General features: G+C 39.6%; 9 protein-coding genes and 7 non-coding genes across 20 annotated transcripts in view; 10 read left to right on the top strand and 6 right to left on the bottom strand.

Moving 5' to 3' along the window:
* mrpl41 (mitochondrial ribosomal protein L41) overlaps positions 1-446 on the bottom strand; it is a 1,432-nt gene extending 986 nt beyond the window's left edge. The window contains exon 1 of the mRNA XM_035166080.2: positions 323-446. The gene's annotated coding sequence lies outside the window, so the exon portion shown is untranslated. The remainder of the gene's footprint in view (positions 1-322) is intronic.
* A 1,932-nt stretch (positions 447-2,378) lies between these two features.
* Positions 2,379-37,423, top strand: pnpla7b (patatin-like phospholipase domain containing 7b). Of its 2 annotated transcripts, none has more exons than XM_035165219.1 (35): positions 2,379-2,500; positions 3,713-3,756; positions 5,028-5,102; positions 5,380-5,467; positions 5,914-5,993; positions 6,204-6,298; positions 6,454-6,594; positions 8,525-8,684; positions 8,856-8,936; positions 9,246-9,374; positions 9,555-9,635; positions 10,736-10,856; positions 10,969-11,046; positions 11,610-11,692; positions 12,027-12,176; positions 12,283-12,360; positions 14,699-14,904; positions 15,000-15,131; positions 15,307-15,430; positions 15,642-15,831; positions 16,094-16,243; positions 17,023-17,086; positions 17,332-17,500; positions 18,240-18,422; positions 18,518-18,636; positions 20,355-20,481; positions 20,778-20,894; positions 21,687-21,756; positions 22,069-22,185; positions 32,755-32,903; positions 34,649-34,801; positions 34,892-35,008; positions 35,822-35,906; positions 36,295-36,425; positions 36,572-37,423. In XM_035165219.1, exons 1-35 carry the CDS (start codon positions 2,410-2,412, stop codon positions 36,596-36,598), a joined length of 4,005 nt encoding a protein of 1,334 aa, XP_035021110.1. In that variant the 5' UTR covers positions 2,379-2,409; the 3' UTR covers positions 36,599-37,423. The 2 variants fall into 2 exon arrangements, with proteins under 2 accessions (XP_035021110.1, XP_035021109.1); XM_035165218.1 differs by having other exon boundaries at positions 20,355-20,511.
* Positions 24,121-24,195, top strand: trnak-uuu. The gene has a single exon. It is a non-coding gene; the product is annotated as a tRNA-Glu (tRNA).
* On the top strand, positions 28,583-28,655 carry trnak-uuu. The gene has a single exon. It is a non-coding gene; the product is annotated as a tRNA-Lys (tRNA).
* trnak-uuu lies at positions 29,091-29,163 on the top strand. The gene has a single exon. It is a non-coding gene; the product is annotated as a tRNA-Lys (tRNA).
* trnak-uuu lies at positions 29,598-29,670 on the top strand. The gene has a single exon. It is a non-coding gene; the product is annotated as a tRNA-Lys (tRNA).
* Positions 30,102-30,174, top strand: trnak-uuu. Its single transcript has one exon. It is a non-coding gene; the product is annotated as a tRNA-Lys (tRNA).
* Positions 30,612-30,684, top strand: trnak-uuu. The gene has a single exon. It is a non-coding gene; the product is annotated as a tRNA-Lys (tRNA).
* On the top strand, positions 31,119-31,191 carry trnak-uuu. The gene has a single exon. It is a non-coding gene; the product is annotated as a tRNA-Lys (tRNA).
* Positions 37,424-38,915: 1,492 nt separating the features above from the next.
* On the bottom strand, positions 38,916-46,059 carry LOC118114477 (phosphatidylinositol 4-phosphate 5-kinase-like protein 1). 2 transcript variants are annotated; one of them, XM_035164909.2, is made up of 10 exons: positions 45,954-46,059; positions 45,281-45,474; positions 45,149-45,199; positions 44,859-45,013; positions 43,956-44,080; positions 43,681-43,715; positions 43,538-43,593; positions 43,347-43,459; positions 43,088-43,250; positions 38,916-39,816 (listed from the first exon to the last, which is right to left on the bottom strand). In XM_035164909.2, the coding sequence occupies exons 2-10, from the start codon at positions 45,467-45,469 to the stop codon at positions 39,372-39,374; spliced, it is 1,332 nt and encodes a 443-aa protein (XP_035020800.1). In that variant the 5' UTR covers positions 45,470-45,474; positions 45,954-46,059; the 3' UTR covers positions 38,916-39,371. The 2 variants fall into 2 exon arrangements, with proteins under 2 accessions (XP_035020800.1, XP_035020798.1); XM_035164907.2 differs by having other exon boundaries at positions 45,281-45,469; positions 45,954-46,046.
* Positions 46,060-50,265: 4,206 nt separating this feature from the next.
* Positions 50,266-58,344, top strand: fam151b (family with sequence similarity 151 member B). 2 transcript variants are annotated; one of them, XM_035166138.1, is made up of 6 exons: positions 50,266-50,333; positions 50,594-50,719; positions 53,743-53,902; positions 53,982-54,199; positions 55,919-56,054; positions 56,607-58,344. In XM_035166138.1, exons 2-6 carry the CDS (start codon positions 50,599-50,601, stop codon positions 56,764-56,766), a joined length of 795 nt encoding a protein of 264 aa, XP_035022029.1. In that variant the 5' UTR covers positions 50,266-50,333; positions 50,594-50,598; the 3' UTR covers positions 56,767-58,344. The 2 variants fall into 2 exon arrangements, with proteins under 2 accessions (XP_035022029.1, XP_035022030.1); XM_035166139.1 differs by lacking the exon at positions 50,266-50,333 and having other exon boundaries at positions 50,340-50,719.
* Positions 58,345-60,603: 2,259 nt separating this feature from the next.
* ankrd34bb (ankyrin repeat domain 34Bb) lies at positions 60,604-62,505 on the bottom strand. The gene is made up of 2 exons (XM_035166143.2): positions 62,178-62,505; positions 60,604-62,083 (listed from the first exon to the last, which is right to left on the bottom strand). Exons 1-2 carry the CDS (start codon positions 62,378-62,380, stop codon positions 60,604-60,606), a joined length of 1,683 nt encoding a protein of 560 aa, XP_035022034.1. The 5' UTR covers positions 62,381-62,505.
* Positions 62,506-66,513: 4,008 nt separating this feature from the next.
* dhfr (dihydrofolate reductase) lies at positions 66,514-70,884 on the bottom strand. Its single transcript, XM_035166142.2, has 6 exons — positions 70,712-70,884; positions 70,515-70,564; positions 69,159-69,264; positions 68,016-68,139; positions 67,528-67,643; positions 66,514-66,746 (listed from the first exon to the last, which is right to left on the bottom strand). Exons 1-6 carry the CDS (start codon positions 70,801-70,803, stop codon positions 66,665-66,667), a joined length of 570 nt encoding a protein of 189 aa, XP_035022033.2. The 5' UTR covers positions 70,804-70,884; the 3' UTR covers positions 66,514-66,664.
* A 1,058-nt stretch (positions 70,885-71,942) lies between these two features.
* gtf2h2 (general transcription factor IIH, polypeptide 2) lies at positions 71,943-78,786 on the bottom strand. 2 transcript variants are annotated; one of them, XM_035166827.1, is made up of 15 exons: positions 78,649-78,786; positions 78,148-78,248; positions 77,352-77,429; positions 77,031-77,067; positions 76,712-76,798; positions 76,566-76,616; positions 75,877-75,931; positions 75,473-75,578; positions 75,300-75,390; positions 74,953-75,148; positions 74,004-74,067; positions 73,789-73,892; positions 73,544-73,646; positions 72,945-72,984; positions 71,943-72,451 (listed from the first exon to the last, which is right to left on the bottom strand). In XM_035166827.1, exons 2-15 carry the CDS (start codon positions 78,201-78,203, stop codon positions 72,335-72,337), a joined length of 1,185 nt encoding a protein of 394 aa, XP_035022718.1. In that variant the 5' UTR covers positions 78,204-78,248; positions 78,649-78,786; the 3' UTR covers positions 71,943-72,334. The 2 variants fall into 2 exon arrangements, with proteins under 2 accessions (XP_035022718.1, XP_035022719.1); XM_035166828.1 differs by having other exon boundaries at positions 78,579-78,662.
* Positions 78,787-80,980: 2,194 nt separating this feature from the next.
* LOC118115591 lies at positions 80,981-104,511 on the bottom strand. Its single transcript, XM_035166852.2, has 17 exons — positions 104,380-104,511; positions 101,029-102,280; positions 99,738-99,773; positions 99,463-99,641; positions 98,060-98,231; positions 97,916-97,966; positions 94,339-94,452; positions 94,061-94,182; positions 91,358-91,473; positions 89,596-89,671; positions 86,692-87,403; positions 85,608-85,772; positions 83,816-83,928; positions 83,190-83,294; positions 82,850-83,021; positions 81,842-81,883; positions 80,981-81,744 (listed from the first exon to the last, which is right to left on the bottom strand). The coding sequence occupies exons 2-17, from the start codon at positions 102,256-102,258 to the stop codon at positions 81,646-81,648; spliced, it is 3,504 nt and encodes a 1,167-aa protein (XP_035022743.2). The 5' UTR covers positions 102,259-102,280; positions 104,380-104,511; the 3' UTR covers positions 80,981-81,645.
* A 4,178-nt stretch (positions 104,512-108,689) lies between these two features.
* On the top strand, positions 108,690-113,589 carry sdf2l1 (stromal cell-derived factor 2-like 1). The gene is made up of 3 exons (XM_035166455.2): positions 108,690-108,969; positions 111,439-111,635; positions 111,808-113,589. Exons 1-3 carry the CDS (start codon positions 108,792-108,794, stop codon positions 112,084-112,086), a joined length of 654 nt encoding a protein of 217 aa, XP_035022346.1. The 5' UTR covers positions 108,690-108,791; the 3' UTR covers positions 112,087-113,589.
* The last annotated feature ends 29,286 nt before the right edge of the window (positions 113,590-142,875 follow it).

Below are 142,875 nucleotides of genomic sequence, written 5' to 3'. Positions count from 1 at the left end.
GTTGTATACAAGCTGCAGTTTCCCCAGTTGAGTTTATAAACAGAATTTGTTCAATTAAATTCATTGAGTTTTTACCACACTGTTCGATGTGGAGTAGAAATCAGATGAGGAAAACATGATAAACCTGCTGTGTTGCCCGCAGTAAACTGATATCTCGTTCACTCGCTAGCTAACTTACAAGCTATTGGATGCTACGTCGTCTGCTAAAACGCTAGCTGTGGATTAAGATGAAATATTAGATACAGTTTAAATTATTATAATTGTACACCGCTCACACATTTATACATATAGTTGAAATAATGCAACATTTATCTCCTCTCACCTTGAGCACACAGTCACTCCTGTGTCAGTATCGTGTGTGACAGTGTAAAGAAATGTGCAGTGATTGGCTGAGGAGCGCCGCCATCCGCCAATCAAATTCCGGGATACTACGTTTCATCTGTCAGGGACTGCGTGCGTGAAGCTACAGAGACAGGAAGAGAATCACCCTTCAAAATAAGATGTAGAAAAAACAGAATCTGTCGCTGTGCTTTGGATCATGTCTACGATACTTTTATACTTTAGTTTTAAGATGTACTGTTGGTTTAAAGTAGAGAATTTGGAAAATGGTAACCTCTGACTGACATTGTTCCACATACATAAATGTAAAGTGGTAAAAACGTCTTCTTGTGTTTTTGAATGAAGCCGTTTTTTAATAGTTCATTGTCTACCTCCTAAAATATAAAGCTGATACATTCAATTTTTGCACCAAATTTGATACACTGATACAATTTCAATATATATGTTTATTAGCTTTGTTATATATTATCTGTTTATATTATCAATATTATATATTATCTGTTATATCATCTATGTTATATATCATCTGTTTATATCATATGACATTGGTTTATCTTACCTATATCATATATTATATGTTTATATTATCTATATCACATTCTGTTTATATTTCCCATATTACATACTATCTGTTATTATTAGGGCTGTCCAACATTACAATTTTTAACGATTCACGATTAATCCCCATTTCTACATGCCTGAAAAATCCCCATTTTCTATGTATATTGTTGTGGGAACTGAAAGATAAATGACAGAAGGCGGATATATACATTTAACATGTTTTTTATTGATGACAAGTCCAAATGATAGTTATAAAGATTGAAAAATTTAATTAAATAAAAACATACCACACCATAATTAAATGTGGCTGTCTCTTTGCTTCCCTCTGAGCAAACATAGGATGATGTTAGTTAGAACATTTTTTTTTAACAAACTCAAAGAACCTTTATCCTAAGCAGTTGGGGCATCTTAGCCTTTGCTCTTTTTTAAAAAGATTTTTTGCAAATATAGGATGGATGAATACATTTTTTTTCTTTTCTTTTTTAAATCAATCAAACAACCAAACCTTTACACAATTAAACGTGAATGTGAAATCTGAATCTGAGCTCATCTATAGAAGCAGTTTTGAGCCAGTTCACACTTAAAAAGAACGAGTTCCAAGTTCAGTTCATGCAGATGAAAATGAACTAGTTCACGTTCATAGTTATTCGGAATTTCCGAGATAATTATCTCAGAAAAACAGAACTTTTTTTTTTTTTTTTAATGAAAACTTATCTCGGAATTTCCGAGATAATTATCTCAGAAAAACAGAACTTTTTTTTTTTCCAAGTGAATGCAATACGCTTCCGTAGAGGAGGACACAGAAACTCCAGCTCGGTACCAACCAGCTGCAGCTTCTGCTCTGATCATGAAGCAGCTGATCACTGAGCAGCTGAGACCAGAGAAACTCTGTGTTTCACTGTTCTTCTACAAAGTCACTGACCGGCTGCTTCACTTGAACGAGCTCTGATCTCACTGCGTGTGTCGCTCTGAGCGAGTGAGCGGGGGCGGGTATGGGTACATGGAGCGGCTCATTCTGCGCATGCGTTAATGCGTTAAAAAAATTAACGCGTTAATTCCACAAATGAATCATCCCGCGTTAACGCGTTACTTTTGACAGCCCTAGTTATTATACATTATATATTATCTGTTTATATTATCCACATTATAAGTTCTCTGTTTTTGTTAACCTACATTATATATGACCTGTGTATATTATCTATATCATGTTATTTGTCTATATTACCAATATTATGTTTTCTCTGTTTATTTTACCAGTATCATTTTGTATTTGTTTATGTACAACTTTGTTTATAACCCCTGTTGTTGTACAACTGTTTGTTTTAGTTTTCTTTTTTAGAGTATTTGTAGTTTAAGTTTATTTGAATAATAAGATGTGAACAAATTACGCACAAAACAATTGCTCTTTTTAAATATTTATATAATTTGTGTCACTGAAAATCAACTTAAAATACAGCCTGTTGCGTCAAATCGGCGTCTCCGCACATTTCTGTGGTTTTAGTTTGAAGTATGACCGGAAATACAGTTTGTGTTTCAGCCTGCTCTCTTTACACTGTTGTTGAGGCATGTATGCTCAAAAACTTTGACAGAAAAAAGAAAGGTAAGTGTGAAAAACTGTTTGGTCAGTGTAGTTGGCAGATGTTCGCTGAAGCTAAGTGTGTTAACTCGTGTTTGTTGTGTTGTCTGTCAGTGCGCATTTGCTGCGTGTGTGTTTCACATGTGTCTCGTCCTTGTGTAGTGTAGCGGGTTGTAACCTCAGGAGGAGGATGAGCCCGCGGGCACAGGCTGTCAGAGAAGAATGGGAAAGTTAATGTCTGCTGGTTTTAACGTGAACTTTCACCTCTCTTCTTTCTCCATAAGTATCAGCTACAGGTTAATATCACACCATTAAAAGTGTGACTTCATCTGCTTCACCTGCACACTGCATGTTGTCATGTCAGCGGGGACCTGTCCCACTGTTGTGGTCAAAGTCTTCTGACTCGCTGTTAAAATGACTGATATTATTGATACTGATACTCTGGACCGTTTTCCAGAGTTGTGTGTTTGTGGCCATGTTGGACTGAAGCAGTGTTAAAGTGCAGGGGAGGAGGAGGAGGAGGAGGACTGGGGTGTCTCGTTACAAACACCTCTTTTGCTTCAGTCGGGTGGGGAGGTGGTCTTTCACCCACAGACCTTTGCCTCTGTGACCTGAGAGTCAGCTGACTGCACGTCCCCCTACTCAGTGTGGCTTGAGTAAAGTCCATGTGTGTGTTGTTTTAGTGTAGGAACCCTGGGAGTAGAACACGACATCAATGTTCAAGGCTTCTAGTCATAAGCTATTATTAATATATAATGGCAGCAGCTTTTCACCTGTGGTCTTCTTAATTATTGCAAAAACTAAATCTCAAATGAAATGTTACAGTTCTTAGTTTAAAATATGAAAGGTTCAGTGTGTAGAGTTTATTGACATCTAGCGGTGATGTTCCAGCTGAATACCGCTCACCTCACCCTCCCCTTCCAAACATTAAAGAGAACCTGTGGTAGCCTTCAGTTGTCAAAATATAGTTTGTCCAGTTTGGACGACTGTAAAAAACATGGCAGCCTCCATAGAGAGGACCCTCTCCCAATATAAATATAAAGTATTTAAATATAAAGGGCCCAACAAAGAAAACAACAATTTCTACAATTTAGATGAAACACACTTATATTAAGTTTCTGCCTATAGATCCCTTTCCCCTAACACTTACACACTGGACCTTTAAAGTGTTGATCACATTTTAATTTCACTCTTAGAGACTGCCTTTTAAAATGTTGTATTATTGTCTTTAAACAGGGATGGAGGACGACAATGAAGAGGAGAGCTGCATCATATACCCAGTATGTCCTCAACACCTTCATTACCCTTCATCTACCTACTAATTCCTCAAACGTCTGTCTGTCTGTATGTGGAAGCACTCATCTTATCGGCTTCACTCTTGGCATGTGTATTTTTACTGACCCAAGGAAGTGCAGTGTCAAATTTTGTGTGTTTTGGACATATAAAACGCTCAATATTAATAAACTGAATAAAAAGGTGACCATTACTCTGTAGCAGTCAATGGGGGCGGGGCAGCACGCCCTCAGTCTGGGAACCGAGTGGAACATGCTTTCTTCTACAGCAGTTCTCGGCAACAGGATCAAACTGTGTGTAATAATCACTCCCAGATTATAGAAACAATTTGTTTCTTTTTTTATTGCACCATATTGGACCGACACAAACATTCACGTGTGTCTCAGGTGCTGGCTGATCTCTGTCATATCAGCAACATTCATAGAATCATTTCCTCTTTGGCAATTTGAAAAAGCACAACCTACCTTTTGTTGCTATCATACTTAATATCGAGCAGAATTACAGGGGGTTCATTTTGAAAAGTTGTGAACTTGGGTCTGAAGATTGGGTCGGTTACTTAACGGACATCTGAAATTGCCAACATGCAATATATGAAAAACAACAGCAGTTCAGTAAATCATTCAAAATCATATGCCACACATGAGAACAATAATAAATAATAAAGCAAATTCAGTTTTATTTTATTAAAAACATTGACTATAAAATCATCATTGCAGATAAACCAGGTAAGATAAACTCAAAGTTTTTTTAACTTCACTCTGCACCATGGACTGTATATAAAAAGCTCTGCACACAAGCAATAAAAAGTGACAGTTTATTGTAGAACTGTTTGAGGAGGACTCACTAATGACAAAGAATAATTCTAAAGTAGCTCCTGAACATTAACACAGGACAAGAGAACAGCCCATAACAAACAGACAGGTTTAGAACGGGCACTGCATTAGTTGTTTAAAAGTTAAGCTCCACGTCCTTGGCAAATCACTTACACACAAGGTTATGACAACACTTGAGTTTTAATAGCTCTGTGGATAACAAGACAAATGCTTTACAAATACTCTACAATGTGTTATGATATTCAGCTGATTATTGTGCCTTTATTTGGAGACATTTTAAAGAAAATGTATGGATTAAATTTTGTTGTCAAATTTTCAACTGAACATAATCCTTGTTCTGCTCTGTTTGCCTACACACTTTGATCACAGCCGACCCCCGAGTCCAGTTGATGTCATTCCCCCTTTGTTGTTTCTTATTGTTTCAGAGCCTTGTTCCTCTCGGCAGTGAGCTCAAGGCCAGGATGCAGCAGCTTGTGGAAGAAAGGATGGAAATCAATATGGTGACAGTCAATTTCTGACTCCAGTCATTTGACTGAGGCATATAAATGGCAGTTTTTTTGTTTTAAGGAATGCAACGAACATATTATTATCAGTCTTCATTTTCTTGTCTTTTAGCACAAATATCTATATATCTATTTTTTTGGGTTAAGCATTAAAGTCACGGCAGTTATTGCAGACAAAGCATGAACAGGCAGGGGCTTTTTCAATGACCTGTTGAACTGTTCAATGAACTGTTGTGTATAAATGTTTTGATATTTTTGCCTGTTTTTCTTCCAGTGGACGGCAGTGCTGATTGGATCTGTGACAGTCATATCAGTCGTTGGAGTGGTTGTGTTCCTTCTTTACAGAAGATACAAACAATCAAGTCAGTGCCCAGCATGCAGTACACCCTGTTCTATTCTAGAGCACATTTATGTCTAATTTATATCTAAACATTTTCAGTGTATAAATAAATACTGGTTATACCTGTACATTAACTAGCTGTTGACTCATATTAGATGATTTTACAATTTGTTAGTGTTTCAGAGAAAACATTCACTTTTCATATGAGCATGCAGTTTATGAGTTAGGTCTAAACAGTTATAAGTCAGGTAGTTGATAATATTTAAAAAAGTTATGTACATGCAAATGTAAAAGTAATCATGTAGTTTATTCATTCTTTAAAGGGAAAGTGTACAGCTCAAACATTGTTCACTTGGTTGTGAGTGCATGGATTTTCTTATTCTCAGGTGTGAGCATGAGAGGCATCGACTGGTTGATAGATTACTTAGATTGCAGATGGTCTTACAGAGGCTGTGTGGTGTGTTTCAGAGGTGGAGGCTGGTGTTCCTCATTATCGCTTTAGGAAGAGAGACAAGGTGATGTTCTATGGCAGAAAGATCATGAGAAAGGTCAGTTTCTTCTTAAACATCAAACTCAGTGTTGCTTGTGATTATAGACATAACATGTATTACACATTTAGCAAAAGGTCCTTTCTATCTCAAGGGTCCCCTGCTGCTGCAACATGGATTTTTTTTCTCCCAAAATGAGGATATTAACTATCACTAATGCTGCCATAGTTTGTTTCAATGATCCAAATGATTTATCTTGTGCTGTTGCAGGTTCAGACGTTGTCGTCTCCCCCTGCCTCTAACTCAAACTCAGCCTCTCGACAGAGAGTTAGGAAGAGGACCAAAGTTCTGTCTATAGCTCGCAAGTGAGTCTAAACAAACTATTTAAAGATAACTACTAAAGGCTTTATAAAATAATTGTTAAGAGTTTTTAATTTTGAAGTCGCAGCTCTTGTATCAAACATGGCTTGTAGACAAAATATATGACAAATGTGTTTTTTATATGTGCATGTCGTGATAGGATCTTGCGTATCCGGAGGGAGCCCCCCACCCTTCAGCCCAAGGAGCCCCCTCCCTGTCTGCTGGAGGCTGACCTGACTGAGTTTGATGTGCAGAACTCCCATCTCCCCTCTGAGGTGCTGTACATGTTGAAAAATGTCAGGTATGTAAAATCGAGCTGCTCCTCATGAGAAGGAATTAAGTCTTTATGTGGTCCCACAGTGATATAGAACTAATCAATGGTCATTGTATTAGAATGTGAACAATACAACTGCGATGATCAACCAATCAAAGAAAAGTTTTAGTAAAGTTTTAAGCAAATCTTCTCCTGTTGCAGTTGGAAGATAAAGATCTTGAGCTTCATAAAATTGTGATGGATATTTTCCCTTTTTATCTTAAATATAAAATATATTTTTTAGACCAGAGGTTTGAATCTATATGTTGCAAGCTATTATGATTTTCAACATCAAACAAGTATGACTGTGGATGGACAGTTACTATCAAGAGGATGGCAGTTCCTATAGCAACCATCTGTTAAAGAAGCGAGGCACGTTAATCCTTAAGGTTTTTATCACTATATAACATGTATTTAGTTCCATGCATGATTGCAACAGTCATTCAATGTAATGTATTTGCATTCTGTTATTGTATCTCTATTACTTTTTTGAGTAATTCTTATTACTTTTTCAATGTTGCACAAAGTCCAGCAATAACCATTAATTTCCATTAAACACGTAAATAAAGAAAAAAAACATAAATTCATCCACTAAAATTATAATTTCTAATGGAAATGCCAAAGAAAGAGACGACATGTCTCACTATTAGTAGTTTTTATTGTTAACGGTGGAGCCTAAGTTTCCACTTGTGTACCCATGGTGGATCGAATCACAGGACATGACAGTATCACTGCACAGTCCAGGAAAACAACCGCCAATCCACACCTTTATCTACACACATCACATAATGTGGAAACCCTAACACTGTTAGTTTAAATCTGTAGACTTCTGTATTAAAACTACACGATACATTCAAACCTTAGATAAAACAAAGATAAGTTGTGGCTGAGGGGTAGAGCGTTTGTCCTCCAACCAAAAGGTCAGTAGTTCAATCCCCAGTCTTCCCCATCTGCATGCCGAAATGTCCTTGGGCAAGATGCTGAACCCCGAATTTCCCCTCATAGAACAAAGAAGTATGTATGAATGTGTGTGTGAATGGCAAATTGTAATATAAAGTGCCTTCAGTGGTCATCAAGACCTGGAAAAACACTATATAAATACAAACCATTTACTCATGGTGTGTTTGCTGTGGTTAATACATATGTGCTTTTGAAAAGAACTCAAGAGACGTATATTTTTAAAATCAAATTGAGCATATCGTCACTTCAGGCAAGTCACAAAGTCAAGCTCAGCCACAATCCAGTATGTCAGCTGACAGCATATCTCTATGCCAGCCCGATTGGCTGATGGCTCAGCTGATCCCCTTCCATTAATTCAATTGGCAAAGCTCAAATTGTGCGTTGTATTTTAGCTGCCTACTCTTCCTGCTTCCACAGCAAGCCTCTTCACATCCCACCTCGACCCCAGCACCTCCTTTTCCTACTGAATCTGGCCTAATCAGTGTCATGCGTTGATGTCTGCTCTGTTCTGTGCTGGGGTCTTTTAGCTGTTACCCTCCCTGCCTTACTTTCCATTAAGGCTCATGGAAGGGTAGGGGGGTGTTCTCTCCCTACCTTATGCATATGCATGAGGGCAGGGAGGTCTCAGAACAGAGCTATTTCACCAAATATAACTTATTGCAATTATTGAAATCAAATAAATCTTGATGAAAGTGGTTCTGACTGAACTTGCCTTTACCCCCAGTAACTACAGGTGTTGTCAAACTAAGGTTAAGGAGAGCAACAGATCAGAACATAAGGACAGATCACTGTCATGATTCAGGTGTACAGAATCAGAACTGGACTTACTCTACCTCAGACTGAACAGACCTTAATTTCTTTTTTTACCGTGGGAATTCCCTAACTTGCATTGTTATGTAGTGTGAAATTTTGGTAATTGTCATAAGTAGTTATATAATATCATATGTGTTGTCACCAGGGTGCTGGGCCACTTTGAGAAGCCTCTCTTTCTGGAGCTGTGTCGTCACATGGTGCTGATTCAGCTGCACCAGGGAGAGGGACTCTTCCGACCAGGTGACACGGATGACAGTATTTACGTGGTTCAAGATGGCCGCCTGGAGCTGTGCATCCGCGAGATTGTAAGAGCACAACGCTGAAACACCTACAGCATCACAAAGTCACTAAGACATTTGTCACCCATTTGCTCTCTGCTTTGTGTATATTGATGATCAGTGTGTGTGGGAAATCTAACCTGTGTTCTGGAAGTTCTTTTGCTGTCATATTAAAATGTGATTGTTTTCTCACTGCAGGACGGTACAGATGCTGTGGTGAAGGAAGTTTTACCAGGAGACAGTGTTCACAGTTTGCTCAGTATCCTAGACATTATCACTGTACGTTTGATGTTACTCATCACCCTTTGTCTCCTTTTGGTCTTTATCTGTGTGCAGGCCTGTTTAAATGTACACAGTATGGGGGGGAAGTGGTCCAGTTACACACAACATATAGTTACACCACCAGGCTTGCTTTAACCAGAACAGTGACTTACATTCTGTAAAATGTCTATATTTTATCTTCATCTTCTGTGCTGTTTGCTTTATTCTCATTACAACATTCTGTAGAATGACTTAATTTACTTTCTGTGAGTTTTTTGCTGTAATAGCGTCCGGTTTTCTCCACAAAGTTTTCTTTTTCTATTTCAGGGCTACCCAGCACCTTACAAGACAGTGTCAGCACGAGCTGCAGTTTCCTCCACTGTCCTGCGTCTTCCAGCTGCAGCCTTCCAGTCAGTCTTTGACAAATATCCCGAAACTCTTGTTCGAGTCATTCAGGTAAATTGTGCACTGACAGATATAGACATTGCAAGTACCTTCTCAGTCAGCGTTAAACATTCAACAGCATCATTTTCAGTGTCCATTTACTCATGTGTTTTGTCTTCCTTTCTATCAATCTTTCTATTCTATTATTTGTATGAACAGTACACTCCGTCTTATCCTGTTTCCCTCTCATAGATAATCATGGTGCGTCTTCAGAGAGTGACTTTCCTTGCCTTACACAACTACCTTGGCCTGACCACTGAACTTTTCAATACGGTAGTGTTTCTCTTTTTTAACTCATCTTTACTTTGTGTGGTCTGACATCAAAATATTTGACATCAGATCACCTCACTTTTATCTTGTGTGTTACTATCATTGTCAACCCCACACACATCTACTTCATTCTCTACTCTGGTATGCAACAATGTCTCGAAAGTAAAAGAAATAGTAGTAACTCAGCAGTGGGGAAACTTGTTCCCTCAAGGGCCATTTTTAAAACATCCTATGGATCATGAAGTAGATAGGGTTGTCTGCTAACAAGAAGGTCGGTAGTTCGATCCCTGGCACGGAGGGAGAGAAAGCGCTGTGTATCAAAGCACTGGATGAATTTGTTGTTATAATATAATTATATAGTTGTTGTTATAATATTGTTATATATATTATATACTATAATGTAAACTATAACTATAATACTATACTATATATAATATATAATAATGATGTAGACTTGTGATTCTCAACCTTGGGGCCTGACCCCAAAATGAGTCACAAGATAATTTCTGGGGGGTCACTAGATGTTTGTATAGAATAGAATAATGTACTGTATTCAAAATAAAATTACATATTTTAGACAAGGAATCTTTGACCCTAACCCAAAATTAGGAGGTCCAGAGTCAAGTCTGAGAAAACAGTCAAAGTTGAGCACAATTTAATCATGAGGTTCAGAATTATGGCGTGGAAGATTATGATACAGAGAAACACATTTAAGCTTCCTCATCTGATCAGTCAGGACTGGTGTGGTACCACCAGCGACCCAACCCGTCCACCAAACCAACAACAGTAAGTGACGGGGCAAAAAAACCTGTCATCATAAACAAAGCATTATTTCTAAATTTAACTAAAAATATAAGGAAATTTGTGTAGGAACATCTGTTGATGATTGCAGTTCTAAAATGGTAAGTTGTGACTCGAATAGGTTCAAAATCACTGATGCAGACTATTATTAAATCTAATAAACCCATCAGTTCACAGGTGGAGCACATTTTGGCTGACCTCCTCCCACCATGTCCCTTTAACCATATTCTACCACTCAGTAAGAGAAGCTTTACAATTGAATAGAATTTTTCATTTACTAATGCTAATTGCCTGTGTTACAGGAGAGTCAAGCCATCTCCCTTGTGTCAGTGGCGCATGTTCTGGGTGAGACTCATTCACACAAAGGCCTTCGCAGGCAGCCTTCGCACTCTGATAATCTGGGCACCGAAAAAACTGATTCAGGTTGGAAACAGCAGCATTCTTTCAACATTATCCCTGTCAGGTCACAGTAATTTGTGTGTGTATAAAGATTGTCTAAAGTTCTGTTCTACTTTCTTGATACACATTACAACAGAAACGACCAACTTCTCGGACATCTCCTCATCAAAATACAAGAAATCTCGTTCTCTTTCTACCCCAGTGGCTGTTACAGGTACTGTATACACACAAAGTACCATTTCTTATAAAAAAGATACACACATAGAGTATATCATTTTATGTGTCTTTCTTGTCTTGATAGGTCATATATAATCTCTGTAAACTCTATAAACAATCTACAGTGGAATCCCCAAATTAGTGGCCGTTGCTCCCAGAGTCAAATTTGTTGTCAGACAATAGCCTGACAGAATAGAATGGGGGTAGAGATTGTGTAATATATGATGTCATTGAATTATGTCAACTCTGCATACACTTGTAAGTCGATTCAAACTGTATAAAATGTTTAAAATAGAAATATTACACATGTGAAAAGTAAATAAACATTGAAAATAAAGACACTTTCAAAACCTTGCATTCCTCCCAAAGAGCTGAGGTTAATGTCACTGCTGCTGCAGTGAAAACTAGCACCAAGAGAAGTATCAGCAGTTCATTCAACAGTAACAGATGCTGCATCCTCTAAGACACATCAGCATAGTGACATGCTTGCCCATCTCGCCATTTTAACTGGTGTAGTGTCAATGAGTATTGTTGCTGATACTAAACCTTTTTTTCCTGCAGGTGAAATGTCATTCGCCCTCAACAGAGTTTATGAGCGGGACAGAGCTGCCAAAGAGGAGACAGTACCTCACAGTCCTGTGAAGGTCTCTGGATAAGAATTGTCTTTCTTCTTCTGACAGGTTGCATGGCAGGGATTTAAGGTCAGGTTTACTGAATATGTGAATTCAGACAACCACTGTTTTTTCCCCTTATGGAATTAGAAGCCACACTGCCCAGTAATTGGGATGCACAGTAATTCTTTTCACAAAGGAAATGAAGCTCAATCTAAGATTAGAGGATAGTGTGTGTCACTCTCTTTCTAATGCATTTTTAAATTAACATGGTACACGGTAGGGTCCCTTATAATGAGTGCCCAGTTGTTGTTTAATGTCCATTATATTGACCATTATATTTGTCTGTGTCTGTCTGTCTGCTCAGTCTATTCTGAAGAAGAGTGTCACAATGCAGCACACTCCGTCAGCTGTTTACCAATATAGTGATGCTGGAACAGGAAACGTCCACCAGAATAAAGTCAATGCCATTTTCCAAGCTGCCAAAAAGGACCTGCTGCAGGTCATCCAAATACAGGTAGCTTACAATACCAAGCACATGTAATGTGTCAAATGTAAACTGAAACCAGTAATTGGTAATAATGAGTCCTTTTTGTCTTTAACCTGTCATTTGATGTCATCAGGACCACAATCTACTGGAGGGGAGGGTGAATCTTCGCCAGGTTAAAGCTGGCACTGTTGTGGCCCGTCAGGGAGACCAGGTCAGTCTGTTGGACCAACACTCACAGAAACTTAATGTGTTGCTCTTTGAGGAGGCAACAGGTTATTAAAGCACCAAACAAGGGCTACGTTTTCCTCTCACTATATATGACATCACAATCCCAAAATGTCTTAAAACACATGATCCAATTGCAACTGTTAAAGATTTCCTTGCTAAATCATATTTTGTTCTTATAGAGTCATAAAAGGTTTTTTCTTCAGTAGAGAAAAAGAGGATAAAGTAAAAAAGTAAAAAAGTGCTGTGAAAGTCAAGAATCATAATAATGTGAAATGTTGCTGAGCCTCTGAAACCTTTGAGAATCACCATCTTTAGGGTGTTTGTGTGCCCCAATGATCTTTGGAGCTATGTTGTCAGGTCAGGTGAGGTTTGTGTGAGATGTGAGCCCTTGTGCGTCCTCGCAAACAAACAAACAAACAAAAACATGTAAGAACATTGCTCCATAGGGTCACTAATGATCAGAAACACCATAAGGTATCTTTTATTTACTCAAAGGTCTCACCTCACTCTGCTCTTCCAAGTATGCAGCAGAACCTACAGCTCCTCAGGTAACGCACAGACGTGAGGGGTCCTCTCTAGAGCCTGTGTTTGGTTTGGTCGGAGCAACTCCTGAAACACGGATTTCAACAGTTTAAAATGGGGGATTCTATAGAACAGTCATTCCCAAAGTGTGGCCCGCGGCCCCCTGGTGGGCGGTGAAGCCACTGCAGGTGGGCCGTGAGAGGTCATCAGAAAATAAACAGATAAAAAAGTTTCAGATTTGTAAGTAAGCAATAAATTACCACAAAACATTTATGATTGGTTTTTTCCACGTTGTTCTTATTTTATCTGACCTATATAGCAGGTGTCATTGTTTTTGCTGACCGTCACATTAACACTTGAACGCATCATTCGCGGGGGAATCATAGGTGAGGGAGAACTTTGTTATCTGCTGGGTCGAGCAAGATGGAGCAGAGGAAAGCTGCTGATGACGAAGGGGAATCAGAAAGTCCAACTGACTCATTCAAAACTAAAAAGAGGACTCGCAGAAAGGACTCAAGTGAGGACCTGTCGCTGGCCCAGAGGACTGTGTGTGTGTGCGCTGAGATGCGAGCTAACGAGACCCTGGGACCATGTAAAGTACGCCGCCGCCGTTTAGAAACTAAACGGACAATATTTATCCAAGCCTCGAGCATCTTTTAAAAACACGCTGAGAGAGCATCGGAGCCAGCTACGCGGCAACATCACCCCTCTCATTGGTTGGGTGAGTTACAGGTGACACGATGTCACTTTACACGATATGTCAATATCAAGTATATCGAGATAAACTGCTTGAAGTGTCAGACTAGAGGAATTCCAGTGTTAATGTCAGTTTATGGACGTTTTTTTTTGGGGGGGGGGGCCTTAAACGCCTTAAGTATATTTGGTTACGCCTCAAATGTGTTTTTCTTCTCCCTGATATTCTTGTTGTGCTCTGTTATACAAAAAGGCAAGAATATATTTTTAACAATACCCTATTTGCACTTCATGTTGTTTTACATTGGTTGCTTTGCAAATTGTTACGCTTAAATGTGGATGTTATTGGATTTGCACTGCATATGCCTACGTTCATATACAATTATTTTAGCTATAAAATGAATAATGTGTTTGGTAATAGATGATTATAGTCCTGTGTGTGGATCTTATAGTTGTGATTAAAGGTGTGGGTGGGCCGCACAATTTTTTCAGTTTTCAAATTGGGCCGCGACATTCTTAAGTTTGGGAACGGCTGCTATAGAAGAAGACCTGCTCATGATGTAGATATGAAGGGCTCATTCTAAGATAATGAAAACATGGTCATTCTTAACTTCAGGTAACTTTAAATTACAGTAATCGCAAAGACGCAAAAACAATATAGAGCTGAGGGTGACTGAAGAGTTGGTGATAATTCACAGTTTTTTTCACTACAACAGAGCACCTACATTACACATAGTCATTTTGTATATTATTAACGTACAAATATTGATCAGTGTAGCTTTAATGTTTATCAAAGATAAGATAAACCAAGTGGTGTGTGGTAATTCTGCCCCTATAGAGTTTGTTGGCTGAGAAAGAGGGAGGCACTGAGGGGGAACTGATGAACAGGAGCAGTTGAAATATTTTTATTTAGTTTATCAAATTAATTTCTGTGGACTCTCCTGAAAACACCATGTTTCTTTTTCACATAATGCATTTTCAATGTTTGTTAAGGAGAAACCCTCGTTGATAATAGCCTATAGTCCCACATAATATATTGAATTGAAAGTAACAGTTCAACAGTTTTGCAGATTAACTAAAGTGTGAATATTTGTATCTATCTACAGGATGTGAGCGTGGCGTTTGTCATCTCAGGTATGCTCCATGTTTACCAGCGTATGATTGACCGCGAGGAGGACACCCTGTTGTTTATCACCCGACCGGGTGAGATGGTGGGTCACCTGGCTGTTCTGACAGGCGAGCCGCTCATCTTCACTGTCCGAGCTCACAGAGACTGCACCTTCCTCTCCATATCCAAGGCTCATTTCTACGAGTAGGATCAGGCTCAGGCACAAAACATTCAGTTATTTATTTTTAGGTTCAGACACATGTAAACTACAGACATGTGTGTTTTTCTTGTGCTTGCAGGATGATGCGCGAGGAGCCCAGGGTGGTGTTGAATGTAGCTCACACTGTGGTGAAGAGGGTGTCCCCATTTGTCAGACAGATCGACTTCGCCCTGGACTGGATGGCTTTGGAGGCCGGCCGTGCTGTCTACAGGTATCTTCTCTATGGAGCTAAAGATGAAAACATAACGTCCTTGGTGAAGGTGTTTAATGTCCACTGTTTTGTTGTGTTTTGGTGACACAAGAACATAAAAGAAACACTGGTTGTGACAGCAGAAGGCATAGTAGGGTTGGAAGTTGCCATTTCCTGATTGCCTTATTGTTTTTAGACAAGGAGACAAATCAGACAGCACCTTCATCGTCCTCAGTGGCCGACTTCGCTCTGTCATTGCAAAGGATGATGGAAAGAAGGAGCTGGCTGGAGAGTATGGTCGCGGTGACTTAATAGGCGTGGTGAGTCATCGTAAACTGACATGCGTGTAGCATTGTGTGCTGGGTTTGAATTGTGATTCTTTTTAAAAATTATTATTAACTGCAAAAACCATAAGGTCAGTGTGAAGAGAACATCTCTTAAATTTAAATAAATAAAGACACTTCTAGGAGAAACACTACAATACACTACACTACAAATTGCAGTACAACTCTTGTTGTGTGGATTGATCAGGTTGAGGCCCTGACACACATGAACCGAGCCACCACAGTCCACGCTGTCAGAGACTCTGAGCTGGCCAAACTTCCTGAAGGAGCTCTGAACTCAATCAAGAGAAGGTATCCTCAAGTTGTCACCAGGCTGATTCACCTGCTGGGACAGAAGATCCTGGGCAACATGCAGCAGATCAATGGACCCCTGGCTGGTACATATGTTCTCTTTTTGTTAGTGTATGTCAGCATGGGACTGAATTCATCTGCTTTATGAACAATAGGTACATAACTTTTTATCATGTGAAGACTTTAAAATTAACTGCCTGCTGACTTACAAAATCTATCACTCAGTGTGGCTAGAAAGCAACAAAAAGTAGTTAAATGTATGGAATTCCTGTTAGTATATTATATTGTATATGTGTTTTAGTATCTATAATACAGTATCTAGTAAGAGAAACATCCTTCATCCTGCAGCTCGTAGTCTGGCTCTCAACACCCCGACCAGTAAGTGGGATGCAGGGAATCCAGCTTCCAACCTGTCCACTGTTGCCATCCTGCCTGTGTCTGAGGAGGTTCCTCTCACCTCCTTCACTCTGGAGCTGCAGCATGCGCTCAGTGGCATCGGTACACACACACTCATTCATTCACACACATTAAAAATTGCAAAACACAAATTATACTAATTCAAATACAAATGTGGCCTCTCTATTCCATATACAATACAAATATTTTATTATGATTTATTATTGACCCTCATACAAACTCTCTTAAACATCCACACACGTACCATGAGCCTGAGCAGATTTCTATTTCAAACACCATTTTGGTGTTACATAACAAATTGATAGACAATTGATTCTCTATTCTTGAACTTACCTCTTGTCTTAGTATAAACAGTGGATTGTAGAAGTGCACCCTCTAATGGTTTTGCTCTTATTTTGGTTCATCCTCTGCTGCACATTGTCAGTCATTGATATTCCATGTTCCTTGCATCAATAATTTTTCTTGTTACACCATTACTGAATGAGGCTTAACATGTAACAAACACTTAAATATTTTTGATTGCTGATTTTGGACCAAAAGAGCCTCCATTAAAAAGTAAAATAGAAAGTCTCAATCATGTTCAATCATGAAATCTAAAGTTTTAGGTGTGTGACAATGAAATGGTTGCTACAGACAGAGATAAAAAATCACACAGATAAAGGTAATGTACAGCAGTGAAGACCTGCAGTACTTACAGATGATTAAACCTACTTTATATAAAATACGTGTCCACTTGTTTGAGGTTAGGAGAACCAGACATTGAATCTGCTCTGTGATGCATTCTACTTCACTTTCATTCACAGCAGTTTCATAGGTCTTGTTAGAAAAAACCTTGCTTGACATGTTTCTGATTTCTGAAGGTCCCACTCAACTCCTGACCAGTGACATTATCAAACAGCGACTTGGCGCTGCTGCTCTGGACAGGTAAACATTTGATTAAGTCATTTTTCTGTAAATAGTAAAGTAATGCCAGATGAGACTGAGTTCAGATTTTTTAAAGTCTGATGAGATATGACTGGTTATGTTGTCTGGTTCTTTCTTTCTGACACAGGCGGTGTTGCTGAATTGTTATACTTAAATTTCTTAAAGACAAAAAGACATAAGATTCAGGGATGTCATTTAGTTTTAACAGTTGACATGGTGCTGATGTTTGTACGTCTCCTCTTTAGTGTCCACGAGTACCGTCTGTCCAGTTGGCTTGGGCAGCAGGAAGACATCCATCGTATAGTCCTCTACCAGTCTGACTCTGGCCTCACGCCTTGGACCCAGCGCTGCATTCGCCAGGCTGACTGCATCATCATTGTGGGACTGGGTGAAAAGGAGCCCACTGTAGGCGAGGTCAGTGAAAACCTGAGCAGCTGCTCAGGTTTGCCTTCTTGACACAAGACACAAAAAAAAAATTCTTGGTTTTTATTTGTTTTTAGTTAAAATGAAAAGCATCAGAGGGGTGATGCACAGCCTAAGCATGTGTTGTATATACCTCAATCAGGCAATGTTAACTTTTTATATTGTGATAAGAATGACAGAATGGTTTCTTCCCCCTGCTAAGGATCCGCAACAAAATTGAATGGGTGTCTCTTGTCTCTACATTAACTTATTCATGATGTCACACAATTTCCCCCTGGGATCAGTAAAGTATTTCTTATTTCTGATTCTGATGTCACTTATATGACATCATATGATGGGGAATCATTAGGCATGCAGGGTAAATATTTTGGTTTAGTTTCTCTAGCTCTGGTATTGATTTGGAATGTGAAAATGCTGTAATACTTAAAAGTTCAATTAAATTAGTTGAATTAGGATCAATTCTTACTTTTGTGACATGAGTCTCACTCTTAACTACCGTTTGAAGCACCATGGAGAAAGGCTTCAATCAGCTGTTGGTAGTATCACCGTCAGATAGGCCAACTTAGCTACCGTGTTTGATGTTTAAACTAAGCTGATTCCTGAAGTTACTACTTCCCTGTGACTTGTAATGCTATTATGTATAGCTACATCCATAAAATCACAGTATTATATTTATATATTTAGTGTTATATTCTCTTTCTTTTACTTGCTACATTTTTTCCACCTGTAGTTGGAGCGAATGTTGGAGGGCAGTGCAGTTCGGGCCCAGAAGCAGCTGGTGTTGCTGCACAGGGAGGACGGCCCGCAGCCCAAAGGGACGGCAGAGTGGCTCAACATGCGGAGCTGGATCTCCAGACACCATCACCTGTCCTGCCCCCGCAGAGTCTTCTCCAGGCGCAGTTTACCTCAGCTGGTATTAAACCCTGACTTACTCAAGTCTGTTATTGGGATGTCTAGCCAGTTTGCAAATGCTTAACACCTGCTTTTGTTTGTGTGTGTGATCTCCAGAGAGAGTTGTACCAGCGTGTTTTTGAAAAATGTCCAGATCGTCATTCTGACTTCTCCCGTTTGGCCAGGATCCTGACAGGAAACAGCATCGCCCTTGTATTTGGTGGAGGAGGTGCCAGGTACTGAAGTTTTGAACACATACACATTTAACACACTAACATGGTGAGATTGAGTCTCAGGAATCAAACACATACCCTGCAATCTCAAGCTGAATCAAGTTCACTATTTTGGGAATTAGGTACTTTCACATATTACTTATGTTTTGATCCAGTTGATGAGTAAACTTTAAGTAAAATTTAGGAATTGTATCTAAAAAAGTTGTGAAATTTATTTTACTTTCAACTCCACTTCATTTTTGCAATGCATTGTGTTAAGTGTTCACTTTGTTTTTTATATTTTTGTGGCAGTTGACCATGCCACGAGGCTCTCACCACAGCAGCCAGAGACGAACCATTTGGATTTGAGCATTTTTATTAAGTTCAGACACACACTTGAACGAACATAAATTAACTTCAACTAAAGGCAACTAGCTTTACAGCTCCGTTGGTCTCTTCAAGAGTCTCCCAGTGTCTTGTGTGCCTGAGTCTTCCCAAGTGTTCTCCCAGTTCCCTTAACGCAGCTCAGATGCTGCCTCTTAAGCATGAGGACCAATCAGCTAACAGCTCTCACCTGTGCTGATTGATCCTCTGTGATGGAGGTGAGGGGGCTGGGACAATTTTATAAGCGATCAATAACAAGAAATAATAGTAGACACTGCCTCCTTCAATGAGAGCAGTGTGCCCGCAGCAGCACTATCACTGGTGAAAAACAAGAAAAAACTAAAATGGATACAGAAGAGGCCACCACCGAGAATCAGCCATAATGATGTAGTAGACATTGGGGAATAGGCTACACTCTGCAAGTACTTTGATTTTTAATACTTAAAGCATATTTAAAAGCAAGTACTTACTTTTACTTAAGTATAATGGTTAATGTGGTACTTTTACCATAGTCAATTTATTTGGACTTTTTAAAAATGTTTCAGTACTTTCTACACCACTGGCTGTTACCACATTTGGTTTTGCTTACAGATGAACGTAGCTGCATCATACATTTTTTACTGTTGATTTTGTGATTTATTTATTTAAAAAAAATAGTATTTCTTATGGTGTTATTCAATCTTGGATAAATTAAACCTATGTCAGAATCAGTCCAGTAGAGGACAGCACTGGAGGACATGTCATTACGTGTAAAGCAGATAATTATCTGCTTTTCTGACTTCATTTATTTCAGTATTAAAATGAAACATTAGAAGAGGATAAATGGAACCTTCATGCATAACTATCAATACAGACAGTAACCAACTGATAATCAGTTTACATTAGTATATGATGTGTATAATATGGACATTCTGATTATTTATGTTTCCTTTTCTCTCTGCTGCTGTTTGTCCTGGAGCTCTGATGAGGTAGGGACTGTGTTCCCCTCATTTGTGACCGGAGACACCTGGTAGTAATATGACCACATCAGATAGATGATGCTCTCCTTGCCTCCGTTGTTTGAGTGGGTTTGTGTGCTGAGTGCCACACAAGTATCTGTGCTTTGTAATTTGAACAAGTCATGTGACATGTGTGAATCGTCTTTAAATAACATTCTCTTATCTATTTATTGGGATTTGAAACATTATTTTTTAACAAAGTCATAGAAATATATCAAACCTCACTCCACTGGGGTTTTTATATAATGAAGAAAGACTGTGAATATGAGACAAACATTTAAAATAAAATTTTTAACAGTACTTGGAAAAAGTGATATAAGATATACCTGTAATATTTATTTTGATGGATTTTTTTTTTAGGGGCTGCTCTCAGGTTGGAATCCTACGGGCATTGAAAGAGGCAGGGATCCCCATCGACTTGGTGGGCGGCACCTCCATCGGCTCCTTCATGGGGGCGCTGTATGCTGAGGAGAAGAGCTACAGTCGCGTGAGGGTCCGGGCTCGAGAATGGGCTATGGTGTGATCACAATGAAGATACACACTTATGTTCAAAAACGTTTCTCATCCTGGTTGAAAACAATGAATTTCTCTTGCTAAATCTTTGTCAGTAATAGAAAATTGTTGTAAATCAAGTTATTTTTGTTATTATGACAATACTCTGTTATGATTCTGTTTTCAAATTGGACCCTTGTTTGCCTGCAACATGTTTTAGCAGGTATGATGTTTACCGATCAGTACATAACTTTCTTTTAACTTACTTTTGTAACTTCCCTCCTTCCCCAGGACATGACCTCATACTTTAAGAAGATATTGGATCTTACCTACCCAATTACTTCCATGTTTTCTGGAGCGTCTTTTAACTCCAGCATTAGCTCTGTCTTCAAGGACAAACAGATCGAGGTAAGATGAGGGCTTTATTTAAAATATTTTGTTTTAACCTCTCAGCTGCCAGTAATATTAAGCCACATATTTATGTATCTAAAAGTTTCACATTAGTTACAAAGAGCTAGAGCTCAGCAGTTAGGCAGAGCAGATTTTTACAGGAGATTGAAATTGTTCCAAACCACTTCAGTAACCCTAACCCCAATTTTTTCTGTGAAAGAGACAGTTCTCTCGGTGGGGGGGTGGTTTGTTTTAGGGTTAGGGTTATAAGGGACGGCCTTTCTGAATGTTTATATCAAGAGAAAGCCCAACAAACAGACAAAAACATGAAAAAGAGCACCATTGAACAAACTACAAGAACAAAATGTTCAAGAAATAAATATTATAAAAAATAAGTGCAGTACGGGCATGCATAAAACATTTGTGTAATATTAATTATCAAAATTGTCTATAAAAACGTTTTTGTTAGTGAAACACAGCACAGGTCTTACAATTGCACCTGTATTAAAAAAGGTGTGTTCAAAATGGGCCAAAGACCTGTGCAGCCAATGAGAATTATGGTGGGGGGGCAGGGGGACCCCAGGCGGCAGTGGTAGTCTGGGAGGGGAAGAAATGGGAATATTATTGGGGGTTGCTGTGGAGAAAATGAGGCTACTTGTCGTTGAGACCTTTTGGTATAGTGGTGTCTAATCTGAAAATCCATATCTTTTCTGTCCTCTGTCCAGTGGTTCTATGATTATTGTCTTATTATAATATGCATAAGTGTTTACAGTCATGCTCACAAATGTTGCTTTTTCTTTCTTCTCCTAGGACCTGTGGCTACCTTATTTCAACATCACAACAGATATCACAGCTTCCTCCATGAGAGTACACACTGACGGTCTGTCACACTTTTATTTCTACTTTAAAAAATGACATCAACATTTGATATATTTCTGTCATCCCTAATGAATCCCTGGAGACTTACTAGCAGCAGCAGAGTGATTTATTGATCAGAACGACTGTCCCAAAATGGAAATGGTCTGTTCAATTCAATACAGATTAGACAAAATGACAAAATCCTGCATGTAGGCAGTGAAATCTGCTAAATCTTTGAAACAAATCTGCGCATAGAGCTGAAGATTTGAAGATTTTTTCCATTTTCAGATATCTCTCAACCAGTCAATTATACCACTACCTCTCTCCTGCTCAGGCTCGTTGTGGAGGTATGTCAGGGCCAGTATGTCATTGTCTGGTTACCTGCCCCCTCTGTGTGATCCTAAAGATGGACATTTACTCATGGACGGAGGCTACATCAACAACCTGCCTGGTGAGGAGCTCTGTTCCTGTTTCATATGAGGGATAATGATGTAAAAATCTAAATCAAATTTTCTGTGTGAGACCATTATTTTTTGTTTATTAGCATGTTGATAGGGCACAACTGACAAGGATGAGGAAACATTTTCTGTTATGGATACAGCTGCTGCCTATTAGAATATTCTAATGAACTCATTCAAGCTTCTTAAACAGGCCTTACGTTCTTGTAAAAAATATTTAAACCCTTCAAACTATTTAGTTTCTTTATGCAATGGCTAAGCATTTACAATGTTTAATTTTGGGATGTTGTTATAGCTAATTGGAATGTGTACCTGATGTCGACATGGATCTGTATCTTTTGAAGTGTGAATGCCATCACAGGTATCCTTGAATCAAGTAAATAAGTATAGAGTTTTCCTGACATTTGGACTCAACTTGTCCTGTTCCACCACAATTTTTCCCTGCCGTAGATGACTTTTAATCTGAGGGTCCAGGGTTCAAATCCCTGTTCAGGCGATGTTCTCCTCTAAAAGGAGTTACTTTGAAGTTAGTTAGGTAGGGTAATAACAAAACAAGGCTGTTTTCACTAGCATGTCTTTGTATGCTTATATAACCTCTCAGTTATCCAAGTTGGAAGTTAATAAGTGAGTTATGGCATTTTTCATGCTGGATCTGTGTTCTAAAGTGTGTATGCCATAACAGCTTTCCTGAATCAAGTCAAGTATCTGCAAGTACAGAGTTTTCCCTGAGATTTGGGGCTCAACCTGGGCTATGGTCCTGTTCGACCCACAAGTACCCAGAAGTATTCGCTTTTCCTTGCCGAGATGCCCTGCTGACTGCCCAACTGTATGAAGTGGTGGTGTCGTTGTTGGAAGTAGTGTATGTGTATGTAAAGGGATTTGGATTTGTTGCCAATTTTTCGTCCAAAAGATAAGTCTCGAAGCCTGGATAGCTCAGACTTGTAGAGCATCAGACTTTAATCTGAGGGTCCAGGGTTCAAGTCCCTGTTCAGGCGATGTCTTCCTTTTATGGGAGTTTCATTCAAATTACGATTAGGTATGGTAAAAATGAAAACAAGGCCGGGCTTCACGCATCATGTTTTGGACGATATATACCCTCACAGTTATCGGTAAGATGGAAGAAAATATGTGTGTTATGGCTGCTTCATGCTGGATCTGTGTCTTCTGAAGTGTGTATGCCATAACAGGTATCCTTGAACCAAGTCAGTCAGTCTGCAAGTTAGAGTTTTCCTGAGATTTGGGCTCAACTTGTGCTATGGTCCTGTTCCGCCATTGTCTCAGTTATTACATTTTTCCTTGCCGTAATGCCCTTCAACTGCCCAACTGTATGAAGTGGTAGGTTGCCGTTGTTGGTAGCAGTGTATGTGTATGTAAAGGGAATCTGACTTTCAAAGCACTTTTCTATCCAAAAGAAATTGCTCTGAAGCCCTGGTATCTCTTAGACGGTATAGCATCAGACTTTAATCTGGAGGGTCCAGGGTTCAAGTCCCTGTTCAGGCGATATATATTCCTCTATAGGACTTACATGGAAAATACTATTAGGTAGGGTAATAACAAAAACAAGTCCTCTCTCACTATCATGTCTTTGGATGCTTATATACCCTCAGAGTTATCCAAGCTGGAAGTTACTGTTAGTTGGCATTTTTCATGCTGGATCTGTGTCTTCTAGAAGTGTAAGTGCTATAACAGTTTCCTGAAATCAAGTCAATAAGTCTGCAAGTATAGAGTTTTCCTGAGATTTGGGCTCAACTTGGGCTATGGTCCTGTTCGACCACAAGTACCAGAAGTATTCGTTTTTTCTGCTTCGGGTAGAGTGCCTTTCGACTGCCCAACTGTATGAAGTGGAAGGCTTGTTGGCAGCAGTGTATGTTTATGTAAAGCGGAATTTAATTTCGTGGCTCATTTTTTCATCGAAAAGAAATTGCTCAGCCTGGGATAGCTCTAGACGGTAGAGCATCAGACTTTCAATCTGAGGGCCCAGGGTTCAAGTCCCTGTTCAGGCGATATATTCCTCTTATAGACTTACATGAAAATACTATTAGGTAGGTAATAACAAAACAAGTCCTCTCTCCACTATCATGTCTTTGATGCTTATATACCTCAGAGTTATCCAAGTTGAAGTTAATATGAGTTATGGCATTTTTTCATGCTGGATCTGTGGCCTTCTGAAGTGTGTATGCCATAACAGCTTTCCCAACCAAGTCAATAAGTCTGCAAGTATAGAGTTTTCCTGAGATTTGGCTCAACTTGGGCTATGGTCCTGTTCGACCACAAGTACCCAGAAGTATTCGCTTTTCCTTGCCAGAATGCCCTTCAACTGCCCAACTGTATGAAGTGGTAGGCTGCCATTGTTGCAGCAGTGTATGTGTATGTAAAGGGGAATTGACTTCTGCCAATTTTCATCCAAAAGAAATTGCTCAAGCCTGGGTAGCTCAGACGGTAGAGCATCAGACTTTTTAATCTGAGGGGTCCAGGGTTCAAGTCCTGTTCAGGCGTATATATTCCTCCTTATAGGACTTGGCATGGAAAATACTATTAGGTAGGGTAATAACAAAACAAGTCCCTTCCACTATCATGTCTTGGATGTTTATATACCTCAGAGTTATCCAAGTTGGAAGTTAATATGCTATGGCATTTTTCATGCTGGTAATCTGTGTCTTCTTGAATTGTGTATGCCATACCAGCTTCCTGAATCAAGTCAATAAGCCTGCAAGTATAGAGTTTCTTCTGAGATTTGGGCTCAACTTGTGCTATGGTCCTGTTCCCACACAAGGTCTCAGAAGCATACATTTTCCTGCTGCAATGCCCTTCAACCGCCCAACTGTATGAAGTGGTAGGTTGCCGTTGTTGGTAGCAGGGAGTGTGGCGTATGTAAAGGGGAATTGACTCGTGCGAATTTTTCATCCAAAAGTACTGCTCTCAAGCCTGGGTGGCTCAGACGGCAGAGCATCAGACTTTAATCTGAGGGTCCAGGGTTCAAGTCCCTGTCTTGAGCGATGTACTCCTTTTTAAGGGAGTTTCATTCAAATTACCATTAGGTACGGTAAAACAAACAAGGCCAATTTCACAATCATTTCCTTTGGACGTATATATACCCTCAGCATCGAAAAGATGGAACATAATATGTGTGTTATGGCTGCTTTCATGCTGGATCTGTGTCTTCTGAAGTGTGTATGCCATAACAGCTTTCCCTGAATCAAGTCAATAAGTCTGCAAGTATAGAGTTTTCCTGGAGATTTGGGCTCAACTTGGCTATGGTCCTGTTCGACCGTTCACAAGTACCCAGAAGTAGCCTGCTTCCTTAAGCCGTAGATGCCTCATCAGCTCAATCACATGAAGTGTAGGTTGCTGTTGTTGGTAGCAGTGTATGTTTATGTAAAGCGGAATTCGACTTCTGTCATTTTTCATCGAAAGAAATTGCTCGGGAAGCCCGAAGCAGTTTCAGACGGCAGAGCATCAGATCTTTTTAATCTGAGGGTCCAGGTTCAAGTCCCTGTTCAGGGCGATATATTCTTATAGGACTTACATGGAAATAATGGCTAGGTAGGGTAATAACAAAACAAGTCCTTTCCACTATCATGTCTTTGGATGCTTATATACCCTCAGAGTTATCCAAGTTGGAAGTTAATAGTGAGTTATGGTATTTTTCATGCTGGATCTGTGTCTTCTGAAGTGTGACAAGTAAAATAGGTATCCCTGAATCTAGTCAATGGGGCATAGAGTATTCTGAGATTTGGGCTCAACTTGGGCTATGGTCCCACCTGACCACAAGTACCTAGAAGTATCTTGCTTTTCCTGTCAGATGCCGCTCGACTGCCCAACTGTAAGGAAGTGGTAGCTTGTCGTTGTTTGAAGTCGTGTATGTGTGTGTAAGAGGATTTGGACTGTTGGCACTGTCCAAAGATAGCTCAAGCCTGGATAGTCTAGGACGGTAGAGCATCAGACTTTAATCTGAGGGTCCAGGGTTCAAGTCCGTTCAGGCGATGTACTTTAAGGGAGTTTTATTCAAATTACTATTAGGTACTTCTAAAATAAACAAAATCAAGGCCAATTTCTACAACCATTTCTTTGGACGTATATATACCCTCTACAGTTATCGAAAAGATGGAACATAATATGTGTGTTATGGCTGCTTTCATGCTGGATCTGTGCTCCTGAAGTGTGGGAGGCTATAACAGGTATCCTTGAATCAAGCTGCAAGCTCCGGTAAGACAGAGTTTTCCTGAGATTTGGGCTCACCAATATGGTCCCACCACCACAAGTACCCAGAAGTATCTGCTTCCTGCCGTAATGCCCTTCAACTGCCTCAACTGTATGAAGTGGTAGGTTGCCATTGTTGGTAGCAGTGTATGTGTATGAAGGGGAATTGACTTTTCGTGCGAATTTTTCATCCAAAAGAAATTGCTCTCTAAGCCCGGGTAGCTCAGACGGTAGAGCATCAGACTTTAATCTGAGGGTCCAGGGTTCAAGTCCCCAATTCAGGCGTATATATTCCTCTTATAGGGACTTACATGGAAAATACCATTAGGTAGGGTAACAACAAACAAGTCCTCTTCCACTATCATGTCTTTGATGCTTATATACCCTCAGAGTTATCCAAGTTGAAGTTAATAAGTGCGTATGGTATTTTTCATGCTGGATCTGTGTCTTCTGAATTGTGTATGCCATAACAGCTTCCCTGAATCAAGTCAATAAGTCTGCAAGTATAGAGTTTTCCTGAGATTTGGGCTCAACTTGTGCTATGCATCCTGTTCCCACAAGGTTCTGTGAAGTATACATTTTCCTTGCTGTGAATGCCCTCAACTGCCCAACTGTATGAAGTAGTAGGTTGACGTTGTTGGTAGCAGTATGTATGTAGGTGGAATTGACTGCACAATTTTCATCCAAAAGAAATTGCTCAAGCCCGGGGTAGCTCAGACGGTAGAGCATCAGACTTTTAGACCTGAGGGGTCCAGGGTTCAAGTCCCTGTTCAGGCGATATTCCTCTTATAGGACTTACATGGAAATACTATTAGGTAGGGGGTAATAACAAAACAAGTCCTCTTCCAGTACTGGTCTTCGGATGCTTATACCCTCAGAGTTATCCGTTGGAAGTTAATAAGTGAGTTATGGCATTTTTCATGCTGGGATCTGTGGCTCTCTGAAGTGTGTATGCTATAACAGGTATCCTTGAACCAAGTCGTAAGTCTATAAGATAGAGTTTTCCTGAGATTTGGGCTCAACTTAGCAGGGTCCTGTTCCACACAAGGTCTCAGAAGTATACATTTTCCTTGCCGGGAATGCCCTTCAACTGCCCAACTGTATGAAGTAGGTTGCTGTTGTTGGTAGCAGTGTATGCATGCATGTAATTCACTCGTGCGAATTTTCATCCAAAGAAATTGCTCGAAGCCTGGGTATCTCAGACGGTATAGCATCAGACTTTAATCTGGAGGGTCCAGGGTTCAAGTCCCTGTTCAGGCTTATATTCCTTATAGGACTTACATGGAAAATACTATTAGGTAGGGTAATAACAAAATGTCCTCTTCCACTATCATGTCTTTGGATGCTTATATACCTCAGAGTTATCCAAGCTGGGTTAATAAGTTGAGTTATGGCATTTTTCATGCTGGATCTGTGTCTTCTGGAAGTGTGTATGCCACAACAGCTTTCTGAATCAAGTCAATAAGTCTGCAAGTATAGAGTTTTCCTGAGATTTGGGCTCAACTTGGGCTATGGTCCTGTTCGACCACAAGTACCCAGAAGTATTCTGTTTTTCCTTGCCTAGATGCCCTTCGACTGCCCAACTGTATGAAGTGGTAGGTTGCCATTGTTTGAAGTAGTGTATGTGTATGTAAAGGGATTTGGACTTGTTGCGAATTTTTCATCCAAAGATATTGCTCTCGAAGCCTGGATAGCTCAGACGGTAGAGCATCAGACTTTAATCTGAGGGTCCAGGGTTCAAGTCCCTGTTCAGGCGATATATTCCTCTTATAGGACTTACATGGAAAATACTATTAGGTAGGGTAATAACAAAACAAGTCCTCTTCCACTATCATGTCTTTGGATGCTTATATACCCTCAGAGTTATCCAAGTTGGAAGTTAATAAGTGAGTTATGGCATTTTTCATGCTGGATCTGTGTCTTCTGAAGTGTGTATGCCATAACAGGTATCCCTGAATCTAGTCAATAAGTCTGCAAGTATAGAGTATTCCTGAGATTTGGGCTCAACTTGGGCTATGGTCCTGTTCGACCACAAGTACCCAGAAGTATTCGTTTTTCCTTGCCGTAGATGCCCTTCGACTGCCCAACTGTATGAAGTGGTAGGTTGTCGTTGTTTGAAGTAGTGTATGTGTGTGTAAAGGGGATTTGGACTTGTTGCGAATTTTTCGTCCAAAAGATACAGCTCTCGAAGCCTGGATAGCTCAGACGGTAGAGCATCAGACTTTTAATCTGAGGGTCCAGGGTTCAAGTCCCTGTTCAGGCGATATATTCCTTTTATAGGACTTACATGGAAAATACTATTAGGTAGGGTAATAACAAAACAAGTCCTCTTCCACTATCATGTCTTTGGATGCTTATATACCCTCAGAGTTATCCAAGTTGGAAGTTAATAAGTGAGTTATGGCATTTTTCATGCTGGATCTGTGTCTTCTGAAGTGTGTATGCCATAACAGCTTTCCCTGAATCAAGTCAATAAGTCTGCAAGTATAGAGTTTTCCTGAGATTTGGGCTCAACTTGGGCTATGGTCCTGTTCGACCACAAGTACCCAGAAGTATTCGTTTTTCCTTGCCGTAGATGCCCTTCGACTGCCCAACTGTATGAAGTGGTAGGTTGCCGTTGTTGGTAGCAGTGTATGTGTATGTAAAGCGGAATTTGGACTTCGTGCTCATTTTTCATCGAAAAGAAATTGCTCTCGAAGCCTGGATAGCTCAGACGGTAGAGCATCAGACTTTTAATCTGAGGGTCCAGGGTTCAAGTCCCTGTTCAGGCGATATATTCCTCTTATAGGACTTACATGGAAAATACTATTAGGTAGGGTAATAACAAAACAAGTCCTCTTCCACTATCATGTCTTTGGATGCTTATATACCCTCAGAGTTATCCAAGTTGGAAGTTAATAAGTGAGTTATGGCTGCTTTCATGCTGGATCTGTGTCTTCTGAAGTGTGTATGCCATAACAGGTATCCCTGAATCAAGTCAATAAGTCTGCAAGTATAGAGTATTCCTGAGATTTGGGCTCAACTTGGGCTATGGTCCTGTTCGACCACAAGTACCCAGAAGTATTCGTTTTTCCTTGCCGTATATGCCCTTCGACTGCCCAACTGTATGAAGTGGTAGGTTGTCGTTGTTTGAAGTAGTGTATGTGTGTGTAAAGGGGATTTGGACTTGTTGCGAATTTTTCGTCCAAAAGATACAGCTCTCGAAGCCTGGATAGCTCAGACGGTAGAGCATCAGACTTTTAATCTGAGGGTCCAGGGTTCAAGTCCCTGTTCAGGCGATATATTCCTCTTATAGGACTTACATGGAAAATACTATTAGGTAGGGTAATAACAAAACAAGTCCTCTTCCACTATCATGTCTTTGGATGCTTATATACCCTCAGAGTTATCCAAGTTGGAAGTTAATAAGTGAGTTATGGCATTTTTCATGCTGGATCTGTGTCTTCTGAAGTGTGTATGCCATAACAGGTATCCCTGAATCTAGTCAATAAGTCTGCAAGTATAGAGTATTCCTGAGATTTGGGCTCAACTTGGGCTATGGTCCTGTTCGACCACAAGTACCCAGAAGTATTCGTTTTTCCTTGCCGTAGATGCCCTTCGACTGCCCAACTGTATGAAGTGGTAGGTTGTCGTTGTTGGTAGTGTATGTGTGTGTAAAGGGGATTTGGACTTGTTCTGAATTTTTCATCCAAAAGATAAAGCTCTCGAAGCCTGCATAGCTCAGACGGTAGAGCATCAGACTTTTAATCTGAGGGTCCAGGGCTCAAGTCCCTGTTCAGGCGATGTACTCCTCTTAAGGGAGTTTCATTCAAATTACTATTAGGTACGGTAAAAACAAAACAAGGCCGATTTCACTATCATGTCTTTGGACGTATATATATCCTCACAGTTATCGAAAAGATTCAACATAATATGTGTGTTATGGCTGCTTTCATGCTGGATCTGTGTCTTCTGAAGTGTGTATGCCATAACAGGTATCCTTGAATCAAGTCAGTAAGTCTGCAAGCATAGAGTTTTCCTGAGATTTGGGCTCAACTTGTGCTATGGTCCTGTTCCGCCACAAGGTCTCAGAAGTATACATTTTTCCTTGCCGTAAATGCCCTTCAACTGCCCAACTGTATGAAGTGGTAGGTTGCCGTTGTTGGTAGCAGTGTATGTGTATGTAAAGGGGAATTCGGACTTCGTGCGAATTTTTCATCCAAAAGAAATTGCTCTCGAAGCCTGGGTAGCTCAGACGGTAGAGCATCAGACTTTTAATCTGAGGGTCCAGGGTTCAAGTCCCTGTTCAGGCGATATATTCCTCTTATAGGACTTACATGGAAAATACTATTAGGTAGGGTAATAACAAAACAAGTCCTCTTCCACTATCATGTCTTTGGATGCTTATATACCCTCAGAGTTATCCAAGTTGGAAGTTAATAAGTGAGTTATGGCATTTTTCATGCTGGATCTGTGTCTTCTGAAGTGTGTATGCCATAACAGGTATCCCTGAATCTAGTCAATAAGTCTGCAAGTATAGAGTATTCCTGAGATTTGGGCTCAACTTGGGCTATGGTCCTGTTCGACCACAAGTACCCAGAAGTATTCGTTTTTCCTTGCCGTATATGCCCTTCGACTGCCCAACTGTATGAAGTGGTAGGTTGTCGTTGTTTGAAGTAGTGTATGTGTGTGTAAAGGGGATTTGGACTTGTTGCGAATTTTTCGTCCAAAAGATACAGCTCTCGAAGCCTGGATAGCTCAGACGGTAGAGCATCAGACTTTTAATCTGAGGGTCCAGGGTTCAAGTCCCTGTTCAGGCGATGTACTCCTCTTAAGGGAGTTTCATTCAAATTACTATTAGGTACGGTAAAAACAAAACAAGGCCGATTTCACTATCATGTCTTTGGACGTATATATATCCTCACAGTTATCGAAAAGATTCAACATAATATGTGTGTTATGGCTGCTTTCATGCTGGATCTGTGTCTTCTGAAGTGTGTATGCCATAACAGGTATCCTTGAATCAAGTCAGTAAGTCTGCAAGCATAGAGTTTTCCTGAGATTTGGGCTCAACTTGTGCTATGGTCCTGTTCCGCCACAAGGTCTCAGAAGTATACATTTTTCCTTGCCGTAAATGCCCTTCAACTGCCCAACTGTATGAAGTGGTAGGTTGCCGTTGTTGGTAGCAGTGTATGTGTATGTAAAGGGGAATTCGGACTTCGTGCGAATTTTCATCCAAAAGAAATTGCTCTCGAAGCCTGGGTAGCTCAGACGGTAGAGCATCAGACTTTAATCTGAGGGTCCAGGGTTCAAGTCCCTGTTCAGGCGATATAGTCTTATAGGACTTACATGGAAAATACTATTAGGTAGGGTAATAACAAAACAAGTCCTCTTCCACTATCATGTCTTTGGATGCTTATATACCCTCAGAGTTATCCAAGTTGGAAGTTAATAAGTGAGTTATGGCTGCTTTCATGCTGGATCTGTGTCTTCTGAAGTGTGTATGCCATCACAGGTATCCTTGAATCAAGTCAATCAGTTTTGAGTTTTACTGACATTTGGGCTCAACTTGTGCTATGGTCCTGTTTCACCACAAGTACCCAGAAGTATTAATATATCCTTGCCGTGGATGCCCTTCGACTGCCCAACTGTATGAAGTAAGCTAAGTTTAACTTTTAAGCCCAGTTGTGTTACCAGTCCATGAAAAGGGGGAAAATGTCCTTTTTGATGTGCTGTTTGAAGTCCAGTGAAGTGGTCTTGCTGGTTTGTGACTCCTGTTGTTGTTGTTGTTCTGCCTGCAAGACTCTGTGTTGGGTTGAAGCCCTTAAGCAGGCTCTCAGGGTTGCTGCCTTTTTGGAAGGCTTGTGGCAGGCCTGCATGGAGGTTGGAAGAGCTTGGGTTGGGAGAATGTCTCCCTCGCTGGGTGAGCAGGAGAGGTACACCTCTCCTCCAGGAGAAGTTATAAGGAAGAGAGAGATATTAAGATTTACAAATTAAAGTTAAAACTTTGTTAAAAACCTCACTCATTTAGGATCAGTCCTCTGTATGTTGAAGAGAAGAATGCCATGAAGAGATGACCTGTTGCATTTAAGTTATCAGAATCTACCATGTACAAGGTTTTTTCTGTTGAAGTAAAAAGGGCTCTGGTGGATTTTCTTACTGTGGCAGTGCAGTGCTGATGGTCTGTTAGCTCACATAACCTAAGATTATGAGAATAATTTAAGCATCACAGTAGATTCAAGAAAACCTGGTTGTTAGCAGGAAAATATTTAAAGAAGTGCAGACCTAAAAGATAAAAGTCAAACCTTTTCATGGTCAGTTTATGAAATACACTCAAGACCTAGAATGCTGTTTAAGTGCATTTGTCCTATTTTTGTATCTAGCTGATGTGGCACACTCAATGGGGGCCAAGGTTGTGATTGCAATTGATGTTGGAAGCCAGGATGAAACCAACTTGACCAACTACGGTGACTCTCTGAACGGCTGGTGGCTGCTGTGGAAACGGTTCAACCCACTGGCTGAGAAGGTCAAGGTACACTGTCGTCTGTAAATTATTATTACAATTATCTCCAAGTCATATCCAGACCCTCCTGGATGTGTTAACATATGTCACCCGTGAATTAATACACGTTACATAGATAGTCATTCAGAGATAGATAGTCATTCATTTTGGTGGTTGAGTTGTGTTCTTGCAAAAGTATCTCACTGATTCTTGAAAAGTGGGACAAAACTGGATCCAATGTTAAATAAAACATTTAAATAAAACCTTAAGCTCAGACAAATTAAACTACATGTATGTATAGTATTTACCATGTACTAAGCTACTGAGCTATGCTTTGATACAACCTCCCAAATTTTCTCTTTTTTAACAAAATTTGCTGTTTGCCTTGCCATCTTGTGTCAACACCATCAGACACCAAAAACACAAATTAATTTAAACTTACATTAAGCTTGACCTATAAAAACTATATCAAAAACAAAATAGCACCAAGGCTGACAGAGCCCTCAAGAAAATTGTATAATAGAACTTAACTTTACCTTAAACACCTATCAAAACGTTTTTAAGAAAAAAAACATTGTCATGTTAGGAGACGGACTACATTGTCACATATGACCAACAATTCCTCAAAAAATATGAAATATCATACTGAAATATTCTCAAAATATTCATCGGACAGAGGCTACATAGACCTGACAGGGTTGACCCATATCTGACGGAGGAGACAAAAACACAAAAAGAACACTCAATATTATTAACCATATTTTCCTGTACTAGAGAGGGAGTGTGTCTATGTATCTTCACCATTATGTGTGTGTAAGCCCTATGTTCCCTCAACTAAACCCTGATAGAGTTTAATTCACAAAAGCAATAAAAAATGCTAATGCCACATTTTTAGTATTTATATATTATTAGACAAACTAATAATCCATATTTGACTCAAATTACAATAAACACAAATGATTCCTTCCCTTTGAATGTCAACTCTGTCAGACAGAAGATCTGACGGAGTTGACTTCTGTCGGTGTTGACAGAATAGGCGTTTTATTCACAAAACAAATGGAGTTCATGTAGCAGCCATTTTCTTTTCAGCTTGATACTAGATGGTAACATAACCTATTTCAGAAGAATAAAATGATCTAAACATTCCAAACAATTTCCTCAGAGAAAACAAAAGAGTTCATAATATAACCAAAACAACAAAAACTTAAAATACTCTTATTTAAGAGTCAAAGTCCAGAATCATGACACACCAGAGCTCCTGCAGCTGTCAGTGTGTTTCCTCCAAAACAATGTGCTGGGCCAGCTATTGGCCCTTTTTACAAGCAGCCAAGCCCCTGAGAACTTATTCACCACTGGCTGTTTTTGTCTTTATATGATCCATTTCGATGTACTAGCTAGTAGTGGTGACATCGTAGTGACGGTTATTTGAGTGAAAGGGAAGTAGTTCAAAGTTATGTTACAGGATTTCACAATGAAATAAATCCTTGTGCAGACTAGGCTTCATATAAGCGGATTTAGATGGTAAAAATAATGCACAATCGTTTTAATTTCTCATTTCTCCAGAAAAAAAACATACAAACCTTTAGTTGCCGGCCCGCGTACCCGCAGGTACCAGACCCACTGCATGGTTCTACTCTGCATGACCATATTTCACAAACACTAGGCTCCATTATAGTCAACAACAACTACAGGTAACAGACCCTGCTCTTAAGTGATGAGGTTTACAGAGATGCACAGGTTCTGTTTCCGATCAGTGGTTGAATTTCCACTTGCAGGTCCTGAACATGGCAGAGATCCAAACCCGGCTCGCTTATGTTTGCTGCGTGCGGCAGCTGGAACTGGTCAAAGACAGTGAGTATTGCGAGTACATTCGACCGCCCATCAACCACTACGGCACCCTAGAGTTTGGCAAGTTCGACGAGATTGCTGTGAGTTTCCCCTCTGTTTTTCTCAATGCCATTCTCCATGTCTCCTCCACCCGTAAATCTCACCCTAACCCCCTGTCACTTTGAACGCAGGAGGTTGGATACCAGCATGGGAAGACACTGTTCGATGTGTGGCAGCGCAGCGGGGTGGTGGACAGTATGCTGAAGGACAGACATCTGGAAGACTTCCACAAGACCAAACCTGGCGATGTGAGTAAAATCTAGATTTTAAAACTGTTATCAAGTTGTTTTATTTGATTCTACTTGCAGTAAGCTGTGTCATTATTGTTGATGATGAGGCCCACCACTGCTGTGTTATCAGCAAGCCCCACTGGTAAAAAAAAAACAATAACACCCACTAACATCTAGGTTTTGTCTGAAATGAGAATGGATACAGTCAATATACACTCCCGGATCAAATGACTCGATTCCCTGCACAATCTGTCAAATTGTGCTTAAAAGTTGTTCAGCACATCCGATAGGGAAGCATGACTGTCACAAGTCTGTGAGGGGGTTATATAATCTGTGAAGGCCAAGTGCTGTGTTTACATGTGCACAATCTCCTCCTCTTTTATTGGTACACTGCTGCCTTGTACTGCAATGTACCAATTTACTGCCCCCAACTACTGTATCTTGAATCGTCCTCTGCAACTGGGAGAAATACATATCACATCGCTTGGGCTATGCAACATATAGACAATACCAGGATTTAAATGTGCACAAAGTTACACAAAATGCCAGTGCATGCAATCAAGTTTGCATAGATTAAAATATGTAAACAAGTTTTATATCAAAATTGGAAAGCTACGGCTATATCAAATAGGTGAAGATTTTGTCATCACAAGGTCTCTGTTGATCTCATAGGCTGTAGGTTGATCTACACAGACATGAAAATAAATCTTTTGTTATTTAAACTTTTAGTAGGTGTTTTTTTGATGACAGTTGATGTTTTAAATGTATTATCTAAATGTGATGTACTGAAGCTGATACATACTCATTGGAATGATGCAATGTGTCTTTCAGGTGGTCACGTGCCCGAACGCCTCTTTCACAGACCTGGCGGAGATTGTGTCAAGAATAGAACCTGTGAAGAATGCCCTAATCAATGGTTAGTTATCAATAACATATTGAACTATCAACTGAAAATGTCATATACATATACATGGAGAAAATTCCCCAAAATATAAATGGCTGCATTTGATTCATGGTATTTAGGCAATAGCTTTGAATGCTATTTATTTTACAAAATCTCTAATACAATTGAAGGAATTACAAAGACATGATCTGCAGTGTCAGATACATGTCTGATATAATATCCACATACATTTTTTTACCTTTTGTTCATATCAGAAGTTTGTGGATAAGATCTGACAAGGGTTTTTTAAGTCCAAATGATCTAACATCTTTGTGAAAAGCTATATAATTAATACAGAAAAATGATTCATCTAAAATGACAAAAATGGGTGGACATGTTGTCTTGTCCTGTCTGCCTTCAGAGGAAATGTCTGATGAATACCAGACAGACTATGATGAGGAGGCTGTGGAAAGCGCTCTGTCTGACTTTGAGGCGTTCACCGCCGGCAGCGAGCAAACAGAAGGAGAGGAGACAGCGGACACGGCTGAAACAGTATGTATAAAAAAAGTGTAAAAATAAAACTTCCCAATCACTTGTTTTATTTTGATTAATACAGACACACAACACAAATAACTAATAATAAAGGAATATAAGTATATATAAGTAATGTAACTTTTGATTTTCCATCTTTTTCACAGGATGAAGAAATTCATATCCGAGGTTGACCCCGAACGAAGAATGCTCCACATAATCTTAGGACGTAGCATCCATCAAGGCTGCGACTACCTGCCAGCTACTGGTCCACAACACACATGTGTGAATGAAGTAGGGTACAGACATGTTGCTGATACCCGTGTCCAGTGACTTGCTCAAGGAGACTTCAGCAGAACACAGAACTGTAAATGAATGCAGTAAATTTAATCAAGTATCAAAACCTGCTAGTAAAAGAAGATAGTTTTAATTGTGTCAAGATCCCCAGTGTGTCTCTTAGAAAGTGATTTTAACTGTTCAGTGACAACAACCCAGGTTTGTGCTTGTCATGGAGTTCGTGAGACACTGTGCATCTGTGAGAAGAGTGAAAATGGGAAAATACAAAGAACTCCATCAGATCTCTGGAGGAAGTACAGCAGGACATTTTTTTAATGATCTAATTTAACAACAGGGTGTAATATTTGTTTAGCTTTTCTCAAACATAAATTAGAGTGTAGTGTCAGGAATTATGAAATTGTATGTTAATGCACTACAGCCTTTCAACATACATTTCATCATAAGCAGTCAATTTTTGTGACAGTTTTATGTATAGCTGGTTCATACTATAATAACCTCAGAGTCCTGAAGCAGTATAATGCAACTCATCATGTTTACTTAGAAGTTCAAACATTAAACATATGTTCTCCGTGTGGCTGCAGTAAACTTCAAGTAGTGTTAACCTCATTTCTGTATGAAAATGAGAGGATTTGTCCTTTTTCAGAGCAGAGCCATGTGCACACTATAGGTGTGACAAAATAATGTGAACTGTGACTAATAAACTTTAAATAATGTACTTCTTACACATGTCTGGTCTTTTTGGGTTTATCACACACTTCATACAGAACTACCAAGTTTTGAAACTGTATATCCAGTGCTACCCCCTCAATTTTTCAATTTAAACCAGATTAAAAAAATGTCAAATTGATTTTGTCAAAAGCAATTTGTCATAAAAACAATTAGCCTGCTTGCTTAAGGTTTGACTGTGGTCATGGTTCATGAGAAATCAACACAAACATCAACAACCTCTTGCCTTTCTGGACTTTGTTACTTCACTACTTCTTCCAGCTCATGTCAGCCAGCAGTCATAATTACTTCAGCCGTCAGAAACCATTAATATATTCTATTGTAGTTTCTAGCCATTTTCTGACTCATCAAATGAAATCATGCAAGCTGACTCAAACACCAAACTTAAACATGGCCTAAGTTATGAGAAAAGGAATGATCCTGTAATTCTCTATGTTTTTACTGAAGTGTATTCAGTTAAAAACAATAACACATATACAATACATTTTGCAAATGATGGGAGAAGTTTAATGCCTTAAAAGTTCATATCATTGTCTCTGTTCTTTGCTTTGTTCATCATGGACTCTCAGCCCTCTGCGTCTTGCAGTTGGAGGCAGCTTGGGGTCTTTGTCCTTCTTGAGTACACTTGTGCAGATTCTCTTAATTTGGCCTGGAGTACTTAACTGGAGCGTTCTTGATCTTCAGGCAGTTTGAAGAAGCTGTTTAACTCTGTGGTGAGAGAGGATGACCATTTCAGGTTGGTGTCCTGATGACCAGCCACTGATGAAGGAACTGGGTAATATTTTTAATTAAGACCAAGTAAAACAGACATCAGTGTGTGCCGTTTCAGCCAATTGCCCTCCTTGTTTCTATAGTCATGTTTAAGAACTGAATTAGAGAAAAATGAGTAAGTAAAACGTTTAAATTTTAGAGACGTCTTGCACTTAACAGAGAGATCAAACTATGTAGGCTACTCTGAACAACAAAAACACAACCACAAACTCAGCTCTATGTTCAACCAGTATAACAAAGTACAAACTATTAAATGTATCTACGGTATTTTTTATGTTGGATCACAACACCTTCAGTACCTTCACTACATTGCCCAGTCGATGCCACCAATCGATAGTACAATTTACAGTGGCTTTCTCTCTCTCTCTCTCTCTCTCTCTCTCTCTCTCTCTCTCTCTCTCTCTCTCTCTGTCCCTCTCCCGGCCCCCCCCCCCTCCTCCCCTCTTTCTCTACCATTTTTCTCTGCTCAACCCAAATGGTCAAGACAGATACACAGTGAGTCTGGTTCTGTTGGAGGTTTTTTTCAGTTAAAAGTAGTTTTTAGTTTTTCTCGCTCCACAGTCACAAAGTGCTGCTCATTGTGGGAACTGTTGGTTTCTCTATAGTATTGTAAGGTCTCGATCTTACTATGTGAAGTTCCTTTAGAGTTGCTGTGATTTGAATTAAATTCTTCAACTCCAGAAGTTAATAAAGAAAGACTCAGAAGCACACCAAACATGACGGATGTCTCATACGCTATTTATTCAACATTCAGACAGATTCATCTGTGTGGTCTGTAGTCGTGTCTCACTTTCTTTGAACAGTCTCTTTGATTGCGTTGTTCATTTACAATAACGTAGCATAATTCAAGCAGGAAGACTGTACCGGTGTTACTGCGATAAACACATACAACACAACTACTGGTGTTTCAAAAGCATCTTACAGCCATCTGCAAGTATAACAACTCAAAGTTACACTCACACATGTACAGAGTCACTTTGAATTGTTTTACTTAATCTTGTGGTTTTATCTTTGAAAATAAGAAATAAAAATAAGAAAACCACTTGGCTTTTGGACTCCACAGTATAGTGAATTACAAACTTCAGAGTCAGTGTGAGTCACAGACCCATCCAGTGGACTTTTGGGATTATATAGCAGGTTGTGTTTTTGTCAGTGATGAATGTTTTTTCTTTGTCATTGAGTGTGTTCCTGCATCCACTGACAGAATCTGCGTGAGTACTTTGTTGGTCTCATCGTGGAAAAGGCTCTGCCTGGGTAACGGAGGCTTTTCCACAGGTTCTCCAGTTTTTTCTTCCAGTTGTAGACAGTAAAAATGTCAATGATGCCCACAAAGTAGCGTCGGTCTGGCCCATCAATCACATGAATGGCATTTTTGCAATTGGGCAGAAGCCTGTGATGATGCTCGTGAAAATCCTGGAGCACTGAGTCGGTCCTGGTTTCTTTAGCGGCCCAGTTTATCTCCTGGAGGGGGATCCCCTCACTAGCACTCTCAGCTGCTGCCTGTGGCTGGCCTGACCCACAGTCTGTGGTATCAGGTACCCTCTCACCCCGGGTCTCTGATAGTAGTGGGTTTGTGGGGGGGTCTTCCTCTGTGGGACTAACATCTAAGTCCACAGACCTATAAAAGAGAGAAAAATTTGCAGAACACGAGCAGAGCTTACTATGAAACACCAACAAAGTCAGTCTAACAAACTGGATTCATGTTTTTCATTCATTCATGACATCAAATTACATAAATACACAAGACTGAAGAATATTGCTTAAAGGGATAGTCATCATCTACTCACCACGCCGATGGAGGGGTGGGTGAAGCATTTTGATGTCATTTCAAGTCGAATTTGAATGTCGGGGCTTACAGACACTTGAATGACATCACTGAAGCAGTATGGAAGTATTTTCTGTTTTTTTTCCTCCTTTTTTTTCTGTTTTTAAGAATCGGTCACCATTTACTTCAACTGTATTGGCTGCAACACTGTTTACCCCTGAAACTAAAAAAGTGTTTTGTGGACTCAAACACTTCACCCACCCCTCCATCAGCATAGTGGTGAGTAGATAATGTAGATCATTTTTCGGTGAACTATCCCTTTAAGGTTTCTGATTAGGTTTGTTTGTGGCTTTTGAAGTGTTTGACCATTTAAAAGTAGCAGTGCTTCTCACACCTAAAGGAGCAGGATGCCCAATTCAAGAGTGCTATGATGGGCAGTGTAGATCAATGAATGGCAATGGGATGTCAGGACTAAACCATATTGTGGTCATATTTTCATCATTTTTTACACAACTACAGTATTGTTGACACTTTTCATGTGCACAACAGAGTGCAGTGCTACTGTATGATCCTTCATCCTCTCTATCACAGCTAGCTTTTCACTTAGCCTTGTACTGTGGCCATTTAGTTTCATTTCATCAGTGTAAGATTTGAATTATCATAGATGTCCTTAACTTTCTCTACTGAAGGAGAATTCCATTAAATATTCAAGTGCCCTAAAAGTTTGACTTAAGGCCCGATTATCATCTTTAATGTTTTACAGTTTGGAAGATAATAATCAGGCCTGTCTTACAAGGCAAATCTTTAGTCATAACCCATTTCTACATCTATGGCAAGTAATTCCAATTGTTTAGAGAGAAACTGAGATTTTATCTTCTGAGTCAAGTCAAAGTCAAAGTGACTTTTTATACAAATTTTTACACCTTCTCCCTTTGCCATTGTAGCCGTGGGGTCTCCAACATAGCTACTCATGACATGAGTAGAGCATGGCGTTGCCAGAGAAATGCTGAAGTTCATCTCTGATGGCGACCAACTCTAATGGGTCCACTTGTTGTTAAATTACAGACTAGAATGACACGCAGTAGCGCGCAAATCTCCACCAAGGCCCAAAAATCCCCTTAAATTCAATCAATCTGCAAATTTCACACACTGATTTTTTCATTAAAGGGGACATAGCATGCAAATTCCACTTTGTTAGTGCTTCTACAGGTTAATGTGGGTATCTGGCATGTCTACCAACCCAAAAACTCTGGGGAAAAAACACTCGCGCGTTTTGTTATAGTTCCTCTAAGTCAGAAACGTCATGCTTGAGCGACTCGATTGCGCTTCCTGGGTATTGTGTCGTAACAATACACTGGAAGTCTCCCTACATGGTCTTGGCCCACCCCCCCCCGTCCCGTCCCGTCCCCCCACACTCGTTACTTCCGGGTTTACACCGGAGGCTGCGAGGCAGCGCAGCGCCGTTCCCAAGCACGCAGCCGGGCTGTTCACACGGGACGAGCATTTCTCCGCTGGTCAGCCCGCGATTCACTCACATGTGGCATTTGTCTGGATCGTTGGGACTGGGAGGCTGCAGCAGCTGCTCGGGAGCGACCGCTCGCTCTCCCGTGCGTGAGCTGGAATTTGTGTCAGCGCCACACAGCGCACAGCAGTGTGGAGGACTTCCGCAGTGTTCAGCGCTACTGTAACCCCCGAACCCCGACATTCAACGGGTACAACAACAAGCGGAGAAAGCAGAATCGCGGGCTGACCTTATATGTACAGTCTATGGGGCTGACCAGCGGAGAAATGCTCGTCCCGTGTGAACAGCCAGGCGGCTGCGCGCTTGAGAACGGCGCTGCGCTGCCTCGCAGCGGTCTTCCACACTGCCAGCTGTGTGGAAGACTTCCGCAGTGTTCAGCTCTACTGTATGCCGGGTTACAGTAGTTCCGCCGGGTTACAGTAGTTCCGCCGGGTTACAGTAGTTCCGCCGGGGTACACCGGACGCGGAAGTGCCGCTGCGAGGCAGCGCAGCGCCGTTCTCCAGCACGCAGCCGCCTGGCTGTTCACACGGGACGAGCATTTCTCCGCTGGTCAGCCCCATAGACTGTATATATAAGGTCAGCCCGCGATTCTGCTTTCTCCGCTTGTTGTTGTACCCGTTGAATGTCGGGGTTCGGGGGTAAATGATGGTCTTCATAGCCCCCCACCTCTCTTTCTCTCTCTGTCTGTCTGCTTGTGTGCTTGTAGTGGATGGGCAGAGGGGGACATTTAATTATGTGATTGGGAAAATTAAAACTCCAGGACAACAAGGGGAATACAAAGTATGGGATGCATATTTGATAATTTATATCATATAAAATATGTAATTTATATCGTTTAAAATCATGGGGGGGGGGGAGCTGGCTCATTAGCATTTAAAGGAACAGGCACTCAAAACAGGTCACTCTGTGGAGGGCTGTTTTATACAGGGTAAAAAGGGTGCTGTTTTATATGATCCTTGTGGTATTTTGACCAAAGTATGTTACAGACATTTCATTAAGACCCCAAGGAACCATATCAACTTGTGGTAAAATGGGCATGCTATGTCCCCTTTAAGTTCCATAAATCATTTCCATAGAAATTATTGAGATGGTCAAAAAAAAAGAATGTTTAAAAAAATCTAAAATCTGTTCATTTGTCCTGATCCAAGGTAAAATGTTTAGTGTGGTTAAATTACTAATTAAGCACACTGTTCATCTGCTGCATGTCCTGGGGAGAAGACAGTGATATTCATATTCCTCAGAACAAGTGTTTGACTTCATTAAGTCTCATGTGCTTCGGGAGTCGCTGACGAAACTTGTGAATATTCAGCCATAACTTGCAACTTAGTTTCATCCACAGAGGAGGCAGGAGCAACATGGAGGAAAGCAGAGAGCAGGCAGCATGTGTGTACCTTTCAGGCTCTTTAAATAAAATTAAATAATTGACCCTAATGGCCATGCATTCCCAATCATCATTAAGTAATATTTGGCCAAGTGGAAGTGTATAGTGAAAAAAGTAGAATGGAACCTAGAACAGAGCTTTAAAGCACTCTGTGCACAGAGGAGCCACCACTGTCTCCCTTTGACACACAACAATCAGTACCTGCTCATTTGAAACCTACTTTGTGGCACGAACAACCAGATTTGCCAAAGAGTGTTTTCCTTCGCGCTCGTCTCGGTGCAGAGGTTGATGGGCCAGCAGGAGACTGTAGTCCAGCACATTGAGCCCCTGAAGAAAGGCAGCGTCCACTTTCACTTGATCAGCAAACCAGGGTTTGTCTTGACCTGCAGCAACCACACAAACATTTCCATTCGGTGTGCCCTTACAATTTATATGACTATGGAAACAAGTAGAGTAAGTGCAGGGGTGAGGACACTCACCTAATGCAATGTACTGCCCTTCAAAGTTATTGTCCTTCAGCACTTTTATCATTTGTTTTCCCCCGGTGTCAGGGTTAGTCCATCTACCCACTTCACAGCCTTTAATGTCGTATCTGTGCAACAGAAATATCACTTTATATACCGGGCAGAGATCCACACAGCAGAACTCAGGGTGAACATAGATGCTCTACCTGATATTGATCCTCTCATCAGGGTAAAACACACTCTGCATCAGGATGAAGTACTTCTGGAGAGCGGACAGACATCACTGCATTGTAGTACTGTTACTGTTAGGATATATTGGATATAATGACTTGTTATCTGGAGGAAATACCTTTATTTGATTTGGAATAACAATCTTGTAGACACCTGGAAAGAGAAAAGAAGGAAGCACATTATTAAATCCTGATTTTCCTATATGATTTAAAAAGTGAAACTGTCAATATAAAAAATTGGGAAGCAGTGAATTCAGGTATAATAAGCAACACTTCTTTTGATTGGAAAAGTACAGGTTAGTGGTCTTGTCCTCAACAGAATGTGTCATGATGGAACAGGACACATCTGTGTCAGCAGTGGAGGTGACTCACCCTGTTAACCCAGACCTCTTACCTAGAAATCTCACCATCAGTGAGTGAGGGTATTTCTCCAGGTGGTCCATGTATGCCTGCAGATTGGACAGGAGAAACCTGACCTCCCTTCTGCTCTGGGTCTTTAGGAAGAACCACTTGTCATTTCTGAAACCAAGCACAGCCACGTCAATCTCATTACCAGAAAAACCCTGAATATGATAAATGACAGTGTTTTTTTCATATCTAGAGTCAACAATTTTAAAATTCTCCCTCTCTACACTTGCGTGGAACTGTATAGTTAAGGTTAGAGAAAGCTCATGGTTTAAGGTTAATTATTTGACTGTATTGGCAGAGTTAGATGTGCTGCTTTTTGTGCCACAGCTGCTGACATGAACTATGGCAACAGAGGCACCAGTTCTGCAAACCTAACAGTAAAAATGCTGATAGCATATTTTAAATCCTTACTTTACCATTCTGAAGCAGATCTTAAATCTTAGAACAAAATAATAACTACCAAAATGGTAGATCCCATACCCCTGCTGGGAACCCAACAAATTATACAAAAAAAAATGTTGAAATAGAAAATGATAAAAATCTTTCTTAAAAACACACAAACCAATGTGGATCTTCTCTGTGTGGGGGTACAACACACAGCATATGACCCAATCACTTATTGTCATTATTGTCATACGTTTCACTCAACCTCCAAACCCCTAACACCTTTATAAGAGCCACACTACTTCCTCCACTGGCCCTGCAGGTTTGAGGTGCAGAATCCTTAAAAGTGGACATAGTTCCTGGGCTGAAGCATGTACATGTGAATATGTATGTGTGTTTTTGTGCTTGAAAATGAGCACTTTGGTGTCAGATTAGTTTGAAATCAGAGTCATCATGAAATTAGGTAAAGGGTTAGTCAATGTGTGTTTCAGATGATCATGCTCACGTGACAAAGAAATCTGCCTTGCTTTTAGAGTTGCTGACAAACTGGAGGTAGTAGCCACCCAAGCAGAGGGAGTTCAGGTATTCCTCCTCTGTGATGTCCAGTGAACGCCTCAGTTTAGCAAATACTGGTGCTGCAAACGTCTGTATCTCAAAGCCCTGGAAGTTAAGGATTAAAAAACATTTTAGAGGAACTCATAGAACAACAAAATTAAATTATGAATGGCCAAGGGCATTCAAATATTCAAAGCATTCAAAGTTGCTGTTAGAATAACAAGTGATATGATCACTTGCCTCGTGGGTTTGAGTTTCCTCTGCCTTGAAATGCTCCTCTGTGAGTGTATCCTGTGTAAAAAGGCCAAGAGTTCCTCAGATCATGATCATGTTTACATCCAACCAGTGGCCTTAAATGAGATGAGCGTTCACCTCAGGTGGTGTGTCCATAGAGGCCTGGATTACAGCCTGCATGCCTTCTTTAATTACGCATGTCAGATGATAGAATTCGTGCTCTGGGTTGATCTCAAACACCCCCAACATCCTCCACTGCTGTCTCAAACGCCACCAGACCCTTCGCCTGGTGGCGCCGGATGTGCCGACAGCTTTTTTCCGTGGCATCTGTGCTGCCAGACAGACATCAGTTCAACAAAAAGGCATTAACTCAGTTAAACATGAAATAGTAGTAGTAGTAGTAGTATTAATAATCTATTCATCAGGCTTTATGGACATTAACATTTCATAAATTCAGTATATGGATAAAAAGAGACAACTATAATTTAAAAACGAACTATGCATACACAAATGTAGCCATAAATTTGAATCATTACACAGAATTTTATGTTTGTGTTACATAAAAAACAATAAGCATAAACCAAAGAGCATAATAAAGGTTTAAGAATAAACCTTAAGTTGTTAAATGTAGATACACACATACTCAGGGCAGTTTAAACAGCCATACTACAGGCAGGGCTGAGTACACTGTTCTATCAAAGAGAGAAGCCTCATTAGGTAAAAACATATGATTTGTCCTGAAAAGCTAAACACACAAGTACTGTATATATATATATATATATAGTACTGTATATATTCAGGGAGCTCTTACCTGGACCGTCTTGCTGGGACTATAAAACACAGCAAATGGTTCACACAATTTGTCTGCCCACACAGTCTGTCTTGCCTTTGTGGATATACTGCGCCCTCCTACTAGCTCCGCATTCCTGGCAGGTTAGACAAGCTCTGCAGGGTGTGCCACGTGCACAAGCAAAGGTGTGTGGCGTGTTATTTTTCTTTCCTGTTCTACAAGGAGGTAATCCTGAAGAGAGCAGTCACCCTATACCAGTGATGAGATTTTAAAGTTTGTCCTTTCACAGGATCAGGAGAGATGGTGTAACTTTAATTCAATTTCAATTTTATTTGTACAGCGCCAAATCGTGATATTCATTATCTCAAGGCACTTTACATCGAAGGTTAAGACCTTAAGAATTTTACAGAAACCCAACAGTTCCCACAATGAGCAGCACTTTGATAACGGACCTGGCCTCAAACATCATAACAGTGTGTTAAAATACATGATTATAGTTACAATGACACAAGTATACCCTTAGCCAACATTGATTTGCCTCTCTAGCATCTCTCAGGGCATGAGATAAAATCCTGTCCTGTCACCTCCTTATGATGTGACCTTGGCATGATCAAATCCTCAAACCATTGTTTGGTCATGTGAATTTCCACAAAGTCCTGCATTGCCTCGACACTGAGAGTAGATCTTACAGTAAACTTTACATAGGATCAATCTCACATATGATAATCTCTATATGTCTCACATATAAAGGATTAGCATCATCTCTAACCTCCCAGTTCACCAACTGAATGCAGAGGACCAGCCGACTTGGTGATGGCTAGGCCATAAATTCAAGCTAAGTTAAAGTTTCTGAGGGGGCTAACCTGTAAAAAGTCTAATGGCCCCCCTCCCTCCCACAGGCCCCTTAGAGTATTTTTCCACTCACCTAGATTGTGTGTATCGGTACCAAGATTTGCTACCATTCAGCCAAAAGAGTCTCAGTAAAATCCTTGCATTTAGTAAAGATACCTTTTGTCAGTCCTCATGTTTGTTGTCTCATTTCCTGTTTTATTTAGAAACTTACATCTGGTTTCGTTTCAGGTCATTCAATTCTGATTCTCCTGTTTTCCCTGCGCCCAGATATCCTATCATGTCCAAATGTGTCATACCTCTCTTTAGTATTTAGTATCTGTGTTTCCCTCCTGTTTTTGTCAGTTTGTCTTGTTACCTTGAGCATAGCATTCCAGCATTTAGTCAGTCCAGTTCCTATGTGTATGACCTTTATCACCTTTCGAGTTTTGCCTTTAAGCCTGTGGATTTCTGGTACTTTAGCTTTCATCGGATTGATTCCTGTGTACTGAAATCTGCATTAAAAAGCTGTTTTCTTTTAGCTGGAACCTGCTTCCGTGTCTGCTCTTAGGTCCTGTATGACCACTGTGATACCACCTGTGTTGGCTGGTTGAGCTTGTGTTCTAGTTCATCCCAAAGGTGCAGGCTGGGATCTAAATCAGGCCTCTATAAAGGCAGAACAATTTCTTCAACACCCAAAGAGGAACAAGCATTTCTTCATGGACCTGGCTTTAATTGTGCAGGGTGCTGCACTTTCATGTTGGAGCAGGGAAGTCTCTTCACCAAGCTGCATGGTGTGTAAATGAATTGTGATTTCTCTCCATTATAATTAATGTACGGAGCCCATGAAAAGCTGGGACACATCAAGTACAACTAAATATCTTAAATACTTTTTCTTTCTTTAACATACAGTTGAGCAATTTTTCTTTATTTTGATGAACCAGATTCACAGTCTACAGATACTGAAACAATTTACTACAGAGAAGTACATTTTCTTCATGATGAAACTCACATGTTCAGCATGTTCATGTTTAGTCCTGCACCATCATGTCAGGAGTGTGGGTCCCATCCAGCTCCACAATCACTGCGGCCTGGTGAAGACGTTCTGTCTGATAGTGAAACATCTGTTCTCACTGGCTCTTCTGCTGGTTTTAATAAGAGCACGTAATGACATTTATTTCATATCCAGAGGGTTGTTTTTAAAATTCTGTTCAGTATATGGACATTAATGCTTAGGAAACTGAAATAACTCATACACATACACTGAAACCCTGTAATAAGTGCTTGAATAAAGGGGTTTCTTGTTATTTAAATGCATATTAAACATGTCTTAAATAATAAAAGCACATAATATATTGTATGCACAGGAGGCACTCTGTAAAATATTGAATAAATGCTAAAATTGGTTAAAATGCTCATGATAAAAATGACAGGTAGAAGAGGACAGGGGAGCGAAAGATGGAGGGTTAAAGGTTTTAATTACAACTAGGGCTACGTTGTAGCACTAACGGCCCGAGCACAGGCATTTTGAAGCCTGTTGCGGTTAGTGGAGAGATCGATCAATGTCCAAGCGCACATCTCCGCGTTGCATGCGTTTTGCGCACTGCGGCAAGGACAAACGCTTCACTTCCTGCGTCCGTCACGCGATGACTATCCTTGCCTGCTAATTGCTCATTACGGTCCACGCTATCATTTGCACATCACACTGAAAATGTTATGTAAATCGAATGATAGTTGTAAAACAAAGCTTACTTCCTGTTGCCAGTAGGTGGCGCCATCACTATTATTACGTACAGACTAATAGATCTGTTCAAGTAGGGGCTCTGAGGTAGCGTGAGCAATATTGTGTCAATTGGACAATGTTACCACAACTTCATTTTCACACTGATCAGTAGGTGGCGCTATGACCCTGCACTAATATTAATATATGGAGCTGTTCAGGTCAGGATTGTGATTATAGGTCAGCATTTGGGGGCCAGTTGGATAATGCAGAGTGGATTTACAAAGTACTTCCTGTTTCATGGCGAATCAGTAGGTGGCGCTATGACACTGAGGAAATACTGACACATAGAGCTGTTCAGCCTTGGACTATAATCATGAGACAGAAGTTTGGTAGTGATAGGACAATGCACAGTGGAGTTATGACAACATCGTCTCCTTTGGCGAAGGATGAACCTTCGCCGCACCTCAATGTTTACAAGGTTTGAGAAAATGTCACAATTCTGACCATGGTCCAATGACTTGACTGAGCTCTTTTGAGCTGTATATTGTAAAGCAGCCAGGAGCAGTGCATCAAAGTATGTCACTTCCTGTAGCCAGCAGGGGGGGCTTTGACGACGAGTCAATATTGACACATGGATCTGATCAGGGCGGGACTGTGAATGTGTGAATGAGGTTTGAGGCTGATGGAACAATGCACAGGAGTTATATGAAATCCCTCTTTTTTGGCGAATCATCAAAATTCTACGCCACGCCACGGTCAGAGCATGTAACGTACACTTAAAAATTGTCATTTTACTCTTAATCATGAACTAAAGTTATCTCTCAACATTAATTGACAAGCATCCGTAAGTTTAATTTAGTTTGTAACATATTAACAATGTGTGAACGAACTCTTCAGCCCTGGGGTGAAGAGTTTGTGCCTTGGGCAAACCATGGTCTTACACTGCCCTCTAGTGACCAATATTGCAGGTGTAGCTCAATCATCTTGATTTAACTCATCAAACTTTAACGCCACGTCACGGTCAAACCATGTGATAAAATCAAATATACCAAAACCTAGGGGCTGCGTTCCAGGGGCCGCTGTTGAGCCATTTTGCCACGCCCATTTCAAATTACTCCAGAATAGTAAAATTACCGTAGGTCTTGAATTTCCTGCAAAGTTTCATGATCTTTTGAGCATGTCTAGGCCCTGAAAAAGTCCCCCAAAGGGTAATAATAATAATAATAATAATAATAATAATAATAATAATAATAATAATAATAATAATAATAAAAATCCTTTCAAATCCTTTCAATTTCAATAGGGCCTCCCAACCTCGGGTGAAATCTGATGAAAGTCCTATGACAAGTTCGTCAAAGTAAAAATGTGGAAAATGTGGAAAATGGCCATTAAAGTAAAAATGGCGGGCTTCCTGTTGCTTTTTTCCAATTGCACCTCTGACCTTTTTTGTTTGTCTGGTCATGATACACCTGGGCTACGATTTTTGTGAAGATCGGTGAAAGCTAACTGAGGGGCTTTTCCTTAGATGGCGCTGTTGAGCCATTTTGCCACGCCCATTTCAAATTACTCCAGAATACAATTACTTTTTGGGGTTTTGAATTCCCTGCAAACTTTGGTAACAATTTGAGCATGTCTAGGCCCTGAAAAAGCCCCAAAAGGGAAATACAAATCCTTCGAAATACAATAGGGCCTCCCACCGGAGGTGCTCGGGCCCTAACAATGTCACCATTTTGTCTATTACACTCACGCACATGTATTACTGGTTCTTTTATTTTGAAAGCGCCTAACCGGAAGTGGAGTGTGTATTTCACTGCTGACGTGACCGTGTGAGCTTGTGTCTCTTAGTGGAGGTGAGACACTAATATTTCAACTTCTGTCTCACTGGTTTCCTTTGAAGCGCTTGTTTTACATTTTATGTTGTTTGGAAGTGAAAGGACAGAAACATGTGAAGTGTACGAACTATTTTCAGCTGCGCTCCGTGATATTATTCACACATGTCCTGTTAGCTAACATCACGGCGGACGCTTGTCGCTTAAGTCAGCTGAGCTGCGTGTCATGGCTCTGGTGTGGTGGTGAACATGGACACGACCATTAACTCTTGAGTTCACAGGCAGGATGTGTGACGGTACTCTGGACTACTTGTTGAGTCGGAGGCAGATAAGGCGGAGGGACGGTGCTGAGGTGAGATGGTGTCACGCAGTGAACAGCAGGAGCAGACTGCACGAGACGGTGACAGGTGTGTGTCCACTACAACATGACTGATCACATCACTGATGGACTTTATCATGATAACACCTCCACCCAGCTCACCACACATTGGTCTGCTGAAGACCATTTCCACCAGTGAAAGAGAAAGAAAATGGGAATTCATCCTCGATAATATAAAATACACATGCTATTATGAGATAAAAAGTATAAAATAGAGCTTCAAAGTTTTATATTATAACTATAACTTTGTGTTTCTAATATCAAGGCCTTGTTTTTTTATTTCATTGTCAGAAATAGGGCTTCCCAAGATATCAGCTCATTTGATGTTACAAATAAAATTGAAGGCACTGTTATGTGTCTTTAAATCAGACTTTGTGTTGGTCCAAGGAACAAACTTTATTTTCAAACAGTTTTATCTGTTTCCTAATCACCAGCTGTCTTTTAAATGCTGAAATGTGGCTGCAGAAGTTAAAATGATACATTCTCTCCATGACTGCACTCTGCTCACCTCCTGGTGGTTTCATTGGTGTTGACATAAAAGCCAACTGTTCTCATTATGTCAGTTTGTAGAAAAACCTGTTTCACTGTCAGTGGTAGTTAATTGTGTCATTCATACATGTGTTACCAGATCATATAGACTAATAAAATACTGGTCCTGTGGCAACGCTGATTATTATAAACACTCTAACTTTGCTTTCAGTATAACACTACAGCTGACTGTAGTCTGTCTCTGTAGACACTGTAGTCATCAAACTGCCTGTTGAGAATGTATGTGGAGCAGAGCTGACTGACTGATCCATTAGATAAAAGGAGAAACTGATATATTAACACAATCTTTTACTTATTCAATGTGACGATTTGCAGCTTATCTCTCCTCTGTACTGCTATAATGTAGAATTCATTTTATTGATCAGACAGATAATCAAGAATATAATCTGTAGATCAATCTGTCAAGAAGAAAGAAGTTACTAGTTAGAGCTTAAATACAAATGCGTGCCTCAGTCATGCTCAGACGTTTTGTTGATTTTATGATTCCTACATGATGAATTGATCCAAAACTACAGCACTACAGTCCCAATGAGATGAAAAATAAGTGCTCATATCCTGGTGGGACTAGGCCAATATCAAGTTATCTGAACATTTATTACATATTAGAAGCATTTCCACCTATTAATCCTACCCTCTAAGGTCCAGTGTTGTTGACTCCTTGTCACAGAGACACTGATTTAAATCTATGGTGGTTTGTCAGGCTGTGTGAGTTGGGCATATTATTTTAACCTTCCATACACATTCAGTTGCCAGTTTATCAGATATACCGCCAGAGAGAACTTCACACACCTCTCCATGTACTTCAAGTCAACAGACTTCTAAATACGTTGAATCAACAACTCTCTAGACAAGCCTGAGCAAAAAACTGAAGCTTCAGAAAGGCAGGATGAATGGAGGGGCCTTCTCTTAGACTACATAAGTTTCAGCAGGATTGTCTATAAACTAAACAGTACACTTTAACAGAGTAATCCGTTAGGCAATTAGACTGGCACTGGAGTGCATTTTGTCCCAAAACTCTCCTTAAATTCAATCATTTCACACACTCATAGATATCAGTTTTCTAAATATGTCAGATTCTTTTCTTCAAAATCCATACATTATTCTAGGGATGCACGATCTATATCGCTCCGAAGTCCTCCGCCAACAGTACCCGCGCCATCTCCGCTCGCCGGTCCGCGTTTCTGGCTGCGTGGAGCCCCACATTGGGCGCCTCTGTGGCAGTAGACCATGCCACCGGGTTCTCCCACACACAGCCAGAGATGGTACTGGTTCTTTTCAGCATCTTTATTAAATGAACCATGTGAAAACTTACAAACTCTTAAACTTAAAGCTGCTGGCGACTAGCTTTGCAGCTCAGTATTTTATCTGAATTAGTATTTTAATACATTGACATGTCTTATTTGAGATGTCAAAATATTTCATTTAAAGTCTTTTTGAAGGAGAAATTTTCCTCTTCCACCTAAAGTTGTTTGAAGTTTTCTGATGCACTTCACTAAAATACTAAATGTATACTCAGAACTGAGTCAGAACTGTTATAACTGTAATATTTATTCATCCATATTTGCTTACTATATTTTGCAGTTTTACCCTCAGGTGTGCATGAACTACACGCCATGAACTTCTTCTTAAGAAACGTGAAATTATTATCGGTATCGGCCATGTGGAGTATGTAATTATCGGTTAAAAATCCATATCGTGCATCCCTACATTATTCCCTATCTCACTATGTTAACGGAAGGGGGTCAGAGGGGTGGGTCATGCCTCACTTCTCCACAAAATATCATGGAAATCAGTGGAGTAGTTTTTGTGTAATCCTGCTGACTAACTAGTATCATTGGACTTGGAGTCCTTTTTAGATACATGTTAAATACTGAATGAATAGATTTTTTCATTTTATAGTTAATTTACATACATAATGACATAGTCAGTTATATAAGTTGCACAATACATCAGGATAAAATGCTGCAAAAAACGGACCAGCCATCACTGACACAGAGCGACATAGTGAGTTTTTTTTCTCAGTTTTAGTGAGAATGACAGAGAAACTAGTTTAAAGCTCGTGGATTTGTGACTTTGACCTGTTCGTCTTACAGTAAGGAATAATTCAAAGCTTATTATAAAGACTTATCATATGACTAGAGTATCACAGTTATCAGTGTAAACGCAATATTGTTACAATTTCCTAAAGATGTTCAAGTACTGATACACAAACTGAAGTAAGTTCACAACGTATATTTCATTAGTATATTTATTAATAATAAAAATTATGATAATATAGCCAACACCAAATCAATTGTGCAACATTAACATTAAAGGAAGAAGGATTTAGTTTGTTCAACTTATTTTTTACAATAAAAACTTCCCATTGTGTAGGTTTAAATATACACAACCCTAAATGAGTAAATCAAATATGCAAATTGTGCATATTGTTTTTCAAAAGTCTTGGTATAATATCAGCTAATGGGTTTTTCAATGACCAGTTTGACCAACTGTGACCCTTAGGTCCCACTCATATGATTGAGGCAGACATAATCATGAGAGGTCATGACCCCAAAGAGCCAATCATGGCACACCCCCCTGACACAGACAGCGACATCACACTGAAGGAGTGGCTGGAAGCAGTGAAAGAGCACCACATGGGAATAAAACTTGACTTTAAGAGGTGAGACTCCCTTCTATTCCCTCTAACTAATGCGCTGCTTTGTGTGTGATGCTAACCCTGTGGTTAACTCTCCCTGCAGCCTGGAGGCAGTGTCTCCATCTGTGGCTCTGCTGGAGAAAGTGCTGCCTGACCTGAGCCGTCCTGTGTGGATCAACGCAGATATTGTCTCTGGTCCTGGTGGACGGGCCACACCTCTGGACCCTCACGCTTTTCTTTCTGCCGTGACAACTCTCCCCACTCACGCTGTGCTCTCCCTCGGCTGGACGACAGGATGGACTGCTGGGACAGACAACCCAGGTGATGACACTTCATTACCATTGGCTGTGTTTGCATGTAGATCTGTATCAAGTTAACTCCTCAAAGTCTTCACTCTGAGTTTTGTTGAGATTCAGCAGGTGAGAAAATTAAATTAAATTCAATTTGTATTGCTCGAAATTATAACATACATTATCTCAAGGCACTGTACATACTAAGGTCTAGAGCAGTGGTCACCAACCTTTTCGAGCCCAAGATCACTTTTTAATTCCAAACGTAAGCCGAGATCTACCACCCTGATATCTTCCAAAATACCCACGTAGGAGGGTCATATTTATTATTTTTTGCAATTTCTGTTAAAGGCTGAATGTACAAGAAATAAATATACACAAAGAGAGGCAGTTGTGCAACTTTTTCTATTCAATGCACAATATTCAAAATAATATCCATAATATGTAGCTTCTCAGTTCCACATCATGTTGTGCAGAGGAGCTGCTACTGCAGCACAATGTTTTTACATATAGGCTTTGATTTTAATATGGCCACAAATATGATTATTGCCTTGTATGAAAGAAGTCCCTTGTACTCAAATAAATACCAGTACTACACAGTATGAAGCTGTGCATCTTCCACTCCTGCAAATATTTCACAATAAAAAAAACTTTTTAAACAAGGGAATGGATTCCATCAACAGAAATGCTGGAGTGCTTTTATTTTGAAAAGGCATACAGAAAGTGTTGCAACCATTTGTTTGTGACATAAATTCATCGGATAAACATTAAAACTCAGGTGAAAGATCATTTTCTCTGTTTATTCTGCTGTGAACCACAATGTTTATCTGTTTATGACACAAATGTATTTACAACACTTTCCGAACCCGTTTCAAAGTAAAAGCACTACAGCGTTTCACTTTGTGAATCCAATCATTTGTTCCATTGGGGTTCTGATTGTTATCGACAGACCGAAAGATGCGCATCTTCATACCGTAGAGTCCTGACATTTAGTTTAGTACATAAACCAACTTGTTCTTGAAGGACAAGAACCTGCAACTCCACCGCCAGTAGCGGACACACAGCGCGTGTGAAAAACAGACAACCGACACACAGCTGATCTGCGGCGCGACGACAGCCAGTGAGTCCAGAGAGTTGGGGGATCGACAGTGAAGACTGGGAGATCGACTGGTAGATCGCGATCGATGGGTTGGCGACCACTGGTCTAGATTCTAGACATTAAAAGTCACCACTCTGACACAGCAAGCCAACATCAGTCTAAAGGATTTCGAGCATGATGTTGTAAACTTATCATCCTAACCAAGACTATAATTAAACCCATACTCAAATTCAAATATTCTGAGATAAGTGTTGTTGTTTTTTTGAGCTGTAGATCGTGATTATCGAAATCAAAATAATTTATTTAAAACATTTAAGTTGACTTGTAATGAGTCTAAAATATATTAGATTTTCACTTTCTTAAATAACTGATGAAAAAAATATATATATTTTTGTATTCACCTGTAAGGGTTTGTCTACTGAAATACTAGAGGGCTTTTACTTTGAAACGGTTGAATGTTGAATTTGTAGTAACAGCACACTGCTAACTTAAACAGGTGCGGATGAAAACAACCAAATAAGACCTATAACCTTAAGCAGTTGAGGTAAACAAAGGCTCTGGTCATTATTTGAAGAATTGCAGTAGATGGGTTGTAAAACTGTAGATACCGTGAGTAGGCATCCATTGATGTTTTGTTTTCATTTCTTCCAGGATACAGCTGGGATATGGTGCATGTGATTGAGGAGATATGTAGATCCCTGAAACATCCAGTCACCTTCCCAGTACGTGCAGCTCTCCTGGCCCAGTCGTTCTCTCAGCTCACATGGCTGCTGCAGCAGTCAGACAGGTAATTATATACATGGTGAGGCCAGTCAGTCACATCAACATTACTTCATCACTGCCTCATCACTACGTCATTATGCCATGTTGTAAATGTGGGTTGTACTAACTTTGCTCTCAACCTCTGTTGACTTAGAAAACAGAATATATTGGGCCATCAGTGCATTTTAATATTTTTCAGGAAAGGGAGCAATTTTGATAATAAAAATACTCAAATAACACTTTTTGATTCAGCAACAGGTAAATGGCAAAGTTAATGCATCTAAGATTTGCAATTATTAAAGCTAAAGATTTGAATCCACTGCTTGCTTGTGGGTTAACAAAGGAACAGATCCAGTGTCATTCACACACACACACACACACACACACACACACACACACACACACACACACACTATGAGCCCGATGTCACAGTTGATAACAGTTCAGGTTAAGAGTAGAGAAAAGTCTTTTTTTAATTATGGTAACAGATAGCCACAGATAACATCTTGAATGAGTAATTATTTGTGGCGCTGACATATCTCACCGAAATGTTTATGATGTCCCATGTCGTTTACAGGTACAGTCTAACTGTGTGGACCAGCCAGAGTGACATATTTTCACCACAGGACTTAATGCCCTACAGAAAAAATGTTGACATTAGTAGAATCTACTATGACCTGCCTGACTGTCAAAGGACAGAGCTCAGTCTGACAGGAGGAGACAATCACTTAGAATAACTACACTGCAAACCAAGTTGTTTTCTGAACTCTGACAGACGACTGATGCCCCCAGGTGGAGAGAGAGGACTGTGAAACTTGGCTCTGTCTAACCAGGGGAGTCAGGACCACTCAAGGAGTTGACTTAAGTCTTAAGACCTTTCCCTCATGCATAACTTGGGTTTCTTACCCACTAGAAGTGTGTGGTGGTGCTGCCCTTTGCTCTGTCTTTTAGCTGGGGAAGAGGGGCCATCTTTGAATAGTGTGTTTACAAACAGCCACTGACAAATCCTCCAAAATGTACCTTTGAGTTACATTTCTAGTGGCAATATCAGAATCACTCAGGATCTTAACAAGAGGAACTAAAGTGAAGTATATTGATGACGTCTCTGTTACAAAGTCTGTTTCCCGTCTGACCACACACAGCAAAGTTGATTTTAGTGACAGGGTCATGGCGTACCCCTGTACATCACTGTAGTCACAGGTGACAAGTTTAACCACTGGAGTTGTCAGGGGCAATTTGGGATTCAGTATCTTGCCTAAGGACACTTTGGCATGTGGAATGGGGGAGAGAGCGATCGAACCGCTGATCTTCTGGTTAGTGGACAACCCGCTCTACTTCCTGAACCAGAGCTGCCTGTAGCAGTAGTGTTTCACTGTTGTAGCTGTTTTAGCTGTAGCTGATGTAATGCCTTGATACTTGGTATCAAAGCAGTACATTGGTTTAATGTGCTGTATGAAAATGCACCTATTTTACATTGATATCAAGTTGATCTTCAGATGTAAAATCTTTATATGCAAAGTAATTAGAAACTGAAGCTGTAAAATAGAAGTAATAGTAAGTACAGTGTATAAAGTAGTGTACAGTGGTGATTGGGCAGCTGTGGCTCAGGGGGGAGAGTGGTCATCCTCTTACCAGAATTTGGTATTTTGATCCCAGTCTTGCTCACTCCGCATGCCAAAGTGTCCTTTGGCAAGATACTGAACCCAAAAATTGCCCCTTCTCATAGACAAAGTACTGCACATAGATGCAGTGTATGAATGTGTGTGTGAATTGGGGAATGGCAAAAACCTGTACTGTAAAGTGCTTTGAGTGGTCATGAAGGCTATAAAGGCTCTTTTTAAATACACAGACCATTTTTCCATTTAAAACTATGGTTAAGAGATCAAGTGACAAAGTACAAGAGACAATATGAATAGGAATGTTTTCAAATGTAGATTTTTTTTTATACTTTACATATTACATAGAACCCTAAACAATGAAGTAAGTAAATAAGTCCACCAAATACTGTATGTGTATTGTATCACATCTGGTTAATTCAGACTTTACGAATGCACTTGAGTAGTTCAGATAATCCACTCACTAAGACATTGTAGTGAACAATGTCAATGGAAATGGTATTTGTCCTCTAACTGGTGTCAATGAGCTGGAGGGAAATATTAGTTTGGATGATCTGTGTTGAGCAGAGATTTGTCAGATGATTTTCTATCAAACTGTGAGGTTGAAGACATCAGCAGATGTTAACAGCATCGTGTTTACAGTGTATGGATGTGAGATGGATCCTGGGACAATCCTCTTTTAATAAAATATTTACTCAAGTTGTTTGGTCTCATTATCACTGGCATCACAGTTCTGCTGTGAGAGCTCTGCTGATAACGGCTTTTATTCTCTGCAAATAAAACGCTGAGGAAAAAGTCCGAAGCAACCTTGTTTTCACTTTATGCACAATGTTCACCAAAATATAACATCATCATAACTTAAAGTGACTCATCCTGATACAAAGCAACTCATTTTCAATTGAATAGCTTTACTGAAAATACAGAGTATAATACTACACAGTTTGTAGAGGAACATTGAAGGTTGAATGTACCACTAAAGTGTTGCTTCTGGCCACTCTGTAGGGAAACATGACCTGGATCTGAGCGGTGTTCTTGGTGCACAGGAAGACAATTACTGCCCACAAATGAAGCCATGGACTTCCAAACTACTTTTACAGTAGTAAAATATTATTATACTTATTATATAGTATAGTTATTATGACTCGATGATAAAAACAACAAAAAACAGCATATTGACCACACAGTCTTTCTCATGTACAAAAAATCACACACAAAGACAAATGATTGACAAATGAAATACATCCAATACACCCAATGAAATAGCTCGACTGTATGTTAAAGATAATGGAAATGAAAACATACTGCATATGGACAGTAATAGCAAATACAAGTAAAACTATAGGGAGAGGAGACCCCCTTGTGGAAATTGATAAGGAATATATTTTATTTTTAAAAAATGACAATAAAGCCGAATGAATGATGAATGATATAATAAATGTATTATTTTATTGTTGGAGGAAACCGGAGCACCTTCACTAAACCCACACCACTATAGTAGACAACAGACACATTCATAAAGACAGCTCAGTACCGGGAATCAAGAAGAAGCCTTATGGGTGAGAGGTGAAGAATCTTCAAGTCCTGTAGCCTATGTACATACGCACAGCTCCTTGATATGCTGTGACATCATTTATGACACCCCTGACAACTGTTTCAGTATAAAAAGTTGTAACTTTGAAGTACAGGTGAATGTTGTTGATTGTCAAATTATAAGATTATTATACATGTATCTTTACAATTCAGGCCAGCAAAACAATAATACATTGATAATGCCACTGTAAAATGAAAATATAAGACTTGATATACATAATATATTTTTATATATATTTACCTTAGCTGCAAGCAACAATACTTGGGTTCTTTCTCCTGTGCGCTGAACAGAGGGAAGCCGCTCAATCAGCATTAATTAAATACGCGAGGAGCAGTGAGCAAGAGTCAGGTTTGACAAAGCTGCTCAAAGTCACTTCAGCTGCTTTAAATCTGTTTCACGACTGTGTGGGACCAATTATACTTATTTCAGCATTGACTGTATATAAAGATGGACAGAATGACAGCTCCCCAAAAGTGAAGCCAAACCATCTTCATTGCTCCCTGGTGGCTGGCTCGAGTATGGATAATAAATTGCTGCCTCCTCCATGTTAGTGAAGAGGACATGGGCTGAATTAAAAGGTTAAAAGGCAAAGAACACATCAAATAAATCTTTCGCAAAAATGGTTTCCATGATTTTAGGTATTTCTTATAACACAAACCAATTGGCATAATGCCAGTATACATAGAAGACACCATCACTGACAAACAAGACAATGTCTTACTGCATGTAATGTACACAAATAAATGTTCAAATGTTCATGTTTGTATAATTTTTTTGTATCAATAATTTGATGCTATAAAAAATGAAAAGTCATGATTGACATCTAAGACTGACTTGCCATTGGTTAAGCATGTGTATCGGTGGAACCTCGATACTGCAGCTCTACTCTACGATTACTACTGTGCAGATTCTAACTCCAAATGATGTCAAAAGTGGCAGCACCCGTATGCATGTCATTTTAGCTTAATCTTTCTTGTAGCCTTGGGATGGAGAGATTTGTAGGTGCCAACCGTTGACATGCACTGGACTAGACATGCTGACTAAAGACCCAGCAGATCTGTGTGAGCTTTACATATTGAGACTGGTACATTAATGCAGTGTTTTACTCTTCTGGAACTACCATGTTGTAAGCATTGAATTGTGTTTCATATTTGCAATATTATTTCTCACTTTTGAAACTTTTCTGTTGTAGGAGCTGTTGAGGAAAATTGTTTCAGCATATGCAAATTTAGAAAATGAAACATTTGTTTAGTTTCTTTTTTCGCACTGAGTTTCATACCGAGGTCACATGAACTGGCATCAGCAATGGTACCACATGTATGGTACAGAAATGTATGATATGGACAAAAGCACTTACATCTTCTATACTAGTGGCCAAAAGTTTCCTCAAAGTTGACCAGCTGATTTATAAGCTCACTCTGCATTGAGTGGCGTCTCCACAGCATTTTCTTGGCTTTTAGATTCCTCGGAAAAACAGGTGCACATGGTAGAATAGGCTTTGACCCTGTATTTACACCATTCAGCGTCTTACTACTTCCACTCAAAGGGTGGGAAGTGCTAGAGCTGACCCCGATATCAGGTATGGGAGCATGGGGATTCAGGGGAGGAAGGTATCCAGGGCGAGTGTGGGCAATGTGATCCAGAAGATAGGTCCCTGAGCCTCTACGCTCAAGCCTGGCTGTGTCTCGTCTCTGGGCTGCGCTCTCCAAGGACTCCCTGGATCCTGAGAGAGTGGAGGACCTGCTGTTGACTAACTTGTGCCTTTCTGATCCCACTCCAGCTCCACCACTGTTCTTGGTGCTATTTTCTCTGCTGCCAAACTGTGGTAACTGAGAGTCTGAACTGTAGTGGTTCATACCAATGTTCCGCCGACGGACCACATTTTTTAGACTTGAAACATTCAGTTGTCTAAGACAGAGGGAGGAATCTTCCTCCAAAGGACTGGATTCATGAGGAAAGGGGACACTGTCCTGATGCAGGTTTGGGTGTGAAGTAAAATGCAGTGAACTTGCAGCACTGTCATATGACATCTTTCTACCAAAGCCTCTTCTTCCACCTCCTCCCCTATTCTCATGTCCTGGCGTGTTCTCTAGTGCTTTCAGTAGCCCTGTTGTGTCTTTGACATCGATACTGAGGTGGCGTGAAACAGCAGGAGGTCTTCCATGGATTGCAAAGCTGGTGAATCTGAGAGACCAGTCCTCCTCAGCTGTAACTTCCACTGGCTCCTCCGTCAGGGAGCAGGTCTGGCTCTGCTGGAGCAGCAGGGAAGGACTTTTGGTCCGAGGCTCCGAGTGTAGTCTGTGGAGATTAAGTCGCTTATCCACTGTAGGAACACATAAAGGACTAGGATGTTGGATTGGAGAACCTGGTTGAGATATGACTATGCCAGGCCCTGAGCATAAACACTGGGAATCCCTGTGGCCAAGAAAAGGGGAAGCACCCACTGAGGAGCCCTTTGGAGAGGTTTGCAGCTGGACCTCATATGCAGACATGCAACAAGGTGGAGTGTAATGGAGACGCTCCTCGAGGTCAGGAGGTGGAGGAACATTGAGGTACTGTTTAGTCACCTGATGGCCAGATGGCAGTTTGTTGGTGGTGATGATGATAACTTCTTTACCCTTCACCTTGCAGGCATCCAGGAGGACCCTGAGGACATCCCTGTTTCCTGAATTGACTGCATAAACCAATGCTGATAATCCTGTGTGATCCTCCAGAGTTGGATCAGCTCCACTGCTCAGAAGAAGTGAAAGGATTTCAGCTCCAGCTTGTTCGAGGCATGCGTGCATCAGAGCCGTTTTCCCTGTCTTGTCTTGGATGTTTGGATCAGCTCCACTTTCCAAAAGATACCTATTGGGAGTGAAGATCACATTTATTACACCAAGAAAGTGGAAGCTAGTAATCCTCAACAAAAAACACGTACTTTCACCAATCATGAACTTACCGAACCATCTTGTGTTTGGGTACACTCTGGGAATCTGTGTGGCGTGTCTTGCAGGCTACCATAAGCGGTGTCTCTCCATGTTCGTTACTCTCATTTATGTAGGCCCCGCCCTCCAAGAGCAGCCGAGTCAGACGCAGACGACTCAGACACACTGCCTTTAGCAGAGAATTGCCATCTGTTCGAACCTCTGATGACTCATCCATTGTAAGGATCTTTGATAACTTCAGTTCACCTTCAGTGTTTGATGGGAGATCCACAGCCGAGTGCCTGCAATAGAGGAAGAGGAAGTTCTCAGGTATGAGGTGGGCAGCTGTTGGTGGCTTTACATTGTGGGTCCTCAAGTCAGAGCCTCAGATAAACTGCAAAGTTCACATCTTTTTTTTTCTCTGATCCACAATCACAAACTCATTCCCAGGCTTCTCTGCATGTATTACGATCAGATTGCAAACAGAAATATTGGCATACTTACGATACATGCTCGCCTGATGTGCTGTCTTTACTCTTCTCTGTTACTCTGCCGCTGCAGGTGAGGCCCTTATATGAACGGCACTCACCTACACAGCCCATAGAAATGATAACATATGTCTTTATATGATGATAGGTGATGTTGCTTTTTCAACCTTGAACTCTGAAGATGACGCACATGTCTGCATTTGTAAAATACTTCAAGAATTCCTTGTATAGTTGCCAGTGTACAATGAGGTTTCACAATGGTAACAGTTAAAACTCCAAACATTCCATCAGCTGTTTGTTCAGAAGATGGGAAGCGACGCAAAAGCGACAGTTAAGGGCACAACATCTGTTCGGTCCTTTTTCCAGCATCAGACATGAGAACACAAATAGATTTTCATCCTCTCCTGAACAGCCACTATTCATTCCTGCAGCAAATTGTGTGTGTGCCCTTGAGTTTCTCAGAATCTATCAAACTGTGACTGAGAGTAGAGTGTGTGTGTGTCAGTTGGGTACGCATGTACGTGAATACATTAGATGACACATTTTAAGTGGTCAAAGTGTTGGTGTACTTTTCAGTGTATACACTGTGGCATCTGAATTATCTGTACATCCTGATTGTGCCGTAGCCTAGCCTAACAGAGACCACCTTTATTAACCAAACAGATAAAGTCCCATCACTGCACGTCTGTCTGATCCTGAAACTAGATTTTACCCAATGATATCACCTCCACAATGTTACATGCATGTGTAATACTGTTAATGATCAGGCCATATTGTGCTTTATGGCCTTCACACTAACTCTTTAAGCTAATGTTAAAGGGAAACTGGTATTTTTCAACCTGGGTTCTAGGTTTATAAATGTGGATGTGTAAAAGAATGGTACTTACAAAAGATTTTGCCTTTGGCCGAGTCCGCATGCCGAAGTTGTGCAAGATACTGAACCCTAAATAGCTTATTCCCATAGAGAAGTGCTGCACATAGATACACTGTATGAATGTGTGTGTGAATGGGTGAATGTAAAACTGTACTTTTCATGGATTTTTAGTGGTAGGGCTAAGGGGTGAATTGGGACAGGCCCTTAGTACACAGATTCCAAAAGTGCCATTCATTTCCTGTACGTGCCCACATTTATAAACATATAGGGCCAAGGTTGAAAAATACTGGACTTCCCCTTTAAACTATCCTACTACCAATCTAAACGCCAAACATTTTAAGTTTTCAAAACATTGAACATTAAACATCAATTTTAAGTAATTTTATAAATTGTTACTAAAATGTTTGAAACAACATGAGAGCAGAGTTTGTGGGCTGATTGTTGAAGCTCTTGTGAAATATACAGCATGGCTTGATTTAGACCATCAGACATGTAGATACTATATAATTGAGCTATTGTTTTTAATGCAGCATCACATTAGCAACATTTCACCAGTGTAACTGGTTGGAGAGGAGCTCATTTTAACTACGGTATAAACTGTTGTTTGTTTGATCTGTAACACTGAATCATATTTTAGAAGTTAATAGTTTAGTGTGTAAAATCTGTAACCAATAAAATAACCAATAATATTAACCACAGGAGATTGGAAACTAACCTGTTTTACAAATTGGGTGCTTGAAGACACTGGGATTCACCCAACAGGGACGGGACATAAAGATACTATTGATAGCATTATGGGAAATAAAGGAACTAAACATTTTAAACACAACTATAGGTGCAACATAACAACTACAAATAGAGATATCTTGTGCTCTTCTGAACAGAGGTTGAACATTGTTCCTTCAATCTGCCTCTCATAAGTCCCCTAACTTTATGGGTATGCATTACTGAACCTAGTGCTATTGTAACTATCTGTACAATGCTGTAATGGTTAATTAGGCAGGACTAAAGCTGTATATGTGGAGATCAGGAGGGTTTAACCTTTGTTAGCAGCCTGTTCTGTTGGTTGACATTCAGCCTCATCTGTGCTTCTTTGAGCCTGGCCTTCAGCTCGCACCAAAACAGACAGAATAGCTAATGACAGAGACCGCAGAGAAAATGTCATTCCTTACCATTACTCCACAAGTGAAGGCTAGATATGTTTCATTCCATTCTCTCAGGTAAAGACATCAGTATGATTATTTATCCAAGTAAAGTACTGGGGTTTTATGTACCAGGAATATATTCTTTTTTTTGAAAGCGACAGAAATAACCCTGCAAGGACAATTTTAATGAAAAGAATCCTGTGCTGCCTGTCATTTACCACATGAACATATTCAAAATTATGATTACATGTGGCTATCAGAACAAGCAGATGATTATCTATGCATTATTTACTGGATATACCACATTGTTGTCTAACAAACCAGGATGAAACATCCTCAGTGACGAGTCCTGTTTCAAGGCCGTAAAACGTTTTTTGAGGTAGAAGTAACGGTTTTACATGAGTTGTATCCTCCCGACTTGAGCATGATGAGGTGTTTATCATCATTTCTACTGTTATACGTATAATTTTTACTGCATAATTAAGAGAACATTTTAGAAAATGTATGGCACACAAATGCAGCAACACAATATAAGATTATTTCCAAAAGCACAACTGTTAACATTGACACTACTTTCAACACTTCAGGTTATCGTTGGTATGTGCACAAACTTACCTGGATGTGTCTGGTTCTTTACCATGGAGGCTGTTCAAACTGCAGGACCCCTACAGCTGATGGGTCAGCGTCGCTGTGCAGGCTGAGGAGGAGTGTGGAGAGCAGACATCCGTGCAGGGGAATGACTGATGAAAGTGAAGAGTGTGGAGACAGATATTCATCAGATGAGAGCGAGAGGCTGGCCTATGGCTGCTGAGGAGCAGGAAGCACGCAGCCAATGACAGCACATCCTATTATGAGCAGCAGACGGTGGTCTTTGGTGAAGCATTTGCGCAGGTACGACTAATTTTTTCACCTTCACGTATTTAGACTTAAGATGTGCGCGATGACAATGGTGCAGCTGACGTCACCGAAAAGTTCAAGGCTGCAGACAGATTTGTTTTGGTGAGGATTACACAACAGGAATTTTCACTCACTTTGAGGACACATTACTATATTCTGAAGTTAGTGATGGAGTAAAATAGAAGTCACCTATTGGCCTGAGATTGATTTAGATTTTCTAACTTTTCTCCTATGTGTGAACACACAACCCATGAGGTTTAAATTTACTGTTCTTTTCCTCATACTGATTCATCTCTTACAATTTCCTGTTTACTGTGTAACTTGATACATTATACGGACATTTTCACATCAAACTCAGCTCTGGAATGTAATCCAACATATGTGCTGTTATGTCAGGTGATATGTCACAATGCCATCTCTTGAAATACACCTGGGAACAAAGCTGTTGTCTGCTCCATCCCAGGCACTCGTCCAGCATTCATTGTGTCCTCCATGAGGAAAATTATTCCTCTGTGGATCTGGGTTTATTTACATGCACATGTAGCAGAAATTGGAGTCTAATTTACACACAAAATTCTAATATGAAAAATTATGTTGTGGTTTTGTAAAGGAAATTAAAAAATGTCCAGAAAAATGTGCTTGTAGTTGTATATCAAAACAGCCAAGACAACACAAGAGTGTCTTCATATAGAACAGGGTGCAGAGAGCTGCAGATGCAGCTCAGAGAAGCACAATGTAGCCAAATGTGATGGATGAAATCATGAGAAATAGATTAGATTTAAGTTGTTAGCCTTTGGTTCCATAACTGGAGTTGATTATGTGTCCCTCGCAGCTGAGGAGCACACAGTAACAATCTATTTAGCTGGTGTTGCTGTAAAATGTCGAATAAAATATGATTGTATTTAAGATAAACCCTTTTCTAATAATTACATTAATTACATCCCCCCCCCTGTAAATGACTGCAGTATAGCTGAAATCAAAATTTATTGCAAGAAAATATATAGAAAATACAACTTTGTATGACAGCACCCAACTGTACAAATCACATTAAAAACCAGCAGTTACATTACTCTGGTGCCATTTACAAAATCACAAGGCTTTTTAAAAATGTTTCCTCTTCATGGCTCTATGCTCTCATAGACTTCAAATCTGTACTGGATACCGTTCTCCTCCTGCAGCTCCTGTGGCACTCCTGGGAACCTGTGGCAGACACAAACTTTACTGTGCAGCCCATCTGGTGTATACATGAATGTTAAAAGGTTCAACAACACTATTTGTGTATAATCAGTTTCTAAATTCAACAGCCAAGAGCTGTATTAACCAGATACGCCTGGAGAGACATTACTGAAAATAAATCTGGTTTTGTGACCATGATGCAGATGTTAGCTTACATCAGCATTAAAGGAAAACGTGGGTTTTATTTTAAACTGTTGGTTTGTTTCAAAGCAGTCGGATCATCTGATTTCTTCACTCATCTGATGCGTTCTTTGTGCCCCAAGACCTCAGCAATTAACTAGTTAGTACAATACAAACCTAACTAACTAATATTTGCCTTTCACAGACATATCAATATCATATTATGTTTGTGATTTACGTCGATATTAAAACTTGTATTTTACAGAGTAAAACAATGCAGAAAAGATGTGAATTTGTGTTGACATTTTACATAAATACATGTTAATGTTCTTACTTCAAGTTTTACATAGTTGGTTGTAATTGTGTTTTCATCTCGATTATCATTTTTTAAAGGTTATGGTTCAACTGTAAAATATCCTGTAAAAAGCCTCAATTTCTTTTTTGTCATAAGGGATTTATAATGACTTCTTAGGAATCATTAATCAAATAGTGTTTAAATATATATATTGGCCGATATATCAGTATCTGTAAATTTCTACTCCCCAATATCGGCATCTGCGAATGTGGTTGTAGTTTAATCCTAAATGACCCACAAAATGGTGATGTACATGTGTGCTGATCTTACTCTGGCAGCTGCCGGTATTTGTCTGGACTGATTTCCGGGAGGAAAGTGTCACAGTCAAACTGCTTCAGTATTCGTGTGACAAACAGTCTTCTGGTCCCCGGGCTCTCCATCATCTCCTGGTAACCCAAAGCATTCAAGGAATAATTATTACAGAGAGAAAAGGGGTTTGTATATGATGCAGGATTGTGTGGAGTTTAATTGTATCCTGAGGTGGTTCACCACGACCATCAGGTTTTAAAACAGTAAAATTCTGCTAAATTAAATAGTATTTGGATATTATTTCCTTTCTTTTTCCAGAAGCACTTAATTGAATTCTGTTTAAAAAAAGACCAATTTCTTCAGCAGTTTCTTCTTTTTTTTTTTAAACCAAAAACGTTTATGAAGTAAGAATTTCTGTGACTTAAAATTCTCCCCCATTGTGGTTATTTATTTATATGGTTAGAAAATCACTTGTGACCAGTGCACACCCTGGGTGCTCCATGCAGTACCTTGTAGAGAGAGCTGCCTCCTATAACCCAGACCTGGTCGGCCTGGTCAGCGAGCTCTGTGTCGATGAGCCTGAGAGCCGAGCTGAAGTCTGCCGATAGATGGTGTGCTCCTGCAGGGGGCGCTCTGTGGGAACACAAGGAGTTGTATTAGGTCACTGGCCCTGTTCAAACCAGGTATTAACATCCGTCCTGAGAGACCCAATTACAAGTGGACAGCTCGGCGTTCGTCTCTTCACACCTGGTATTAAAATGTGTCCTGAATGTTTCTCCTCCGCTCTAGATGCAAATAAACATTCTGTTCACGAAGACCAAATGCTGTTGTTTTTACCTAGTGTACGGTTGCCACAAACAAATCAACGTTTGTGCACTGAGAAGTGTCAAAATATGCTGTGAAACTGTAGCGGGTCAGATAACATCAGCACATTTGCGTTCACACAGAAGGTGGCCACGTCCGTCCCAGACCACATCTGAATTTGGTCGGACTGATCAGATCACGGGTCGCGTTTGGGTGTTGATCACTCAGGACAGATGTAATTACCAGGTCTGATCTGGTTCACTGATGCAAAGTGAAGCACGTTCCACGTTAGCCCCCGTAGCCCCTGCTCAAGTGACTCTGAGCAGCTAACATCCTGCCAACTGACCATCGTGTTACTTATTGACTTACAGGGTCGCTTCACCTACATTACTAAAAACATTTCCTCACCTCTAATGGCATCAATTCATGCTGATAATTGTTTTTGGACTTCATCAAACTACAATTTCTGTCAAACAAGAATTCATGAATTACAGAGATTTGAAGTGTCTGAACCTAATCAGACAGGACTGTGGATGTGAACCTGGGTGTAACAATCACCCGATAACTACACTGCTGTTATTATATGTAGCATTAACTCATTCATTCAAAAAGAAAGGAACATGGCCTCTGAATGCAATCCAGCCAGCAATTACATGTTAATAGCACTCAGTGTTTATTTATATGAGGCAGGGTTACTGGACTACTGCTGTAGAGGCTCACAAAAGAACCTGAACACACTGAGAAACTCAGTCAAATAGAAAGCACTACAAGCAGGTTGCAGTGTATCTACAGTGTATTTCATTTGTACACACTGTCGTGCGTCAGCTATAACTGTGTGTGACACATACTTGCACTGCCTGCTGAGGACGATGTTGATCCTGTTGTTCAGAGGTCTGTTCTTCTCCGGGATGGAAAACCACGTCTTCCTGCCCATGATCACCACATTCTGTTTACCTGCAGGACAACAAGGTTAGAGACCTCTCCACGATACTATAAAGGAAATCAGTAGATATAAAGTGCTGTTCACATCACTGGCTTCATCTGTTGAGATGATGGCTTTATGTCATTTAAGTATTTGTCCTTTTTTACAAAATGGCTGTTAAGAAAAACGTTTATATATACAGTAGGTACCACATCACCCCACTAGAGCACTGCGCTCCCAGAACTCAGTATTTCTTGTTGTCCATAAAGTCTCTAAAAGTAGAGTAGGAGCCAGAGCTTTCAGCTATCAAGCTCCTCTCCTGTGGAATCATCTCCCAGTTTCAGTTCGGGAGGCAGACACCATCTGTACTTTTAAGAGTCGGCTTAAAACCTTCCTTTACGATAAAGCTTATAGTTAGAGCTGGTACAGGCTTGTCTTAGACCTGCTCTTAGTTATGCTGTAGGACTAGAATGCCGGAGGACACATGACACACGGAGCTTCTCTTTCCTCTTCTCCCTCTTTATAACATTAATGTCTCATCAATACATGTTATGGAGTTGACCTCTTCCCAGAAGTCCTTGTGCTTTATCATTGCAGATCTAGGATCATTGCTGCGGCCACATAGTCGATCGTGATCGAGGATCATGATGATGCATAGTGGTGGCAGCTGATAGAGTATGATTACAACTAGATTGCATAGATATACAATATTCCTCCTCACATATACTACCATTACTGCTCCCTTCATCTCATTCAGAATTTTTTTTTGTATAAATACTTTTACATTTAAGTTAGACACTGTCTTTTATCATGAACATGTACTGCTCTTCTGTCTGAGACAAATTTGTGAATATGGGCTATACAAATAAAATGGGTGATTGTTCATAGGAAATGCATAGCCTGATACTACATCCAGACTATTTACACAATAAGCTTGGTGTAATGACTATAATGTTACATTACAAATATTTTATAGGCAGTGTAAATCCTTTAGCTGTTGTCTGGTTGTACACACTAAACCTGTTTCCTTACTTCAGTTTATCTCAGCTTCTGCTCTAGTACGTTCATGTATTATTTGTTTCTTATGTTTACAGTCTGTGGTTTCAAAATACCTCAATAAAGTGAATGTTTAACTAGGATATAAAACTCTTTCAGGCTTTAGTGTGTACAGTCGTGCAGTCTGTGGTTTCAATAAACTTGTAAACAGTGAATGTTTAACTGTGGAAGACACTTTGACCTCTGAACCAGGCATGATTATAGTGAACCAGGTGAACTTCGGTACCTTTCTCAGATGGAGTCGCTGTCATGCTTCTGAAATGTTTGAATTCGTTGCTGAAAGAGAAGACGACAGGATTTATTTGTTTCTGCTGCAGTGAGCCGCCGCCATGTGTCTTCCTCTGTTGTGTAAACAGATGCTAACCTGCGGCTCGTCTGTTAAACAGACTGAAGCTTTTCATGATTTCCATGAAAGTGACTAACCTGAGTCTGACAGGGTGCCAGGGCAGGTTCCCCCTGTTCCCGATCCCCAGGTCAGGACACACCGCCACGATTCCGTTCAGAATACGGGACATTTTGTCACAGAGATGGACACTGACGCTGCTGCTGTGTTCACACTGCTGCTTCCCGCCAGCCACTTACAGAAGCACCGGAAATGACGACAAGACTCCTCCTCCTCTTTCTTCCGGATAAAATAATTCCTTATAATGATGATTGGTCAAATCAGTCCTCCACAAACTTTAATGATTTTATTATATAATATAATTTGTACATGGAGACATTAGCCCTTACCAAAAAGTTAATGCACTGTTTTACTATAAAGAATGACTTTCTATGACCCTGGATTTCATTTATCACATGTATTGACATCTCTTTTATTTATATATATTTAAATTAAATGAACTTGTTTGTTTATATGTAATTTTACTTGTATTTATTTTAATTTAATTGACCTTGCATTTTTAATTTGGACTGTATTGTCTATTAATGGCTAACTGTTTACATATTCTATATGTTTTGGCAAATAACTGAAAAATAAATAATTCTTAGGTGAAATCAAATTCATTACCCAGCTCTTTTGTCAAATTAGTTTTTTTAAACATTTATTGTGGTTTTACATTTATCCTTCCATCATCATTACTACTGTATTGTGATTATTATACGCTACATGATTATTATACACTTATTATACAAATATATATTATCATATTGACCTTAGGCACCACTGACATGTTAACTGTATCAGACCAGAGGACATGTCTAGATATCATTTTCTTAAATGATGCCTAAATGCTGTATTTTTCTATTGACGTGTGACATATTGTTGAGTGAAGATTTATTTGTACTTTTTTCCAGTTTTCTGGCAGCTGATAGTCGTGTCATTAGATCTCTGCCATTTTGAGGCATTAAACACCTCCACCAGTCCTGTTAACCCCATAGGGTCAAACATATCAACAGATCTTTATTATTTATCATTTTTAGATTTTCCATTTTTCCCAGAGGTAACTCTTTTAAGTTCTGTGCATTTTACCCCAACCCCTTAAAGTAATTTCCACACTGCCAGCAGTATACTGTGTCTCCGATTGGGAAAGGGTGACTCTTATTTATTTGGTCCAAAATATCCATAGTCTGAATTTTGGTGTTATAATATATAACATATTTCCTGAAAAATACATGTCAGAATCGACGTGTCTTCAGTGGTATATAAAACACATTGACAAGTAAAAAAATGTTTTATTGTAACTGCTACATTACAATCAGAACTATAGTACAAATTGTGTATAAAATATACACATAAAAAAACATTTCTTACATTAAGTGGCTCAGATGCAGGAGCTTTGTTCCAACTCAGCACCGTCGTTACTGAGAATATAGACGTCTCCTTCCCTTAATGATCATCCAGTATTTTCTGCCAATCTTTGAATAAAGGCCGCCTGTGTGCATCATATCCGTGTTGTCAAAGGTGGACAACACTGCTAGGATGTGTATGATGAGCCAGTATGTGCTTGATGGGTAAACTCCACACATACAATATGGCCACTACATACAAAACGTGTAGTGACAGCACATACTATATACATCAGTCTCTGTCTGGCGACTGGCCTCTCAGCTTGAGGGGGCGATGTTACAGTGAGCACAGCAGGGGCAGCAGTGGAGTGAGTCATGAATGAAGATATCACACTCCAGACAGAACACACTGTGACAGGATGGACAGTTGAATACCTAGAAATATGGGGACCGAGAGGAAGACCGAGCAGTTAGAGATGGAAAGAGGGATTGAAATTGTAATAAATAGTATTTGTGTGATTATTTCCTCCCTAAATTTCAATTATCTGTGTATATTTCTAATCAAAACATAAATCAATCAGTGATCCACCAGTAACCCCTGAGCAAGACTGTCCTGGAACATGTTACTTTTTAACTGTAACATGTCTAAACTCAGCTTTTATTTTACAAGCTGAATAGAACTTTCTGTGACAAGTAAACTGAACTAAAGTGAACTACCCATGATTGTTAGGAAAATAAATACTTAACAGAATTAAACTGTTCAGCGGTGTAGTTGTGCCATATGGTTACAGTGTATAATATATACATCAGTGCAGTTGTCACTGTGCCACTAACTACGAAAACTGTCCGAGTACATAGATCAAAGTATTTATATACATTATTGGTATAACAGTATAAACAGTGAATAGTATTCAGCTAATATACTTACACTTTTATCCTTTAACTTCCCTTGACAAGCTTTACAGAACCTGAAACCAAATCACAACAGATTTAGATCATAGACTCTGTATTATGATGAAGTGTCTCCATTTCCTCCCACTACCCATAAATGAAGCCAGAATAAATATAAACACTGCAATCTCGCACATTTGAAGACAGTCTGCACAGTAGCGATCTGGGATGGAGCAACTATGACAACTTCCCGCCGATACACACGCTCGACTAATCGTAAATTGGTCTCAGCTTTCAGTCATCCACTCAGGAGTAGTCTGCTGTGTCTCATGTGAGACAGGTTGGACTGAATGAATGTATATACATACTGTATATATGCAAACTTTTTCTTAAAATGTTCCCAAGTTGAACCATCTCAAAACCAGCACTAGCAGCAGGACAGCACTGGCACTAAGTTCTTTGGTGGAGGCAGAGGGATTTAAGACCTATACTGCAGCCAGCCACAGGGGGGCGATCGAGAGGGTTGGGATTTACTTTTGGGGAGTTGTTATGTTGTCCATCTTTACATACAGTCTATGGTTTAGATTCACAGCAGCACAGTATGCGTTTGTGAGCGTGTGAGTGTATTAGAGCCACCTGTCTCCTTTGAGCTCCTCCACAGGACTCTCTACAAAGGCCTGGAGAGGGAAGAGGTGGTGGAAGGATCTGGCGAGATGTGGGGCTGACACCAGAGTCAAACCTTGGAGACAATACAAAACATACACACCAGGAACATAATTACATTGAGGTTTGATGCTACAGGAAGAAAATACAAGTTTCATCTGATCGATCACACACACACACACACACACACACACAGTGAATCCTCCCTTCAGACGTACCACAGACTTTACACTCCACAGGAAGCTCTGTGTACTTGGCATGGCACTGTGGACAGAAGTACCCTCCCAGAGAGAGACCGGGACCACTGCTGCTGTCCAGATGACTGGGAGACACACAGCAGGAGCAGTTCATTACAAAGACAAGTCATTCTCATACAAGCAGGCCACTCACTGCCCAGGCCTCAAGATTTAAAATCATACCATATCCAACTTACGACATGCTGAATGAAGGCTTGGCATCCTGGTCAGTCAGAGCAGCGATAGTGTGCTGAGGAAAACCTGAGCCAAACACAGGATTCTAATTAAGGGGGTCTGAGACAAATATTCTGGAGATGCTTTCACAGTCATGAATAAGCTTAATACTTTAATGAGGAACATGAATCCCCTGAATGCATATACTTTACCTTCCCTGTCGAAATTCACAAATTTGTATTGGTGTTGGTGTAAAGTTATAAATTGTAAAGAGTATGGTGTAAAGACAATTTCTGGTTGGGGTTTTAAAAATGTTCAACATAATGAAGGGAGTCATTATTCCGGCTATGCTCTGTAACATGTTTATGAATGAAATATTCTATTAGCAACTCATGGAAACACCATAGTAAAAATAATGTCCTATTGTGAATAAGGTCAGCAGTCGGAATATTGGTGTCCAAGTAAATGTATTCAGTGTCAGTACGGCCTATGAAAAGAACAACAAGTTAGGTGTGTATACTGAAATGACCAATGGCTGAATTCCATTTGGTTGCTTCAATTTGGGGGTTATGGTATCGGTCATGCTGACTCACTGTCACAGGGTCATGTCCTATTGGGCACTGAAACTGAACACAGCCATCAATGTTAAGTCTGTGTGACTTCTCTACCTGATCTTGGTGCCAAGTCCATTGGTTTGTACTGAGGACAGGTTCACAAATATATAGCTCCATTAAATATAGACTCTACTTTCATAAAACAGCTAGACACTGTAGTAACAAATATTACTCTAACAGGAAGAAACACTGCTTTAGTTTGGAACTATTTTCATTGGCACATTAATCCACGTTCAGCAACTCTAATGGAAATTCGGTGCAGCAGGTCGCAGGATGTGCTGTTAGATTTGCTGTTATTTAACACTTGGTCACTCTGACGTTATTTACATTTCAATGGAAATAGCATCTGTATACTGACCCATGCGTATTAAAGAGCATTCAGATGAGGAGCTGGCTGGGGGCGGTTTGATGTGCATTATCAGAAGCTCTTTGAAGTGACTCTCGTCCAGGATAACGTGGTATAAGCCGCCCGTCTCCCTGGTCAACACCGTGCACACCCGGACCTCTGCCGACAGGCCGATTACCGACACCCGCACCTTCAGAGACTTCAGGGTCTGACCAGGGGGGGGACACGGTCGTACATGAAGGAAAAGCAGACCAGAAACACATGTCAGATATACATTACACTTAGCAGCTGAAATGCTTTAACAACTACTGACTGGACACTGATGATCGTGCACCTCATTGGTAAGGGTGTGACTTCACCTTGATGAGTTCATAGATGTTGGCTGGGTCACATGTGGTGAGGCTGCTAAGGATTATAAGGATCTCCCGGCTGGTGTGTCCAGGCATGTGCCTTCAGACAAAGACAGGAACGAGCTCAGTGACACTCAGTAACATTACAGAGGGCTGTGTAAGACAAACACTGCAGAACCTACTTGAGGGACTGTATGGCCAGGTTGAGAGAGTTGTACAGGGACGGCTCTCCGACACACACAGTGTCCACGGCTTTCTTCAGAGCAGAAATGTGTTTCTTCGGGTTTCCTGGTGGTGAAACAAGACGACACATCACAGTAAAGAGTGTGGCTTAATCTGGACGGAGTGATGTTCACAGCTGTTTATAAAGATAGAGACACATGGATCATTTATGACATTGTTCTCTGTTGCCGTTACAACTGGTTTAAATTACAAATTCTAACAATGTTAACTTGCCCCTGTGGTTTTAAATGATAAAGTAAAATAATTTTCATCATTCTGTGAAGGGAGCTCAAGATGGAAAAATTATGCATTTTAAATATTAACCAACAATAAGAACATGATTAACAGTTCATATAACCCTCACCTGTCAGGTCAGTCAACTTCTCAGCCCTTTTATTCTTTGTGGTGATAATGCCCATCTGAGGACACAGAATACACACTGGTTTATTAAAGCAGTAACATTCTTTGATGGCATTAATACTCACACACTGCCACAGACACACACACACACAAACAGACAGACAGACAGACACACACAGATAAGAGGGATTACTGTATAATAATAATAATAATTTCAAAGTATACAGAGTATTCTGCATTTGTGTGAGTGAGATGCCAGTTGACGACAGGCAGTCAAGGTCACAGATGATATTCTATATTTTATTGCCTTTTTTCCCCAAATACCAGAAATAAGCAAATGTACATGGTATGATAACCATCAATTTTCATACCATGGTATAAAGTAAAAGTGGGATACTGCTGCAATACTGAATACAAATTCCAATCAAAAATTAAGAGAGGTCAGAAATATCTTCAGATTGAATGTGTGGTTCAACCATTATTGCATACTAATGTCTACAGAACAATGAAAGGAGAGAAGATATCTCATCTGCATCTGTGCGGACACGTTGGTCAAAACTAGTTATGAGTGCCGTAGCAAGTTTTCCAATAAACTCACCTCAACCTGTCACGTTAAAAAAAGAGCTGAATGGATTTAAGTGTGAAGTCTCAAAACAGTTCAGTGCAAAATAACTCATGACTGAACAAACAAACCTGACTGATGGGGTTTTGGTCGAAATACTCATCCACAAAAGCTTCCATCAGCTGCAGAGGAAAGGAGAGAGGGGGTTCTGCTTTACAGATCATCACATTGCATGACTGCTATTGTACAGTGTGATCGTTCTGCTACATATATTTACCTTTAGAGTCGCGGTGAGGCGGTTAGGTCTCAAGTCATGGTCTTCCATACTTCTTGAACAGTCAATCACCACATAGAGGTGACGCATCTAGAGCACAGGACATCCTTTAACAGCTTCTTCTCAAAGCAGAGTTGCTTTACACAACTTTAAACAAAAGTGGAATTGGGAATATTGGTCCTTACAAATATGTATAAGTAATTTTGCAGCGCTACTGTCACCATGTTGACATGAGATTTAAGAGAACTTGGGGATTAGAACCATTAAGATAATAAGTGAAGTGATAATAAGCTTCTGTAGGAAAGAGGTGGAACTCACTTACCATTCCAAGCCTCACTTGTCCATGGCTTTCAATCAGCCTATGATACAAACAAAGCAGCATATTAGTTAAGAAGTACAATAGCCTTCTATAGAATCAATCAATCAATCAATCAATGAAGAGCTCATGTATAACAATAAATACAGCAGCAAGGGGAAACATTCCACTTAAATTACATACCTGCATAAGTGCAATACACATTATGATACAGTGCTTGAGTTCATCTCCATCAGGAGAAAATAGAAATATTTACATCACAGCAAAGAAGAATTGAAAACGTAATTTTAACTAAATGCGTTTGAAGTCTCGAGCACACACACACACCTTTTCCTTTTGGACTGGAACAGGATCTCTTCCACTGTGGCTTTAAGTGAGCCAGATTCATCCTCCTTCAGAACCTCCCTGTAAGAGAAACATACAGTCACAGAGCATGTTATTAGGAACATCCGTACACTACATCTTATTCATGCAATTGTACAAGTAAGCCAATTAGGCGGCAGAGCAACTCATGTAGACAGGAGCTACAATTAATGTCCATCTCAAATATCAAAATGGGGGGAAAACAGCATCTCAGTGACTTTGACTTTTTCAGGCGAGCTGGTGTGAGTGTTTCTGAATCTGCTGATCTGTGATTTTCACACACAACAATCTCTACAGGTTTTACTCAGACACCCAACCTGCCTCCTGTCAACAGCCCAGACTGCTGGTTGATACACTTTGTTGCCTTAACACCAATCAGTCATGGTTTGAATGTCACAGGGTATTTGAGTGTTGTTACTGACCATGTTCATCCCTTTATGGTCACACTTCATTAAATGACTACTTCCTGCAGTATAATGCTCCATGTCACAAAGTAAAAGTCTCAAACTGAGTGTTATGAACATCACAGTGAGATCAGTGACCTAAAACCTTTGGCATGGTGTAGAACAGCACATTGGAATCATGAATGTGCAGAAACTACATAATGTTGAATCTCAAATAAGGTTTCCAACATCCAGAGCAAAAGGAGGAAGTACTAATGTGGTGTTTCAAATAAAGTGGCTGATCAATGTCAGCTGCAATGTTGCACCCATGACAACAAATATCTCAAGTTGAATGTCTCTTAGTATAACAGTCTTACCATGTCCTCTCGTAGCCTCCTTCCCAGCGCTTCGCTCTCTCTGGTTCTTCATCCATTATGTCTCCAGGCACGAAAGTCAATACACGATATCAGGCAAATAACTGAGGAACAACAGCTTCACATTAGTACACACGAGTCCACTAGACAGAGTATGAACACACCTATCTCTGATTTTAACAACACGCTGCCTCTAAAGCTGGTGAGTCTCAGAGGACAGAAAGAAAAACAGACAAAGCCTTACTCAACATTAAGTATATGTCATTATTTTAAATGAAATATTACACGAGTCAAATCATTTGTTGGTTACAAGTGACAACGACAAGTCTGCACCTCTGACAACCGCTAAGCTAACAGCTAACTGCTCTGTTGACGGACGTTGCTTGAGGTTGTTCATGTAATTAAATGAACTAACATAGAGTTTTAACACGTACGAATCTTGAGGGTTAATATCTTTTTCTATCGTGTGTGATACCGATTCATAACTAACTACAACAACAGTACCTTGAATTACAAGCGGTGCAACTCAGTTATCTTCCGGAAGGAAACAAGCTGTCGAGAAAAAAAAAAATCAGTTCCGCTCATAGGTTCCGCTTGCTTCTTGTTCTTCTTTGTGTTTTTTGACGAGTTGCAATAAAACTTGTGCATACCGCCACCTACTGTACTAGAGTGTGTAGAACAGGATTCACTACAGATTAGTCTGTAATAATGTAAAAAAAATAGAAAAATTATATTCAACTGAACAATCAGGTCGAACTAAGACTCATGTTACTGTTCTCTGAGTTTCCCAAACAAATCTTCATCCACCATCGTCCACAGCCTCTCACCCTTTGTTCTTCATTATATTGACTCAGTATTTTCAGTCTCCACACCAGCTTCTAAAAACCTTAATTATTTCACTCTATGTGCTCTATAGTATGTTCTGCCCTCACTGCTGTCATCTCACAATGTTCCAGTATTCCAGTATGCTTCATGTTGGTTGATCTTATCCATATCCTGTCTGCAGATTCATTATTAATCCTGACTTAATTCGACATGTACTCTCCACACATGGATTCTAAATAGACACTGACTTAATAGTGTGTAAACCAGCAGGACAGCTGCAGAGCCAGGACACAGCACAACATTGTCACGTCTCTGCTTCCACCCACTGAAGACCAACAGTCACTGCCATCACATCAGCTGTACAAACCGATCAGCTGCAATTGCTCCCTAAATGTTAAATATTGGAATTTAGACTCCTGTTCCTATACAGAATGATTATCGTGATTATTTGAGCTGCTAGTCAATATCTGTAAGTAGCGATAAAAATGATCATTTGTATACTGGTTTGCAGAGTATCCTATTTTGCTCTTCACCCAATCTTCCTTTTAGCTCAATGACAATACCAATTTTAAGTAAGATTTGGCTCCTGATGGCTTTTAAATAAACATCATTTACTGATCTTTCTTCTGTTGTGACCTCTTTAGGACCATTGCCATCATAAACACTGACCTTGTTAGGACCAGTAGTCCTCATGGGGACCAAAGTTCAGTCCTAATGAGGCAGAACTTCACTTCTGAGGGCCTGGTTAAGGTTTGGTATGAGGTTTTGGTTAGGATGTCCTCAATGCAAAGCCCCAATAAGAAAACCTATATGTGTGGTTCAGGTTTACTCTGTCAATCCCCTCTTTCTCTCTCTCCCTCTCTTGTAAATGTGACAACGTTAACTCTGAAAATCTGGAAGCCATATGAAAAACACTTCACCACCACTATGTATATTGGCAGAGCTCTTACCCAACATGTTAGCTTAATACTTTATCTGTATACAACTAGTCTGTGCATCCTCTAGCACTGAAACTCTTTTCTGTCAAAGTTCAGTGAGCTGCATTAAGTGGCATTAGCAGTGAAGTATTGAATCCACCTCCACATACTCTTTCCAAACATTTTTGAGACCCTATGGTGGCCTTCAGGCAACATGAAGTTCGCTTTATCTAATCTGAGCTACTGTAGAAACATGGCGGTGCAATATGGTGGATTCTGTGGAAAAGGCCCGGTTCCTGATTTGGATATAAAGGTCTAATTTCAAGGAAAACATTACTATGAATAATTCATAAAAGCACATTGTCAATAATATCTCCTGTCAAGTAACTATGTAGCATAATGGAGGTGTAACCTGATTCTGGAATCCTTAAGAATTCTCCTTCACATCTTACTTTCACCTCAGGATTTTTTCCATTGATGTCAAGAAAAAGTGTTTAGGGAAGGATATAGGATGTAATTTTTTGACCTATTTGAACGCAGCCTGTGTCTTCCTCCTAAAATTGTGATCCACTCCACCCTCACTGTAATGGTGGTAGCATTCCAGCACCAGCTGAATGCAAGTCCTCCGAGCACTGATTTTATTATATCTACCACATCACAGTGACACCTGAAATTCTGTGGAAACGCAGTAATACAACAATCTCCTTTATACCACCAACTTATACACATGATGTACAGATCAAAGAAACCTGCATGATTTTATGAATGGACAATGACTGAAATCAGTGCTCCATCAGCACTTTCCATAACTTAAAAAGTCTGTTAAAAGCTGATGAGCTCTGCACCAACTGATTTTAACATTTAACTGATGGTCCCCATGACTGGCTTTTATTTCAATAGACAAACATGTAAACTTGTGTTGTGTCTTGTACGCTCTTCAGTGTGTAACCTTGTATGTTACAGTACTCAGAGTACGTGAATTAACTTGAAGTTGATATCAATCAAATGGACATGTTTGAACTGTACACTGTTCCTTTGAAATAAATTAAATGAATACAATTTATTAAAAAATATATATTGACAAAGTGAAATAGTTAGAGGGAGGAAGGAATTTATTGACTTTTGAATAAAATGAGCTGAAGTACATTAGAAGTAGAATGTCCGACATGTTGTTTACACACCCTAAAAGAAAGGACTCAGTTACATTTGGGGGATTCCATTTGAGAACCGAGGTTTCCTCATTTACATAAAACAGCAAAAATAAGTACAGAAAAGCTCTTTATACAACAATTTAAAATATTTGCAAAGATAAAAAATTAACATAATTTACAAAGGGTGGTCAGTGACTTCATATCACACAAATTCATGTCTAAGCTGCACATTCATTGTACAGGAAAGTATCAAACATGATTTTTTAAAAAGCTATAAAAGAAGCACAATAACTGCTTCACTAGTACTGAAACAAAAACATTTCACATCACATCCCTCATTTTCTAACTTCAGGAGATATTCACACCTTAATTGTTCCTTAAAATAGTTTTTCATGAGAAACTTACAGAGGTTAAGAACCTTCAAAGTCGATAGATATCTATAAAAAAAAATAAACATCAATATTTCCTTCACCTACTTGTCTCTGAAAAAGTTCCATGGCTCGATACAGATGTAATATAAAGCAACAGGCTTTTCACTATAACAATCACATATCGGTTTAGTGACAGATTAGTCACTTTCCCTTTGTGAATGGGTCAGCGGTGAAGGTTCATGGTCGTCGGTCATAGTCACTGATCTTCCTCTTGATGTGCGACAGTTTGGACCTGAGATATTTACACCTCTTCTTCTTTATCTGGTAGTCTGGGGTCTGCGGAGGATAGAAAAGAATTCAAGCATTTACATATTTTTCTCTATTTCCAGAGGACTGTATTATACTGTAAAGAACAGCACTGTGTGTACATTACCTTCTTGTGATTCTTCAGTCTGGTGTATTTATTCATGGCATCCTGAGATAAGGACGACAGTGGGTTAACAATCTGACCAATCAGAGGACTCCACCATCCCATTCATACTAACATTTCTCAGCCTTTTCTAACCCTTGACCAAATTTTCAGTCCAAATATTAAATGAAATTGTATTTGTTTTGCACCAGACCACAACATATATTCTCTCAAGGCACTTTACATAGTAAGGTCTAAATCTGGCTATGACAGTATGCCACTCTTACTGTATTTTCAGTCATGATCGGCGAAACACTGAATCAGGGAATTCAGTTAACTATAAACTCATTTGGTTTGCCATGGTAGTATGTGTGAATTTCTGATTCAGTAAGGTGCACGTTTAAGTCCTTCTTTGTTTACTGTTAGCTCAATAGCTTTGAGCAAAGCCAAACATCATCGAATTGTGGCTTGTTCAAGCACATTGTGTTCTTCACATAAGCTTAGACAATTCAAATTCTTAACACATTGTCATATTTATTGTTACTATTGTTGTAAGTGAGAAGTTTATTTTAAAAAAAGGTGTTAGGGTTAGTACTGACAGGACAGGGGCACTTCAGGGGTCAATCAGAATCAACTAGGGCCAGTGCCCAACTGACCCCGTCCCTGGATGCCCTGCCACTGTCCGTTAATAGGCATAAAAACATTTGGTACATTTTTGTGAATCAGCTGAAGTACCCATGTTCATCATATTAAAAAAAAAAATATGTAAAACATTAAAACATTTCTGATTCTGGAACATTTAATCAAAAAGGCTAAATGTACTTTGTAGTTCTAGGTTAATGATTAAAAAGAACCCAAAACTCACTTTCAGACGCATATGGACCGTTTTCCTACAATTGTTCTCATTATTATTTGAATTTCTTAAATGTGTCTAAACCTATTCTATTTGTAATCATAACCACACATCGTACACAGAGGGGTGGAATAGTCATCATCACTTTAAAGACACAAAACTGTCACGTCACCACTCACCAAGAACTGTGGACTGCCCTCAGGCTGTCGGTCGAGCTCTCTGTTCAGGTGGGCCAGGTCCTGGTTTATGTTGTCCAGCTCAGACTGCAGGTCCTTGTACTCCTGGTGATCCCGGTCAAACTCCCGCTTGTAGGTCAGACGTTCTTGCTCATCCACAATGGAAGGAAACAACCTTCAGACGAGAACAGAATGAAATTAACCCACATGGTAATAAGTTATTAGCCTCCAGTAGGGCCTCTAACAGATACATTTGGCAGTGCACACAAGATGGATTTATGGTATAGCAACACAAATGTCATAATCATTACAATTGTTGGCTAACAGATCCCTTCATACTCACGTGCTGAAGTCCTCCTCCTCCAGGTCATCTCCAGACTCTGCACCAGTGTCATAGTCCTTCAGCCGGGGCTTCAGGTTTCCCACAGAGCTGCTTATGTCCGAATCTCTGTGAACAGAATTATTGATTTTATTTATACATGTTTGTTGCAGCCTTGTCAGGTACCTCTTGGTTCACATGCCGACCCACTCCTAGGTCCCCTGGCGGCAGGAGGGCTGTAGACGGTGCTGTCAACATGGCCCTCCACTTCATCCTACAGCACCTGGACTCTTCAGGATACTACGCTAGGATCCTGATTTGGGAATTAAGCTCTGCCTATAACATTATCAAAGTGGGTCTGTTGGAGGAAGGGAAGGATGAAGGAAAGCTGTCCCAGCTGAGTGTGACTCCACCTGCCTCCATCTTAATCATACTAAACTTAATTGAGCTTAGTCCTAGACTGCTTATACGTGGAGACTGTGTTCACTGTAGGGCTGTCAAACAATATACATGAGCAGTACCTTACTATTTTTCAGACGGTATACTGAGTAAACCATCAGCACAGTGTAAATATATTCATATTTAACTGAAGGAAGTCTGCAAACAAACAACAGGCACTTGTGAGGTGTACTGTGAGATGCACAGCTTACCCTGGCAGGTAGAGAGGCTTGTTATCCAGTCGGTCCAGATAGTCTCTGGAACCCCCAACTTTGTCATTATAGTCATTCAACATTATCTCTGGGTCACCAGTCACATTGTTCACCTGAAGCATCAGAAATTTTTCATCAGTATTAGTTACTGCCGATATAACAGTGTATATACAGTGTACAACAAAAATGTCCCAAAGTTAATGTTACATTACAATTTATGTCCATTTAATACAATTTGATCTTTTTCTAAAGCAAGATGAGCATGGACAAATAATCAACATGATAATAGCTTTCACTTTTTCTTCTTTACACATGATTTTTTGCAGTGTGCTTGTCATGTTGGAGGCTGCCTGTTTTTAGCGCAGTTCCACACAAATATGCTTTACACCAACTGAGCCAAATGATTTATTTTGGTTTCACATGTATTTGCTGCCAATCGTCATCAGGCCTCTTTTCATGTTCTTTGACAAAATTGAATCTTGCAGTTTTGCACATACAGGTTGAGGTTACCTGATGTGCATTGTCTGATCGGTCACTAAAACCACAGATGTCCACAGATAACCATTGTGCGATGGCTAGTCTGAAGCAACTGTGTTTTACTTTATGTCCTGATTTTTCTTCAAACCTCACAATGTCTCAAAAAAATTTGTATGTACTTATTCAGGCAGCTCCTCACCTCATCCTGTCATTCCACTAAATTGAAAACCTCCTTTCCTGAGGTCTCATTTTGTTTTGACAAAAAGCTTTTTTGATTTGTAGGACTAAAATTCAATAAACAGAGTCCGTGAAGTTTTGAAAATGAGCATAGTCGGATTGTCTTATCGCAGCAGTTGTCTTTTCCGAAGTTTTAACAAATTCCCCTTCCTTGACCTCATGATTTGTTTCAATTGTCTCGACAGAAAATGAACTTCTTTTTCCTCTTCAAACTAATATTTTACCTGACTCGAGCTATTTAGTTAGATTTTTCCCCTTGATTTTAGTCATTGTATTACAAAGATAGGTTTTTTGCAACCTACTATTTTCTTGCCTGAGGTTTCGGTCAGGTTTTCCTCAGGCTCCTCTGATACTTGTACTCATTAAGGCAATAGAAACCAGTTCATACCATAAGATAAACACTCAATCAACAAGGACTAACCGGTTTCTCTGCTTTTCCCTGCATGCTTGAAAACTACTGATACCATCATTACCATCAACAGGAAGCCTGAGACAAAGTCCCTCAGCCAGCACTGCTGAAATGTTTGAAAAAGTTCACACACCTGGAATGAAAACTATGTTGGTACGAAACTAGTTTTCAGGTCAACACTTTCATTGGTGCCAATTTCCTAAAAATGCAAACCGTGACTATTTAATTATGGGAAATGTGAGAACACAAGATTTTATTTATGTTAATTTGCACATCCACTCATTAGAATTTAAAGTGTTGTTTAGATATTGTAGTTTTTATTTTTCGAACAAATCATCCTGACAGCACAGCACAAGTAACTTCCAAGACCACACCCAGAAACTGCTAAATGAAACCATCCAACCTGCCCTGTTTGTCACCTGACACACACTACCTGTACTTCTGTCTTTGTAAGGAAACTCATTTACATTAGGCATTCCCTTGCCTCAACCCTCACAACTAAATACCTAAACTCAACCCTTACCATAACCCTGAACATAATCATAACCATGAGGCTAAAGCCTTTGAAGATATGTTAGTACATGAGAACGTGACAAAATGTCCTAATTCCAAAACTGGTCCTTAGAATGTGAAGCCATACAAGTACACAGCAGACAAACACACACTCACCCACTCCCCGACACTGTTGTGTGGAACGTCTGTGATGACCTTCACTTCCTCCCAGAGAATGCGCTCTGGGCCCCAGTGCCTGATCTTCGAGCGAGTCTTGACAGCGAACACCATCAGGATGATGAGACCGACAAACACAAGGAAGCCCAGGACAATGGCGATGGCCTGCAGGAACCAAAGCACTGTATGTTACTGGGGTGAAATTACACTCACTTACATGAATAGTAAATACTATGGGGGTGGAAGAGCACATAGAAATCCATTCAAAATTACAAACTTTTGACATCAGCCTCAAACAGAAATCGATCATTAAAAAACTCAACAACATATCTAAGTGGAAACAAAGTCCTGACTCAGAAAAATCCACAGATGCAGAAGCTGTGATCTGCTACTTGTTATCCGTCACTGATCTTAAGGACATGAGCAGTGTACACCACAGGACTCCTCTTAATCTGTGTGTCCTTCAAAGTCAAGTCAGCAACAGAGACATGTCGTTGAATGTGATGGATTACCTACAGTTTCACCATGACGTTTTACAGTCGTCAAATTTAAAATAATTAAACAGAGTGGCTGGATGAAGCATTCAGAGACACTTTAGATAATTGACTTTAGTGAATAGTTAGCAATGATAATGTGAAAGCACAAGTGATATTTTGTAAGTCTAAAACTTGTAAAAACAACACTGATATTATCTTTTAAGACATTTAGAGTTGCCTAAACCTGATTGAGATTTAACTCTGACATGTGAAGAAACGGTTTCATCATACAGGCAGATTTCAGTAATTCAAGTAAATTTTAAAAAGAAAAATTAGGGATGAACACTTTTGCAGGGTTTGCTTCTCCTAGCAACCTTTTTTTTTTCCTTTAGTGTTTATCAAATATTTTGAAGCAATATTTCTATTTTCATGGTCATTTGTGAATTTAAGTGGGAAAATACTTTTAATTATACAGAATAATCTGCAATATCGGTGATTATCTATTACTGGAGACATTATTGGATTCTTGGTCAAGGAGCTATGAACTACAGCCTGCCCCACAGAACCACAAACCCAAACTCAAAAAAACATAATCAAGTATATCACACCTCTTGAGGCTCCACCACACAGTAATGGTAAAGGTATTGGTTGAGGAAGATGCCCTGGGCCTGGTTCTGTGTCTGGTACTGGGAACACAGCTGGCGAATCTGGCTGGAGTAGACAGACCCCGTGGACTGAGCTGTTGGGTTCACGGCTACCAGGTACACAATAGTGGCAATGATCATCAGAAACGCTAAGATGGCGCAGATGATGATGGTTGCTAGGTAGAACTTTGCTGAGCGGGCAGCATTTTGCCTCGAGACAACCAACACAAATATAATGAGCACAGCTATAAAGGTAATGGCTGAAATTGCGATGATGAAGCCTTTGCCAGTCTTGGGATCCATTTGTGTTCCTCCATAGGAACTGCCACTGCCAGCACCGCCGCCTCCATATGAGCTTCCGTAATTGCCGCCATAGGAGCTGCCATATGAACCGCCATACGAGCTACCGTATGTGCCGCCACCACCACCACCACCATAACCTGGCATCAAGCCAGCTCCACCTCCAAGACCCATGAGACCCATATCGTAGTCCCAGGCCAGCGTGGAGGCCACACAGGCGAACACGGCCACACACATGATGACGATGATGATAGACAATATCTTCATCACACCCGGGGGTGAGGTCCAGCGGTAGAAGTGAAGCATCTTGTCTCCTGGGTAGTAGGAGAAGGCTGGGTTGGACACAAGCTCACTGCGCCTGTGTCTGCTGCTGTGGCTGCAACAAAGGTGGAGAGAGGAGCTCAATTAGAGTTGTAACGTAACAGAGTGATCCGTCACCTCCTCACTAAAAGTCATGGCAAACACAACATGATATAAATAGAAGGCAGCTATTCCAGTGATACTGGACAAACCTGAAATGACGTGGTGACAACTTACAATACATGTCCTACTGATGATGAAGAAAACATTTTGTTTTAGGGTCATCTATTTCTGACTGATAATTGATGAAGAGGAAAAGTTTTGTGTTAAAGGGATAGTTCACCCAAAAATGAAAATTCACTCCTTATCTACTCACCACTATGCTGATGGTGGGTGGGTGAAGTGTTTGAGTCCACAAAGCACTTTTGGTGTCTCAGGGGTTAAAAGTGTTTGAAGAAGTGGTCATCATTTACTTCAATTGTATTGGATTTGGCTGCAACGCTATTTACCCCTGAAACTCTAAAAGTGTTTTGTGGACTATTCACAAACCCCTCCATCGGCATAGTGGTGAGTAGATATGAGTGAATTAAAATTTTTTTGGGTGAACTATTCCTTTAAGCCCCATGTGAACAGGAGTAAAATTACACTGGGAGGTGGGGAATAATTAAAGTCATTGTTCTGGATGACATTTCAACCATTGCAAAAGTACATGTGTTCTGTAATAGAAATGGTCAGTCAATGGCACAAGCCAAAAGACAATAGCAGTACCTGCTTGCGGCTGACATTACAATGCACATCTGGTAAACTTACAGAGTCCTGCTTTCCTGACTGCTTTAATTGATTACAAATAAGCCTAAATGTTGGCGTTCACGTGTTTTTGTGCATCCGATTAGCAAAAAACACAGCCATAATTTTCATTTCACACAGAGTTGGTTTAAAAAAGTCAAATCAAGCAGCTCCTGCCACAGAGATTCACTTTAAAATACAAGGAGGTCATAACAGAGTTAAATTATTAATGGTGAAAAACAAGGGGTCATTGAATAACACACATGTGCACAGTGACACTAAAAGTAAAAATGTAACTCCTCTCGAGAAAGAAATACAGATTGCATGGGGCTTGAGTTAAAATATGTTTCATGGCCTGTGTGAACAGTAGAGAAATAAGAAATATGTATTTAATGCAAAGTGATATTTTAAAAAGGCAGAAAATCCTTATATTCAAGAAGCTGAATCAGAATGTGTCATAAACAACCATCCAAATTGTGGGGAATAATTTGTTTGGATTGACTGATTTATTGAGTATCTTTTTCAGTGGTAATGCTGAGCCAGATCAAACAAAATAGAAAAATAAGCCTTCTGCTAAAAGCACTTGTGTGTCGTGTGATTTTATCCTCAGGCTATTTATTCCTCCATTTCTAATGTATACTTGTTGTTCTAATCCATCTGCTGTGATTGATGAGCACTTGGAAAACTCCTGTAGTTTTTAAATGTGCAATGCAAATAAAAGTGACTTGAATTGAAAATGAACACAATGTCTCTGAGCATTTTACCAGTTCAGTATCAGCATAGTAGTGCCTGGCCAAATATGTAAATTCAAAACACATCCTCAAAGGGAATAGAAATCATATTTGCTGGAGCAGTTTAGCTGGACAGAAATGTAATTTTTAGGAGACAGGGTTGTCTGGAAAGAGGAAACAACTATGCTGTGAATGTTGGAGCCCTCAGTTGCTAGAAGAAGAAGAAGAAGAAGAAGAAGAAGAAGAAGAAGAAGAAGAAGAAGAAGAAGAAGAAGAAAAAGAAGAAGCTCAATCTAAAGTGATGTGAATGTCAGTATATCTACAACTGAATTTATTCAAGTGTGTGAGTCTGTTCATGCCTCACATGACAGATCCAATCACAAGTGGATAGCTCTAAGTAGAGGTGTGAATGAACCCAAGACGTATTGAGGACGATCACTCAGACCATAATAAGAAGTGGGACGCATGTGGCCACATTCTTCAGTGTGAACATGAATGTGTCCTGGACCACATTAAAGGACCACCGTCTCTGACCCACAAACCGAAAGTAGTTTTACAATTAACAGTGACCACCACATATTGATCTTCTATTTTTTTCTTTTACTATTTCAAATGAGTCTTGGTCTTTGATCACCGTGTTTATTTGCGTAGATAGCAGGTAAATAAGATCTGATTATAAGTGGTCAGTCCTAGGTGACAGGTGTGAACTCATGTACTTGTAGTAGTAAGGGAAAGATGTGGGTCGACTTACTGTTTACTGCCACCTGCCGGGTATGGGGGGGGGCCATGTTTGTCTCTCGGCATTTTGATATCCAGCTGGCACTCACCTTGTTAAAAAAAACAGAAAACAGAACTGCTGACTTTTCATCTAAAATGACTTCTGTAAAATGCTAATCATGAGTATCACTGTCACATCAACTGTTGTGTCATCCTTTGTGTTCTCCATCAAACTCAATACAGTGACAACGAATGCTAATTTTCAGACTATTTGCCGCACATCAAATATCGTTTACATTAATGTCACAATTTTACAAAGCGCTGGAATGTGTTTTCCTGCCCCACAGGCAGCTTTGCTTTCATTTGTAAACACATTTATAGAGAAATGGATTATAGTGTTGCTCAAATTATGTTTGGGTATAGCTTCAAAATGTTCAATATATTAGTGCCAATATGACAATATTGATATTAATACTAAAATGAAAGATTTGTAAAACCTAACATTGAGAAATATACAAAGGTTTCTCTGGAAAATCTTTTTTGTTTCTAACAAGAGCCAGAACTTTCATCAAATAATACATTGTCCAAATTGACAAAATTAAGTAAACAATAACTCTAACTGGATTTACAATGCCTGCTTTCAGTGCTTACATTTTTTTATTCTCTGTGCTATACATTTCTGCTGAAAATAAGTTGCTGCAGGACAACACAAAACACAGCAAGTCTTTTACTTATGTGTGGGAAGTAAGAACATTCCACAGAGAGCATGGGGGATGGACCCCTCCATTCAAAACAAATGTTTTGATTTTCATACAATAAGCACAATATAGACAATGTTAACAAAGTCTAAACACTGTATTAAATTGCGACTGAACTGGCTACGGCAAAGAAAAAATGCTCATGTTGTACCTGCCTGCCTATATTCTTATCAAATTATACCCTCAAGAAAAAAGCTTCACACTTGTAGCCTTCAGAAATAGCTTTGTAAATCATTACTTTAAAAATCAAAACAGAATTACTCATATTTTAAATTTATATCCAAAATTTGCCCCAACAATAGAAACACATCCGTTTGATCAACTACTGTAGCACTGTCGACTTACAAATGCCTCTCAGATCATAGTGGCTCACTTGAATTAAATAAACATTTGTACAGAGTCGGAGATTTGGATTTTTCCCTTTGTTTTATAATTTAATAAATCACCGAATTAAGGGGATTTAGAATCTATGGATTTGTGTGATCAAAGTACTTCTGGTTGTTTTTGTGGAGAGACAACAGAAACAGTGACCTTCCTCAGGTATCTGCTGAGGAAGACAGTCATCACAGGTTGTTTGTGGTGAAACAAAGCAGCAGCATGTGGGTGGAGATGTTCTGGCGCACAAACAGAGACTCCCTCACTGCTCAGTTAGTTTCTGTTTACATTTAAAGTGCACAGGGAAACAGACTAAAGACAAACACAGCTTCCAGGCGTTTGTATTTTAAAAAACATCAGTAAAGACGAGAGAGTAAAGAAATGCAGCTAAAACAGTCTTTAAAAACATAAAATGACGCAAACTGCTCAACAAACGCAGAAGAAAATAAAGGCAGGTGAATTTGCGGGGACATTTAATCTAAGAAATGGCGTCGGCCTAATTAAACTTGAGATGTTTTGTAATTTGCTGCTGTTAACGCAAGATTTCACAAAGTACATTTAAAGCTCTTTCATGTCGAATCTCTGTCCCGTTAGTTCGTCTGTGTATCAGACACCAAGGGTTATTTTACTCATACACAGCCTGAACATTTGAAACACACTCACCTGTACACGATGCACCGTCTGATCCTGACACAAACAGAAGCGACGCTGAGCTAAAACACTGAGCGCGCGGCCGCATACTCTGCAGCGCGCACTCGCGGAGTAGAAAAATGACGCGCCTCCAGGTGTGAGCCGGTCACGTGAGCTGTTCCCCAGGTATGACAGGACTAACCTGTCCTCTCTCTCTCTCTGTACCTGCTGTTTTCACCACAGGTACAAGGAAAAGGCCTCCATCCATTCATCCATCTATCGATCTACCCAGCCACCCACCCATCTATCTTTTTATTTAAAAGAGAGTTGGATGTGATGCAGCTTTAAACTCTATTTGAAAGGCCCAAACCTCATCTTATTTAGATTTTCAAGTAACTTTCCGTCTATTATATATATTTTTCCAGTATTATCAACTAAATGTTTTCAGTTTACACAAAAAATATTTGCAGTTTGTAAGAAATTAATCAATATGATTGATTTCATAGACAATCTAAAAAGAGTATAAACACTGCTTGTATTAAATTGTGACTGAATTAGCTAAATTTAATGACTAAAACGGAGCTCATGTGTCAATATTTTCATTTTAAAGTTTTTCCATCTGTTCTAATTTCCCCCCCAGTATTATCAACTTAATGTTTTTAATTTACATAAAGCATAAACATGTGTAAGAAATCCTACCTATTTATCCTACATAATATAAATGTGGATTATTTCACTAAATACAAATGCTGCACTCAGTAAATGCTCATTCTGATTGTGACAAATGGACTAAGTTTCAGAAGTGAATTACGAAAGGCTGTTTCGTTGTGTAAGACATCTCCAGTGTTGTCAAACTTGATCCCGTAAAAAACACATTGCTCCAGGCTTAGTCAGTTCAGGAGGGTGAGTGACTTTTTTATTTACTTTGAACTAAGGGAGCTGTTCTGATCCAGGTCATTTTAGATTGAAAGAATAGTCCCTGCCCCTGCATTTGACTGTTTCATAGACTGAGAATAACCTGTATTTCCCACAGGACCAGTCATCTGAGAGCAGAGCCACACCTTCAGTAGTAAGCATGGATTCTTAAGGGATTGGTTTACCTCCACCACCACTGTTACCACTAATTATAGTTCAGTTTTCAATGCATGGACACTCTGTCTCAAAATAATAGATTAATTAAACATATTGTGCCTCATTTGATATTTAAAAAAAGTTAGACCACAATTTCAAACAAAACTATTATTGGTTTCGATAAACACATTGTGTAGCTGTATTAATCAGACTGCACAGTATTAAAAAGTGTGTCAACCCTCTCGATGACCTGGTTTTCTACATTAAATGGCCCAAAAATGTGACCTGATCTAAGATCACAAGTACAGTCAAACACAAAGTGCTTAAACTTATAACATAAACCATGATAATACTATGAGTCTTTATTGAACACACCCATTTACCATTTTCAAAAGTTAGCCAACCATTACATTTCAGAGCTGGTTCATGATGAAATGCTGTACACATAGTGCTGCATGACGGAACATTTACCCAGCAGTGTTGTTGAGTCTCATTGTGTCTTTGGTAGATTTTAGGTCACAGTGATGCTGCTCTGGAGAGTGGTGACTCATGCTCTACACATTCACCATTGACGTGTGTGGTTGACTCGTGACCACAGATGTTAAACCCCAATGATTCCTTTAAATCTTTAGCTGTTACACTGGGCTTCAGTTTCACCTAATCAATACTTTTGCAGTTAAATTGGTTCGTATCAGTAGACTTTAAAACAAAAAGTAAAACATCCAGGTTTACTAAATCCTGGCTGTTAGCTTCAGATGTTAATAGCTGAGAGTTTCACACACGTTTTCCAACCCACACTGTGAAAATTTGAATGAAGTTTCCAATATGGAAAAGAACTATACTTATTTGCATTAGATTAAAATGAATTGTTTGATTAAATTGTGTGTGATCTGTTGAAGCAAATTTATACATAAATGCAGGTGATTACAAAGAGTTCTGTTACCTTTTCTTGCCACTGAAGAGGAGAATAAAACCCTCACATTTCTACTGTACTGAGGATAAACAATGATTTCAAACAAAGACATAGAAACTTGTAGCTTTGTTTTGATTTTCCACTTTTTTCCCCCACTGGCTTCCCTCATTCATTGCCGCTGCCCTGCAATAACTGAGCTTAAATGGCCACAGTGAATGACAGTCACAAAAACAGTAGTTTAATGGTTAAAGTTTTCTTTTTTGTAAAGGCAAAATACAAGTATGTAAAAAAAAAGGTGCTTAATTGGTATTAAAAAGATAAACACTAATCAATTAAACATGAATGTACAAATACATGAATGTACAAATACATTTACAAATTACTAAAAATGATTAAAACAACAATCTTTAACTTCACCATTTGTAAAACGGTGGGAGATGGTTCATAAATTCAACTGGGGAGTTTTTAGTGACCATCTAAAACCTAAACACTAATAACATGACGAAAAGTAGATCAGCCTCCACTGTATGACACGGAGTACAGTATATAGAAACATATCCGAACAAATATAATCTGTTAACCTTACCTACAACAGTCTTCTACAGACACCTCTGTCTGTTGCAGCACGGCTACTCTTCCTTTATACATCAGCCTTCATTAACTTTGCCATCTGCTTTATTTACAGCTAGATCATTTGCTTCATCCTTCCAGGCAGTGTTGAGTCAACCACAGAACCCATTTCTTGTAATTACTTCAGCCAACACATGCATCCAGCGATGTGCACCAAAGTCTCTTTAACATCCACAGATTGGCCTCTTTGCAGGAGCCAGTTGAACAGTTTCCATCCGTCGCCACGTTTTTCTGCTACCCTGGACTAAACACATACCAGACTTGAGACACAGTGATGAAACTGATATTCATCATCTTATCTCTGGATGAAATGGCAAGTTAATGACATCAGTACCACGACAATCTGTGATGCAGACTGCACGTGTTGTGAGTCATGTTAAATGTAAAACCCCCATGTTTATTTGCCATCGTTCCAGTCCGCGACCTTGTTGTACTCATGGATCTTCTGTTTGATGTGAGAGAGCTTGTTCTTCAGGTACTCACACCTCTCCCTTTTTTCCAAATATGTCGGGTCCTGACGAAAAAAACCAGAAAATAATTCAATATATTTCATCTTTGGTTCCTCTCCTGGTGATGACACTCCTATATATCAGGGGAAAGTGTTCATGGCAGTCTAATACAATACATGAAAGTATTTTATTTTAAATTAAAAGCTCATTATCATAAAACTTTATTTGTTACTTAGTTGAAGTACTTTTGGCAGTACAGACTAGCATGTTGGGTATGCCTCTGGCCACTGGAGATTGGCCAGAGCATGAAAATAGACAATTTATAAATTAGAAGTTTCATAATAGAGCTTATAGCATCTCTTTAGATACCTCATGCCTTCTTTCAAACCCCACTGGCCCAGTGTGTACAAGCTTTCTATTGTAAATTAAGTTACTATTTCTGATTCTCCAAAGCTTTACATTACAAATAATGTCATAAGATAAGTATTACCTTCATGACAAATAATGTGTAAAATAATATACTGCTCCATTAAATAATGTCTAGCAGAATTTAAATTATCTTATTGTATTTATTTCAGCCACTATAATTATACATTATAGTGAGTGATCAACAAAATAATTTGAGTGCATTTATTTTGAGCATCCAGTTTAAATCATAGTTGAAAGTCCACCACATACTTAAATACTAAGATTTAAGTTCATCAAACCTGTAGATGACCTCAGTATGTTTTACATTTTACTTCCTCTTTTTTCATAATGTACAATTAGGTTCCTTGTTTCTGCCGGCTGATTACAACATGGTTACATTCTCCACGTGTGACTCATTGCTTATGACAACAACACTGATAATTCAAACACTCCTGGTTTTGGTTTCTAACAACTCATGTGACAATGGTCCTGACATTTTTAAGTTGCCAGCTCATTGTGCTGTTGCATTTTGTGATCACTTTATATTAAATACTGTAATTTAAGTAATGGTCTTCCGGGCCGAGTGGCACTATCCTTGGTGCTGAAAGGGGGAACCAATTCTAGCAACTAAGGGTTATACAGTCCTGAACTTCAGCCTCAACCAGTCTTTTAAATTTAATTATTTTCAATTTCGTAAATAGTTATTTAACCGTCAAGCTGCTAATTATTTTTTCTCGGAGTTCACGTTCAAGTGATATTTGTGGCAAGTGATCTCAAGTGGGTGAAACTATTACTGCAAAAACTCAACAGCGCTTCATAGCTGTATAAAGTAAATCTGTTGATCCAAAAGATTGGAATTACAGTATATCTGTTTGGTTTGTATTAATCTGTTACATCCTGAGTGTTTATCACTGTCAATGTTTACTCGAATATCGGTCTTGCTCTATTTGTAAGTTAAAATAATTCACTGTATGTCACACTTATGTCTCTAAAGGAAATGATACAATAAATGTGTGATTTTTCAAGGTTCATTCTTGCTTCCACATCAGGTAGAAGGTAGTAGAAGAAATTGGTAAATCAAGAAATAATTCAAGGGGTGAAACCTGGACATCAATCATACACAAATTTCCAATTTGAACACTCACTTCTAATTTTATGGCTCTATTTGAACAATCTGAGCACATGGTCTAAAGCACATGGCACAAGTGAGTTAAGCACAGTTTGCTAGTTTAACAGTGGGAAAACAAACGTTGCCCCACCAGGAGCATAGTTCAAAAAGGTTGCACATAATCTCATAATTACTCATGAGTGGGTTTTGCTCATAACATGAACTAATCCAGAGTGCCATCTCCCATTCCCTTTAAACCCCTGGAGCACCTTTGTGGATTGTTATTATACAGGCAGATTTTTCAGGTAGTAAGAGAAATGATTCTTTGTAGAAGAGGTTCACTTGCTTTACACAGGAGCACATATCATTAAAATAATAGTGAAACACTGCAGCACTGACTTCAGACCAGGTTTTTGTTGTCAAAAGCAAAACCGCCTTCCTCTGATTTAATTATGTGCCTGAACACATTTTCAGACCACCGACACAAATACATTTAAATAATGTGGGTGTTGTGATAGGTCCCAATATATTTTGTAAACAATTAGTTTGTTCCAATGATGTTAATAAATTTAGCATTATTTACTGAGCCTTAACATGAGGTGCTGCATTATTACTTGTCTACAATTTTTTGTAAATGAATGGGAAAGATCATGAAAACAGAAAGTCTGTATAACAAACTGTGTTCATCATGGTTGAAAGATTTGGTGTGTAACAGACAAGCAGGGTTTAAAAAGACACCCCTGATTTGACCTGTGCTAAAAGTCTGAATGTCCAAGCCTCTGCTTTCGCTACATTCAACACTAAAAAATGACTAGAGAAATCCTTTCATGTAAGTAAGATTAAAAATGAGGTCAGAATAGAATCAATGTGAAGGTGGAGTATTTTTCGTAAAATACATTTTGTTGCACATGGACATAGAGGGATGTCAAAGGTTTATAGAAACATCTCTCAGACATTTACGTATATATTTCTAACTCATCTCAACCTGGCATACACTCACCACCTCCTCAGGAAAATCAGGATTGATACAAATCAGTATATATATAGAACATGACCATTTCAAACACTTGTCTGACAGAAGGGGTCAGCTAACTTATTGGGGTCTATATTTATTTATTTTGATATTTCTTACCTCTAGTGATAATTATCGAACACAACTGTAACTTTTTCTCTTGGCTACGATTGTAATTTTGTGTGGTTAATCAAGAAGTAAACCAGATAGTGGTGTGACACCATTACACTGCCTCAATTAAGGTTTTACATGTTAAAATGTCTATAAATGTATACATGTTTGTCCAACTGGCCTCTTTCTTCTCTTCAGTGGATTTAGGTGAGGCTGAAATAAAAGTCTCCAGGACAACAATGTTGATCAATGCCTCAAATATTTCCTTCTCAGTCAGCAGTGAAGAGCTGAGATCACAGGAAGTAAATTTTCTTGTTGCCCGTTCTATTTCTGCCTCCTCTTTCCAATAGAGTTAGCGCCTCAATCGTTTACTCCAGTTCAGATAAATACAAAGTAAAATCGCTTTTCTTTGTGATGGTCCACTGGGTGATCCACCATCATACTTAGCTTTTTAAGTTTTCTTTTAAGAGAATATAACCCCAGTGACAGTAAGCCTCAAGTGAACAAACTGGTATGAGCAGATCAGGGGTGATTAGTTCAGCCAACAAGATGCCCTGGAATTACACTGCTCTCTGCCAGGCTGCTATGCACTGTGTTTCTTTTCATTGAGACTCAGAGACAAGTGTTTGAAATGATTAATACAAAAACCTGCTGTATTTGTAAAGCTGAGGTTCATGCTATTTGCCCCAAAATACAATGTTTTGTGAGAGTCTTTGTTCCCCTGAATCTGAATAACAGAGGTGGGAGCGCAAATATTGAAGCTACAAAAGTCCCATTTATGGGAGGTTTACATAAACCAGAATGATCCTTTAATCAGAGCATGAACTTAAAAGAAATATCCACTAAGTGACTGGATGGATCATTAAGCACGTTTATGATGTTTACTTACAGTTTTCTTCCTCTGATATTCCATTAAAATGCCACTGATCCGCTCCTTCTCCTGAAACAAGGCAACATGTTAGTGGACATAGCTGTGCAGTGTGTATACAAGTGTATTCCTGTTTGTTTGTGTGGATGTGAGTGAGATTTGTACCATTTGGCTTGACGGCTGGGAGGGAAGATTCTGTATCATCTCGTCCATATCCTCAAACTTAGAAGCCATTGCCTGAACCTCACTGTGCAGCTCCTTATACTCAGCATATTGGTCATTGAACACAGCCTTGTACTGGTCCCTCTCCTCCTCTGAGCGTATGCTGGGGTATTTCCTGGGGAAACAGGACAAAAGAAAACACACGTTCTTAGGCAGTATTATGCAGCACGGAACGTAGCGCAAACCTGACAGTTCCTGAATGCACGTATTGGGAAACGGCATGAACAAAATTAGGTCGGTTAGAGGTTTTAAATGTTGGTTTCGATACATTTTCTGTCAATTGCCCAGCCCTAGTATTGACCTAGTCAAATAAGACATTATTTTGAATATGGTTGAGTATGAGTTGTTAATACATTATTAAATTCATATTCTGTTTACATGTTACAGCATAGCATTGCCCAATTATTGAGATTATTTCGCCTAAATCTCTCCGATATCCTCCTCTGAGCTGTGTTCATGTTCGCGTGCACACACTGGAAACGCACACAAGCTCTCGCCCAAGGGCATCGCTACATCCACAAGCATCGTTACTCCTTACTTTTAGGCTTAAAACTTGGCGTAAATGATGCAGTTTTTCAATTAGAATTTGAATGTCGGGGCTTACGGACCCTTGAATGACACCACACGAGCAGTCTGGAGGCATGTTATGTTTTTTATTTTTTTATTTATTGCGTTTGAAAAATGTATCATCAGTTTCTTCAATTGTATTGGATTTGGCTGGAACACTGTTTACTCCTTAAACTCCAAAAGTGTTTTGTGTACTCAAACACTTCACCCACCCCTCAATCGGCATAGTGGAGAGTAGATAATTTGTGAATTTTCATTTTGCGGTGAACTATCCCTTTAAAACCCCAACCTGAAATAATTACAATGCTTTTTTCCATTTGGAGCATTTTCTTTAAAATTTTGCAAAAGCTGCCACTGCTTTTTATTTTACACCCAGGGATGTGTCATCAGGTCTGGTTAAGGTATTCAGAAAATGCTGTTTACATGGCGGTGTCTTATTTACACTATTATATTAATCGGGTTAATATTGGAATATAGGTATCCAAACCTCTTTAGTGTTGGACAGTGTGATTTACGACCACAATTTTGGTTTGATCACCAAAGAATTCCCCTCAAGACAGTCAACATATCACTTGGAGAGGATCAGAAATAACACAATGTCCAAGCGATCTCTACTAATTGACTAAATTAATGCTTAAAAACTTTGATGATGTGGGAACCATGGAGCGTTACAACAAATTCAGGGACTATATCTTTTATGAAAGATATGTGTCTTCCTATCCAGAGCCTCTATAAAAAGTGATATTTTGGGAAATTGTGACTTAGAAGGTAATACTTACGCCACATAGTCGGCTATGACTACAGGTTTGGGGATGTGTCCGGATGGTATGTGACCTTGCAGGATCTCTGGCTCCAGCATCCTCACAGGAGCAGCTGCAGAGTTGTTTGGGGCGTCCATGAGGTCTGGCAGGATGGTGGGGAGAGGAGTCTGCTCGGAGGCCCTGGAGCCTGGACCCAGCTGCAGCAGAGGACCAGAGTCACGTGGTCAATTCATGTACACTGTTTACAATTCAACGTCTACTAGAACACAAAATAAGCAAAACTTGATACTTACTATAGACAGAGGGAATGATGATGCAGTAGTTTTCATCTAGGTTTTTTTTGAAGAAGAGAAGGTAAGTTATTTATTATATGTTCAGTGTTCCAAGTTTTATAAGAAACAATTCAATGTTATTGTGTTATTTACTTTTAATTCTACAGTTGTATGATAAGATTTAAATAACTATAAGATTTAATATTTTTTTTCAGCCTCCCAATATAATTTTTTCAACACATGGAAATGTTGAAGAGAAGAACAGACATACACAGAATATTTTGTCTATACTGCAAAAGATAACACTTTTTATAACATATGAACATGTTAAAGAGAATATTAAGTCACCAAAATAGTCACTGATCTTTAGGTTTTACACACTGGTGTAAATGGGTCACAGCTACAGCATGTTACCTATGCTAATTAGGAACATACGAACACATGACATTCATTAATAAAAGAACACAGATGAAAACAATTCTGCAGTTTAAGAACGTATCATGAAACCGAGGTAGAGTGTCTTAAAAAACTTCTTAAGAACAAATTTGAGATAATTCTTATGAAGATATTGATGAATGAGGCCCATTGATTTCATGGTCAAATTTGTAACGCTTTCCCTCAAAACCCTGCACTTACACTCAAATATTCCCTTATTGTGCTTAGTTTTGCTCTGCTTGTGCTCAAACTGTGAGCTTGCACTCACATACAGATTTTCTGGGCTCCAGCCTCAGCTCTTCTCACGCTGCTTCTTTCCACATGTGAAATGTCTGCACTCGGATTTCCCCTTTACGGGCGGTTACTTGCACTCCAGTACAGGACTCTTAAAGAAGTAAAGCCAACACACCCACAACGAGGGCAGGACAATGTCATTTGTCAACACTAAAGCTGGCCCTCTATTAGTTTGTTTCATGCGCGCACAGAAGCAGCTGAATCAGCCATTGTGTCCATGCAACAAAATCTGTGCGAGAGCATAGTTTGAGCACAAGCAGAGCAAATATAAGCACAAGTAGGGGCTATTTGAGTGTGAGTGCAGGATTCTGAGTAAAACAAACCTATCCAGGGGTTTAGAATTTTTTTTATGAACACTTACTATCAGTCATTGTGCTTTGAAAAGCTATGGTATGTTTCAGAAAATGGTCTAAAAGAAGAAAACATTACATACAACATACGATTCAACCTTCTAGCATTCTTTGTGACAAGGCTTTAAGAGATTAAGCTTCAAATAAACACTCAGTTAATATTATACTCATATCGATGCTTCGAATTAGTGGTCTATAGCTTTCAAGTGTGTATGTGTATGTGTGTGTCAGACCTCCTGTTCCAGTGCCTCCCTCCTCATCCTGGCTACTTCATGCCTCCACAGCTTCAGACACACTCCTGCACTAATGAAGTAGAGCACCATGGTGATGAAGAGGAAGATGATGGCTGCCGTCTGGCCAGCCTCTGTGCGACAAAACGCCCCGTTTATTCCATTATTGAAGACTGGTATGTTGCACATCCCCCCTCGAGTGGTGTCCCTGACATACACCACCCCTGCTGCTATGTAGAGCACAGCCAACACAAGGTTGATGGAACACTCTGTGAGTGGCCACCAGGAAGAGTCTAGAAGGATGGCTCTGTAGTACATTGACATCCCAAGAACGACAAGAATAACAGTCACTATCCATGCTAGACCAGCCACCACCAGGACAAATGGAGTTTTGGGGCCTGTGTAGTAACTGCCCCCCCCATATCCACCTGCCCCTCCACCAAGTCCTCCAAACAGCTGTGGCCCGGAGTATCCATACATATTAAACCACTCGTTGTCTTTATGAACATATGCGCAGACACAGGCAAACACAGCCGCTCCAAGCAGTAGCTGCACGCAGCCAAGGATTCTCAACAGGCCAGCCCAGGACTTCATGTAGGCGTAGCGCAGGTGATACTCCTCCACCCGCTCCTGATAGGTCTGTGCTGATAGATTGGTGGGCACTGCAGATGCAGAGCTGAGGGCTTCAGCACCCAGTAGCAGTCCGTCTTCCTTGTGAGCATTGTAGCTGCTCCCGGAGCCTCCGTTGCGGCCCCAATTGGAGCCAGGAAGGGACGGAGATGGAGGGGCGGAGTGGGGGGGTGAGCAGGGGACCCCTGCTGTGGTGCGGCAGTTGGAACTCTTCTTGGATGAGGGTGCAGGCGAGTGAGGGGCAGTTGACGGAGGGATGGACCACCCCTGGCTGTCATGGGTGCCACTATTGCCCCGGAAGAAGTTCTTGACTGAGTCAGGGACAAAACGATGGACTGGCTTAATGTCCATGGCATCACAATCGCTCTCCGTTGGGTCTTCATCGCTGGAGGGGTAGAAAGATTCAGGACCAACAGCTGGCTGACCAGGTAGAGGGGGAGGGGGAAGTGGGTCTAAGCTGAGAGCTTGCACTGCTCCATGCATGGGCCCCGGGGGCAAGGGAAAATTCTTATGCCATAAGGGGTCCAGAGGGACCTGGTCATAGTGAGGGACCTCTCGCACCCGGTCGAACCTGGTGACAGAACCAACTCCTCCTGAAGACATCCGGACCTGGTCTCTGTGCTCGCTGTAAAGAGAAACAGTGTTTGAACAGATGCCGACAGATGGATCCATATTAGCTGGAAAGGATACGTATTAAAATTAGAATCATACTTTATTTTTGAACAGAATTTCTAATGGTTGTGACATTGCATTCACACACCACCCAACACCAAGCAGTCAGGTGACCTCACAGGTTATAAAAAAGACATCAGTGTATTCTGAGACGAGAGGACATTATATAGGAGCCTGATATGACCCCCGGCATCAGGAACAAAAAAAATATTTTTATTTCACGGTGTGTGTCATGGTTGAAGACAAATGACACTGAATTGGTGACTGAAAGTAACTCAAACTGAAGGTGAGCGCACCTGAAATGTTCTTCATAGTAAAACTGCGCACACAACTGAAATTTTGAGAAATATTTTTACCTCATTGTGTCAAAAACTTTTGACTGACCTGGTAGTTTGTATCCAACTTGTCTCATTATGTGATTGCTTATTTTTAATTAACTTTTTTTGTGATTTCAGTTAAAAATCATCTTGGCAACTTAAACTTCTGCTAATAAAAAATGAATAGAGAAAAAATATGAGTAAATATGTCATCTTTTTAAAATAAATTGAGAGTTTTGTTTAGCTTAGTGATTGGATCATCATTATCAAAGATTCAGGTGTAAAAAAACAGTCAAAAATATTTTTGACACACTGTGGAAACTTTGACAGTTTTCTGAATTGTGTCTGTACAGAGCTGTTTAAAAAAAATCATCCTCGTATTTTCACAGATCTTTCCAAGATCAGCATCGTTTGACCCTAACTTGAGCTGTGCATTTCAATATTTTTCAAATTGCAGTAAAATTGCGGACTTAAACAAATGATAAAATATTCCTTCAATTTTACAGTTGCAGACAAGAATAAAAGCTTTTTATCATTTCTATATGTTTGAATTCCAACTTATTTGAAGTCTCTAGAAAACAGTAAGCTGTTGACGTTCACATTATTACGATTCATTATAGGGTAGTTTTAGCTTATTATACACTAAATGATACTTTCTGATACTCCAAATACAATTAAAAAGCATTCATTCAGACTGCAAACAAGAAGCATAAAACTGGCTTTCATGCCTCTTCACTGACTTCTCCAATCTTTGTGGTGCACAGTTCTTCTTGTTGTGGGTTTTTTTCTGATGCACATTCAATTTCTCTTCTTGTCCCTTTGGCTTTTATTTAGTTTCAGCCAATTTAAGATAAGATAAAATAGGACTATCAATTCTGAAGGAACGGCCTGTGTCAGCCTGCTCCAGATTACAGTAATACAATATCTGAATAAAAACATTTTTATCAAGTCTAAATAAATATAATTGAATGTACACATACATGTTTAAAGTGTATTATAAGTTCAAATAAAAATACTAAGTGTATATACGGAGTAATTGCAGAACCTGTGCCTAATAGAAATAACGATAGAAATGAAATTAAAATAAGTACTTTCATAGTGACACAAATTTACAAACCTCTTGGTGCGATTCAGTTCAGACAAAGTAAACTTTATATATCCCACAGTAAACCATTGGTGTGTTGACTTTTGAAAGGTCCTGGATAATAAAACACCAGGTCATTGATAACATTGATAACTAGTTCCCTCCATTATTTATATTAATTCACTTTGTTTTTTTATAATTCAGTTGAGTATTAATTATAAATTCATTTGAAACAGTGAAGGCATGCAACTAAAAATTATTTTAAAGGATACTTAATTAATGAATGCCTAGATGGTGAAGGCGGCTGTTCCTTTGGCCACCGGATGTCGCTGTGTTTACTTCAGGTGTCATCCGCCCATCACTACATTGGGGCTAATTAATAGCACCAATCTATGCTAAACTAAGTTCGCAGTTTAACATTACTTGTGTAAACGTTTCGTCCAGTGGTAAAAAGCCTGAGGAAAACTGCAGCACTGGTGATAGCACTTAGCGTCACTCAGCCACTTCGACACTGAACCAGAGACAACGGAGAATATTAACTGCGGTTCATATTCAGACGCTCGTTGAACGCAACGTATCTCGCCTGTCGGTCGGTTTTTACGTGTTTAAATCGACGTTAGTGTTGTTAAAACAAACATGACGCTGACCTACCTGCTGCTATTCCTCCGTGTGTTGGTCCTCAGGTTAAAATCAGCCTGTGAGTCGCCCTCCTTTTGTTCTGGAGCAGATGTGAGCTGCAGATGAAACTCACCTGTCCTGTCTGACCCGATCACGGTGCGTTCACGGCCTCCGCTTACATCCGACTTCACAACTCCTATAAACAAGATTTCTACAACAGATTGGTGTGTTGCTGTGATCATGGGCAGTGGGGGATGATGTTCTGTGTATAAGTGTGATTGTTTGAAGCTATCTCTGTCTTTATATTAGGAACAACACAGGAGTGAGCTTGGACACGAGATGAGTTAATATGAGTGTTCAGATGAAGAAGCTCTTCACATGTGGTGAAACATCTGTGAGACCATTTGACTTTGACCTGGATTCCTGTGACTGAATGAGCCCATGTCGTGTTCTTTTATCCTTAGGTATGAGAAGGGTCGGTCTTGGTTCAAAAAGTATTTATTTAGAAGCAATGAAAAGGTACAGCATAGCTATGGGCACTCAATGCACAGCCTCGGCTCTAGTCAGTAGCTCGGGGTAGTCAAGAGTCGCCCCGAACGGACGACAGGTGCAATATTTATAATAGTTGGTAGAAGGCGTGGTCCCAGCATCTTGGAACTGGAATCCACCAATGATGAGGAGCCGCTCCCAGGTTCGTCCCTCCTTTGATAGTAGCTGGGCAAATCTTCACATTCTGACAGTGTTAAGTTTTGTGTATTAAAAACAAGCCTTTATCCGGCTGAAGCTTTATGAGTCTTTAGTAGTTTTGCAGATACGGTGTTGTTGTTCATTGGAGTGAGAAACATTGTGTTTCTGCTTTATCGGCTGTATGTTCTGTGTGCGTAAGCATGCGTATTCATCAGACAAGACAACGCCTTTCCTATCTGGCCTTCAGAAGCTGGGGCAGCTTCTTGATTTCTTTCTAAGGCATAGGTCACAGTGTCTTAATGAGCACAGTGCATTCATGTATGTGTGATGTTGAATAAAGCTAAAGGAATACTTTAATATATATAAAGGTTTATGTATGAGAACAAGTTTAAGTACAGTGTATTGTATGCCACGGATTACAGTCCTAACACATAACAAAACATTAATTCTTTCTGTTAAGGTACAAACATGGTGCGTGTAAAATCGATCCTTTTCGGGGCTATAGTGTCTAATTATATTATTAAAATCCTAACACCCACTGCAAAGTCAATGTAACGAAATAACACAGTGTACCAGAGCAGAAAATGATTCTTAACTGGGCTCACACAGCATGAACTCACTTTACCATTAAGGCATTAGCAATTAAAATGATCAGATATTATCAGTTAAGAAATCACTTTCTATTTGAGGGCTTGCAATTGTAAACCTGTTAGCAGTATATTATTATTATTGTTATTATTATTAATAATAATTATATTATTATTATTATGATTATTATTATTAGTAGTAGTAGTAGTAGTGACAGTAGTAGTATTTTCATTGAAAAGAGTACACATTGGATTTACTCAATTCAAAACATTGTTTGCACACAGATGATTTGCTTCATCTAATCAGCAATTTACAGAATTGTGTTGAATCATCACAAACTACTATGTTCAATCAAAGTGCTTGGTGTTGATACAAAGTAATTCAAATCTGGTTTAGTAAATAATGAAACAATAACAGTAAATTAAACAATTTGGTCATTATACTCCAACACAATTTGATTACTTTAGTCCAACACAATTCAATCCTTATTATTGCAATTCAGTCCCTTTTATTCCAATATGATTTAATCACTTCAGCCCAACACTATTAGATCTCTTATTTCTAGCAATATTTGTTAAATAGTATTACTTAGTAATTCTTTGCTCAGCTACACCTCTTTCAGAGCTTTATTGTGCACCTGATACAATGTGACAATGTTTGTCTCAATTGGAAAAGTAATCATATATTATTTTTATTGGAGCTTGTTCTTGTTTAACTTAGGGCTGCTATTATTACAGTCTAACACATCAGCATGAGACAATAAGAGTGACTTATATCTTCCAAATAATACCAATTTCTACATGTCACGTTTACTCAGATATTTGGGTCTTCACCCACATTGTTCCTGGATGAACATGTCAGTATTATTATGTGTTTTCCTTAACTTGATTCAAGAGCATGTCTTGAAGTTGAAGTTTGACAGCACCACTTATTCATTTCATATTAACATTGTGTCAATCTTTTGCTAAATACATTGTATAAAATAGAAAGATATGGAAAAAAACGTAATTTGTTAGAAGATTAACCTGAAAACAATAATCACAGCTGAATGGTTTTAATCAGTCACTTGCCTTTCCAACCCAGGTCAGGATTAAATTCTCCACTAGACACCATCTACAGGACAAACTGTGCTATAGCAGGAAGTCAACAGCGTTTGGATCTGAGGCTCAGAAATAAATTCTTGGGGAAGTGAAGAGGTCTGTGTTCCTGTCCATACCTGTTTACCCTTATCTTAACCTGAAACTAACTTTATCCCTAACTCCAGCCAGTCATGACTAACGATGCTTAACCTGACAACAGCCTTAGCCTGAGATGGGGTAATTCAGCACTTTTGTTTATTGTAGGTGAACATGAATTTTAGAAAGAAGGATTATTACTAATTTAAGAAAAAATAAGTCTCATTTCTTTTCTCATAGATTTTAAATATGATACAATATCTAGCCTTGTACAGAGACATAAAGATCATATTACAGAATTTTGTTGTTAAAATGGCCAAGACTCCCATATTATACAGTTGCTGTCCCCTATCATCTATCAGCAAGTTTCAATGCCCCTTTAAGTTTGAATGTTTCAGTGAACTTCAGTGAACTGAAGAGTAAGAGCCTGAAAGTTTGAGACTTTGACATCATGTAATATTCTTTGAAAAATAGTCAACAAAAAAGTCAACTATATGAAATGTTACATCCCAACCTGATCCAAAAAGTCAATGGTCCACTTACAGATCATTAGGTTTTTTACATTAAGATAAAACTATCCACCTTTTAAACATGTGCTGCTCAGTTACTTACTATACTGCTTAGTAGCTCTTTACTGATAAATAATGAAGTTAAGAAAAAGACGCCACAGGTCTGCCCACATTTTATTTTCTTGTAAAACAATTTGGCAACTTTTAAAAATTGAGGTTGGTAAATTCTTTAAAAAGTTTGGAAGAGGTCAAGTTAATAACAAGGATCACTTGCTTTTCTCACACAAACACAGATACATTATACCAGAGAAGGAGAAATTGGAAAAAAACTAATTAAGTTGATGAATTACAGTTGAAATGCCCATTTATCAGGTATAGAACAGAATGGCTTGAAAGAGAAGGACAACATTCCCACTGTTTTTTAATTAAAAAAAATGTTGTTCCAGTAATAACAATATCAATAGGCCAAATATGAATGGGGTTATCACAGGTGAGGTGAAAAGTACAGGATCTCTTTTATTAGTTCAGAATTATAACTGAGCTGACAAACCACACTGTTCTTACAATCAGACATTTTCTTTAAACACAAATCTCTTTATGTACATTGGTTTAGAATACCATTGTGTTGGTAGATCAGACTAGAGATGGTCTTCTCTTTACTTGTGAGGCATTTCTGACAGAATATCCATGTAACACCCGACTCTTTAGTGACATACCCCCTGGGGCTGTAATCCCAGAAATCTCAACACACACTCCCACAAACAAAACTAGTTCTTCCAGTTATTCTGGTTCTCTGTGGAACTAACAGAGCTCCACAGAGTTTTTCTTTTAAACTCATCTATAAATTATCTGCAGCTAAAAGAGAGAGACATTGTTGTAATTAGTTTGTGTTATGTATTTATTTTGGAATTACCCAGTTGTGAGGAGTTGCTGTCAAAACCTGTATATTAGAATTGCTGAATTTGTTCAAGGAAGTTTCTTCTTACTTAAGAATATGTTGTTTGGGCACCTAAAAAATAATATGAACCAACAGAAGTACACTTAATATTATAATGGCCTCATTCCATATCATATCAATGTCCTTTTTCAGATGAGAAACGGTGCTTTATTTCGTTTAGCAAAGGACTGAAAAAAAAGATCTACCTAAATAAACTGTTCAAACTTTTTACCGTGTTATATATTTTATATATATCTTTTTAATGTAGATCCTTCAGCTGTAGTGTAATTAATAACAATTATTTAAAAGTGTAGTTTAGTACTTGACAGATGAAAAATATTAATGGGGAAAAAGGTGCGTGCGCTGAAACAGAGGAAGAGGAAACTCTATCTCGACCAATCACAGGTCGACATTTACTTCCTCGTGTTTGGACTTGTCAAGTTGTGATTGGTTGAGGGCAGCAGTAACGTTTGAAAGAGACAGGAGCTGCAGATCATCCTCTCTCAGTGTGTGTGTGTGTGTGTAGTGACAGAATAGACCCACAGAGAAATGGAGATCGTCCACACTGTGCAGGTCCTGGTCAGGTCGCTGCTGCTGCTGCTGCTCTGCTCGAACTGTGACGGCAGAGAGTCGGAGTTAAACTACGTGACGTGCGGCTCCCTGGTCAAACTGCTCAACACCAGACACAACGTCCGCCTGCACTCACACGACGTCAAGTATGGCTCAGGTAACATGGTGACTCTTAAACAGTGTCTGCTTGACTCCAGCTGCTGCCGGCTCTTAGATACATGGGCTGCTGTGTTCTCTAAGATAAGTTGAAGCTCATTGAAAAATCTGTCAATTTAAAGTCTCCTCTCTTATCCGCGAACACACATAAATAACAAACCACAGGCCTGTGAGGATTAGACCCTGAAATATGTTTTACTGCAGGATGTGGCGACTATATCTTTATTTATATTTACTTTATATATGACGTCCTCTACGACCGCGGCCCAAATCCGTCTGTGGGGATGGAGGACAAGGGTAATGGCAGGTGAACAGGTGAACAGATGATATAACTTGAATCTTTAGTTCAAAACAGACGTTCTTCACCACATTTGTCCCACGCCGAATTTTACAGGGGGTGGTAACAGTTAGTGGGACGTGTTGAGTGATCTCCTGAAGTGCTCTGCTTTTGCCCGGAAAGCAGGACAATTTAAAAGTGTAATTTCTTCTATGTAGTTTGGCATGTGTGAAAGCAGCACAGCAGTGTCGAGAATCAAACGTGTCACTAAGATACACGTCTCCATTTTAACATATTACCTATGTGTTTCTTTTGACTTGGGTAATGTGACCAATTTCTTGTTATGTGCATGTCTTTTACACTGGTGTCAACGTCAGCAAAATATAAACCACCAGACTTCCTGCTAGAACTATTCAAAGCAAAGCAAAACTGTATCTCTTGTTTATATGACTCTTGTTGAGGGTTAAGCGCAGAGGATGTCACACCTTGTTAAAGCCCTATGAAACAAATTGTGATTTGTGAATATGGGCTATTTCTCTACACACAGTTTGGAAAAAAGAAGTAAACAAATAAAAAAATAGAAACACAATCTAGCCAAAGAAAAAAAACTGTCAGTGATTAGAAAAATGTACCAAATGCAGTGTGCAGATAGAACTATGGGACAAATGAGAGGGACAACAACAATAAGTTGACTAATGTTGGGAGACAGAATGACAAGTGTAGTGTGGGTCAACAGTAGGAGTAGTGAAACAGTAGAGTATTGATGGAGAAGCGCAGACAGAGGAGGAGTTGTCTATCTGGATGTTCACAGGAAGGAAGGAGCCCCTGTGGTGTCCAGTCGTTAGCCGTTGTCAGACCCATGAGAAAGTCCGGAGAGTCTGGTCCGGACCACCGTGGAGTTTGCCTTTCACACTTGCACAACGCAGCAGGAGATTCTCCGCTCAGACACGTTCACAACAACACAAAAATGTTCGGAGCGCTCGGTGAGGGATAGTGCAGCAGGCCGAGACGGGACATAACGTATTCATTCTGGTACACCCCCAGGACTGAGACGGTATCCTGAGTCAGTTTGTTGAGTCTGTTGTTGTCTGCCCTGGCACAACACAGCATAGACAAAGGTACTGGCCACCACAGACATTCACAGCATCATGTTACAGATGGTGAAGGAGCCAGAACCTACACAGGAAAATGAGCAGATTCTGGCCATTCCTGCACAGAGACACAGTCCTGGTCTAGTGAAGTTCGATGACCAAGTGGACACCCAGGTAATTGTACTCAAGTACCTGGGACCTTTTCCAGATTTAAGCTGAGGTTAAAGAGGTTCTGGAGTGTGACCCACAACTGGGACACACACAGGTCTCAAATGTCATTATAACCTGAAGCCTGTGTCACCTGAACAGCAGAGCTGATTAAAGGTGTCATTGTTAGTGGATGACTGTTGATCAATATGGTAAATAGTTACTTCTCACACATTAGTCTGTTTTACAACAACCTCCTACCAAACTTGGTGATAAGAGAAGTGTACATTTATTCAGACAGAGGATCTGAAAGTGATACAGCAACATTCTGAATGCAAATCAGCCTCCTGTGTGGCTCAGGAAGAGAGAGGGCTGTAACATGACTCTTAAACCATTCAAAACAGGCTCCTCATATTATTCTTCAAGTAAGAACTAACATAACTGTAATGTGTGTGTTACATTTGGACACATTAGATATAATGAAGTTACACAAGATGTTACATAAGACAAGTCACATGATCAGTCAAGTCTGGTGCAGACTTGACTGATTTAAAAATCACTTTAAAAATCTTTCTGCTTGTTACATACTTAAGAACCAAAACTATTATTCAACAATGATTATTTCCAAATGTCACAAGGTTAAAATGAGTCTCTGGTATCAGTTATGTATATCATAATGTTATTACATGTTATTGCATGGTTATTCCAAGGACAGGGCCAAGGTGTCTGAGTGCCACTGGAGTATTTTTCTTTCTTTTTCTGATACAGTGGAGAAGCTGCTTCTGCTGTTAGTTATTGTTGACATGACTCATCCCTATGTCTGCAGACAGTTCATGTTAGTTAGCTACTGTCACGGCTTCTAAAGTAGAGTTCTCCTGTCTGTCAGTGAAATCTACCACTCGTGTGTGCGTGTGCGCGTGTGTGTGTGTGCGTGTGTGTGTGTGTGTGTGTGTAGGCAGTGGACAGCAGTCTGTAACTGGAGTGGACAACGCAGACGATGCAAACAGTTATTGGCAGATTCGTGGGAAGCCAAACCGTCCATGTCAGCGGGGGGTGGCCGTCAGGTGTGGTGAGTCCATCCGCATCACCCACATGAAGACCGGTCGAAACCTCCACACCCACCACTTCAGCTCACCCCTGTCTAATAACCAGGTAAAGACACACGCTCACTGTTGCACTTGTGGAGCTCACAGAAGACACAATAATCATGCTGTGGATCCACTCACAATACAATACACTTTACAATTTACTGACAATCATTACAATAAATTGTGCAGCAGATCTATCAGTTTGCCAATACCGTGTCTGTCTGTGTTGTTGTCAGGAGGTCAGTGCCTTTGGAGAGAACGGCGAAGGTGACAACCTGGATTTGTGGACAGTGCAGTGCGATGCCGTCCACTGGGAGCGTGACGAGTCTGTGCGCTTCAAACACGTGGGCACCGATGTCTTCCTGAGCGTGACAGGCGAGCAGTATGGCCATCCCATCCGCGGTCAGCGGGAGGTGCACGGCATGAGCTCCTCCAACCAGCACAATTGGTGGCGTGCCATGGAGGGCGTGTTCATTCAGCCCAGCCAGGAGCTAATACGCCACGATGAGCTCTGACCTCATCACTGCATGGACATGTATGTGTGTGTGTGTGCACAGTCTGTGGATTCCTGTGGCTGTGGTGGTTTTATAGTTCACCTGGACCAAATGCTGTTATGTGTGAATGATGTAGAATATTTGAATGACTCGTCTCTGTACACGTGAAGCACTCAGGGTGTTCTGAGGCAAAGTGCAGGAGAGGTGTTGTTTTCCCTAAAAGTTTGAAAATCACTGATATTGTGTAGTGCAGCCGTATGGTTTATTTATTCTACAGTTTTCTCCTCAGAGGAATTCATAGTAGAGAAAATCAAGGCTGGGTAACTGGACATAGCGACTACTGAAACTGAAATGGTGAGAGGCCCTATGTCAAATAAAACTTACATATGAATATTGTGTGTGTGTGTGTGTGTGTGTGTGTGTGTGTGTGTGTGTGTGTGTGTGTGTGTGTGTGTGTGTGTGTGTGTGTGTGTGTGTGTGTGTGTGTGTGTGTGTGTGTGTGTGTGTGTGTGTGTGTGTGTGTGTGTGTGTGTGTGTGTGTGTCTCTCTCTCTCTCTATCTCTATCTATCTATCATAGGCTACCTTGATGTCGAATTTCTCACTTTAGTCCAGTTAATTGGTCAGAGCTTGTCTCAAAACACATGTCCCCTATCAGGAGGATTAGCTGTTAGCGTAAGTGTCCAGGAAACGTGTGCAAGTTTATTGTACCCAAAAAGTAAGGTATGACAATGTGTCTCTCACACACACTCACACACATACACATTTGTTTGTATTTTTTTTTAAGTAGAAGATCTGCCTCAACCCTGCCTCCGATTTGGTTTACTTTGATATTGTTACTCTTAGCCTAATAAATCACTCCTCAGTCCTAAACCTAACCTTACCAACAAATGAAGGCAGCGACTCCAAGCCAATTGGAGGCAAAGTAGGGGTAGTCTCTTCCTGCCATGGATGAGAAAGAAGATAAGTCTCCCTGGGTACATATGAACGATTCATTCTGAGGCAAAATACATATATATGTTTCTCAGTTATAAAACGCATCACTTTTGCTACGTTTATGCATGGCGTCCACTCTACTCCAGAGTTTTCATGCCTCTATAATACCCATGTTCAAGGGTAATGCATTACAAGTGTTGCTAAACTTGACTGTCAGTAACAGTTCCACATCCTCGTTGATCCAACAAAAGAACTCCAGGGTCTTTTCACCATTACTGTTACTCGTTTAAAGCATTTTCTGTAACTAAGAAACCAAACTTCTGAGTAAACAATCTGCTTCACCAGCATGCACATGCTCAGTGTACATGAATGGTCATTTGATGTGTTTTCAGCTGTTGGTATGGCAGGAGAATGTTTCTAATATGAAGCTAAATCACTGGATGTTGTTTAGGTTTGAAAACATCATTGTTTAAAAAAATAAAGCATTTGTGTCAATACAAAGATTCATAGTTATAGGTGATAATACACTGATAAAAACATCACTAAGAATTTTATATTCCATTTCTGCCAATAAATCCCATTAAATCCTACACACTGGTTCTTTAACATCCTGCTTGTTTGTTTTTTGGAATCAGAGCTTTTTTATTTGTGCGAAGGCAGAATTTTTAATTAATGTGTCAAACTGAATTTAACCTTGGTAATAATTTACTGTGATTCCTAAATACAAAAAATAAAGCTGTATCTTCTCTGCCTGGTGTTGCAGCTCACCCTTTAATCCAGCAGGTGGAGACAAGTCACCATGTAAAAGAGACGGGGAGACAAGAGGATGCATCAGGTCTGCGCTCCTCAGCATCTCTCTCTCCCTCAGCTTCCTGCATCCTCTGCATCAGCTGCCTGTCCGGTGTGTGTGTGTGTGTGTGTGAGCGTGTGGATTCAGAGGATGTTAATGCAGCAGCAGCCTCATTGAGCCATGTTCACTGCAATTATATGTATTGAACTAAACACCACAGAAGTGGTGGGGTCAAGAAAAAACGCTCAGAGGAGGAAATAACTAGTAACTGTTACTTCAACAGTTACAGGTTGTTATCCAATGAGATGTGTTAACAATATCACAGTGTTCTAATCCTTTGTGTTAAATCAATATTCTACACAAGATGAAAGAAAAACCAGCAGATTATTTTTCAGTCTTGTTCTATACAAAACTTAAACATCTTACAAACTGTTCATGTTCATCATATTATTTACCCAGAAGTCTTTTACCTGATACACATTCATCACATGGAGAGCCAGAGCTATTCCCCTGCACTCATTTCCCTTAATCTAAGCTGTTAATATGGTCCATCTCTGAATCTGTTGGTGACAACAGGTCAGTTTGTTTCTTCCTGCACCGACGGTCATGTGATGATTCTGCTCTGCAGTCTATACCTACAGATATTTCATATATTTAAATGGTGTCAGTTTGAAAAGCTGAAAATGTTCTCTAAATTAAATTCTGCTCTTGAAAACGATGATTAGTTTATCTGACAGTAATATGACACCGAGAAATAATTTTCATGTTCATGACAAAATGTACAATATTTTTTTATTTACAATAAATATAAAACATGATGCATTTGTGCATCTTTGACATTGTGTAAGGTAGTTACTACCTGAACCAGGGATAATATTATAATACATCAAATGGATGAAAAATGCACCATGATGGAAGGAGCCATTCTTAAGAATAAGATATTTTATCAGTACAGTTATATTTGACAGTTATGTGTTGACTTCTTTACTTAAGCCTAATGATGAATTCAGGAATTGAGTAGTGAATATTTAACAATATAGTGGTCCATCTCAACTGTTCACCACAATTACTGGATGGGAACTAGATGGAAAATATGGAGAAGTATGTTTGAAAATAAGTCTGAAGACAGCAGATCATTTGGCAAACGATCCTCCCACCGCTGATTTCAGCTTACAGGTGCACAGAGCTGCACAATACCCACACTGTGACTGGTGCAGTTGATACCAGACTGTATTGGCCTGCATTTACGACCTATGCTTTTTAATGGGTCACATAAAAACACTCAAAATAATTTCCTTTCAATTTATATTTATAGAATGCATTTAACCCCTTATCAAAAATGCATATAGTTCATTATTAAACAATACTAAACTAGAGTAATTAGTAGAGAAAGTGTGGTGTGTTTCGAGGCAGAGGAAAGTGTATCTCTGACAACACTGCATGTTGGTGAGTTATTGCTGATACTTGTCCTCCTTTATCCTCCAGTCAGAGGTGCACTGTTGCTGACCTTTAATGGGACTTTAGTGGTTGATGGGGTGGAGGTGCAGAGGGAGGTTCCCAGCCTCACTCATGAGTCCCAGCAGGCTGAGCACAGGAAATGTAAATGTAACCACCCACCTCTGTGGAGGAAGTGGCGTGTTGATCTATTAGCTCGCCCGTGTTCCTCACTTTTCTACAGCCCTGGGTCTGTTTCCACACAAGCTCACTGTTTCACTGCAGAGCTACGAGCTGCTCACAGTCACTGAGGGAGGCTGTTTCTGTAATACCTGCGGCTGATTGACACTATGTGGGCCAGAGTCCTGCACAGCTCCAACACATATTAGTTTCTTCTTTATTGAAGATGAAAAAAGAGGAATGCTACGCGGCTTAAAACCATATTCAGAAACAAAATGAAGTATAATGTAATCCATGTCAATCTTCAGATATGTTCTATGATTTAGTTCTTTCTATGACACGGCTGGAAATTTTGGTTTGGTTTTTAAAATATTTTGATGTTTTAGCAGTTTTCCTTCTCTATTATTTACTGATGAATCATGATTTGCAGCACATTAATGATATTAAAGTCAGTCATATGTTAAAAGTCATAGTATAATAGACAGTTTAATGAACGTACATAATATCTGTTTGATTTGATCCCACTCAAGATAAAGGATAATTTTCTTTCTTTTTCGTTAATGTTGCTGAAATGGCTTTTGTTTCTTATTTTGGGAATTATAAACACTTTTCTATAAAGCCTTTCTTTTTATTTAACCAAATAATTCCAAATTGTTTAAAGTCTAAACAAAGGCCGGTAAACAAGCACTTGTAAGAAATCTAATTAAAATGAGTAAAATTAAGACATAAGGCTGTTTTTTAAGTCTCCACTTCTACACAGATATTTTTTGAGGTTTTATATCCAACTCTACTTGGGACACATGCTCTAGTATTTATATCCCTAACTCTAAGATGGTGGTAAACGAAGAAATGTCATTTAGCTATGTTAGTTTTGTTGTATTTTTTAGGTTGGTTTAACAAACCTACAACATATCCTGTTTTACATAAAATACATAATTTTGTATATCCTTCAAAAAAGGTCCAAATTATTTCAAATCAAAATCATTAGCCTATGTATTTCTCACAAGTAAAACAATAATTCACAATTTGTTTAGCGTTTTTATACACTTATTTTTGTTGTATTCCCCAGAAAATACATATTACTCATGTAGTTGCCAATTTGTATTTAATTACTTTTATTAAGATATACTCCACTCCAATATAAAGACATTTATGCATATAGGCCATATCGAAGTAAATGAAAACATGTTTGTGGAAATCACACTGATGTAAAGTTAGAAGCACTAAAGTCTTGCTGGTGGCTAGCAGGACTGAGCAGTGATTTTTTTTTACTGAGTTCGGATTTTTACGAGTGACCATAACAAGTTTGACAAAGTTCGTTAAGTCTCACAAACACTTAGACAACCAAAACCTATTTGTTACGGACTGACCCCCTACATTACTGTCCCACATATGGTCTCTACCATCGTACAGTGAGGGCAGAGGAGTAATATCAAAATGAATTTAGATAATACATTTACAATTTAACATTACCAACATTTCCATATACAAGATACAAATCACTATTTCAAAATAGATTAAATAAATTGTATAATTAACTGACGAAATGAAAAAAGAAACTGGAGTCACTGCTCACTTGTTGACCCAAACAAGGTAAATGACATCTGCTGAAGTGTGTGCGTTCTCCTTCATCAAAACACGCCCCCCGGAAATATAGGCCTCACAGAGAAAGAGAAAGTGGGGTCTCCCAAAATACGTGGCTGTGTGTACACTTAAGTGAGGGGGAGGCTTTCCAGCTGCTTCACACAAATGTAAACAAAACCTGTCTACATGGCTAAGTAACTTAACATATGTAGTTTGGGTGAACTATGTTTTTAAATAGGATTTATAACTCACATTTCATTATTTTATTTTCGTCTACGTGTTTCAATATTGTCTAAAATCTGAATTTGCTACTTTTCTATCTACCTGTCATTCTGTTTTTTTACTGGGATGAAAAGAACTTCACTCCAGAGGAACTCTGTGCATCAATGGTGTCAGCGTCCTATGACCCTTAGGAATATAGCTCAGAATAAAAAACATACAGCACTTCGTTTAGTCTCACCTTTATTGAAGTAATTGTGACCACCAGATAAAGGCAGGTAAGAGGCAGTGTTGTGTTACCGATGGGTTGTGGGGTCTTCAGGCAGAGTAGCAGGTTGAGGGGTGGGGAGGGGGCTAGGCCCAGCTGACTGATGCCCTTTCATTATTGCACTGCTTGCTGCAGCTCCCACAGTAGTGCAACAGGGAAAGAGTGTCAAGCAGAGGGCGTCCAGACACAGGAAGGGCAGGGTGGTGTCCTCACTGCCCTCGGAGGTGAAGTCCTTTTGAATCACAAGTTTTGAACTGTCTCTTTTCAATTCAGTGTTAAGTGAAAGAGAGAATATTGCAGTTGTACATTTGGATTCATTTTAAGTCTAAAAGGAAAGAAACAAAACCCCAAAAGCTGTTTTCTGCAGCTCCTGTGTTTTATCCATATGTTTAATCCAAAGATGCAGTGATTTTTAACACTTTGCTGAGGAATGACTGAACTGTGGGAGCAGACTGAGCTGAGCTGCATTACACAAACCGCTGGATGAAGACAATCATCAGAGGAACACAGTGAAGGTCATTAAGGTTCATAATTAAATCATTAATCATATAGAATAATGATCATATTTTACATTGTATTGTATATTTTACATTGATCTGTGTTGATGAGCTACTTTTCGAGCAAGTTCTAGATATCATTAAATTTTTTTACATGTACACTCTACCCTGATGACATGGATCCATGCTGTGTTCACAAACAACAAAATAACTTCTCACAACAAAGCTGTGCTGATTGGCCACATTCTATCCCGTCTCTATCATAGGATGTTCCATGTGGGACATGTTTGAAAAAGTTCAACATGAGGTGGGTGAGGAGCTGGTGCAAAATAAAAAGGACTTAGTTCTGCGCAGTGAGAAATTTCTCAAAGCATGGTTGTCTGTAGACTTTGTCAGGCAGTGGTCAGAGAGGTGATAGCCAATTTATTGAATCGCCTTAAAGGAAATTAAGTACAACCCCACTCATCTGGATCTCACAGGGTCCAAAAACACCTGCACATTAGAGCATTGAAGTAAATACGATAGAAGCAGCCAACGTTGGACAGAGGGGGTCACATTCTATCTGAGGATGAGGTGCCAGTCACAGCTGTGGACAATGTGGGATAGATGCACAGATCAGCCGGTGTCTTTAATAGAACACTGTGTTTTAAATGCTGCAAAGTCCATAGGCTGGATCGAAGTAGTCTTACATTTAAAAATTTGGAACATCGCAATTAAGATTCAGATTCACATATCGGGAATCCGTCTAAATAAAGTTTATGACTTGATTTTTTTGGGGACGATCGCCCACTTCTAGTTTGAGGCTCTTAAATTCTGTCTATAGTGACATAATATAAGGATGAATATAAGGTGATTTCAGTTATTAAGAACAAAACCCTAAATCATCAGCAATGATCAATTAAAGCTAAAGCAGATTCTTCCATTAATAACGTGGCATTTAAATGATCAGTCCACTAGTGGCAAAAATAAACTGATATCCACTTATCTGTAGAGGCCATACAGATAGTTTTCAATCGATCTGTCTCTGAGATCCAACTCAAGAGAGGTGAATGGAAGTTCACTTGTGGTTAGAATTTTTGCACAAGGTCTTTACAAAAACAGTGTTGCTCCTACTCTGGCTAATACACAGTTGTTAGTGTCAACATCTTTCAAGAAGGAATAGTTCTTAAGAAAACTGTTATAACGACACTGCTTGTGAAAAGGGAAATGTCTTTCCAGTGCTGTCAGTACCAAACACTGCAATTCACCTCCATAGTATTTGGGAGGAGGCAGAAATATAGCCGATGCCTCTAGGTTTTGACCCATCGATGGACCACTTGAGGAAACAAAGAAAATATGTTTTTATAAATTATTTTGGTGAACCAACTCTTTCAGTATTTTATATTGTATTAAAAGGAAAATTGACATCAAAGCACAATTTTCTTGATCCAACATGGGTCAATGCAAAATCATTCTCTGATATCAAATGTTTTTCATCAACTATCATTTCATCATATATCAAATCCTATTTTTAACACATGTTAAAAATAATTTTATTTACACTTCCACTTTATGAGGAGACAATTAAAGCGCTGAATTAATGGGAGTGAATATCAGGTTTTACAAAAACATCAAATCATGTTAAACTAAACAATTATTTCAATGCACAGCAGAGAAAACACTCAGATTCATTAGAAATGACATTATTGGATGAAGACAATTAATACTCTGCATTTCTCTCACAGCAAAGCTACGATCTTGAAAGTTCTGACAGAGCTCGTATCACTGTGTATGTTTACCATCAGTGAGACGAATGGTCAGCAGCAGCAGAATGACCCTCACTGTAATGTCACGGACAGAATTAAGCCCTGTGACGTCCGCTGCATTAGAGGAAGATGAACAGCCCTCGGAGCCGAGACCCTATAAGCAATATTGCACTACTCTGTTAACTCTCGCGAAAGCAGAGGCAATATTGATAGGGTCTCGTCTGCGAGGAGACGTGGACGAGACGAGGCTTCTTCTCAGACAGGGGGAATCTCAGTCTGAGGCCACAGGTGGAGGACCAGAGGACACAGAACACAGAGGAGGTGGACGACAACAAACCCACACACACCAGGAGAAGACCCAAACATCAGTGTCTGGAGGTTCACTTCCATTTCATTGCTCACGGATGGAGCTAGATTTCTGGCTGTAGGCTCAAGTGATGTTGTGAAGAAGTTGTTATTTTGTTTTCTTTTCAATACAAATGTTCTAGAGTAACTTTTCTGCCAATCAGAAATGTTGCTACCAGAAAAATATTAACCTTTTTGATTCTGCACATCAGGTTCAGAATCTTAAAAACCCTTTGTATCTTCTTACTTAAAAATGACACAGCATGTAAATATTGTCTTCTCTCAGTAAATGTTTCCCTCATGAGGTGATGCCATTGATGAGGAGGATGGACATAAAAAGACAACTGAAAAAAAAAAAATAACAATAAATAAATCTAAGGAGAACAAACATGTGGATGTCATCCACCTCCTCCTCATGGTGACACTGTGAGAATGACGTGCAGGCCTGAGCTCATCAACTAAGTGCATTTAATTTGAAGCATTTAGCTTTTGTTTGCCTTCTGTAATTACACAGAATATTTAGAGACACTGTTTGGATTAAACAAGTAATTTGCAGGCCTCACCTTGGGCTTCAGAAAGCTGTGATGGGCATTTTAGATTTGTCACATCTGTGTCTAAGTGATGGTTTTAATTTGAGAGGAGAGAAAAAAGGTTTCATCACACTCCTACTTTTGACTTTGAATTTTTGGACGGATGTTACATAAACTTTCATTCTCCTGCTCAAAAACTTATTCAAAGTTCTCCCTGACGCATTTTCAATACTTAAAATGCTACAATTAATGAAGAGCCTGATGGCTGCAGCACAAAAACAGAAGAAAGCATCTTCTGACACATGAATTACAAACATCTGGTGTGATAGTGTCAAATATCACTAATCATAAAATATTATATTATTTGAAGCAATATTTGCATTTGAACATTTTATTGGATTTTGTTTGCACGTCAACAATATAACTGAAATAGATTTTGTTTCTATTACTTCTCATAAATCTTCAATATATTGACTTCCTGCTTCAGTTTAGGTTTATTTTTCTACTTTATGGGTTTGTATTATATTTTAAATATATGTCACCTTAAAATGGATGTTATGAAATATTTTACACAAATACAATGAACGTTGATTAAGTTGGTACATGTTTATGCAAAATGACACCAGTGAGATAATGCTTCCTGTTGTGAGCGTACATGTGATTCATCATGTGATCAGTTGAGCTGGAGTTATCAGCTTGATAAATGTATCTTATCATTGAGAGAGCTATTCGGAAAAAAACAGACTCTGATCTGAGTGACCAAGATTAAAAACGCCTTCATGTTCTTTTTTTATTTATTAATAATTTTTCGTTTAGTTTCACTGCTGCTTTACCCATGATATAAAAAAGAGTCTATGTCTGTCTATGTTTGGATTCTTACAGGATGCAGAAAAGTTGAATTTCCTCTGAGATCACACTAGAAGAGTTTCAAAGTTATGATAAGTCTTATGCTTCTAATCGATCAAATAATCCTTTCAGATATGTCCCAGAATCCATCAAGTTTACTTTTGTAGCAAGCAGCACTAACTGCACCCGTGTTTTAAGAGGCAAAGGTTGTGTCTATACTTAAATTTCATAAAAATGTAAAACACCTACCTCTATTCTGAGAAAACTATAAAATACATTTCTGTCTTTTGCACACATCATCTAAAAGTCTAAGCCATGTTTCCATTTATCAACACTGAGGAAGCAGTTGGGTCATATTGAAGAGAAAGAGCTTGTGAGGTGCCTCCACTACTTTTAGTGTCGGAAATGCTGCACTCTGACCCTCATTAAAACCAAATACTTTGGAGACAACAGACATGATAAATTCCTACCCCCTCCCTCTTTTTTTTTTGCTCTTTTAGGAATGGTCAGGGGCCTCTGCACACACATTGGCTCTGTAACAACACAAACTAATCACTTTAGGAGTGAAAGGTATTCTTTTACAGCTTGTGTTGCAAGTTGGACTCAAAACATTGATGAAAAATCTAAATCAGACAATAAATACAACTTTTCAAACAACGATACTTAAAATCCTATTTCTACACACCAAATCCTATTTCTCAACTCAAGGTCAGTTTTGGTGTTCTAACTACTGCAACACAAACAATTTCAACCAACACTGCTGTCACATGTACACTACCTCCACCCCTGTCATGACATCAGACCTAATGTATCTCCTCACAACTTTAAAATGGACATAGTGGCAGCACGCTGCAGCGGTTCATTTCCTCTGTCCCTATGTCACCATGAGTCACTCTTATTTGATGGAATTCCTTCAAAGCTCCCATTTATGAGCAACATAATTAGGGCCATTTAAACAAATTGATACAGTCGTGACCTTGCAATATGCCCACCTCAACTTTCTGTACTAAGAGTATGACTTCCGAATATTCTGTATAGCTCATGTAAGGTCTAAAGAAGCCTCAGGATAACACACAGCGGGTGTTTCCCCCTGAATACATGAGGGATTATAATGACAAAATAATAATGTGCCGCTTAGGGCGGAAACCAATATTTATATTCAATACAGAATCACCGCCAACTGTTCTCAATTAATCCCTAAACAGAATCTGAGCAAAAATAATTGTCCACCACAAGTTGTCGGAGCACATAGTGACATCTTCGAATCACTAGTCTTGCCTGCTCAACAAAGGGAGAGTCCATGTTCCAGCCAGATAATATTCACTTTAGAGAAGCTACAACCAGTGAATCTGTTTATTAATGAATTGATTTAATGATATAAAATACGTGCTGATTAGTTTTCTTCTAATCAGCTAATCACATAAGGGATTCACTGTTCCAGCTCTGACCCAGATCATGTGATCACACACATCATTCTTCCTCATTGCTTCCTGCACCAACATATGATCAGAAATAAACGGGCATGATATAACTCTTTGTGCTTTATTTGTTCTTTGTAATTTGTCCCAGCAGCAAATGTGCAGTTTGCGGTTTTAACACATGGCAACATAAACATATATTGTTTTTGAGGGCCTCATTGAAGCAGCAAGCAGTATGGATGATGTTGTGACATTAGACACACTCTTCAGTACATTTCACCTGACACGTCTCTGGACGTTACCCTCCAGGTAATAGGATCAACAGGATCTTGGTTTCAGGTGCGTTTACACCTACTGGTGAGCAGGATGGGATTGCTCTATAGCCAACTACTCCGGACACATGCTGATGGCATCTGTGATAGCAGCATTAATCCCTTCTCCATTTAATCACCCACAATTCATATAGAACCAGTCTGCTCTGGTATTTGCCTGCCAGCACTTTGAAAAAGGCAAGCTTCTACATGCCCATCATCCCAAGTCCCACAGCCACTCCATGCTAAAGAGAGAGTAAAACAATTATACATTTGACAACAGGCCACAATCACCTCATGGAGGTTTTGATTGGTATCAAAGGGCCTCCTATGTGAATCCACAACAAATGCATTTGTAACGTTCAGTAAAAGGAAGGAAAACTGGGACCTTATCTATACAAAAAAAACACAATAATAATAAAATTAATTCTCATATTGTTTCTATTTAAATTCCCTGTTCTAAATTTAGTACAATTTATTGAGATTTATATGCATTAATATCAAACTATTCTAACAACATGTACCACCACATAAATGTGATCAAATCTACTCAACTTTGCAAAATCACTCAGTCTTTTGTAGTTAACTTTCGCTGTGACCCTCATGAGACTAACCAACAGTACAAGTAAATTTTGATGTAATTGGATGTCTGCGAGTGAAAATAAATCAGCAAAACACATAACTGCAAAAAGGAGGTGCTCTTTGCTCGTAGCCTCCACTCAATCCCTCAAAGACACAACAAACAGCAAATTCCACAGTCACTTGCAAAACAGTGGCTAAATATGACACTTAAGGCTCACACACACACACACACACACACACACACACACACACACAGACACACACAGAGCGGCCCTGCCCTCCACATTCCTCACAAGAAGCCCCATCCCCCCTACGACCTGCCCCAAATAGGAAACTTACCCCCTTTTTCCCACCCACACCGTGACTTCTTCAAGCCTGCACACTCAAATTATACTTTCAAAAGCTGACTGAGAGAGAGAGAGAGAGAGAGAGAGAGAGAGAGAGAGAGAGAGAGAGAGAGAAAAAAGGTCTGTGCTCCACACAAACATAGGCCTATCGCACGGCCATAACAAAATGACTGCAGCGTTAACCTATAGGCTCACACATTCCTTCACAGGGAAGCCACGCACATTGCTCATTTTACCCGACAAAATAAAAGGCTCTTAAGTAGACAGCTTGTATGTAATAAACAACACATGTGTATGTATTAAGTTGTAACCAAACTGTATTCCAAAGTGGACCATTTTTAATAAATGGAGTTTTCTTGTCATTTTCACACATTAAAAATAGAAATAATTATAATTATGGCAGGCTAATTTATATTTTTAAAAGGCCCATTTGTATGTAAATAAATTATAAATAGAAGTAAATAGAAAAGTAATATCAGTAAAATGATAAACTAAAATTAACCAGATATTATTGATCTTACAAAAATCACAAAAAAATCCTTTATAGTCCTTTATATCCCTTTGTGACTGGCGTCTACACACTGATACATAACTACAGATTTATGGTGAGTCATTTAGATTTGTGTGAGGTAAAAATAAGTAATTTTCGCAAAAATAAAATAGGTTTTAGGGTTGAATTGTGGTTCCATTCCTTGAATTAAATTGCCTCCATCTGATTGAATTTGATTGGACAATTTTAAAATCTTTGGAACTTAGAAAGCCGGTAACAGCAGGAAGCTTTAAGGGAAGATTTGATGCAGTGCTTGACAGGATAACGCACTGTTGGCCAGCATGAAGCAACTGATACTGTCTAAAAAAAATGTGTGAAAAGTTGGGAAAGTTGACCTCAAAGCATGTTACTAAATCTGACACGTGGTGTGCACTGCAAACCAAGACAGCCGCTGAAATTCAGTGAACAAAATGTTCTTTTTTTTTTACAGAAGGCGTGGTCCAGGAGGCCTGTGTCTCCCAGTGTAAAATACGGCCTAATAATGCAGCGTGGTTGAACAGCAAAGCCACTGACTCTTCATGTCAAATGGCCATCTGGGCTTAGCCACCGCTTCCCAAACCGTGGACTGAGGACCTCCAGTGGGTCTTGAGGGACTTTCCCAAATAGAAATGTGGTTTTTGGTTTCACTCAGTAAAAGAGCAAATTTAAATGTTATGTTTTAGCAGGAGATGTAGAGGGATATTCCTTCAATTGTGTTAATGTGGATCTTTGAGTTTAAGAACTTATTATAGGATAGAACCTTCCCTGTAAGCCCCAAGTCGGTGGCAATGTACAAATGTAATACATAATCCTTATGAAGATATGGAGCAAAAAAATAAAAAATATTTTAGAAAATTCAAAGCCAGCGCTTCCATGCTCAAAACCAGTTTTTTATTAAAATTTTATTCAACTCCCTCTCTCTAACTATATATATATATATATATATATATATATATATATATGCCCATCTGGTCTATCATTTATTTCTTTATTGTGAATGTTTCTGAGATGCACAGCAAATTTCATTTTACAATATACAATGACAAACAGCAATAAATTCTATTCAAAATGTTTAATAAGACAGTTATTGATTAGAGTGACTTGATAAGAGACAACATCTCGTGTCAACAGTTACTGCTTACACTGCACTTGTAAAGAATTTCCTTCTAATCACAAAGCAGTTTTAGATGTTAACTGACAATTGGAATTGGATTAAGGGATTTTTCCAGTGTATTACAGTGACCTTACACTCGGCCAAAAAAGACCAGCTGTGGTTTAAAAGAAATGGCTCCACACAAAATGAATGACCTGTGTCATGTGATTGTTGCTGTAAATGTGTGTGTGTATGGAGGGGGCTACCTTCCAATATGGACCTACATGGTTTCTATACTGTCTCCACTGAGCAGTGTCTGTCTGCTGCTGCAGCTGTAGTGTAGGGCGAAGGCCGAATGCTATGACAATACTATTGCACTGCTTTAGCGGATGGTACAGTAGTGCAACATCGTCAAAGCAGCTGACCTCTGCACGCTGGTACACACACACACACACACACACACACACACACACACACACACACACACACACACACACACACACACACACACACACACACACACACACACACACACACACACACACACACACACACACACACACACACACACACACACACACACACACACACAGTGAACGGCAGCCATACCTCACACATGCATGCACCACATACCACGACAACAAACTGACGTGTCGAAATATATTAAAAGCTGTGGCACAAATGCTGCTTTGCATGGTTGCTGCGGCGAGGTATAGGCGTCCAATCCATTTAATGCGAACAAAGGGCCAATTCTATATTTTCTTGTCACGTTTAAATAAGATTTGAAAGAAGAGGAAGTGGGAGACGGGAGGGAGGCAAAGGAGGGAGGAAGGGGGTGGAAGTGTCTGCGTGAGTGTGTGTTGTTGGTGGAGGGGGGAGGGGGAGAGGGTGAAGAGGGGAGGGGGGTTGTCAGCCAATGCCCTTTTAATATTGCACTGCTCATCTGATTTCACAGTAGTACAACAGAAAAAGGGCCTCGGACACAACACAACACAACACGGGACTGCTCCTCACATCCAGGCGGCTTCTTCTTCTATAGAGACACCGCCAGCCGTCAGCTCCACAGCCCAGCTTAAAGCATGCAGACAGTGCGGGGGCCATACTACATGTGAGCCCACCACCACACACAGACATTAACATGGTGGAGAGGTTCAAGCAGCAGCCGTGAAACAACCGAACAGGCTTACTAGATTTACAACACAATGCAGCCTGTATAAGGCGGCAAATGCACAGACAGTAAAGCCTCTGTTCTGAGCAACGTGGAGAGGAAGTGTCAACATATATTCACACGTTACTTCAAATTTTAAAAAAAAGAGGCTTTTATTTGATGTCTTTCTTGGTGTAAGGAGGGAGGTGTGGGTCAAATCTGGGCTTAGATTGCATTATTTTCATTTAAGTTTAGTTTTTTATATAGTAATTGATAATTGTCGACTATTTGCACAGCCTCCATAGAAACACTCATTTACCTATGTACAATATGTTTGTTTATTGGTTTTAGGTCACATTTTCCTCATCCCCTTATATTTTATTGATAATTTGTTGACTATTTGCATCTATCTATCCATATAAAAGTGAGAAGAGAAGCAATGGCATTGTGGGCTGTGGCCTCGCTGAGAACAGGCAGCAGTGTGCAGGACTATGCAGCATGGAGGAAATGAGGGTGGAGAGAACATATATAGGGCAAAGAGCACACAGAGCGATACAATACCAGAAACCTTCATTTAATACCTACTATTCCTGTCCCTTTAGCCCAAGTGGCAACATGAAACCCTCCTCGTTTAGGAAACCCGGGGGTCGGGGCCTGGGCGGGTGTGTGTGTGGAGGAGGGTCTGTGTGTGTGTGGTTGGGGGCTTTGTTATTTCCAGTGTTCAGAAGAGAAGTTTACAATCAGCCAAAGTGCTCGCGCAAACCCCCCCCCCCCTTTGCTCGTGCACACAGATTTCAAAGTGAACAAACAGGACCATCGGCTACAGCTCAAACAGCTCTCAACCTTTAACTCTCATAGTTTACATTTGGACAAAAATAAAAAAAAAACTTGAGAAATGTCTGAACGTGGAAATGCCAATTTATTTATGCTATATGTACAATTATTTCCTCCATATGCTCCCCTATACAGCATAAAGTAGATTATTGTGTCAGAGGGGCTGAAAAGTCTGCTCTGAAAGGGACAGATAGATCTCAGGAATGTGAAGATATGTGGGTTTGTGGGGGGGATGTCACAGGGCGGACCAGTCTTATGTCCTCTGTGTAAAATGTTACATTTTGAAGTGAGGTTTTTAAAAGCACGTGTTTTACAAACTACAGCTTAGCCTGATGTGTGGTCACAGACACAGTGATTTAAACAACATGATTGAGCCTGTGATCAGCCTACATTTAAACATGTGGAAATTAAATAAAAACTTTAGTCACTATTGTCAATAATATACCAGCTCCTGTTGACAGGTTTAAGGCCAGTTGTTGGTTATAAAGCTGCCCTGTTTATACTGGCTATAGAAGGAGACACCTGCAGCTGTAGGTCTACAAAACATTAACTAACTGGGTAAAATAAATATCTTGGTTTTCATATTAGAGTAATTAATAAGTCATTAGTGGTTATGTTGGGGTCCAGAGGCCGCACTGGACCCCTGGGTGGAATTAACTCAAAGTGGTAATAACCTACTTAGTTTTGATATCTCAGTTTGCAGCCAGGAATAATCACTTGTAAGGGATCCTACCTGTCAATCAAAGCCTTTACGTGTACGCGCACTCGCTCACTCACACGCGCGCGCAAACACGCACGCAAACACGCGCACGTACGCACACACACACACACAATAGCTGCTACACATTTTTTTTCGCGGAGCCTCTCCGCGGCCAATCAGACCCACCGAAATCCACGTCCGTCTGCGGGCTCCACGCCATCTCCGCCCTGCGGCAGCCGCGCTCTCCTCGGGCGGGCAGAGGTTCTGGTGGTCGGTACCTGGCGGAGGGAGGCCAGTCCGTACACTTCAACACACACAGGGAGGCAAGTTACCACTTTAACGGGGAAAACGTCCGGTCCGTTCCCGTCTATCTCCAACACGCTCTTCCCTGTCGACTGAAGTAGCGGTTCGCGAGGTGTCGCGGCTCCTCCGTCGTAAAAACCGTATTTCGTCCATTGGCAACCTCACGGCCTCCCAGCTCCGGACTCCATCTTTGACTAGTTGACATTCAGCTCTTGCAGACACACATTCCTTATTTACATGCCTACCCTGCCATTGGTCCGTTTCCGCGCTCGTCCCTGCCCTCATTGGTGGAAAATGTATCTCATCACCTTCGGGATTGGTCGAATACTGAGGGGACGTCATTGTATAGTTTAATTTTAACAATGAACACAAATTCCCTCTTCCATTCACAAATTTCTCATTACCCGCCTTTGAGGTGCTACGTGTTGTTATTGTGCTTCAGAGTAACGACGGGAAAAAACAAAACAGTCAGAAACACTGTCAGCTGCACAAGGCAGGTGTACAGAAGAGGGGGATGATGGAGAGACCCTCTGTCTCCACTCAAGACCACCCTGAGTTTAAACTAGGCTACATAAGGATACTACCTCCTGTTGTTTATAATGGAGATCCTTTTGGTTAGCACATTAGTTCTTATTTAGTATATTTGGATATAATTAACTGGTGCTGCTCTTATTAATTAAACCATTACATCTAAATGGGACTCCTATTATTTTCATTTTAATAACCAGTTCTACAAAGCTTCCCCTTTTTTCTCCGCTCACCCCAACCGGTCGAGGCAGATGGCCGCCCACACAGTCTGGTTATGCTGGAGGTTTCTAAGGGAGTGTTTCTCTCCAAATGTTGCAATGTGTAAGGTCTCGACCTTTAATGTAAAGTGCATTGAGATAATGTCTATGACTGGCATTGATTTTAATTAGTGGTCAATTCCTCGTAACATTCTAAACATATCAACAGATTGATCACCTCAATGCAGGAATTGGACTTCATCCGCTAAAGAGACTCAACCCCAGTCTCAGCTCAACAGCTATGTTGTGGTGTTGTTTATTCTGAAGTCACTTCTGAAGATGTTGTAAAAGTTCCACTGATGAGGATCCGTCCCTGCAGTGTCGGGTGGTTGCAGAGGATAGCCTGCAGGGTGGGAAAAGGCTAAAGGCGGCGGGGCTCAGTGGAGGTGCTGCGGTCGGACGCTTGGAGGAGGGCAGCGGCCTGTGAAATCTTGCATTCCTGACCAATGGAGCTGAAATAATTGCATTGTCCAGCGGGAAAGAATCGCCTCCCCACCAGCCATCCCTCTCTTCCTCTGTCCCGAGGTTTGGGGACCTGGAGTGGGTTTATAGAGACAGAGGTGATCTGACACGTTTGAAGACAGTGAAACTCTGCGTTCACACAGTTTCTTCACACAAGAACCGTAGTCTGTGGCTTGTTGGGGCACACATGTTTCACTGCAGCTCATGGGAGACGTGTGTGAAACGGAGCCTTCTCCCTCATTCACGTCAACAAAGCCTGCTGGGTTTGAGTTGAGAATGAAAGGCCTCCACCTCCCCACCCCCTCCCACAGCTCAAATGACTGCAATACATTTTATTGTCAAGTAGCCTATCCCTAACTCACACACACTCTCAGAGCATTACAGTCTTTGCAGTATTGCTGCATAATGAAAGTGTGTGTGACTATTCTTCAGGCTGTGTGGTTGTTGTGCAGCAGTGTGTGGAAGTGTCCCTCATCCTCAGCTTCACTTTCTTTACTTTGCCACCGAGTTTTCAGAAGAAACCTGTCCGCCATGACGTGCTTTAGAAGCTATGTAAGGAATGCGCGTTCACGCTCGCCCCTGCTCATGTGTGTAGTGTGGCGCGCACGCCCGCGTTTGCGCGCGAGCAGAGGTGCCGAGCGAAGTATGTGGGGCCGCAGGAAGCGTCATGCCCATATTTGGCCGTGACGGCTGAGTGATCCAGTTGACATGTTGCCCACTTTAAACTACACATTTGACTTCTGCTCTGCGGGTCTGCAGCTTTGAAGGCTGTAGTGTAGGTGATCAATAATTATGCTAATAAAACCATAATGTCCTGTTTGTGCAGATGATGCAAAAAAGATTTAAATGGTTGGGGGATCTTTCAAATATAAAAAAATAACAACTGACAACCCATTTTGACCCACTGCATAAAAAGATTTTACTTCAGTATTTTAAATAACAGTAAAATATATAGCTCCAGTATGAATGATTAAAATAATGCCTTTTCTTTTTTATCAGATCAAACCTACATTTCATTTATTTTTCAAATAAGGAGTCATAGTAGGCCACATTCACATTTAAAGCAATCTTACAGGAAGGAAACCATATGCACCAATATAGAAATAAATACAAATAAATATAAATAATAATTCCAAATCATTTAAACTGGGATTGTTTCTACTGAATACAGTTTCCCATTTTTCTGGTAATTCAACATTTGCAGCCACAGTCTGTTAGTACAGATTCTTACACAGATCACAAAGTTTCCAAAAAACAATAAAAAAAAATATCTGGTTGAATTTTAAAGGAATATTAAATAACGAACAGACAGGTTTGTTTGCTATGAATAAAAATTTGGTGATTTAAATTTGCTTCACTGAAGTGTGGAGGAAGGAGATACAAAGCACATCATGTTTTTAACACCTTGTGGAAAACTTTATAGAGAAGCAATTTTATACCTTTTAATGTTTAAAAAGGTTAAACCTCATCCAAGGTTACAGACAAGGAGGTAGACAAAGAGTACAGAATTAAGAATAAGCAGCTCAGTATCAGTGAGGTCACATAGGTTTAGAAAAGAAAAATAATTAACATGTGGCCTGATGACAATTTTCATTTTGATGTGTGTTACAACCAAAAATTAGGTCAAGGAAAATTGCAGCATGCATAAGGCAATAGCTTGAATTTTGTTAATCCACAACAGATATAGGTTAAACAAAGTGATGGCTTTAGTGACAACTCAGAGCACAACAAATAAAGATTAAACGGACACATCTTTAGAAAAGTATTTTGGAAGCTTTTAGGGGAGTTTAATTTTGCCATATTGGCTTGTGTTGGTGCCTTTTGGTATGAAATACACTGCAGCGCAGATAATTGTCTTTTACTGCAGAGAGCTTTAATCCATAGTGTTAAGAGATTTCTAATCATTATCATGACCTGACTTTCCTCCATGTCTCTTTCATAATGTTTGATATGTTTCAAAGTTAGATAAAGTAACACTGGATCACTGTCAAGTGAAAATTCTGTAACATTAAGGATTATTTCATGCAACCTACATGGTCTCATCAAACTGAAAAACAAGCTGTTTAGTCTTTATATCAAAGATATCAGCATGCCTATTCCCCTCAAATGTACCTTTAGACATAGTTTGAGACATTTCCCTGCACTATGACAACTTCTTACTGACACTTCACCTCCAATAATCAGGTTTTTCCAGCAGCTTTACGTCAACTTAAAATACGGCCTCTGCCTGATCTGTAACATAAATTCAGTTTAAATGATTTACAATAAAATTAAGTTGTTTTGCACAAAGTGTTTGTGCTGACTGACACACTGTAGGAAACTCAATGTAGAGACACTGCATTTTGCTACGAGTGCAGGCTGTGTCATGTATGGCCAGGGTCCAAACTTGTTTGTCAGCACAGGCAACACGCAGTGGGTTAATTTTTACTGAAAGTTGTGCAATAGATTGCACAGAGCACAAGTTGACATACGTAGGTAGCAGGAGTGTAACTCCCAACCTTTTACACATGTAACTTTTAGTACAACATGTTCTGTGGTCCTCGGCCATACCTCATTGATTTTTTCCCCCAACATTTGAATGAGACATATTATTACACTAACATTTTGAAAGACTAAGTTAGTATTTTATCCTGCAAAATAAAGAAGTTGTTACTGATACCATTTGGAGAGTTTGCCCTGTTGAAGGATTTGTGTTCAGGGATATTTGTGGAATTCACAGCAGAAGATTTTTTTATTCATTAATTTGTTTATTTTTCCTTCATCTCAGCGAGAGCCCTCAGATGACCAAACAGGCCTCTGCAAGTGTAGCTGTTGAGATAAGGTCCTATGGTCACATGTTTTAAAAACACTTGTTTCCTCACTGCAACAGCACAACAGGTATCTTTCAAAAGTGTCAGCCAATCACAAATACTTAGAGTCTTTACAGTTTTTGTGGTTTGTGGTTTGGTAAGAAATTTGTTTTAAAAAAACACACTAACACCTTGAATCTTTTTTGTATATCGCAGAAGTTTCTTATTTAAGTAAGAGCGATTCAAGGAGTGGACCATGTGCACTCCACAACATTTATTTAAGCATTTATCTATTCATATGACTGAAATTAGGATCTACTATTAAAGAAACAAAGTTGGATTTGGTGCGTTGACCAGTAAAACCTTGTAAAATCCTAAAATTTGCTTCCAGCTGGCTGTTCATGGTGCGACTTTAAATTAGTTTAATTAAGTTCTAGTAACATTTAGGTTACGAAGCAAATCATGCAAATTATAATTAATCCCTCTCAGATTGTGATGCACAGTCGATAATGCACAAAAAACATGTTGAAAATAAATGTATTGTCTTCCTGCTAGTTCTGTATTCATTTTTCTAAGGATGTGAAATTCTTCTGGTTGCAGAGTTTTTCTGCTTGACTACATGACTCCAGTTTAGTCTGAGTGATTATGACCTCCCGATAAAAAACATAACAAGTATTTGTATGGTTCCATCATTGCTCTGTTAGATGTTCCCATATTGAATCTATTTTGATCCTCCTCAGTATTTGTGAAGCCTTGATGCAGTTCCACTGGCTCCTTGTCATTCACAGTGACTACTGTCCTGTCAAGTTAGAACAGGAAGAAAAAAAAGGCTCAACAGTGTCACATTGTTGCTCTCAGCCAGTCACAGCTGAAAGAATTCAGACAGGCAGCTTGTGTTGGTCCTGGCCCCACCCCTGGTGCAGGTCATGTGACCAGTCAGCAGCAGGACACACCTCTGGCTCTCACAGGAAACCAACATAGGCCCAGTAATCAACTGGGAAAGTAGGCCTACTGCAGCTGGAGGTCCGATTCTACAACCTCAGTGTGGGGAATAGTTGTGTTGGACAGACACAATACAGATCAGTTGTAGGACAATCAGAATGAGCCCAGATTAAAACATACAGATTGTCCCATGATGAGCATAATATCTGCTGATGAATCTGTTGCTGAAAGGTCTTTGAGCAACAAGCCCTCAGAGTTCACCCTTGTCACTGATATTATGATTAGGATCACTGTCTCACAAGTAAGTACTTCTACTGGTAGTAGGAGCATGCTTTCTGTATTATGTTGGGAGTACTGGTACTGGTACTGTGGTGTGTAATATAAAATGTTTAAGTATCACTGTTACAGTCGATTCTATTGTTCCATTCACTGTATGTATTCATATTTTACATGCATTATAAAATATATGAGGATTCCTGGTTGTTATTACAAAGACAAAAAAGGATTTAAACTTTTTTTGTCGGACAAATTATTCTGTGTTGTACTTTATACCATTTATTGAGATATGTAAAAATACAATGTATACAGTTGTGTAAAATAAATTAAACATGTATCTGGTTGAGAACAAGCTCATTAAAACTACCCTGTACAGTACTGTTGGGCCACATAGGTCTATCATATTGTTTTGTGTGTAAAATGTTAATCTTCAAAGTAACTAAAAGAGCAGCTGGTCAATAAGCAGAGCAAAAAGTACATTACCTTTAGAAATTTTGTGAACTTATAACTATAACCTATAGTATAACATGGAAATACCCAAGTTAAGTGCCATCACATTTACCTTAAATGTACTGTATTCACAACATTGACAAAAAGTGTCAAGAACCGGTGTTAATGATAGGGATCCATCCAGTGATGGCCTGACATAAAAAAGAAAACCTTCTGTTTCTTTCTACCGGTATTTCTGTGAGTTTGATAGAAATTAAGTTTAAACTGGTGTGAACTGCCTCTTGGAAACAGACGTTTGACTGCTCACCTGACAGACAAAGGCTTTCACCCTCTCCCGCCTATACTCGCCTTTTACATGTCACCAAAGTGACTGTATAAAAATGGAAACATTAACTTTAGATAGTGTGAAGAACTCCCTCAGTTGTGTGTGACCACGTTGAGCTTCAAGCAGTGAGGTAGGGGGCTGACTGACACCTTTCCACCTTAGGCAAACTGAAACTGTTCAGTGCTTCTAACCCGTACAAACCTGTGTACACTAATTGCTCATACCAGCTCTTCTACATAGCTGCTTCCCCTGACACAGTATCCACCAAACTGCAGCACATATGCAGAAGATTGCTGAAGAGTCTGTTGAGGGGTCACCAGATTCACTCAGGTAGCCGATTAAGATGGTATATGTGCTTGTTGTCCTGTGGATGTTACCCCTTAATTCCCATAGTGAGTTCTAGTGTTAATGATTGTTTATATTTTGATTTGATATTGTCAGTTTTTTCTTTGTAGCTCTGGTACTGTCATGAGAAAACATACAAGTTGGTAGAGTATTCTTGTTTATTTACTGTAATTAAAACACAAATGGCATCAACACAATTGACCCTTGTTGATTTCATAAGTTATCATCTTTATGTTGCCTGCAGCTGTTTAATATTGTAGCAAGATAATGAGGTATATTGTTTTACTTCTGCTCACTACCCACATATCATATCCTGCCTGACATGCTCATGGCCAGAAAGATGTGCATCATCAATCTCTGGAAACCTGAAATACTTGCACTAAATTCCTCTAGATGTTGCTGTCTGTCCTTATATTTTCATAGAAACATTTGTTGAATTCATTGTGTATAGTATATCTGTGGTGAAGTACAGACCACTTTATAAATGTGGTGAAAATGGAGAATCAGAAATCAAATCCTTTTTAAGTGTTCTCCCACCCACACAACAATGAACACACATTGATTCCCTGTCACTTTTTGATGATTGATGCCTGTATGATACCTAGAACAATGCTCTGTGTTTGGCCTCACACAGGTTACAGGGGACTGATAGTAATGGATGCCAGTGCAATTCTCTGGCTCAGGCAACAAACAGTCAGGTTGGGAAAAGACTGTGTTCTTGTCTTTTACTTTAAATAACTTTTTCTTTACTGTAACTACTTTACTTTACTACAATATTTCTGTTATGAATAAATAGATAAATTACAGCTATAAATAAAAGTTGACAAAATAAATGGATGAATATATATATATATATTTACATACTTCAATTAAATTTACATATTTATTTATAGATAAAGTCAGTTTTGATGCTCCTCAAATCCTAACCTCAATTAAGCACAGTGAGTGTCTAAACACAACTGTAAATATGTCTGATCACACAGGCACATATTGTGGGTGAGTATGAAATTAATTGAATTAAATCTACATTGTGAATAATTTGCAAATATGTTGAAGGAACCTTTTAGACTTTGCATATAAATTCATTTAAGGTACAGAAAACTTCAAGAATACTCTTTCATCCATATCTATATGGGAATATGCATGCTGTACTCTGCATTTAAATTAAACTAGTAGCATAAGAATATTGTTCAAAGGCGTTGTCTAAGGGCAATTTACCAAACAGGAAAGTGAGGTTAGCATCAGACAAGCTCAGTTTGTTTACGCTCACATAGTCTACTCAGGTAGTATGAGTAAAAAATACCTGTGTGAGTGTTCCATTGTGCCTTAGGCCCTCAACACACCAAACAGTGTCTTCTCTTACAATGACAAGAAAACAGTAAAGATCTCACACTATGACACAAAGAACTTGTGATCAAAAACATCACAATAAAATACTGGTATCATTAATTCATTCTGCTCTAAAAAAAGAGTCTAGTTCGACGTCTGTTTGCTTTTGGGTTTGGATATCATCTTCAACATTGACAGTGTCGCCAGAATCTTTGAAGTTATTGCCATAGCTAGTATATTTTCACACATTGATCTGTAATATCAGTGGTAACACAGACGGCAAAACATTTGTTCACTTCACCCCCACAAATGATCGACTGCTCTGTGGCAACAGCTCCGTGCTGGGGTGAGAAATGCACAGGGGAATTTCCAGGATGAGCGCACATGACAGGCCACTCCCAGAACAAGGGGTCCTAGGACACCCTCCAGGAATAAATCTGAAACTCACAGCTCTTTTTCATTTTTTTTAAACTTGTGATTAAAACAAACTTGACTTTTTTGATATGACTGCAGTAGCAACAGCTTTTCCATTAGTTACAAATAACATGAAGTGTAGGAGTAAAATAAACATGTTGTATAGTATCATTGCAGCTGGCCAATGAACAAGAGTCAAGTAATAAGTAGTGAATTGCAGGTTTATTTTAATAATGTGGTTTAAATTGTGTGTTTTACAACCTGTGACCTAAGTTGTATATATAATAAAAAAATGTAAATTATGATTACCAATAACCCACAACATAATGCTTTGATTAGTGAACACTGGTTCTGGTGCATCACTGCCCTAAAGTCCTCATATTGCCCATGTCTTAAAAAACAAACAAATTATTATGTAATACCAACTATAGTATAATTTATAAGAATACATTTATTCTCTCTCTCTCTCTCTCTCTATATATATATATATACATATCATTAACACTATCATCTTCTCAGCCCCCTTTAAGAAGCTTTTCACTGGCACTGAAAAGGAAACTCTACATGCGACCGCTCCCCCCATCCCTCCCACACTATCTGACCTTTGACCTCACAGGGTCAGCAGCCATAGAGAAGCCAGATGTCGGGATGGGGAAAGGGTGCTTGGGGTGGGGGGTGGTTGGCTGATATTACGCAATGCAGATAGCAAAAGAGAGGGACACGCTGAGCACACTGCAGCAAGCATGTGTGCCCCCTTCCCCTTTTTTTTCTCTGTTCTACGACCCAATCATGTACAACACGTTTTCAGTTTTGCACGAATTTCACAGGAATTTGAAAATCTGAATGCTATTGCAACATGGACATCAATATTAACATTACTGTTGGTGTCAAGAAGCCACGGAGACTAGCAGGCATATTCAATCGTGCAGGACAAAGGCATACTGACAGAGGGAAAAAAATGAGACTGTTGGGAATATAAACATTTTGTTCAGAATAAAAATTATGAAGAAAAACTGTGCGCGACTAAAGTTATAACACAATATATTAATTTAACAGGAAAAATGAATCCTCCACCATTTCTAAGAATTTCAGGAGACACATTTCAACTTGTGAACTATTGACTCCTGACCATATGACCAGTAACATACGAACCAGTGTGGGGAGTAACCTGTGAGGAACACATTACTATAACATGTAACTTGCTGGGCCTCTCTGGTTACCTGCTCGAGTCCTCCTGCACGCTGTCTTTCATTGGCTGACAGACCACTCACCTGAGCGCAGGATATGAGGCCTGGCTCTTCTCTTCCTCTCTGCCACAGCAGGCAGTACAGTGTGGTGACAGTCCCCAGCCTCAGCTGCTCTGCCTGACCAGTCCAGAACCTCAGTAAAACAACCTCCGCCTGAGCCGCTCTCCTCTGTCACACTGGTGAAACCTCAGACCCGAACTGCTTCAGTGAATTACATGTCAGCTATTTCGAGTAGTTCTCCCCCCGCTTCTGCAAGGGACTGCACAGCTCCTGTCAAATGGGACCATCACAGTGGTTGGCACTGGTTCGTTGTTGTTAACAAATCTTCAAAACTTCCACAAAATCTAAATCTCACACAAAACCTATTTGAAAATATTCTTAACAATAGCAGACACATGCAACCATCACCTGCTGGTTTTGTGAGACCACCAGGATTTGTCCCGGTGTGCCAGATGGCCAGTACGCCACTGCTTGACATTATGATGTATGACACCGCCAATTAAATAGCCCACTATACCAATAGGAGATTATGTTTTCACCCCTGTTCATTTTATTTTGCAAAATGATGCAAAAACTACTGCACCGATTTACACAAAACTTGGTAAAAGGCTGGGACATGAGCCAAATAAGAACCTTTTTGACATTATCATAAATTTCCCAGTGAATAATTCATGGCTCTTGTTGAAATAAATCATATTTCGTTGTACATGTACTATGTGCAATGACAATAAGGTTGAATCTAATCTAAAATGTATGGCACAAACATCTATTAATGTGGGAAATTTGGTTCAGATCCAAATGAAAATCTGGATCTAGTGGATTTAAATAGGAGGGTAGTCTTTTTTCAGCTGATGTACTGTAACAAATTTTGGCACGTCTCTCGACAAAGGGGTGCATCCTGGATTTTTTTAAATCACTGTCTTTAGGATTGTGAAGTAGGGGCCATGGCAGATGTATGCATTCTACTGAGTGTCAGTCCAGTCTACATTTGTAGGGGCTGGAACGTTGTTTTAGGCAACTTAAGCCTCTGGGTGGTCATATAATTAAACAAAAACATAATCTTTTATTAATTATTTATTTATTTTAACAAAAATGGCCGATGAATTATGTCCTGAAATATGCTCTTCAGACTTTGTACCCAAAACTGCCTCCTTTTTTTAAAGACAGCTGACAATAAAGCAGAATTCCTCTATGTATTGAATACATAAAGACAGATTTTGCATATGCTGTAATTGTCAGCCTCAACTTGTAAACACATCTGGGATATGCAAAGTTTATAGTCAAACTCTACTTCAGGCAGTTAGCGCTGACCTGAGGCCAGTTGAGTTTCTATTTGTCACAGCTAACACTGAACCAATCCAGCCCCAAATTACCAATATTGCAAGGTAAAAATATTTTATTACAATTTGCAATCAAAGTGTTCATGGTGAAGAAATCAGATCCCTGGGACTAATTAGATATACTATTAAACTATTATCACATCATGCATAAATGGGTGTAAGTAGTGCACATACAGCATGAGGTCTAAGTAGAGTCTCAGGATTCATGAGCTGATTACTGGGAAAAGAGACTCTTAATTATTTTTTCTGAAATAGACAGTTTTATAATTTACAATGTAAAACCTTAATCTGAAAAACAACTAATAATGCAGCATTTTTTAAACACAGTGGCACTCATACCATTTTGTCTTTGTAACCCATTAAATTAAGCAGTGTCATGGGCCCTCATCACATATGGTTTATGGGTTTAGTGTTTGTTGTTTTAGATTCGTGTCATTCATAGCACTGAAAAATGTAGAGGAAATTGGAAATGTGAACAATGCAACAATTTTTCTTCACCTTATCATCACCCAGTGAAAATAAAGTTACAATTTACTGACATGTTGGTATTAAATTATGTCATATAAGATGGATATGCTTGTTTTTTTTACCTTAAAAAGAATAAACAATGACACTGGTGGACAGAGGGATTTCTTCTTCTGTCCATCCTGGGAGAGGGATCCCACACATGTGACTCTCTCTGAAGTTTCTGTTTCTTTCCCCTGTTTTCCGAACTCTTGTCGAGGATCACGGGCAGAGATGGTTGAACCTCGTATATTGATTAAACAATTAGTATTTATTATTGTTTGATTTATATGCAATGAATTATATCAAATTTTCATTACATTACAAACCCTTTAAAATTCACACAAATCATCTAAATTAAGAGGGATCGCACATATGTCGTTTCTCAGTTCTTTTTAAAAAGTTGGACAATTGTTGTAATTATTATATTGCTTTTTAATTGTTATTTTGATAAATATTTATTGTGATTTCTCCTAGAGAACGTGTTTTGCCAGTGACTTGGTGCAACAAAGAAATGAATGTCTGCAACAAATCTGTTGCTCAAAACTGTTTTATGTGATTTTATTTATATATTTGTGGACTTGTGCCCACTTGTGACTGCATGTTGATTGGGGCTTGTCTGATTTTCTGTTGTCTGTAGGGCCATGCTGACTTATATAGTTATGTTTATGAAAAAATAAATATATGTTTGATTTAAGATGTGGTATCTTTATTGGTTTCTTCGTCACCAAAGGATCTCCCACAGTAGATTATAATTTACTGACCGTTTATTTAGCACTAAATCTGTGTGTAAAATAACATATTGAGTTGTAACAGGGCCGAATGAGAGACACAGCTCAAATATGTCACCTAAATGTTTCCTATTGGACGAGCTGCAGGCTTCCTGCTGGCTCAGCCCATGCAGGGTCTCAGTCATGCCTGCCGCCCACTGTGCCCCCTCCCACACTCATATCAGTGTGTTTTTGAATGGTGTTCCTTCAGAGGGGCGGGGTCCAGCCCTCTTGCATTCCAGAGGGAGGGGCCTAATATTGGAGCCTTGTGCTGCATTCATGTGACACAAGAAAGATAGGAAATCCAGGAGATTGAGGATAATGTCTCATCTCATTTTCAGTCACCAGTTTAGACACACAGTTTCTGTGTTGATGAATAAAATAGGCCTACTACAAGAACATGCTGCCCCTGTCAGTGTTGAGACATTTGTATCCCGTGGAGAGGAACAATGTATAGGCCCAGTTAAACAAGTTTCATAACAAAGAATTAAATATTTATGTGGTAAAAAAATGACCCTTCATGTGACACGATCATTATTTTTGGTTTTGTGGTTCAATTCAGCCTGATTTCTTTGCTGTATGATGCAAATTATAAAATATAGTCTTACCAGTGTAAGTATGTATACATTTACAGTCAACTTCTAGATGTTTATGCTCTTATTTTATTATTATTTATTATTATTTTATTTTGTGTCTGTGGGTTTCAAATACAAAACCGATACTTTAAAAGTCGTTTTCAAAATAATTAGCTTTTAAAAGAAATCATATTCTGAGAGTGTATGGAAATCGACTTTCCAGTTGGATCCCTATCATTATTCAGAAGTCTTTTCATGCATAAAAATGTATACTTCAATTACAATATCTCATACAGTATAGCCCAAATACAGTATACACTCTTAATCACCTTTCATTTCTTTACAAACAATATTTCCATCAGTAGTGAAAGGAGTGTATTGCGTACTTATTCTCTGTATTCTGTTTTCTATTTAATTGCCAATTTTATTATATTCTTATACTTTCATGTGTTCTCTTGTCCACCTCATTCTGACTCTCTGCTGCTGTAATGAGGGAATTTCCCCATCGTCGGACCATCAAAGTTCTCATAATCCAATAATCTTCATTCAGTGATAAAAAGAGAGATCCAAAATCCCCTCAGTAAAAGCCTATGGCTCTAATAAGTCAACAAGATGATCGATCTTTGAATCGATAGCTTCATTCAATAATCAGATGTCTCTTATGGAAATGTATGGAGATTGTCACATTTTAATTCAACAATGCTTCACTTCCATATGTAGAGTAAAGATAACATTGAATTCAATGTGTGATAAATAAATAATTGTCGTGATGTGAGTGATGAAATGGGGACGTTCCGTGGTGATGAATATTCGTTAGATTTATTTTATCCTATTCACCTGTAATTTCGCGCCTTAATTTGAGATGTTAATTTCGAAGTTGATCCCGTGTTACGTGAATGCAACATTAACCTATGAAGACCTAACCACAGATAACATATCAGTCCGCGATGTATACATTTCGGCTCAGACTTATAAGAACTACGTAACCATAGCAACACGCCAAAATGGCCTATCTCTCTGCCGCCGAGGGACTATTTTTCTCGGCGAAGTGTTGAGTTAATAGCACTGGCACCGTCTGAATTGAGTCGCTCTGTGACGCTTCCTGATAAAATGGCTCCTTTAATAACATTCATTTAATACTTTGAGTGGAATCGGGTTTTTCGTGTGTGTCTGTGAGTGACGGACGGATCACAGCCGTCCCTCTGCGGTGCCTCAGCGCCCTCCGCCAGTGAAAGGGTTAACCCGGGAGGCTGCTGCTGGACCACACATGTTGGAGGGAGCCGCGCGCTGACCGGACCGGTTTACATCAAGCCGAGCTTCATTTATCCCGGGACAGGCCAAACTAATGGGCTTGACAGGATTAACGCCGAGAATCAAACTATGAAAGGTCAAAAATAATTTCTTTACACATTCCGCGGCGGGGGATTTCAGTGCCAATATGTCCGACTGAATTATTTTGAACGAATTTCAAGACGCCAACATCCTGCTTCATATGATTTGGATGATTTTGTCACGTTTCTGATTATATTACATGAAACACAATAAGGCTCTTTCTATGATGCATTCTCCCATGACACATATATATAAGCAACAATCCGAATTATACAATACATGTAAGTAA

Source organism: Hippoglossus stenolepis, chromosome 9 (genome assembly GCF_022539355.2).
Source record: "Hippoglossus stenolepis isolate QCI-W04-F060 chromosome 9, HSTE1.2, whole genome shotgun sequence".
In the NCBI taxonomy this organism is placed as follows: Eukaryota; Metazoa; Chordata; class Actinopteri; order Pleuronectiformes; family Pleuronectidae; genus Hippoglossus; species Hippoglossus stenolepis.
Note: the sequence above shows the minus strand (reverse complement) of the source record. Positions and strands in the feature narration are given on the sequence as shown.

What these genes read in the sequence shown, in the direction of transcription:
- pnpla7b (XM_035165218.1), top strand. Translation starts at nt 2,410, where the DNA reads ATGACCGGAAATACAGTTTGTGTTTCAGCCTGCTCTCTTTACACTGTT. An exon ending in GGCGCAGTTTACCTCAGCTG is followed by an intron (nt 18,423 to 18,517) that starts GTATTAAACCCT and finishes TGTGATCTCCAG; the next exon opens with AGAGAGTTGTACCAGCGTGT. An exon ending in TTTGGTGGAGGAGGTGCCAG is followed by an intron (nt 18,637 to 20,354) that starts GTACTGAAGTTT and finishes TTTTTTTTTTAG; the next exon opens with GGGCTGCTCTCAGGTTGGAA.
- LOC118114477 (XM_035164909.2), bottom strand. Translation starts at nt 45,469, where the DNA reads ATGCCACGGAAAAAAGCTGTCGGCACATCCGGCGCCACCAGGCGAAGG. An exon ending in GATGAGAGGATCAATATCAG is followed by an intron (nt 43,460 to 43,537) that starts GTAGAGCATCTA and finishes TCTGTTGCACAG; the next exon opens with ATACGACATTAAAGGCTGTG. An exon ending in AGGGCAGTACATTGCATTAG is followed by an intron (nt 43,251 to 43,346) that starts GTGAGTGTCCTC and finishes TGGTTGCTGCAG; the next exon opens with GTCAAGACAAACCCTGGTTT.
- fam151b (XM_035166138.1), top strand. Translation starts at nt 50,599, where the DNA reads ATGTGTGACGGTACTCTGGACTACTTGTTGAGTCGGAGGCAGATAAGG. An exon ending in ACTGCACGAGACGGTGACAG is followed by an intron (nt 50,720 to 53,742) that starts GTGTGTGTCCAC and finishes TGTGACCCTTAG; the next exon opens with GTCCCACTCATATGATTGAG. An exon ending in ATAAAACTTGACTTTAAGAG is followed by an intron (nt 53,903 to 53,981) that starts GTGAGACTCCCT and finishes CTCTCCCTGCAG; the next exon opens with CCTGGAGGCAGTGTCTCCAT.
- ankrd34bb (XM_035166143.2), bottom strand. Translation starts at nt 62,380, where the DNA reads ATGGATGAGTCATCAGAGGTTCGAACAGATGGCAATTCTCTGCTAAAG. An exon ending in CCCAAACACAAGATGGTTCG is followed by an intron (nt 62,084 to 62,177) that starts GTAAGTTCATGA and finishes CACTCCCAATAG; the next exon opens with GTATCTTTTGGAAAGTGGAG.
- dhfr (XM_035166142.2), bottom strand. Translation starts at nt 70,803, where the DNA reads ATGTCCCGTATTCTGAACGGAATCGTGGCGGTGTGTCCTGACCTGGGG. An exon ending in TGGCACCCTGTCAGACTCAG is followed by an intron (nt 70,565 to 70,711) that starts GTTAGTCACTTT and finishes CTTCTCTTTCAG; the next exon opens with CAACGAATTCAAACATTTCA. An exon ending in AGCGACTCCATCTGAGAAAG is followed by an intron (nt 69,265 to 70,514) that starts GTACCGAAGTTC and finishes GTTGTCCTGCAG; the next exon opens with GTAAACAGAATGTGGTGATC.
- gtf2h2 (XM_035166827.1), bottom strand. Translation starts at nt 78,203, where the DNA reads ATGGATGAAGAACCAGAGAGAGCGAAGCGCTGGGAAGGAGGCTACGAG. An exon ending in GGAGGCTACGAGAGGACATG is followed by an intron (nt 77,430 to 78,147) that starts GTAAGACTGTTA and finishes TTTCTCTTACAG; the next exon opens with GGAGGTTCTGAAGGAGGATG. An exon ending in TTCCAGTCCAAAAGGAAAAG is followed by an intron (nt 77,068 to 77,351) that starts GTGTGTGTGTGT and finishes TTTGTATCATAG; the next exon opens with GCTGATTGAAAGCCATGGAC.
- LOC118115591 (XM_035166852.2), bottom strand. Translation starts at nt 102,258, where the DNA reads ATGTCTTCAGGAGGAGTTGGTTCTGTCACCAGGTTCGACCGGGTGCGA. An exon ending in CGGACTGGAACGATGGCAAA is followed by an intron (nt 94,183 to 94,338) that starts TAAACATGGGGG and finishes GTATGTGTTTAG; the next exon opens with TCCAGGGTAGCAGAAAAACG. An exon ending in GTGTGGTGGAGCCTCAAGAG is followed by an intron (nt 85,773 to 86,691) that starts GTGTGATATACT and finishes TGGTTCCTGCAG; the next exon opens with GCCATCGCCATTGTCCTGGG.
- sdf2l1 (XM_035166455.2), top strand. Translation starts at nt 108,792, where the DNA reads ATGGAGATCGTCCACACTGTGCAGGTCCTGGTCAGGTCGCTGCTGCTG. An exon ending in CGACGTCAAGTATGGCTCAG is followed by an intron (nt 108,970 to 111,438) that starts GTAACATGGTGA and finishes GTGTGTGTGTAG; the next exon opens with GCAGTGGACAGCAGTCTGTA. An exon ending in CACCCCTGTCTAATAACCAG is followed by an intron (nt 111,636 to 111,807) that starts GTAAAGACACAC and finishes TGTTGTTGTCAG; the next exon opens with GAGGTCAGTGCCTTTGGAGA.